Here is a 144,179-nt window from a genome sequence, read left to right as displayed (position 1 = left end):
ACAATAACATGCTACAATGAGAATGTGACAACTATACCATAGCCAATAGAGGAAAATTCGCCCCTTCCCCTTTCCCCGCCTCCCTCCCCCCTTTCCTCTCCCCCTTAACCTGAGTCCATAATAAAGGCCTCATAATAATAGAGGAAATGGAGTCACATATAAATATGTGTGAGAGTCAAGCTCCTGTAAACAGCATCTTAGTAAAATGAGACACTCACAAACAATTAAATTATATGCTTAGGGATCCACAGTCAAACTTTTTTCCATATTGGAAATATACGGGGATCCTTCCAACTTAGCCGGTGGTTGCTGTATCAGACGCCTCAAGGCCAACTCGACTTGTGATGGTCCTTCGACGTGCATCTGATGATCAATCTTTTATTCCCCAGCTTAAAGGGATACACGAATTCCCTGGTCCGGATGCGGTCATTGGCTCATCTTTGATGCCAGGTACTTAAATGGAAACCGGAGATATCTCCGTCCCAGCCAGAGATAATGACTGTCATCGTTACTGCCCAAAATAAGAAGAAAAAACTACTCCGTTGGGTTCACTGTCGAGTGTGACCAGTGAGAAAAATCTCTAGCGCTATAGGTGTTATAAGGAGCTTGCTGGTCCAGGGTAGGATCACCCTTTGTAAACGGCCTGGTACGTTTAAGTTGAAGCTGTCACCACTTAGTTAATGCTGGTCCCCTGCATGCTTCCTGGAGCTATGAGTCTTGGAGAAGAAAGTTTTGAACTGCTAACCTTTTAACTATGCAACCTGTTGCAAACCTGAAATCCCTTCCATGGGTCAAACAAAAGCCCGGGAAATTAACTCTTACCTTTGGGTGCCTCCGACCCATCCCCACTGGACATCAACAGCGTGCCTACACTTTCCCGATGTTAAGAGTAACAGGTCAGCAGTATGTTCTTTATAGCAGGTTGATAAATTCTGCCGTTTCTGCCGGAGACTCAAACATGCGAACTTGGTCTTTATGCCAGATCTTTAGCTTGGCCGGAAATTGTAAGACAAATTTGATTTGCTTCTGATATAGAGTGGAGCATATGTGGCTGATGCCCTTCCTGGCCTCTGATACCTGGATCAAGTAGTCTTGAAATAATCATATTTGATGTGATTGTTTCTTTCTGGATGCTTGCCATACTTTCAGTTTGTGTTGGTAATTCAGAAATCTGGCAATCACAAGCCTAGGTCTTTCCGTGTTTCCTCTGCGGCCTCCTAACCGATGTGCCCGCTCTATAGTCAGGCAGCCTTTTAGTTCAGTTAAGCCTAGTGCTTCGGGGATCCAGGCTTCCAGCAGCTGCCCCATCTCACTATCCTCTATTTCCTCCGGGAACCCCAGAAAGCAGAGTTTACTGCGACAGTCCCGGTTTTCATGTTTGTCTATTTTATCACGCAGCTCTCCCAGTGCTTTTTCTTGGGCTGCCATTTTTGTATTACACACAGCTGATTCGTCTTCTAGGGCTCCTATGTGCCCTTCTGCCTGGTCAATTCTGGGGTTCAGTTCTGCCAGGACGGATTTTACTTCTGTGATTTGCGAGGCGATACCGGCAAGTTTTTCACCTAACGCGGCATATATGACATCTTTAATGTCTGCTAAGGTAGCCGGGGCAGATCCAGCCACCATCTTGGGATCGGGGTCGCATGGTTTCTCCTCCTCTCGTTTTCCACCTTTCGCCGACATTACCGGGGAGGCTTTTTGCATGTAAAATTCAATGGACATATGCTCCTAACATAGGTGTGAAGATTGAGGTAAGTTCCCCACTCTATAAGATGGATTACTGGTGATAATCGGAGCTGAGCTTCAGAGCTCAGACACTTCCTGCCTGCCTAGCTCATCATATCACGTGACTCCAGATCTGCATCTTTTCCAAATTGGATTTGCCAGGAGCCTACAACCATATTCAAACCGGGGCCTGCAAAGTTTAGAAGACCACCTTCTTAACTCACTACAGAAAATTTTCAAATGCTTATCAATGACATCTTCTTTGCTGAGCTGAATCCTTATATTGTGTTCTATCTGAATGATATCAGTACTTCATGACCAGCTTCTGACTTTAGAATGGAAGCAGCTGCAGGAGAAAGGGTGCCATGCAAAAGCAGAGAAATGCTTATTTGATTTAAAATCTGTTGAATTCATGTGCTACACACTATGGGATGAATTTTCAAATTACGCGTGCACAAAATTAGCTTATTTGTGTGTAAGCATCTACTCGCATACATGCTATTTTATAAACCTTAAACATATGTGTGTATTTATGCTTTCATGTGCAAGGCCAACATTTATACATGTAAATAGCTATTTGAAAAGATACTCATGTAGATTTGCCAACTTGCTTAAATTTACACCTGTTAATTATCTTGCACAAGTGATATTAAATGTGTTTATTGTGCATTATTGGCTGGTTGAGAGATCTGGATGAACTGGGGGCAGTTCAGGCTGAAGAACCAGAAGGATCTCGATGACCTGGAGAAGGAATGGACAAACTGATGGAGTAAGTGTTAAAACTGGTAATTTCTCTTATGTTCACGTTTTAAAATATACCGCTTTATGCACGTAAATCCTGATTTTCATGAGTTAAATCCCGCTTTATTTTCAAGTATAAAATGTACGAATATGATTTTTAAAAGACTTTATGTAGGAAAAGTACATTTATTCAGTGCACTGAAATGCTCGCTATGTATGTATTGCACGTATTCACACGTAAATATACATACGTGTATATGTTGCGGGGTAAAAGTACACATTTTATAATACTTGCATATGTGATATGTGTGATATTTCATATTTCCTGTGCCAAGCACATTGTTTATCTAAGCATCTGTTAAATAATTAAATCTCTCAGTGATTAGAGAAAGGACAAGATAATGCCTGCCTGCTATGTGTACATGAGAGGAGACAGACTTTAGGCTTCAGAAAGGCTCAGAAGTACTTGGCAAATACTATGGTAAAACTACGTGCAACAAAACATATGTACATATGCCACAATGCTGTTATGGATCTGTTGCTGAAGACTCCTAATGTGGGAGGAGTTAGCAATCTTGTTATGGATCTGTTGCTGAAGACTCCTGATTTGGGAAGAGTTAGCAATCTTGTTAGGATCTGCTATGCTGATGGGAGGAGCAAGCAGATAGTGATTAGTGATGACTCCTAAGGAAGGAGGAGTTAGCGATCTTGTTAGACTTTACTCCTCAAGATGGGAGGAGCTAATAATCTTGATGAGGATCTGCTCGAGATATAGCAATCTTGTTAGAGACTCCGTGAGGAGATATCAATCTTGTTAGGAACGGATCGCAGGAGTTAACAATCTTGTTATGAGCTAACTCCTGTAGAGGGAGGAGTTAGCAATCTGTAATGCTTCCACTCCCGTGGTAGGTGGAGTTAGGAATCTGTACCAGCGGAGTACATAGAAAGGGCACTCTGCGGTAGAGAAATGTAGATAGGTGGATCCCTGGGCCGATGGCAGATGACAGCGCCCCCAGGAGGATATCCTGAGAGGGACCACCGGCTAGACTTGGGTATGGAGACAAACACAGATAATTCTTTTATTAGACAGGTAGTAGAACCACCAGAGGTGGCAGTAGTGAGATGATATGCCCAGCAGGGCTGAAGTCCCTCAGGTACTGGAATGGTGATCCCAGGGTTGCTGAGCTGTATAGATAGTGAGTAGACAGGGTATGCTGTATACATAGCCAGAACTGGATGACAAAACTCACATAAGGTCTTAAGAAGCTCAGTAGCTGGAAATGGTTAGGCCCTCGAGGAGCGAGTACCTGGTTCCAGGGAAAGTTCTGAGAGAGTGATGGTAACTCACAATTGTCTGCACCTGCGATAGCTTCCAGACAGTAGAGAATCTTCAGAGTGTACAGGAACTTGGGCCCTCGAGGAGCGAGTACCGGTTCCTATTTGTAATCTGAAATAGTAACTCACAAATGTCTGTATCTGCGATAGCTTCCAGGCAGTGGAGAATCTTCATCTGCGATAGCTTCCAGACAGTAGAGAATCTTCAGAGTGTACAGGAACATGGGCCCTTGAGGAGTGAATACCGGTTCCTATTATAATCTGAAATAGAGAAAAGAGAGCAAGGCCCTCGAGGAGCGGGTACCTCTGGTAAGTCCGAGGAGGCAGAGTAGCTTGGAGAAATCTCCCCCTTGCTAACTCGATTTGTTAGCGAATACTGAGACCTTTTAATTTGGAAGTGGATGACGTCAATTCAGGCGGACGCCCCCGAGGATTGCACCCTTGCCGGTACATACATCGGAGCGTGCGCACCCTACGTCATCGGGAACATGGCGGATCCGCAGCATCGTGCTGATCCGGGGACGCTGGAGGAAGAAAGCAAGGAGACGCCATGGCAGCTAACCGTCCATCAGGCCCGGAGGGAGTCGCCACAGAGGTAACGAGGGCGGAGTGAGGGCGTCGAGCAGCGACGGACGGAACAAATGCACTGTTTGAAAGTTTTTATTCATCTTCAAAGGGGGGTGCGAATAGATCTATGAAAGGTACAGTCAGTCCAGCACTGGGCAACCCTGAAGAGTATCTGCAATATCCAAAGTTTTATTGGATTAAGTAAATTCTACCGTAGATTTATGTAAGACTAAAATCATGGCCCCTTTGATGTCTTTTGGAAAAAAAAACAGCCCTGTTTCAGTGTGTTTGTCTTCCAGAAGTTTCATCTACCAAACAGAATTATCCTGGATCATGAGCTCCTTCCCATAAAAGCAGCTTTTCAGGAGTGAAGCCATTTTTTAGACTGAGTCTGTATCTTTTTCCATGTGTTAACTGACCATTAACCATTTTAGACAGGCATGCTCTGCTTATTTTTGCAGTATGTTAAGGTTTTGTGATCATCCTGCTATTAGTTTTATGTTATGTTTTTAAAGTTTTATGAAGGTTTTTTTGTACAGACCTTGAACTGTGGATATGAGCAGATAGCTCAAATAAATAAACATTGCATCCTATAGTCAGCCAAAATCTTGATGTAACACACCACAGTAATGGCAAACTCTTAGAGCTCTGGCATGGTTGGCACAGCACAGCAAGGGAGCCCGCTAGGCCCACACCGCAGCTGGCGGACATGCCTTGCAGCGGGACAAGCTGGAGCTTCACCTATACCAGCTGCCTCCCCATAGGTTGAGGCCCTTGGGTTCTTTCAGACGGCAGGACTTAGGTGGACCCCTAGGGTAATCCAGAGAACAAAAGTCCAAGGCCAGGCATAGGTCATGGCAGGCAGCAGACAGTGAATACCGGAAGACAAGGCAGAGGTTGGGGCAGGCAGCAGAAAAGGCAAGATCAGGTCCAAGGCAGAATGTCAGATCTAGGCAGCAATCGCAGAGTGCTCAAGGTACAGGCAAAGGTCAGAATCCAGAGAAGCAAGTCAAGGGAAGACAAGATGAAGACCAGGACAATGACAAGATAACTTCTAGGGCAAGGCAGGGCAAAGCGGGAAAGACGAGGCTCAGGAGCAAGACAGGAACATAGAGAAACAGGAACACAAGAATGCAGAAAAAATGGAAACACACAGTGAAGACCAAGCCCCTTCAAGAGACCTATGGCTGAGGTGTCTTCTGCCCCTCAGGAGGGATTTTAAATAGTGAGGAGGTAATGATATCATCAAAGGGCATGGCAAAAGCTTTCCTGCTGTGGGCCCTTTAAAAGTATGGAGTCCAGGCACATACGCGTCTAAAGAGGCCATGGGCTGGACTCTCTGCTGTGCCATTCAGCTGGTGGCATGGAGGTCATGAAGGACCTCAGGGTGAGTTTGGGTGAGTGTAGTGGCTCACAGGGCCATCCTGCGAGCCACCAAATGTAACACTTGATCTTTTGGCAAATGTGCTGAGCTTTGTTTTTCTCATGACTTGACTTCCAGATCAACTAATGCCCTGGAACTCAAAATGAGAAGGCTGATACATTTTCTCCAAAAGGAGAGAACTACCTGGCAGCCTCTGCAAGACAGGAAGCTCTCCCTATTAGCATCATTGACTCCAACCAGTTTGTTGGGGATACATGTAATTCCAACATGCTCACCCTGATTTATGCTACTGGTAGCCAGGTCTCTCAGTCCAAACTGATCTGAAGGAGTATCCCTTCCTGTCCAGTTCATCACATTACATGAATGAGCTCTCTATTTCCAGCAATGCTTGTATGTGCTCTTCAGGCCTACTCAGCTGGAAGCTCTCTGTTTCTGCCATGATTCCCATTTATCCAGGTACCTAAGTCAAGCCAAGACTCTCACTCTTTTGAGGAAACCTTTGTTGACCCAAACTAACCTCAGATATAACCTAGTATGTGCCTGAACCAAGGTCCCCTGAGTGAAAACAGTGGGCCTACTCCAAGTTGCAGAAACTCCTTCTAGACCCTAGACAGTCATCAGATTGGACTTTATTACCAAGTTACCCTTGTCTCAGATAAAGATTATGATCATGGTAGTTGGTCTAATTGCAATGATTACTTACAAAAATTAACTTATGAAGATACTTCATAAATGAAAATGTTATTGCCGTTTCAGGTTTGCCCACAGAAGAAGAATAGATGAGACCCCTTTACACTATTCAGGCTGCAGGGACACAGTTCTCACAATTCTGGAGATCCATGTATCAACTAATGGAGACCAACTAATTGACTGTCCATTATCTCCTTTATTGGAGATAATGGACAGTCAATTAGTTGGAGACCAACTAATTGACTGTCCATTATCTCCATTATTGACTGTATCAACTAATTGACTGTCCATTATCTCCTGACAGATGAACAGATAGAACAAGTGACCCAGGTACTGGAACAGTACCTTTGCTGTTTCCTGAGCTATGAGGACAACTAGATTGAACTATTTCTGTATGTAGAGTTTGCATATAAGAATGCAGAAAGCTCTTTGGCCCGATAGTCTTCATTCTATGCTACCTATAAGTTCCACTCCCAGTATATCCTTTCCTTACCTCTGGAGTCCCTGACTCCAGAAGTTATCAGCATGATCCAGGAGTTGTTCCAACACCAACATAAAGGTCCAACGAGAAACACAAATTTTATAAGGTTAAGGCAGCATCAAAACTTTTCTTTGGATCTGAAATTTGAATAATGTAGAATAAAGATGTTAGCAGATTTCAGGCAACAAAAGTGACATTTTTTAAGATCAGTTAAAGGAAGTAAACATGATATGGAAAGGAATGGAAATATAAGTGTAATCCTTTTTTGGGGGAATAGTGCTGATCCCAAAGGCCCATAAAAGAATTTCTTTCCATGGGCTGGCTCTTCTGTTTATTCCCCAACTCTTCTTTCTCCCAGGATGGGATTCTTTCTGTGGGGTTGAAGGATAACCTTTGTGGCCTGGGCAATGGAAACCTTGTATGTGTACATGTGTTACCCTTGCTCTTCAGCACAGGTACCTGGACAAAACAGGCAGGACTCAATGGATGGGATTCAAAATAATATTTATTGATACTGAGTGTAGAAAAATCAATAAAGTGAATAAATAAAATGTCCAAATACATCCAGATTCCTTGTCTTTCATGTAGTTCAAATTTAAATGATGCATTCCTCTTTGGAAATGTCCTTTTTTACTGAAACTTGTAATCCATCCATCATTGGTGTGGAATGAATATCTGTCCGAAGGGGCTGAGGTATCTTAATCGGGACAGCTGTCCCTTTTCCCAACAGTACCTGATTCCAGAGGGGCACTCCCGATCTTCACCTGCCTGTGTCCCGTGTCCCAGGGTGGAAACTCTTGTTGGAGGTCTCCCGATGGTCTTCTTCCCCAAACTCTGAAAACTAGCTTTCTCACTGGGCAAAGAAGTGGGGGCAACAAAAACACCTTCCTTCCCCCACAATAGAAAAAAACCCAAAATGGGCTTTCATTGGCTGGGCACTACAACCTCCTGGATGGGTCAAAGGGGTATCAAGATCCTTCCTGCATCTCTGGAGATGGGGATACAGCCTCCCAGAAGGTGCAGGTCAAACCAGCCAAAATCTTCACTTTCAGTCTCTCTCTTTCCCCCCAGCCCCTCACCAAGGACTGGCAGGTCAGAGTCTCTCCCTTCTTTTGCTAAGCTGAGGGCCTAACTCATGAGCACACTGAAACACGTCCTCTCTTCTTGAAATCAAAACTACACTGCCTCCTAGTCACATGGTCTAACCCCACCTTGAGCCTAACAGACTGCTTATTCCTACAAGCCTCTGGGGAGAAGTATTGAATCATAGCCTGCAATGCAGATGGACTAAAATTAAAGGCTGGGGACTAGGGCCACTTGCTGGGGACCTCATAGTCTTTACGTAAGAAAAGAACTCAACATTTAGTTCATGAATGAGAAACTCTAATGTTATAGATGGAAACAACGTATATAAAGAATGGATCATGGAAGAGTCCTGAAAGAAGCTTTTCAGTATTGCCCTACAGGAAAAAGATATCCAGGCAGATTTACAGAAAGATAGACCAACAGTGATCTATAATGAAGATGGAACAGGCACGGTTGCCTAATTCATGCTGGATAATGATTAGAATAATAAGGGCACAATGGAAACCAGTGACATTTTGAATATAAAGTGAGCAACTGACAATTATAATGCTTTGTATGCAGAAAACCTTTAATCTATTTTAAATACAACTAAGCTTTTAACCTTGCACTAATGCTGTGGCTTTTTGTCATCTGCTAGCCGATATAACTATTTTACTTCACCATGTAGATTTGAGGTGTCCCACAAAAGTAGTGGACAAAGCCAAACTTTCAGATTTTTGGATTTCTAACAGTTTAGTGAGAAATGAAATCTACTTTATTACATAGTCCAGCACTCCAGTGGTGCAGGGTAAAGACTAGTATTGTGCATGCAAGGATGGCTATCCTTTATTATACAGCATATAGATTGATTTGATAACCTCAAGGCAATCTTGAAGGGTAGTCTTCTTAATAAAAGACATCAATACAGACTAAGATTTGGCATAATGCCCCATCCAGGAATAGGAGGAAACAGGGGTGGATTGGCCTATCGGGGCTTTGGGCATGCCCCAGTGGGCCGATTGGGTCAGTCACATGCTGGTCACAGTGGCCTCATGCCTGTGAAGATGCTGTAACCAACACAAGACCCCGCAGCATCTATTAAATAAAGCAGGAGCCTCCTCCATAGTTCTCTGCTCACTATTACTGTTTTATTTTCCCCGCGGAAGCACCCTCCTTTCTCAGATTCTCCACCCACCACATTTAGTCTCTCCAACTGCTCTCTGGGCCTGTACCTCTCTTGGACTCCCTCTTACCATGTTCACTGTCCATGGCGGCAACTGCAGCTTCCTAGGCCCGCTCTTCTCTCAGGCTTTCTGACAATGTTTAGTCTCCACGGCAACGGCAACAGTTCCCTTGGCCTGTTTCTACTGCTTGCTGAGCCCTTCCCCTTCAGCTCGATGGCATGAAATACTCCTGCAGCTGCTGCCTCCCCTCATATCTGTGCTGTTTGCCTGGGCGGGAGGCAGCAAATAGACCTCTGATCCCTGCCTCAAGGCCTCCCATTGTTCTATGTTGCTGGCCTCTCAGTCATTCTTGGGCTGGAGCAAAAATAAAAGGAAGGAGAAAAATAAAAAAACAGTATCAGGGCCTTGCATCCCTCTCTTTACCTCCTCCCAGAGCACAAACGGTCAGCCCCTTCAGACTCTATTCTCCTGGGGCCCTATAGGGAACCCACCAAATGTCTAATGTAAGTAAAAACACTTTTTTAACTTATGTGAGTGAGCCAATTAGCATTTGTATGTTAGCTAGCGTTCTTGTGTAAATGAGAATGTGATTGTGGGGTATCAGCAAGTGTACATGTTTGAGTGAGAGTGTGATTGTGGTTTGTCAGCATGCATATGTGAGTGTGCATGTCAGCGAGCGTGTGTGAGAGTATGCGTGTGTCAGTGAGCATGCATGCTTGTGTATATATGAAATAAAGAGGAGAAAATGTGTGCATCCTCCACTCCTGACTATTCTACAACAATCTCAGGGTTCCTGGCATCAAACTTTTCCAAGTATAGAGAGTGGGGGAATGTTTAATCCTTATTAATTTTAATTGTTGGTTGTTATTTGCTATGCTTGCGGTTTTTTGAAATATTTTATTGGTGTTTGAAAGCTTTTAAAATTTTGTATATGTTGTTAATTACTAGATATTCTATTCATCAGCTCTTTTGAAATATTTATTCTTTTTGTTAGTGTGGTTTTACCATAATGATTGATGTCTTATCTTTCTTGATTTTATTGTTTGATTATGAGGAATAATGGCATTGCTGTTTTTTCCATTGTTGCACTGCATACAGAGTCTGGCTTCTTGAGGTATCCAGTTCAGTTTTTATCTGCACATTTCTATTTATACTTTATGATCTCTTATCCTGTATTTGGTGATGGTCTGTGTAAGGGATATTTTTACCTCAGAAGATTATATTTTAAATGTCCTATTACATGTAAAATCTGTTAAAATAAATGCATAATGTTTAATTGTGTGTGTAAGAGTGAGACCCAGATGGGGGGTGCAAAGCTATAAGGTTCTCCTAGGGTGCCTAATATCTTTGCACTGGCCTTGGCTGCACTGGCTCTGTGGGAAAGCAGGATTCTATCTGGAGCTTTACTGCTTTGGACCAATGACTCTCTCCAGTCTCAGCTGCAGCAGTGATGCATACAATCTCAACCAGGGCTTTTTTTTTTTAAGCCTCAGAGAAAACCGATAGCACAGAGCACTTCTTGTTGCCCCTCCCTACAGTAGATAGGCAGAGCTGGAGAACCATAAAAGCAGCAGAATCTGTGTAACAGACAGTCAATGGGAATGCACTAGAGTTGGGGGCAAGAGGGGCTGGAGAAGTGGAGGCAATCTACAGTTATAGAAAGGGAGGGAGGGAGCCAGGAAGAAGTGCCTGTACAGGGTTAGTGAGACTTTTGTCTGAGGTGGCTGGGCTGAACTCTGAGAGGGGCAGCAGGCTGTGGAACCAGTGAGTCTCCTGGAAAGTGGGAATGGGAAAAGGAGGGACCTCTTGCATGCTTGGGAAGGACTTGTAGTAAGCAAGAACTTTATTTAATGATGCGGCAGTGCTCAGGTGGAGGGCACTCACTGAGTAAGCATATGAGCAGCAGCAAAACAACAGAATGTGTGTGTGTGTGTGTGTGTGTGCGCGTGCGCGCATCTGAGATAGTTTGTGTCTGTGTCTGAGCCACTGGCTGGCAGTGTGATTGCCTCATTATTTGGTAGGTGGTTCAAGAGCTGATTGGTTGGCAAGAGACTTTAATACTAGGCCAGGAATTCAGGATATTTATATATCTGAGAGATTTATCCAAACTTGGGGGTTGGGAGCAAACAGTTGAATGGATGGAAGGGGGACTGCAGTTCAGTTGGCTTATTCCTAGTATAGGGTGTGGTCTACTTAGTCATCTAGGTAAAATGGAAATCTATTTTGAAGATATTTTGGCCCAATTTTGCCAGGCTCTAGATCACATGATGTTCTTCTTAAGGGTCAGCTTGGCTTGCTTTTGAGAGCTGTCAAAGCACGCACTGCAGGGAAAGTGCACAGGAGAGTTAGACAGATACCCCATGGGCTAAGTTTGAAAAAATCCCCCAGTCTGATATTTTCCTGCCTCTGGGAGGAAACTTGTGTGGGATTTCAAACATGAAAGGAGATTGGAATTTTCCTTGCATGGATGCCAATATTTGTTCAATTAAAATAAGTGAGAATAGAAGACTGGCATCCGTGTTTATTGGCAGGCCCTAAGGTAAACATGGGTGGTGCTTCCATTAGGCAAACTAGGAAATCGCTTAGAACACCAAGATTTTTGGGGCGGAAAACTCCTGCCAGTGTGAGGTCCATGGGGGTGCTGTGCCAGAGCCAAAACTGCCAAAGATGGGAACACTGTACTGGAGCCACTGCCACTGGAACTGCTGCCAAGAGTTACTGCAAACTGGGGATGAATGACCGAAGATTCATCTGGGTTGCTAAATATGCTTAAACCGGCCCTGAATGTAAAAGCATTCCATATAATTGGTTTCTCATTATATAATCTAATAGAAAAATAAGAATAGTACTATTTCATTGCTTACTTAACCTGTCAACTGATTTACTGTAAACCTACACTACTTGCCAGTATAACTGTGCTTGCAGAAAATCAGTTTAGATGATTGATGGAATTCAGATTTTATTGTACATGCCATTTCAGCCAGACTAGAAGTTTTTGGATGTCTTCTACAGCAATCCATTTTTCCTTCCTTCCCATCCATTTCCCCTGCATGTTATGCCTAGTCAGACCAATTTAACACTGCTCCCCCCCCCAAAAAAAAACAAAACCCAAAAAAACTCCACCCTGAGTTGAAAGTGCCCCTCTTACAGTGGGAGATATATAGAGGGTCACATTCTTTCTCTCTTCCCACCCCCACCCCCAATCCTGGCCCAAAATCTCCCGACTTGCTCCTCGTCAGGACCAGCAGTAAAGTTCCGCAGGTAACATGGCGTGCGTCGTCATGCAAAATTCGGGGGTTATGCACGTAAGTCTTGATCACACTCCAGAATGCCCATGTCCTGCCCCCTTTCTGCCTCCTTATTCTTGTGTGCGCGTACTTCCCGGCTTCTTAAATTTTGCGTTGCTTACATGCGGCCCATGTATGGAGCTGTTTTTGCACAAGTAACACTTTTAAAATAGAGTACCTGTTAGTGTTTTGGTAGATGATTCTGCCAGAGGGATACAGAGTCTCCTATAGGAAAAGTGAAGGGTTTTATGCTTCTGTGAAGAGGGAGAAGCACTAGATACTTTTCAGATTTTTACTAGGAGACAGAGATGGATTTGGGATTTTGCTTTCCTAGGCACTGTTGGTGTTGTAGACCCTTTTCCATTCACAGGCAAGAGGAACAGAGCAGAAAGTCTAAAGCACAGCTTTATTTGCTCTTCTCTGTCTGCTCCAGGCTCACCTCTTCTCATATCTCTGAATGACACGAGATGGGCTGGACTAGGAAGCAGAGCAGGTTTTTTGGGGGGTTTTTTTGCTCCCTGCTGAGCGCTCTAGCCTCACCCCTGTCCTTCTGTTCCCTGCACAGAACAGGAGGAGAGGAGCTAGAATAGAAAGTAGATCAGTTTTTTTTTTCTCTGTTCCCGCTAGTCTCACCCCCTCCCCTTCTGTTCTCTGCTGTGAGAAGAGTGAGGAAAGGGCAGGAAGCAGAAGGCCATTTTCTGCTGAGTGAGATTCAGCACAATTGTGAGGCAGCAAATCTTCACCTGCCCTGCTGCCCCAAGATTATTGCCACCCTAGGCACAGACCTAGAGTGCCTATTGGCAAATCCAGGATTGCTAGAACAGCAGAGGACTACTGCTACAGTGGATTGAAAGGACAGAAAATTCACTTGTGGTATGAGATCCTTGAAATACCAGGATCATCAGGATATGAGATTTCTGGATGACTACCAGCTTCGAACCAAAATTCCTGAGCTGCCCATGGTCATGATGTGCTTAGAAAGAAGTGAGAATCTGACAGTAATATATGGGTGGACAGGTAATAATGCAGTAGGTGATTTAATAAATTGGATTGGGATTACATTTTATTTATTTATGTATTTATTTATTTATTTATTTATTGGATTTTTTTTATTTGCTTTTCTGTAAAAACAAACAAAAATATATCCCCAAAGTGGACTTTAAATGGCGATTATGCACTGTAGACAAGACTTTTTCTTACTTGTCTTGAATCCATGTTGACACAAAAAATTGAAATTCTGAACCTATTCTGCTTTCACAAAAGTGCAGTGAGAAAGGATTGAACTGTAATGATAAAAAAGCCCTAAAAAACCCTTCCTTTTCAAAAAAGCTTTCTCAAGCTTAAATGATAAGAGTCTATTCCCAACAGCTTTTCTCGAATGTATGAATTTCCCTCCAGACGTTTTAGTTCTATCCTCTCTCCCCTTGATGATCATGTATTATCGTAATGACTGATGCTATTCCTCGATGATATATGTAATGTCTGTTTCCCTTTTTATTTCTGTTTATGTATGCTATTATTGTTCCTTGCTCTGAATGGAGGAAGGGCGGGTAATAAATGTCTTTAAATAAATAAATAAATATACCAACCAAACTCACCTAGAGCCACAAAGTTACAATGTTTTTTCACAGAGCGGCTTCCACTGTCATGGAGGGGGGGACCACTGCTCTATGGTGTGTTGTTTTTGTCTCGCTGCAAAACACCATGGGACAAAACAATGTGTCTAGTGGCCCTCAAGGGATCGCCATTGCCTTAAAGGTTCGACCACTTATGTAAACCGCTAAATGTAGCGACAGTTACTGTTCCTTGTAAACCGGGGTGATATGTATATTATACAGGAACCTCCGGTATATAAATTATTTAAATAAATAAAAAATAACTTAAATGAAAATGTTCCTAGCAAAAGAAGAAGTTGAGTGGGGGTCATAGCTAATCCCTGGCTCAACACGGGTCTGCCACTCGAGGCGGCCCTGACACCCCAAAATGTTAAAAATATTTAACTTCATAACTGGCGATGGACCTCCCAAATCCTGTAATCAATAAAGAGTGCCCCTAACACTGTCCTCAGTAAAGAGTACCCCCACTCCCACTTTCCACTTAAAGCCTGACGCTGGCCTCTGAAACCCAACAGTGAATCAAAAATGTTGGCGGTATAGTGCCCCCTCCTTCGCTCCATCCCACAAATGTATTTAAAAAATCATTGGATTTTCAGAGGAACCCCCCCCAACTCCTGATCCCACTCTCACACCCCAAAAATTCCAAACTTTGATGCTGATCCCGAAACATGTAGCCTAGATCCGATATCCAGATTTTTCCCCAGTCACATGACTGGAGCAAGGTCAGATTGGAGCCATTTTGAAAAAATGGCACTGATCAGGCCTGGTGCTAGGGGAATCCTTGGGCCCTAATGAGGGATCAGCATTGAATTTTGGAAGTTTGGGAGTGCTGGAGAGGAATCAGGGGTGGCTGGGTGTCCCACTGAACATCTAATGCTTTTTAAATACATTTGACAGATGGGGGAAGGATCGGGGGCACTATACCCCCCAATGTTTTTGATTCACTATTGGGGAGGGAGAGGGCTAATGACAGGCTTTTAAGTCATTGGAAGGGGGTGGAGTACTCTTTATTGAGGATAGGGTTGGGGGATACTCTTTATTAATTACAGGGTTTGGGGGGTGTCCTCACCCTGCATGAAGTTAAATCTTTTTTAACACTTTGGAGTGTCTAGGCCACCTCGAATGGTGACCCTGGGTTGAAACAGCGTCATCTTTGACCTTGACTCAATTTCTTGTTTTGCCGGGCACCTTTTTAAAAATTTTGTATGGCCCTTTAAATGTAATTCAGAAGCCTTGGGACCCATGTTAGGGTCATGGGGCTCCTACGTTACATTTAACTTAACCCAGGGAGGTGTTATTCATCTATCACGGCTGACCACTTTCTCAGTCGGCCACAATAAATAATTTATATAAAATTGCCTGGTAATGGCCTACTTTGTATGTATTTGCATTATTTATGCATGCAAATCACATGCAAAGCAGCTCATTGTAATAGGGGAGGGAATCTGGGCAAGGCCATGCAAAATATCACATGGCCCTGCATAGGAGGCTTGTAAATAAAATGAAAAGCTTGGGAGCAAGCGCCAAGGTTGTGGCATGGATTACAAACTGGCTGATGGTTAGAAGACAGCATATAATGGTAAATTGAACCTACTCTTAAGAGAGAATAGTATTAAGTGGAATGTCACAGGAATCAATGTTGGGACTGATTCTGTCATTATCTCTGTGAGCGACATTATGGAAGGGATAGAAGGTAATATTTGTCTGTTTGCAGATGGTACTAAGATCTGCAACAGAATGGACACACTGGAAGGAATAGAGAGAAATGTGATTTAAGAAAGTTTGAACAGTGGTCGAAGACATGGCAGCTGGGATTCAATGCCAAGAATTGCAGTCATGCATCTTGGATGTAATAATCTAAAAGAAGTGTATGTGAAGGGGGCTGAAAGACTAAAGTGCACGGACCAAGAGAGGGACCTTGAGGTGATAGTGTCTGGCGAACTGAATGTGGCGAAGTAATGTGGCGAGGCAATAACTAAAGCCAGAAGAATGATAGCTAAATAGAGAAGAATAACCAGTAAAAAAAAGTGGGTGATAATCCCCTTATCCAGGACCTTGGTGAGGCCTCACCTGGAAGTACTATGCTTAGTTCTGGAGACCGTATCTCATAAAGGATCGAGACAGGATGGAGGCATTCCAGAGAAGGATGTTTAAATTGGTGTGGGGTCTCCATTGAATGACTTATGAGGAGAAGCTGAATATGTATACACTGAAAGACAGGAAGTGCAGGGGAGATATGATACAGACCTTCAGATACATGAAAGGTTTTAATGATGTATGAACTTTGAACCTTTTCCGTTGGAAAGGAAACAATAGAACTGTGGTCACGAAATGAAACTTCAGGGGGGATGACTCAGAACCAACATTAGGAAATATTTCTTCACAGAGGGGGTGGTGGATGCCTGGAATGCCCTTCTGGAGGAGGTGATGAAGACAAAAACAATCAAAGAATTCAAAGGGGCGTGGGATAAACACTGTGGATTCCCAAAGGCTAGAGGATTGAAATGAAGATAAGGGTCTATGGGGGTAACTTGCTCGGTATGACAGTTACTACCCTTAGCAGAAGCACGGGGATTACTGCCCTCAAAACAATAAGCCTTGATACTTTTGATGCAACTGCAACATCACTCTCTGCTTTGACAGTGGGGGGGGGGGGGGGGGGAATTGGATTCAGATGGCAACAACACGGGCCCCGACTTTTACGATCTGAGGTAATGATATGCAGACATGAGGGAAAAAGCACAAGATTGCTTCTACGGCCAAGTCCAAAAGCAAAACAAGTCAAGCAGCATTGTCTGAATTTTGAAGAAGTTTCCTCACCCAATAAAAATGTACATAGTAGTCATTTTTTATGGGTTTGACATTTGCTTGTTTTTTAATTGTAAATATTACTACCTTTATCATAAGGGTAGCAATATATGCTGTTTAACATGTGTTAGAGCCCTACCGTGCCTTGATGCATCTCCAGGTCTGTTGGTATGGACTGGTAAAAACTGTTATCCTGTTGTAGATACTCGTCTACCTCCAAGAAAAGCATATTCTTTGGGAACAACAAGCAAGTGTATGGATATTTGAGAGAAATTGGGGCTTGAAGTATATTTGTTTTCTCCATTGGAGGGATCATCCTTTACCTCAATGAACAACCCCCCCCCCCTGTTCCCATCTCATACCAAAGAAGGAGCCAAGGCTATGCTTAGATTACCCAGCCCTATGTTTAGTGATTAAAGATAAGGGCAGTTGTGCTTTCTGTCCAGCTACTGTTCCATCAACATCTGACAACTACTTTTTCCAAAATATCCTTATCTTGTACAGTTTGGGACCCCTATTTTTGTGATGCTGATTGACATTTGCATGAGGTGCATAGTAAAATTTTGCATGCCTCAGATGATCAACTTCTAAATGTAAGATGTGATATAATTCTAACCAATCTGACCTATAGATTTATTTATTTATTTTTATTTAAAATCTTTTCTATACCATCGTTCAGTATACTACCGTCACAACGGTTTACTTAGAGGCACATATAGTAAATTGTACATGTATATGTTCCTATTATAAGTAGAGGGGGTGCCTTGTAGTCTCGGTAACATAGTGGCTAGATATGGTACACATGCCTGGCGTGCAATTCTCTGTGAGGAAAACTTCTCAACCAAGAAAACAATGGCTAAAAAAAAAGTGTTCACCGACTTATTTTAAACTAGGAGAGAATATGCAGGAAAGAACCAGACCTGAGTCACTTTCAACTGACCCTGAGATGAGCTGAGATGAAAAAACAGTTACTGAGTGCCATCAAGTGGCTAAAATGAAAAACAGAACTGAATAGCTATTTACTGATTTCTATAATTTTCTCCCTGTTTAGTTTTCTTTTTAGGAAGCTGGTGGAAGAATATTAGTAGAATGAATGTAGTGGAGAAAATTGTAACAGTGCAAACAACAATTATGTGAAACAAAAAGGGTATCTAGCATGAAGAACATTATTGCTAAGTAGCATTGCATAGCTCACATATTCTGTATACATTATTGTATAGTTTTAGATTTTAATAAGAAACATTATTTTAAATACATCGAAATACTGAATAAGTGATTATCAATTTAAGATGAATAACTGGATTTACTGGCACATTGGTGTATTTTGAGGGGATTTGTTTGTGATGGCAAATGAATAAGGGCAGGCTGATGTACAATGTCCATTGGGTAAAGTATAGGGATGCTATACTAAACACTGCTCTCACTGGTGCAGTTGCTAACCAACTTAAAGAAATAGAATACAAAAGAGGAAAAATATCATTGGCCATTATGAAAATAAAATATTCTAATAAACTGAAGAAAATGTGAAACTCTTTTTATGCCATAAACCCTAAACTGCTGTTTAAAAATCTATGAAATTATTCATACAATCACACAAAAAAGATGAAAAGCAGGTCTTCCACAGAATGGCCTGCAGGAAGCTTTGAGCTGGGGTGTGCTTGGAAAGCAGAATAACACTTGCACTAAAAAAAGGTTTGAAAGTCTGTGCAATGTAGTTCTTTCAACATCTGAGAACAATTACAAAGAAACGATAGCCTGAATTTTAAGCATGGCACATATACTGTATTTTTCTTTTTGAGACAGATCATCTTTATACTTGAAACACTGCTACACACAGTACTTGTGGATTATAATTTACATGTTTGTTTCATTGTGATGTTAGTGCAAGTAGTTTTTCTATCTTAACTACTGGGGGTCAGTCATCACAGTGTGTTAGGACCCAAACACATGTTAAATGGGGTCCAACGCGCATTGCACATGCGTTAAATAGCGCAATGCAAGCTAGCATGCAAATTTCAAATTTAGTATGCATGTGGGAGGAGTTAATGCAAATTAAGGTGGCCTACCACATTCCACGATAGCTTAATGCACAATAATGTGGGAATTAATGTCAGAAACAACACCTTTTTTTTTTTACTGTAGAAGGGAAAAAAGGTTTTATTGCGCACCCTTTGCCGTTATTGCTGATCGCGGCTATTATCATGATGATAAAATGAGGCCTTCTATCAGACACACCTACCATGCCCTCCTGTTCTTACCTGGCCTTTCTTCCTAAACCCATAATGTTTGTGGCAAGTTTACTTGTTGGGGGATACTGGATGCTTCAGGAGACTCACCACAGACAACAACAAGAGGAACAACAACCACAAGAACAGGCAAGGGAAGTTCCAACTCTCCTAGGAAGTCCCTGCACCAGACCCTGAGTCACTAACCCCGCAGGGAAAGGGTCGGGGCTCTCGGCAGTGCATCTTTCCTCCCTGAGACTCATTGCTGGGCATGCCAGAGGATTATGTGGTTAGCAGGTATCGCCTCAGCTCTCAGGCTATCCTAGAATTATATGATGAAATCCGAGGGAATCTGGATCCGGTCACGGAAATGTCCCACACTGTGCCAGACCTCACAAAACTATTTGGCCACCTTGCATTTCATGGCAACTGGTTCCTTCCAAACAACAGTCAGGGTCATGGGGGGAATGTCCCAAACCACTTTTTCCCACTGTCTGGACCACGTCAGATCAGCTGTATCTGACCACATGAATCGTTACATAACAATTCCTCGGGATAGGCAGGACATGATGGATATGAAGAGAGGCTTTTATGCCATCTCTAACTTACCCAATGTTCTGGGAGCTATCGACTGCACTCACGTAGCCATCATCCCACCCTGTGACAGGGAGGGGATCTTCCACAACAGAAAACTCTTCTACTCCCTCAATGTGTAAGTAGTCTGTGACACTTGAATGCACATCATCGACTTGGTGGCCAGGTACCCGGGAGCTGTGCATGATTCCTTTATACTTAGGAAATTGGGCTTCTATGAAAATTTTGAAAACAGCTTTACGGTGACGATTGGCTCATAGATAAGAGAGATGCTTCTTTCTCTATTTCATCTCTGGCTATTGAAATGATGGCAGAAAAGGACCAAATGGTCCATCCAGTCTGCCCAGCAATCTTATGGTAGCACCAGCTGTGCCATACAGGTCTTCCCCCATAAAGGTATCATCAGGGGTGGCACTGGCATGCACTCACAGGACTCCCCCATAAAGGTATAATCAGGGGGTGGCATCTGCCTTGCAAATTATTTTCCCAAACTGTTAAAGTCAGGGCTCTTGCTGGTTTCTGTCTGAGTCCATTTCTCCTTTATCTCTTGCCGTTGAAGCAAAGAACAATGTTGGAGTTACAATACAAGTATAAGGCTTATTGGTTAAGGGTAGTAACAGCTGCATCAGCAAGTTACCCCCATGCTTATTTGTTTTTCCAGACCATAAAATTCATGTCCTTGTTGGTTACTGTGTGAAATTAATTCTCCTTTTTCTCTTTTCCCCTGATGTTAAAACAGAGAGCAATAATGAGTTGTATGAACAATAAGAAGGCAGCAAGTTACCCATATGCGCTCTTTTCCTCATTTTCATCCATTAGCCTTTAGGGATCCACAGTGTTTATCCCATGCCCCTTTTAAATCTTTCACCATTTTTGTCTTCACCACCTGCTTCGGAAGGGCATTCCGGGCATCCACCACCCTCTCTGTGAAGAAATATTTCCTGACGTTGGTTCTGAGTCATCCTCCTGGAGACTCATGAAGTGACCCTTAGTTCTACTGATTTTTTTTCAAAGGGAAAGGTTTGTCAAATGTGTATCATTAAAACCTTTCAGGTATCTGAAGGTCTGTATCATTTCCACTGCACCTCCTCTCCTAGGTCCTTCAACCTCTCCTCATAAGTCATTTGATGGAGATCCCCCACCATTTTTGCACCCTTCTCTGGACTGCCTCCATCCTCTCTCTGTCCCTTTTGAGATGCAATCTGCAGAACTGAACACAATACTCCAGTTGAGGCCTCAACAAGGACCTGTACAAGGGGACTATCACTTTCTTTTTCTTACTGGATATTCCTCTGTCTATGCAGCCCACAATTCTTCTGGCTTTAGCTATTGCCTTATCACATTTCTTTGCCGTCTTCAGATCGCTAGACACTAGAGATGTGAATCGGAACCGGAATCTGATCGGTTCCGGTTCCGATTCAAAATCTTAAAATGTTTATCGTCCGGCTCGATTTTTTTTTTGTTATCGGCTGCGCCCGATCCGATAACAAAAAAACCCTCGCCGGCCATCCAGTGCTCCTACCATGTGACAGGGGCCGGCCAATTGCACGGATACCCTGTCACATGGTAAGGGCAAAGGGCCATCGGCGCCATTTTTATTAGTGGCAGCCGATGGCCCGAGAGTGGGAGATCACTCCCCGCGCCCCCACTGGACCACCAGGTAACTTTAAAAGGTTTTGGGGGGTCGGGAGGGTGGGGGAGGCTAAGGGGGTCAATTTAAAGGGTTGGGTGGGGTTTTTTTATCGGGCCATCGGCGCCATTTTTTTAGTGACAGCCAAAATGGCGCTGATGGCTCGAGAGCGAGAGATCGCGCCGGGACCCCCCCCCACTGGATCACCAGGTAATTTAAAACATTTTGGGGGGGTTCGGGAGGGTGGGGGATTCGTTATAAAGGGTCGGGGGGGGTTTAGGGGGTTGTTTTGGTGTGCCGGTTTTCCCACCCTCCCCCCCCCCCCCGATTTACGATTTTTCACGATAAATCGGGGGAATTTCTATTGTATCGCGACTCTAACGATTTTTGATGATTTAAAAAATATCTGACGATTTTTTAAAATAGTCAAAAAACGATTCACATCCCTACTAGACACTATTACCTCAAGGTCCCTCTCTGTTGCGAATACGGAGGCGTGATTGCCTGCTCCAGGGAGATTGTCAGCCCCTGGGCCATGGTGCGGTTCAGGGAGGAGCCCCAAGACACACCGTGGGAGGTGAGTGTGTTCAGGCATGGGCGGAGCAGGAACAAAACTGCACCAGAAACAAGGCAAGAAATGTCAGGAACTGAATCAAGGCAGGCTAAGCCCTCCACTGGACCTACATGCACCAGTGAGACTCAGCAATGCAATGCTGGTCTCAGGAGTAGCCCTCTGGCCACTTGAAGCCCTTCTGGACCTGCTGCTTGGGAATGATGAGTGCGTGAGACCAGACAGAGGCTAAGGGCAGGAAGAAGACGAAACTTGGAATTTGGAAGACTCTGACGAAGACTCAGGATACTTGGAGGACACAGACGGATACTTGGAAGGTTCAGACGAAGATTCAGGAACTTGGAAGTCTCAGGCAAGGATTCAGGCATTAGTACTGGGTGAGTACTGCATCGCAGCACGCCCTTCACAGCCGCCCATGGCTGGTCGCGGTCCACACTGGAGGCAAAGCAGTGGAACTTGGAACTGGAAATATGTCGAAGATTTAGGAGAGGCCTGCACCGAGGTGCACCCTACACAGCCGCCTGTGGCTGGTCGTGGACCACGCTGAAGGGGAGCAGGTTCTGGCAGAGTCTTGGGCATGGACGGAAGCAGGCACAAGGTACTCTGAAGACTGGGATAGGACTCAGGAGTCAAGACTCAGCTCTGATTTCAGGAACAGACCTCAGCATTAAAAACAAGGGCCTTCTGGAGACTTGCCTTGCAGACATGAAGAGAGACCTTGTGTCACGAAGTGCCCTACACAGCCCCCAATGGGCTGGTAATGGACCATGACGGAGGCACGCCAGGAAAGGTGAGAAGCAAGGAACCTGGAAACAGGACAAGAGGTGGAGACGAGAACATCAGGACCAAGACTGGAACATAGGACATCAGGAGCTTCAGGAACGCGGAACATGGATCGGGAACCTCTGGACATGGAACATCAGGAATTCTGGGCAAGGAACAGAAAACGAAGGAGTTCCAATGAAGAACAAGACCAGGAACATCAGGCGAAGGAGACCAGGAACAGCAAGAACATGAAACATGGAACCATCTGGACAGGAGCAGAGCACAGAAGACCTTGACTGGAGAAGAGGAATATGGACGACCATGGAACCGATTCGAAGGCCCCGAGGAAGTGAAGCTGAGCCCTTTTATAGGGATGGATTAGAGCAAGGGCTGATTACATCATCGTTGGGGCCACGGGGCATTTCCCACTGCTGGCCCTTTAAATGAAATAGAGAGATGCACACCTGGCTTAGAGGAGCCCAGAAGGCAGGAAGTTGGCGGTAGCACCAGGACCAAGAAGAGAGCAAGACTGGAGGTGGCTTCCTTCCGCGAAGGCAGGAAATGGCGGCGGCGTCCTGCCACATGATGAAAGGTTCCCAGTGGCGGCTTCCCCACGTTAAGGTGGAGTCAGCGGCGGCGGCATAGGCTGCAGCGGTCTGGGACGGCCCAGGCCGCACAAAAAGGTCCTGCAGCATTGGCCAGGACGTGAAGAGGGCGGCAGCAATGGTGGTGTCAGGCCGGGGAGCAGGGTATCCGGTGCAGCACGGCATTGGGCAGCGGTGAGTGGAGGGCCTGCTTGCGGGATGGGCTCCACGAGCAGGATCGTAACACTCTCTTGCTCCGTGCAAAATAGCCCTTCACCCTCCAAGACATACAGCTCTTTTGGATTACCACACCCCAGATGCATGACTCTGCACTTCTTGGCATTGAATCCCAGCTGCCATATCTTCAACCACTGTTCAAGCATCCTTAAATCACTTTCCATTCGCTCTACTCCTTCTGGTGTGTCCACGCTGTTGCAGATCTTAGTATCATCTGCAAAAAGACAAAGTTTACCTTCTATCCCTTCCTCAATGTCACTCACAAAGATATTGAACAAGACTGGTCCCAACACCGATCCTTGGGCACTCTGCTTAACACCGTTCAGAGTAGGCTTTATGTTTGCAACAAACTGCACAGGCATGGGGGAGGGGGAACTGTGGGGAATGTAACAGCATCACTGGCATGACAAGTGGCTTGAACACTTAGGTCTGCATGTCATTGCGCCAGGGCCTGGCTTTCTCCCCCCATGTTCCAGAGGCTTGCTAAACTTGTGCTGTCAAACATTGCACTTACCATAAAGCTTGGTGTGTGAACAGGCACAAAACACTCTCTATGGGTTCACTTTAAAAAGTGGCCTTTTTAAAACCTCCCATTTGGAGCAGTTGAAATCTCACTGGTTAATCACAACCTTTAAATGTCCACACTGCTTGTACTCACAGATCAGGTGGGCCTTTTAGTGATGGGTCTGCCAAGATGTCAGGCACAGCTTGTCTTGTCCTTCACACACACAATACAGAAGCAGTGGCCTGTGCATTTTGGTCCTAGCATACTCATGTCAGGGCTGACAAATTTGTATCCGTGAAGGTCATACTGCAGAGCAGATGTTTTTCTGCTAGGACAGGTGTGGCAGCTCTGATGACTGCTACAAACGAGTAGCCTTAGTTTGGTTGTGAGGGGCTGCCACATATTTGGTGGTATCCCCTGATGCAGTTTACTAGTCAGGAAGATCTGACCTAGATTCAGCTAATGCTATACTGGTCATATAGTGTTCCAGAAAAAGGTGGCATGCACTCAAGGTAGGGAAATAGGCTTTTAAGGCTCATGCTAAGCTAGAGGTTAGCTTCTACTGTCTTATAGCATGCTATGGTTTGGCAGCCAGATGTCAAAGTGACTGTGGTGTGAATGATGCTTCCATTCTGTCTTTGCCACACGAAATTCAGGATACAATTGCAGGACATGGCTTCTCACCCCTGTTGCTATTACCAGCATGCTGGCAGATGAGGCCTTATGTTCTGCCCACTGTGTCATGAGGGCAAAGGCGATCGGCGCCATTTTGAGTACTGGCATCGGACGGCCGGCGTGCAGGAGGTCGCTTCCGGAACCCCGTTGGACTTTTGGCAAGTCTTGTGGGGGTCAGGAGGCCCCCCCCAAGCTGGCCAAAAGTCCCTAGGGGTCTCGGAGCGACCTCCTGCACTCCGGCCGTCCGATGCCACTACTCAAAATGGCGCTGATAGCCTTTGCCCATACTATGTCACAGGGGCTACTGGTGCCATTGGTCAGCCCCTGTCACATGGTAGGAGCACAAGATGGCGCTGATGGCCATGTGACAGGTGCTGACCAATGGCACCGGTAGCCCCTGTGACAATGGCTATCGGCGCCATGATGAAACGGGCACCGAGGGTGTGAGTGCAGGGGATGGCTCCCGGACCCCCCGCTGGACCACCAGGGAGCTTTGGTAAGTCTTGGGGGGGGGGGGTCAGGAGGGTGGGGGGGTTGTAGTTAATTTGAATTTTAGCTGGCACACGAATAGAAATCGCCGTATTAACGCATCGGGGCTCCATACGGCCGAATGCAACGTATCTGCTCCCCGACGAATCTGAATCACGAATGCAACGTATGGCGACCCTCTGCACATCCCTAGTCCTTCATCAAGAGCAGATGCCGTTCTACGTTTTGGAGTATTCCATACATCCGGCCGTCCTGGGCCTTCCCTGGCTCCAGGAGCACGCTCCCCAGTTCAGCTGGAAGACCCTGCAACTATCTCGCTGGGGGCCAAACTGCCACGGCAATTGCCTCCAAACAGTAATCCCAGTCATGTTCCATTGCCTCCACCAGTCTTCCAGGCCTGCAGCCCCCTATGCCTCGTACGCGGATGTGTTCTCAAAACAAAGAGCAGAGATACTTCCACCTCATCGATCATTCGATTGCGCCATCAACCTCCTCCCTGAGCCTCCTCGGGGGCGAACCTATGCCCTCTCACCTGCAGAGACGCAGGCCATGACAGAGTACATCAAAGAGAACCTGGAGAGGGGCTTCATTCAGAAGTCAAGGTCCCCAGCATAGGCTGGGTTCTTCTTCGTCGGAAAGAAGGACGGAAGTCTTCGCCCTTGCATAGACAACTGGGGCCTGAATGCCATAACGGTCAAGGACCGTTACCCCTTGCCCCTCATCTCTGAGCTCTTCGATCGGCTGCAAGGTGCAAGGATCTTCTCCAAGTTGGATCTCCGAGGGGCCTACAACCTGATCTGCATCAAGGAAGGTGATGAATGGAAGATGGCCTTCAACACCCAAGACGGCCACTATGAGTATTTAGTGATGCCGTTCGGGCTCTGTAATGCTCCAGCGGTGTTCCAGAACACCATGAATGAGATACTCCGCGATCTCTTGTATCAGTGCGTGGTCGTATACTTGGACGACATCCTGATATTCTCAGACACTCTTGACCGCTCACCGTCAGCACGTCGTCCAAGTCCTGCAACGCCTCAGAGAACATAAATTGTATGCGAAGCTTGAAAAGTGCCTTTTTGAGCAGGAATCCCTTCCTTTCCTGGGGTACATAGTCTCCAGTGAGGGATTCCGTATGGACCCCCAGAAGCTGAAAGCCATTCGAGAATGGCCGCAGCCGTCAGGACTAAAGGCACTCCAAAGGTTTTTGAGCTTCGCAAACTACTATCGATATTTTATTCCTCACTATGCGTCCATCGTTGCCCCGATGACAGCCCTGACCCGGAAAGGCGCGGACCCCAAGAATTGGCCTACGGGAGCAGAGGCCGCCTTTCGTCGCCTCAAGGAGGCATTCTTGCAACAACCGTGCCTTTGGCATCTGGATCCGCAGCGGCCATTTGTTATCAAGGTGGACGCATCCTCAAAAGGCGTAGGCGCCGTTCTGAGCCAGACTTCCGAAAGTCATAAGCTACACCCGTGTGCCTTCCTCTCACGCCAGTTCTCTCCGGCAGAACGGAACTATGCCATAGGCAACAAGGAGCTCTTAGCTATAAAGGTAGCCTTAGAAGAGTGGCGCCCTTGGCTAGAGGGGGCACAACACCAGTTTACGGTCTACACAGACCATAAAAACCTAGAGTACCTGCATCAGGCACAACGAGTCAACCCACGGCAGGCATGGTGGGCCCTATTCTTCATCCGATTTAACTTCATCCTCCGTTACAGACCTGCCGGGAAGAATATCAAGGCCGACGCCCTGTCACGTGTATTTGAGACTACGGAGAATTCTGATGAACCGCAGTTCGAGCTGTCACACATCCTTCTGTCTGCCACCATGACCATCCCTCCCGGGAAAACTCTGGTCCTGCTGCACTTGCGGAAACAAGTCCTGGCATGGGTTCACGATTCCCGCTGTTCCGGTCATCCAGGACAATCCCGGACCTTTCAGAACCTGCGCCGATACTACTGATGGCCAAAGGTCAATAAAGAAGTCCGGGCGTACGTAGAGTCCTGCCAGTTATGTGCGCGCCACAAGAGGATCCCCGGTTCAACCCCGGGCTTGCTTCAGCCTTTACCGGCGCCTTCGGAACCGTGGACTCATGTGGCAACCGACTTCGTGGTTGATCTGCCACCATCCAGTGGCAACACGGCCAGATGGGTGGTAGTCGACCGGTTTAGTAAAATGGCACACTTTGTGCCGCTCCCAGGATTGCAGTCCGCACCACAGCTGGCCCAGCTGTTCGTCCAGCACATCTTCAGGCTACATGGCCTACCAAGGAGCATCTTTTCAGATTGAGGGCCTCAATTTTTCTGCCAGGTTTTGGAGGGTCCTCTGCCAGAAGTTCGACGTTACCTTAGACTATACGTCTGCTTACCACCCACAGTTAAGGAGAGAACGAACCAGACCTTAAAGCAGTTCCTCCGTATTTACGTCAATGAGAAACAGGATGACTGGGCTAGCCTGCTACCCTGGGCAGAATTTGCACTTAATTCTCATCTCTCCACGGCTACCGGATCCTCGCCATTCCAGATAGTGTATGGGAAGCAGCCACGTCCACCGCTGCCAGTTCCCATTTCAGTTACGTCCCTGGTAGCTCAACTCTCGGCAGACGAATTACACCACTGTGGACTTCCACACAATGCGCACTGAACAAAGCCAGTCAGGCAGCAAAAAGGTATGCCGATCAGCGAAGAAGACCATACCCGTCTCTCAGGCCGGGCCAAAAGGTATGGCTGAGCACACAGTTCATCTGCCTGAAGCTGCCATCAGCACGACTGGCCCCGCGATTTATTGGGCCATTTCCTATCATCCGACAGGCTGGTGCCGTTTCATATCAGCTCCATCTTCCGCCTTCTCTCAAGATACACAACACGTTCCATGTTTCCCTCTTGAAGTCTCTGGTGTTATCATGGCCTGCCAGCACGCCTCCGACTCCCCAACCTATTGCCTCCAAAGATGATCTCACCTATCAAGTCCGAGAGGTCTTGGACGTGAGGAAGCATAGGAAGACATGGGAGTACCTGTTAGCGTGGGAGGGGTTCAGCCCCGAAGAAAACACCTGGGAGCCGTTGGCCAACATTATAGACCAAGGCTTACTTGAGCAATTCCGCAGAGACCATCCGTCTAAACCCAGGCCTCCAGGGAGGCGCTCTAAAGAGGGGGGTACTGTTGTGTTCCGTGGCCGTTCGCGGGTGCGCCCCCCTACCTGACCGTGACGGCAATCCGCCGCGGCAAGCACCAGGTGAGGAGCCATGGTCCGGTATCATTGCTCCCGCATGCCGGCGTGGGCCCCCGGGGTGACCACAGGGTTGGGAGCCGTCCCTGCTCCTCCTGCGCGGCATCTACAGCTTCTCTCCCACGGCCGGAATCCAAGATGGCTGCTGCCATCTTAGGCGCGAGGCTGCGCCTCCTCACTAAATTTAAAGTGACCTGATCCCTTTAACTACATCCAGCTGTCTTCAATGTGCCAGAGCAGAAGAAGTATAAAAGGAGGCTTCCTCTGCTCATTCCTTGACTTGGCAACGTCCTCCAACGTAGTCAGGTCTGCTTGCTTCGGTGAGTTCTTCCATGTTGGATCCTTGTTCCTCTCTTGTCTTGGTGTTCCTGGTTCCTGACTTCGGATCGGCTAACGGTGATTCCTGGTGTTTGACTTCGGACTGGCAAGTGGTGATCCCTCGGTGTTTGACCTTGGACTGGTAAGCGATGGCCCTCTGGCACTTGACCTTGGACTTCTTCTTGACCATCGTCTCCAAGGGTCCACCTAAGTCCCAGTGGCCTGGGTCCCTACGGGCTCCTCCTGGGGGGACCGCGGGCTTCCAGGGGTGAAGCTCCAGTCAGCCCTTGCACCGAATGCTCGACTTCTTGACCTCTCAAAGGTCCACCTAAGTCCCAGCGGTCCGGGTCCCTACGGGCTCCTCCTGGGGGGACTGCGGACTTCCAGTGGCGAAGACCCACTTCCTTTCCTTGACGTCACGACTCTTCATCTGCCTCCACAGTAGCCTCTGTCTCCAGTGCTGAGGGTCAGCTGGTCACGTCTTCTGTTCCTGCCTCGCTACCCGACGGGAGAACCTACGGATCTTCCTCCTAAGGTATACCATCCTCCCATTGGTCCAAGGGTTCACAAGCCTGAGCATAACACTGGGTTAGTGTATAACAGAAAACATGTATGCCTACTTAGGCTTCATCTTGACAATGGAGTATCACTGTACTTGAAAACTTGTAGTCAAAGTAAAGATAACACCAAATACATGTGACTGACCTAATGTTTTCTGACTAATAGTGAGTCTAAACGAGGCATGTGTCACGAGAGTTTGTGTAGGACTGCCAACATAGTGTACATAGTTTAGACTAGCTTGCAGCATTTTGCTTGATGGGCCTCCCCCTAGGACCCTGTCCTAGCCCTCACATGTGTGAGATAGTGCCATAGGTGTGATGGGACTCCAGCTAGACCTTGAACATGGAGAGCAACAGCTCTAGAAAATCCTATAAATCACATGTAGTTCTGAAGCTTAAAGGCACAACCTAAAGCTACAGGTAAACAGTTTACGGTATCAGTCACAGAGTTCCCATTTTACTGCCTCAACTCATAGCTGACAACCATGTGTATGTGAAGTTATGCACCTGTACTTGGGATGCTTTGTGTCACATGGGGCTGCAAATGACATCAGAGTGCTCACCTAGCAGGCCTTCAGTTACAGCCTTTAGTAAAGTGCCTGTCCAACACTGTGGCATTCCCGAAAAGCTCAGAGGTAATTCCAAGCTAGCATACTTCTGTGTGGTTGCATGCACCCATATATTGATGCACCCTGCTACACCTAGCTAGGCAAAATGTCTACCATCATGTACAGATGGTGAGGACCTTGGCCATTGGGTTGTCATGTTGGGGAGGTAAGCTTCTTGGGGAGGCAACACAAGGATTCTGGTCAGACTATGTGAATGCAGGATTGGGAATCAGATGGTGTCATGCCTTCACTTGTATTTGCAAGTCAGCTCAGAAATGTCAACATCACAGTATAGTTTCTTATGACTCTAGGAGCACCCACATATCTCCTAAGAAAAGGTTCATGTCATTGAACCCAATGCTATTTGCCTCGCCTGACCAGTCACAGATAGCATTTGTCAAATAAGGAGATGCTATGGTGCTGCAAGGCCCTTGGCCAGTTTAGTTCAGGGCTAGTCATGTGGTGCTGCTGTATGTATGTATGTGTCTAGAAAATATACAGAGTAATTTGCTTGTTGTGATAGCTATTATCAGTTACAGTCCTTAAGCTATCTATGGCCACCCTTAAAGCACATAGGCTGAGAACTCCTGGGGCGAACAGCTTGCAGAATGGTCCATTTCCAAGGTCAGTCACCACCTTTCGGGGGTTTTATGGTTGGAAGCCCTTGCTGTTCCACATGGCTGGCATGACTTGTGGCCAAGCTGGAAGAGCTGCTGTCTCTAGGCTGTGTCTCATGTGATGTAAACCGGAGTGAAAGCAATTTGTTATACTTCGGTATAAAAAAGACTCGAAATAAATAAATAAATAAATAAATGTTTGTCAGTTTTACAGTTAATGGTGAGCAAGGCAGGTGTGGCTGATAGACTCTCAATCATCAGCTTTGTGTATAGCATAAAAGCTAGAGAAGCTGTTGTCAGCTGATGAGCTCAGGGGCCTACAACCTGCCTCCTTGAGAGACCTGTCACTGTGCTGAATGTATGGGCCAACTGCTCCCAGAGGTGTCATGTAGTTGGCATGATGGCTTATGTACTTTCTGTGTTGGTTTCTTTCAAGATAACATTTCCTGCCATCTGAGAGCTTGAGGGGCCCATTTTATTTATTTGTTCAGTTTTATATACCATCATTCGGTGCAGCCATCATAATGGTTTACAGAAATCAAACAAAGAATGTACAATTAAAACATAGTTGCATAAATTAACAGTGGGAGAGATGAAGGGAAGGGGGAGAGGTTGGTGGTGAAAAAGGGAGGACAAGGAAGTAAAGGGAAAAGGAGGAAGGTAATAGTCTTGGTATTTATTCATCTTTGGAATGGACTTCTAGCGTTGTTAATTATAAGTTCATATTGCTGCTACAATGGCTGATGCCAGATGTTAATTCAGTATCTCTCTTGCATGGGTCTGGTTGGTAGTATTGATTGAAGTTAGATTGTTGAATTAAATCATTAATGTAGACTTTGTGAAAAAGGAAAGTCTTAAGATCCTTCTTGAACGTTTTTATATTAGTTTGAGTTCTTAAATAAGGTGGTAGTGAGTTCCATTTTTTAGGACAGGCAATGGAGAATGCTCTATTTCTTGTTGTTGATAGATGGGCATCTTTGATGGGAGGAATTAATAGACGAGAGGTTAGAACCTCTGACAAAATGCTTATCATATATTCTTCTCACACATGTCTGTCATGCTGGCAGGTGTACCTAATCTGTGCATACACTGGACTCTGACTCCCTTATTATCAGTTAGGGGCTAGGCAGCCAGAGATATCAATGAGGTAAGATTAAGGACATGCCAGGAACATACTCATAGGTAATGTGTAGGTGCACAAACTGCTGGAGGTAGTCTGTTCCCAAAAAAAGGCCAACACATATGTGTGACTATATGCATCTGGGTGAGTGATGTGCTGTGTTAGCGTTGGTCTGCATCTGTGACTGGGGTGATGTTGTCTCCTTGTTCCCTCCATTATCACACCCCAGAGCAGGCGGTGTTTATGCATCCATTTTGCACAGACTGTCTTTCGACCCAAGTGATCCTGTGTTTCCACTGTTTACAACAGGTGCCTCAGAGATACTATTGTATTCTGTAGGGAGAAAATGGCATCACACTTGCTTAAAGAACATTCCACCTTTGGCTCACACTTGTGTTGAGAGGGAAGAGATGTGAAACTTGACAGTGTCAGATATGGTGTATCACGTTTTTGGATGAGTAGATATCTGCTTGTAGTGTACACCTTCCACTCCCTAAACCCTGATGCTCTTCCACCTAGTACTTGGAATGGGTCTAATTGTCCTGTTATTTGGGGGTGTATATGTTTCCAAAATCTTCAGCTGCCAGATAGGGTTTGCTCCTATTAGAGGTTCCCTTTTTTGAGGCCATGGCCTACTTACCTTCTTCTCTGTAGAACAGATCTTCTCTGTAGAACAGATCCTACCACACCAGGCCACATCTTTTGTGCCTTCCTCCACCAGATGTATATGGTGGCAGGTTGCACTTACAAAGATGCTGCCATGTATAGCTCTCAATATGTTTTGTGTGCATACAAAGAAGTGGTAGCACATTTCTTCAGTTGATTTTAGGGGACAAGTTTAGTAGCCAATTTTCCTCTGTTTGCTATCTGCTGTTATGACCGGCGGTCGCAGACGGCTGCAACCGCGTCTACTTACATTCTGCACTGCCCTGCTTCCCTCTCCGGGTCTGCTCGCAACTGGGGCCAGCTTCCATCACCATGTACCTCCTGGTTCCTCGTGGCAGCTGGGACGCCGCCGCCATCCACGCTGATTCCAGGCCTTCCTAGGTGCGCACGTGCCATCGGGCCCTCTTTTGAAGTTGCTAAGGTGGGAACCTCAGGGGCGTCCCTGACTGATGACATTACTGGGTCAGGGTTCTTAAGCACCGCCTTCGCCCTCTGCTAGCCGACTTGGCAATGAGTTCCATCGCTATGCTACTAGTTCCTGTCTTCTCGGACCTGTGGTGATTGTACCGGACCCTTCTTAGACTCTGGACCCTGGATCAGGTACCTGCTCCTCAGGGGCTTGTGTGCGCTATCTTCGGAGACCCGGTCTCCTGGCTTCCCCGCTCCTCAGCTTAGCCCTGCACCTCCCAGGAGTCCTACTCGCCGCCTCCCCATTCCACGGAGTTGCCGCTGGGAATGCCTTCACCACTTGGGAGACTTATCTCCATGCTTCCCTGCTCCTCGGGGCAGTGCCTACGTTCTACAACAGAGACTGTCTCTGCCTCCCTGCTCCTCGGGGCAGTGCCTACGTTTCACATCTGAGACTGTTTGTGCTTCCCCGTTCCTCAGGTTAGTTTCATAAGAACATAAGAAAATGCCATACTGGGTCAGACCAAGGGTCCATTAAGCCCAGCATCCTGTTTCCAACAGTGGCCAATCCAGGCCATAAGAACCTGGCAAGTACCCAAAAACTAAGTCTATTCCATGTTACCATTGCTAATGGCAGTGGCTATTCTCTAAGTGAACTTAATAGCAGGTAATGGACTTCTCCTCCAAGAACTTATCCAATCCTTTTTTAAACACAGCTATACTAATTGCACTAACCACATCCTCTGGCAACAAATTCCAGAGTTTAATTGTGCGTTGAGTAAAAAAGAACTTTCTCCGATTAGTTTTAAATGTGCCCCATGCTAACTTCATGGAGTGCCACCTAGTTTTTCTATTATCCGAAAGAGTAAATAACCGATTCACATCTACCCATTCTAGACTCTCATGATTTTAAACATCTCTATCATATCCCCCCTTAGCCGTCTCTTCTCCAAGCTGAAAAGTCCTAACCTCTTTAGTCTTTCCTCATAGGGGAGGTGTTCCATTCCCCTTATCATTTTGGTAGCCCTTCTCTGTACCTTCTCCATCGCAATTATATCTTTTTTGAAATGCGGCGACCAGAATTGTACACAGTATTCAAGGTGCGGTCTCACCATGGAGCGATACAGAGGCATTATGATATTTTCTGTTTTATTCACCATTCCCTTTCTAATAATTCCCAACATTTTGTTTGCTTTTTTGACTGCCGCAGCACACTGAACCGACGATGTCAATGTGTTATCCACTATGACGCCTAGATCTCTTTCTTGGGTTGTAGCACCTAATATGGAACCCAACATTGTGTAATTATAGCATGGGTTATTTTTCCCTATATGCATCACCTTGCACTTATCCACATTAAATTTCATCTGCCATTTGGATGCCCAATTTTCCAGTCTCACAAGGTCTTCCTGCAATTTATCACAATCTGCTTGTGATTTAACTACTCTGAACAATTTTGTGTCATCTGCAAATTTGATTATCTCACTCGTATTTCTTTCCAGATCATTTATAAATATATTGAAAAGTAAGGGTCCCAATACAGATCCCTGAGGCACTCCACTGCCCACTCCCTTCCACTGAGAAAATTGTCCATTTAATCCTTCTCTCTGTTTCCTGTCTTTTAGCCAGTTTGCAATCCATGAAAGGACATCGCCATCTATCCCATGACTTTTTACTTTTCCTAGAAACCTCTCATGAGGAACTTTGTCAAATGCCTTCTGAAAATCCAAGTATACTACATCTACCGGTTCACCTTTATCCACATGTTTATTAACTCCTTCAAAAAAGTGAAGCAGATTTGTGAGGCAAGACTTGCCTTGGGTAAAGCCATGCTGACTTTGTTCCATGTTCTACTACAGAGACTGTCTGACAGTCCATTTTGAAAGAATGCACTCAAAGGGGGGACAGCCTAAGGGCCAATGCAGCAGAGTTCAAGTGATGGCCAGACAGTCCATTTTGAAAGAGTGCACTCAAAGTGGGGACAGCCTAAGGGCCAAGGCAGCAAAGGTTAAGTAGCAGGCTGCAGGACCAGGACTGGAGACTGCAGCATGGAGGTAGGAGCCCCAGGAGAAGACACAACAGCACGGCAGCAGGAGCCCCAGAAGACACAGCAGCATGGAGGTAGCAGCAGGATGAAATGAGATGAGAAACAGCAAAATGGAAACAGTAGCAGGATGAGATGAGATGAGATGAGACACCAGCATAGGGGCAGCAGCAGGATAAAATGAGATGAGACACCAGCATCAGGAGCAGGAGATGAGACATGATGAGAAGAGACAGCAGCTGGATCATGACTGGAGATGACATCAAAGAGCCTGGAAGGCAGGCAGAACATTGAAGAGGGCATTAGAAGTAGACAGCAGGACAATACTAGCAGACAGTATACCATCCCCATCAACTAGGCGGTGCAGGAACTCTGTAGTCAGAACGGGCCCATCAGTCATCCTCCATCTAGCTGGTACAAGAACTCTATAGTCGGGATAGGCCCAGCAGCCTTCTTCTATCTAGCCAGCACATGAACTCTGTAGTCAAGATGGACCCAGCAGTCTTCTTCCAGCTAGCTAGCACAGGAACTCTCTCCAGAGGCCCAGCCAAGCTTGTTCAACAAATCTTGTTTTTAGGCATTACCTGCATGCAATTGTTGTGCCTTAATAACTTTTCTGTTGTGCATCTGATCGACACCAAATTTATACCACATATGGGTTTGTTTGCCAAACCAAAAAAAAAAAAATTAAACTGGAAAAACCCCCTGAAACAAACAAACAAAAAAAAAAAACTAAAAAATTGGAGGCCTTGGCAGCTATGGCTGGGCTGTCCAACGCCAAAAAGCAGTCACGGCCTGGGTCTGAGACCTAGTCCCAGCGCAAGGCCTAGACCTGGCATGGAAGCATAGGACCTGGCCTCCCAAAATCATCTTCTGTAGGAGATCTTAAAAAAATGATGCCATTGGCTTGGAGAACAGTGCTAGTGTAACATCATTCCGGCACTGTTCTCCAAGGTGGTGGCCACCCTTACCCAGCCTTCCAACAAATTAAAAACAGATGCTCCCTTGCCACCCTCAGTCCCTCTCTCTAGCCTACCCTATCTGGAATCATCTAATGGTCAGTAAGGATAGGAAAGTCTTCCTCCGCCTTTCCCCATTGGCATCAAAATGTAAAATAGCACCTGCAGACTTTACTTGGTCTTTTGTCTTGCATGACTCTGTGATGGTGGGTTTGGTTATTATGTATTGCAATATTATGTATTGCATTTAATGCTTAGTCCATGAGTTCAGGTATACAGTTGTAGGCTGAAGACAAGATTCCTGCTAGCTGCTGTGAACAAAGATTGCTAAAAGTGTTGACTTTTTAGAAAAAGATCAACAATCCCTGTTTGAAGTTGCAGTTTTTCCAGTATGCAGACACTGCACAATCATAATCCCAAAACAACTGAAGATACATTCATTGGAGAGGCCACAACAATCTCAATTGAAAATGTAAGAGAATGATTCTAGTATGTATGTATGTGACCTGTGACTGACAGGGATACACAATGCAAAAGGTATAATAATGACCGAGAAGAAGGAGACTGCAAAGCAGCTTCCTGCAAGAATTACTGGGCAAGGTCCGGTCTAAGAAACATTTTTCTGCCTTCATATGATCCACACTGCATGGCTTGGCCAGCTGCTAGCTCCTGGCTTGGAAGTCCTATGCAGGTTGATATTCAGCTAGCTGTTATCAAATAAAGTTAACCCAGACAACCTGCATATCTGGTAAACTGTTTGGGTAACTTTAGGACAGTTATTTGATTAGAATTACCCTGATACTTTTGTTCAGGCAGCACTGAATATCAATGTGCCCCAGGAATGCCCCCAGCACCAACTTTTTTTTTACCTGGGCACATTGTGTACAACACAAAGGTTTCGGAGATAAGTTCAACGCTCGGTATGAAAACCAACAAAAGAGGGAGAGCATGAAAATGATTTGAATAGTCCTTACACGTGTAATAACACAACTTGTTGAACTTTATTAGTATACTGGAACTCCACACATTTTCAGTTAAAAAGGTCCACTTGAAACAAAGTAATGTCCCCTGACACGGTCAGCATTTTTCGCCCCACGGGCTGAATCGGGAGGGATCATCGAGTACAATTCCAATAAGCTGATTTATTGCATATTCTATTTGAAACATGATGACATTGTTATATGTACTGAGCTGGAGTCACTACAATTTGTCATAGAACAATAATTAATTAGCCTGAGTGACTCACTTCCTAGTGTCCTGTTTTTGACATTGTTAATTCTCTTACTACTGATTCCCAATGAACTGATAACACTCACCAAAAATTAAAATGGCATTGGCTTTTGCCCTACAGTACCAAGCAAGAAAGGACTAATTTGGCAGCCAAAATAATTTATCCAAGTCTCTGTAAGGTCAGCTGGCACCACTTTGAATTCTGGTACTAGTGGGGCAAGACAAATGATGACCCCTTCCTGGAGTAAACCATGAAAAGGTTTACAGGAGGTGGTAGTGGGGGGGGGGGGGGGGTCTTCCTTTGATGCTGGCTGGGTGGTAGGGCTAGGAGGATCTCCAAGCATTTTTCTGAGGCAATGGGTAAGGAGGAGACATCATGGCCCACATCGAGCCACGAATTAGCCATGGATGTTTATGCAAAAACTCAACTACATGCGGTTAACCCCATTGGAGAAGTAGCCTAGTGAGCAGCAGGCCAAGAACCAGGGAAGCTAGTGTCCAAATCCCATTGTTGCTCTTGTTACCTTCGGCAAGTCCTGTCACCCTTCATTGCCTCTGGTACAAAATTAGGGGATCATTAATAAGCGGTGGTAAACACCTTACCACAGAGAAACTGCATGGACTTACAAATTCCATGCATTATCTACCCCCAAGAAACCTCAATGCAAATCAGGTATTTAACTAACCTGATTTGCATCAGCTCATTATTATGGTAAAAAAATAATGAGGTTTCCCATGAAGCCCGCAAGGTTAGCTATAACTCAAGAGGTGTACCTAACTTTCTACGGGAGCATCAGGATGCTAAGTACATCCTGATGCTCCAACGATGTTTTTTAGAGGAATGGAACGATTTACAGTCCTGCACTCCCCCCTCCCCCACCGGCCTCAGTGTAGAAATTGACTGAGGGGGTCTAATAAGACCCCACTCTCTCAACCCCCTCCACTGTTGTTTAGTCCCACCCCATTCCCCAAGCTTCTTTCCTTGTTAGTGAAAAAGCTTAGCACCGCCTGCCTCCTTCACCACCTGGAATCCCCTGGCGTACTTACGACTCCCTGATAGTCTAGAGCAGGGGTGGGAAAGTCCGGTCCTCGAGGGCTGCAAACCAGTCTGGTTTTCAGGATACCCCTAATGAATATGCATGAAATAGATTTGCATACAACTGAGGCAGTGTGTATGCAGGTCTCTCATGCATATTCATTAAGGATATTCTGAAAACCCGACTGGTTTGCGGCCCTCGAGGACCGGAATTGCCCACCCCTGGTCTAGAGGTAGCGAGCAGAGCATCCCCTGGGCTTACATGTTACCCTCAAGATTTTCTAAATAGCATCAGCCGGCCTCGGGCACTCCTGTACATCGGCTGGAGCCATTTTTGAAAATGGCCGCTGGAAATACAGTAACCTGAAATCGTTCCACTCACTACCACTAGACCACCGAGGAGTTATAGTAAATTCTATGAGGTTCTGGGGGCAGAAAGCGTCCAGTGGTGGGAGGTTTAGCTTTTTTTTGGCTAACGACAGAAGGGCATGGAGAATGTGGGCAGGCTAAACATCACTTCATGGAATGGTTGGGGGATGAGAAAGGTGGTCTCATTGGATGCCCACCAGTTTTACCAGCTTCATCACTTTGGGCAAGAAGGTGCACCACAGGCAGGATGACCCCTTTGAAAGATGGCAACTCTGGGATGAATAGCTGCTTTCCTGAAGGTATTTTACTATACACTCACACTATCCCCAAATGTACACTCACAATATCCCCAATGAGTTTCTTACACTGTAACTAATATCCATTCAATATTGTATCTCTTCTCTTATCTTCTCATTAAATATATCCCCTCTTCTTTTTTTTCTAATTTTCTTTCTTTTTTTTCTCAAAATGTATACATGGATATTAGTTACAGTGTAAGAAACTCATTGGGGATATTGTGAGTGTACACTTTTTTATGGTGAAATTTTTAAGGGGATGTGTGATTAAGTGAGTGTGGTATGGTTGGTGAGAATGTGTGTGTGATTATGGGGGTGATGGGATTAAGTATTAATGGGTATTTGATAGACAATGTTTATGTGACATACTGTATTGAAATGATATGTGATAATTTATCCACTTTTTGAAGTAGTATACTGTATATTTATGAATGTAAGACACTATTTTTGTAATTTATAATACAGCACATGTACATTATATTGTCCATCTTTTGAAAGAAATATGTGTATTTATACTCTGTGGGGCAAATCTTGAAACTTACGCGAGGGCGCAGATTTGTTCGCACAACCCGGCTCAAACAAATCTACGCCCGATTTTATAACATGCGCGCGCTGCCGCGCACATGTTATAAAATCCAGGGTCGGCACGCGCAGGGGGTGCACAATTGTTACAACCTGTGCGCGCCGAGCCGAGCAGTCTGCCTCCGTTCTCTCCGAGGCCGCTCCGAAATCGAAGCGGCCTTGGAGGGAACTTTATTTTTGTCCCCCCATCTTTCCCTCCCTTCCCCTATCTAACCCACCCCCCCAGCCCTAACTAAATCCCCCCTACCTTATTTCGTGGAGTTACGCCTGCCTCTGGCAGGCGTACCTTGCGCACGCAGCTAACTCCCTGTACAGGCCGTTGTGCCGGAGCACTCGGCCCCACCCCCGGACCACCATCACGCCTCTGGACTCGCCCACGGACTGCCACCATGCCCCCGGCACGCTCCCGGGCACGCCCCCGGCCAGGCCCTTATTCGAAGCCCTGGGACTTACATGCGTCCCGGGGCTTGTGCGCGCTGCCAAGCCTATGCAAGATAGGCTCAGCGCGCGCAAGGGAAGGCAGGAGTAGGTTTTCGGGGGTTGTGCTCATATCTTACGCGCGCAACCCTTTGAACATCTACCCCTGTATGTATAATATGGTACATTTAAATGTAAATGTTTTTAAGAGAAAATATGTCTAAAAATTTGTTTGATTAATAAATATATATTGAGCAGGATATGCACCATTTTCTAATATATTTAAGCTTTTCATTCGCACAGGGTAAATTGTTGTGATAAAACTTGTGGGATTCCCATACTTGATGTATTATTTGAACAATTGGGAAATCTGTTAGTTTTCTCGTGGGTTGTGACCTATAAGTAAAGAACCACTTTTTAGAAAATTCCAAAATACCCTTGTTGAATGATAAGCAGATTGTTAATGCAACAAAAAAATATACTTTGAAATGTCTGTATGTTGATGCTAGTAGTTTAAAAAGTAAGTTGAGAGGGTTAGCTGTATAGCATTGAATGAAAAGGTGGACTTAATTGGCATCTCAGAGATCTAATGGAAGGAGGATAACCAATGGGATAGTGCAATACCAGGGAATAAACTATATTGCAATGACAGGGATGATCAACTTGGTGGGAGAGTGGAACTTTATGTTGGGGATGTCACAGATACTAAATTCACAGTAAAAATGTTATGGGAAGTAATTCCATGTGTAATGGATGAAACAATTCCCCTATGAAGAAAGGCTAAAAAGGCTAGTACTCTTCAGCTTGGCGAAGAGATGGTTGAGGGGGAGATATGACAGAGGTCTATAAAATAATGGAGGAATGGAAAGAGTAAACATTAATCAGTTGTTTACTTTTTCAAAAAATGCAAAGACTAGGAGACACACAATGAAGTTAGTAGGTAATACATTTAAAACTAAGAGAAAATATTTTTTTACTAAACGCATAATTAAGCTCTGGAATTCGTTGTCTTTGTGTCCATTTTGAAATGGTAGCCTGCGGGGCAGAGATAAGTACTTGTTTTTCTGTTATCATTGGATACTTTCATTTGAGACTGTGTTTTGTTGATATTTTTAGGCAAATACTCTTGTGCCAGTACCTTTCATGTGCCCCTGAGGAAGCATTTCCGTGAAACACCGGCTGTGTAGGGCTGTGTTTATTATTTACAACAAATAGATTGCTGCTTTATCTTCTTCATGGATCTGCATTGGAGTTGAGGGTCTATTAAGACTTTTTAATGAAAATGATAAAAATTTCAAAAAAATATATACAAATAACTTTTTTGATTTATTAATAAAAATATTTTTGACAGTGATGGTGAATAATTAAAAGACCGGATGGGTTTTTGCTGAGAAATCACAATGTCAGGCTTGCAGACACAGTCACTTAGGCTATATTTAAAATGTCATTGGTTTCCCTGATTGTTTACAGTTTACCAACTGGGTTACTGTATTGACTCTCTTTGCTTACAATTTTGGATTTGTTACCCTAATATTGACCTGGTAAATGTCAATTCAGGATATGCTATGGAAATGACTATTTCATGGAGCAGCTGGTCTGGGAACCAATGAGAGGGGGAGCCATTTTAGACCCAATTCTTAGTGGAACACAGGATCTGGTGCAAGAGGTAATGGTAGTGGGGCCGCTTGGCAACAGTGATCATAATGCGATCAAATTTGAATTAATGACTGGAGGGAGGACATTACATAAATCTACTGTTCTAACATTTAACTTTCAAAAGGGACAATTTGATTAAATTAGGAAAATAATAGAAAACAACTGAAAGATGCAGCTACAAAGGTAGAGTTTTCATCAGGCATGTACATTGTTTAAAAATATAAATAACCAAGCACTCAAATAGCATATGTAGCTCACTAACCATCTACGAGAGATTATACATGAGTCGGCTCAGTATAGACTATTGGTCTATGAGTGACTGGCTTAGCTACAGTAGACCTACTAAAGTCATTAAATCATTCACAGTGGTTGCAAAAGACCTATTGCAAAAGCAAACAAGTTAACGGAGTGGACAGGCAAAGCAAAGGTCCGGGCTTGGAAAGAGTCAACGGTGTGGTCAGGCAAAGCAGAAGTCAAAGTCCGAGGAGGCAATCCAAGGATAGGTTGAGGATCAGGAACAGGAGTCAGGAAGAATCAGGAACTAGGAATGAGGAGAATCTCTAGGAGGCAACAAGAACTCGACCAGCGAGAAGGCCTATTGCAAAAGCAAACAAGTTAACAAAGCATGCTATCCATATAATACTGACTTCTCTCTTTTTCTGCACGTATATATAGAGGGAACTGGCCCAGTGTGATGGGTTCATGTGTATCTCTGTACCTTTATCCCTTTGTTTTAAAATGTGGGTTTAAGTACTGGAGCTCCGCTGACGTCCATTTCCGAGGCCGCGGCTCGGTTTCCGCTGCGGGCCCTACTTAAGACACAGTGACGAGCGCACTAGGGAGCGGCGTGTTGCTGAGTGGCGGTTTCTCTCCACGGGCCACACGGAGAGGCCCGTCGCGGAGCACAAGGATCCGTAGCTGAGTCAGAGGCACCAGGGGCGGCCCGAGAACGGAGCCGGAGGCCTACCGCCGCCAGGGACGAGGGACCAGGCACTGGATTCACTTGAGAGAGGTAAGGGGGCCAAGCCGCGGGTCTGCTGCGCCTGGCACGCAAAGCAGATTGTTATTGGTTAGTGTTATATTTTAATGGTAATTTTTGTTAATAAATTGAATTTAGAAGGTTAATCTAATATGGTGATTCCATCTGATTTTTTATTTAAACCTCTGACTTCTCCCTCTACCCTGAGGGACTGTTTAGGTGGGTGCTATTCCTTTTTGTCCTGGTAAGGTACTCTGAAAGGAAGGAGGTATTCCTCTTAGCTGCTCCCTTTGTGTAAACATCAAGTGATACCCAATTAGAAACAACTAAAGACTGTATATTATTACACCTCAGCCATCGAAAGCAGGAAGATTGACGCGCCACAAAGGGGGAGGGGGCTAAACAAGGTATTCTGGATGAGTCATTGGTGGTTATGCAGCATAGCTGTGTTTGCCCTCATGGACTATTGCTGGTCCAGGATAGTCATTAGCGGTCCAGTGTGGGCCAAATGGGGTTCAGAAAGTATCACTGAACTGGTATGAGGCTCAGAGTGTCGTCATGGTCTTGCATGGGCCGAGTGGGGTCCAGCTCTGACATTGGTGTCAGATGTACATCACAGGTGTGGTGGTTTCCAGGAAACCTGATGGACAGCTATGTGCCAGCAACTGATCACAGAAGAGGTCTCATTTCTCAGTCGGTTGGGAAGTGGGAGAGAGTCATTGATGGTCCAGGATGGGGTTGAATTGGATCCAGAGAGAATCATCGGTGGTCCAGCATAGGTTCAGGTCCAGAGTCAGGATAAGGAGAACTACTGATGGGTCAACATGGTGGGTACTTTCCTGGTGGATATTGAAGGGGTCTGAACGCTTCAACCTGACAAAGGACTTCATGTACCAGAATTCCCTGCTTCATGACGGGTTTACTTACAGTCTGCAATACAGCTGTAATTAGGACATTGAGAAACTCTCTGTCAGCACATTGCACATTTTCATCTTTTGGCTTCGCTGTTCTTATTCTCTGATAAGCTTTCACTGCTGTAACCTAGATTAGAACAATGGATGTATTATGTGATGGGCTGTATTACTGCAGACTCGCGAATTCCTTTCCAGAACTGCAAGTCCCAGCAGCCTCTCCTGCAGAACATGGGAGAAGTTTCACGAAAGTTCCAGGGTGTCGAGGGAGGGGGTCAGTAGCCCCTTCAGCAGGAATATGCTTGCTCAGCAATGCTTAGAACGCATGTGTAAAAGATAAGAACTGTAAAGTGCATAAGAGTCTGCTCCTGGAGGGGAGGGGCATGCAGTTGTACTGAGCCTTTGTCTTAGCTGCATCTTGCTGGCAATAAAAGTCTATCTTTACGGATCAGTTGTCTGGACCTCCTTACTGACTAAAAAGAGACGGTTACATTTGGCGAGCCAGCCAGGAGGTACCGGGGATGCTATTTTAGCCCCCCAGTTGGTCCAGGGGATTTTGTGGCGGAGTGATCCCCCAGACTTGCCTGGTGAGTAGCCACCGCTGAGTTCAGTGATCAGGTATCCGAGGGGGTCATTCCACGGAGATCCTCTGAGACCTTTGGGCTGGTGATCTGGGAAGAAGGCTTTCATGACGTTCGGAAGAACCCTGCAGGCGAGTATTAAGGGAATGATGGGAAAAGTGAAGAATAGCTAAAAGAGTAGCAAATAACCGGTCCATCCGTGAGGGGACCGAGGGGGCTTTGATCACACCCCAAGCGGTGGTTTGGTAGGAATTGCATTCCGAAAGCCACGCGCATAAAAAGAGGAAAAAGAAGTAACGCATACGATAGTGGGAATAGGTTTCTTGTTGTGTGAAAGTGACCCTTTTGTGTCTGACGGATACGGACCCCTTACCTATCCGTCTTCCCTTCCCTCCTTTGTCTGTGAATTCTATCCTGATGGGAGGGGGCGGTTCGACTCCATTAAAAGTCATGACGGAACACTATAGTGAAGTGTTCGATAGACATAAATGTACTAAACCCGGAATGATTCAACGATGTACCCATAGGTGGCCCGGTTTGTGTGTAAATTGGCCTCCGGAAGGAACTTTCAATTTCCAAACGGCCACAAGGGTCCTGAAAATAGTTAGTGAAGAAGGGAATCCGGGTTGCCCTGAGGATTAACCGTACATAACTGCTTGGATTGCAGTTATTGAGAATCCTCCGTCGTGGGCAAAGAAGTTAGTGGAGGGAGCCGCCCTCGTAATGGTGGCTCAGGTGCACAAAATGGGGAACTGGAAGTCCCCATTATTAATTAAGGATTGTAATGTATGTAACTGCTATCTGTGAATTGCAAGCACATGTACCAGGGATTTTTTGTTTTTAATTGTTTTAAACCCTAATAAGAAGAGATTTTGGTTTACAGATGCTGCACAAGACTACTATACAACAAATTAATGTACAGTGTTGTTAAAATACTGATTTGATTGCTGGAGAATGCATTTACTGGTGTTGAAGTTTAGAACTTGATGGCAGTTAAGGGTTAACGGCAGAGATAATTACAGGAGAGAGGAGGGAATCGAGCCAGAGGAAAAAAAAAAAAAAAAAAGACGTTGAGCCAGTGCGTAGTGCATTCAACATGGCTGTGCGTTTCAATGCTTGTCTCATATATATTATCTGTTATTTAAAAGTTACATTGGAACACATGATAAAGTATGAACTCTCTTTTGCTGACACAGTTTATTTTGAAGCTGTCTCTGGGAAATTTAGAGAAATGATTAAGAATGGGTTCTTTGTTAAAGTTTTTCTTGTTGCTTCTTTGGCTAGCAGTAGTTAAATATGCAGAGTTACTCCCTGTTTTAAGGAACTGGCAAGATAAGACAGCCAAGCATGTGCAGCGCTGACTGTGGGAATTACAGGATGCCGTTTGTAAAAAAAAAAAAAAAACAAAAAAAACAAAAACGGAGAAAACAAAGACTTAATATTAAAAATTTTGATTCAGTGGCAGGCGCAAGATAAGGATTATTGGAAGTTGTGGGCAAGAGAAGGGGCCACTATGCAAGATTAGGAACAAGAGCAAATATGAGTCGGCCCAAATGATAAAGTAGTAGCCCACACACACACACATATATATATATATTGCAATTATGTTCTTTTACCACTGGTGGGGGCTGGGCTCTGGCTATTACCATATGTTCTTAGTGTTTGCAATGTAATTGATACAAGGCTTCCAAGGGTTTGATCATCACTCCTGCACACCTAAAGCGCCCCCCCCCGGATCCTTGCCTGCAGATCCAGGTTGACTTTATTGAATTAACCCAATGCCAAACTTACAAGTATGAAGGAAGCAATGTTTTGCAGCTTCTCAGCCTCGTCAGAACTGATTTGCCTCCAGGCGCAGGTCACCTATTCAATTTCCAGATGGACTGTGATCTTTTCATCGTATTTTGAGATGTATGGGAACAGGGATCAGGAAGAGAAGAAAAGGGCCCGTCCCTGCAACCAGGAACTTAATAATAGAGACCCGACATCCGAAAGAAGCTGCAGAAGGCCGAAGGCTTTGAGGGCATGAGCCTCAGCCAGTTAAAAGCTATAGCAGACCAGGTATGTGGAAATAGAGAAGTGGAAGAGAAAAGAGAGAAGCAAGTAGAGACATGAAGGAGAAAGTGACTGTTAGCCGCCGCTCTCGAGGACACGCGGACGGGAAGGAGCCAAGACAATGGCAGACCGCGAAGAGGAGGGGGAACAAGACCCCCCCTTTGGGAAAGAATCAGTGTGCGTACTGCAAAAATGAAGGCCATTGGAAGAGAGACTGTGAAGAATGGCAAAAGAAATACGGGAGCCCTGCAGTGAATACTAACGACAAAAATGGACCTGCACCGACACAAAGGGGCCGAGGAGGAAGGAGATCGGACAACCCCCACTGGCAGATGGCGGGGGAGGCGACAAGGAGCATACAGCCTGAAGAGACCGGGAGGGAAGAATCCCCACTGACCCTCTGGTGGAGATCCACGAGGTAACACAACAAAAATCAGGGGCCTGTTGGACTCAGAGGCCAACGATCTGTCATGACTGCACCAATCGGCCCCCCCGACGAAAGAGACTGTTTCTATAGTGGGTGCCTCAGGTCAGGTACTCACTGCCCCTCTGCAGAAAGAATGAACTATACAAGTAGGCGGGACCATGGTATCCCTTATCGGATGGAACCTGCTGTGTAAGCCTCAGACCACATTGAGATTTCAACCAACAGGGGAAGTTAAAGCCTCCTTCGGGGACCATCCAGTGATACTCATCTGTCCCCTCCAAGAAGAATGGAGACTACATCTTCCCATAGTCGAACGAACCATCGAACATCGATATGAAAACAACACCCCCCTCAACAAAAACGAAGACAACTGATGGATAGTGTACCCCAAGTATGGTTCGAACAGAACCCGGGAGGAATAGCTATCGACGCTACCCCCATATGGATAGAGATGAAACAGAATGCACAGGTGATTAATCAACCTCAATACCCCATTCCATATATGGCCAGACAAGGAATCCAGATACACCTGCAAAGACTGTATGATTTGGGCATTCTTCGGCGAATCCGATCTGCTTGGAACACCCCTTTGTTGCCAGTAAAGAAGCCTGGATCTAATGACTATCGACCAGTACAAGACTTAAGAAAAGTGAATAGTCAAGTAGCAGATCTAGTAGCCCTCGTCCCAAATCCGTATTCAATCTTGGCTCAAGTCTCTCCTGCATCAAAGTGGTACAGTGTCATTGATCTCAAAGATGCCTTCTTCTCCGTCCCGGTGGCGGAGGAATGTCAGAAGATTTTTGCTTTCACATGGGAAGATGCAGATACTGGAGTAAAGCAGCAGTACACATGGACTCGGTTGCCTCAAGGGTTTAGGCACTCACCTACGCTGTTCGGTGAGCAACTGGCAAAAGACTTAAAGATGTATCAAGTAAAGTATGGGCCAGTCATACAATACGTGGATGACCTTCTGTTGTTTCGAGAGACGTACCTCGAATGTGCGGTATCCACTCTTCAGCTGCTAAAGACGTTGTACTCAAAAGGGTATCGTGCAAGTAAAAAGAAAGCGCAAATCTGTGAATTGGAAGTAGAGTATTTAGGCTTCCAAATACGTGGAGGAACCCGATGTCTGGGGATTTCTCGCACCAGTTCTATAAGAGATCAACCTGTACCCACTTGCAAGAAAGAGCTCCGGGCGTTCCTTGGAGCTGCAGGATACTGTAGGCTGTGGATTGCTAACTATGCAGTTATTGCCCAACCCCTGTACGACAAGCTGCGGGGTAAAGAGGCAGAATCTCAACCCTTCCAATGGGAAGGAAACGAACTGGCAAGCTTACGTCAATTAAAAGAAGCCTTAACTGAACCACCTGCCTTAGGATTGCCAGATGTGATGAAACCATTCCATCTATTCGTCGACGAGAAAAAAGGCATGGCCATAGGGGTATTGACTCAAACTCTAGAATCATAGGAACGACCTGTTGCATATCTGTCAAAAGGAATGGACAATGTTGCAAAAGGATGGCCAGGTTGTCTTCGAAGCATTGCGGCTGCATGCTTTCTAATTCCAGAAGCAGTCAAATTAACTTTTGGTCAAACTCTGAACGTAACAACTCCCCACACCATTCAAGGACTGCTAGAGACCCATGGACCAAAATGGATGACTAATTCACGTCTCGTCAAGTATTAAGCCTTACTGTGTGAAACACCTGAACTTCAAATACAGGACAGCAAAAACTTGAACCCGGCCACTCTTATGCCGGCACCTGAACCAGTTGCCCATGATTGTGAAGAAGTCATGACTACAATACATTCCAGTAGACCAGACCTGAGGGATCAACCCTGGCAAGGAGCTTGGACTTTATTAACTGATGGGAGCAGCCAAATCATTCATGAGATACGTTCTGCTGGATATGCTGTTGTATCCGAAGATGAAATCGTTGAGGCTCAACCTCTTCCCCCAGGAACGTCTGCACAAAAAGCTGAACTAATTGCCCTTACTCGAGCTCTGCAGTTGGCAGAAGGAAAACTGTAAATATCTATACAGACTCTAAATATGTCTTCCTTACAATTCAAGTGCATGGAGCATTATAGAGGGAAAACAATTGAACAATGCATCAGAAGTACGTGAATTACTAGACGCAGTTTGGCTTCCTCGCAAGGTGGCTGTAATGCATTGCAAAGCACACACCAGGAAATCAAACCCTATTGTCAAGAAAATCAGAGAGCAGATGAAGCAGCAAAAAGGGGCAACTCGGGAACCCTTCCAAGCAGTATTAATTGCATCGAATCATCAGGCTTCAGGCAGTCCTGGAGCTCATCACCAACGACTGCTTTCGCTCTTAAACTCTGGGCAAAACAAAATACCAAAATTATGACTGCAGTGTACCAGAATAGATTGGTTTTAGATTATCCTCTGGCCCAGGAAGGTTTGTGGAACATTTAACCTCTCCAATTGTTGTTTACAGGTAGATGACCAAAACAAGGTTATCCAAGACATCACTGATCGCATGGTCAAGATGGCACACGTCCCTGTCCAGCAATGGAATAGTGCTTGGGACTGGACCAATTGATTCCGTGGTTGGTTTTCCATGATCGATGGATTTAAGAGCTTGTTTGTTATCCCAGCCAGTTTAATTCTGTTTTGTTTTTTAGGACCCTGAATTATTCCTTTCTTGCTCAAACCGCCTTCGTCAGGTGATGAAGGACATTGCAGAATGCAAAACCGCCACGCAGCTTCTGTCACTGTACATGTATTCCTCTGAGCCTATAGAACCTGTTTAACCATCCTCATGTTTTATCCTGGGCCATCTTCCCATACATGACAAGTTCGGGCTACAAAGGGGGGTGGAGCCAATAGGGCCCATCCGTCTCAAACCCGTGAAGAAACCATCGGACTGTTTGGGAAATTAGGGCCCCCTGAGAACTCAAATTGCTAATTTTTCTTGTTTCTGTTTCTTTCAGCTCCACAGTTGCGTTGTGATGGTGTGATACTTTTCATAAATAATGATAAGTATCAAAGGGGGGAATGAAGGGGTCTGAACGCTTCAACCTGACAAAGGACTTCATGTACCAGAATTCCCTGCTTCATGACGGGTTTACTTACAGTCTGCAATACAGCTGTAATTAGGACATTGAGAAACTCTCTGTCAGCACATTGCACATTTTCATCTTTTGGCTTCGCTGTTCTTATTCTCTGATAAGCTTTCACTGCTGTAACCTAGATTAGAACAATGGATGTATTATGTGATGGGCTGTATTACTGCAGACTCGCGAATTCCTTTCCAGAACTGCAAGTCCCAGCAGCCTCTCCTGCAGAACATGGGAGAAGTTTCACGAAAGTTCCAGGGTGTCGAGGGAGGGGGTCAGTAGCCCCTTCAGCAGGAATATGCTTGCTCAGCAATGCTTAGAACGCATGTGTAAAAGATAAGAACTGTAAAGTGCATAAGAGTCTGCTCCTGGAGGGGAGGGGCATGCAGTTGTACTGAGCCTTTGTCTTAGCTGCATCTTGCTGGCAATAAAAGTCTATCTTTACGGATCAGTTGTCTGGACCTCCTTACTGACTCAGAGGCACCAGGGGCGGCCCGAGGACGGAGCCGGAGGCCTACCGCCGCCAGGGACGAGGGACCAGGCACTGGATTCACTTGAGAGAGGTAAGGGGGCCAAGCCGCGGGTCTGCTGCGCCTGGCACGCAAAGCAGATTGTTATTGGTTAGTGTTATATTTTAATGGTAATTTTGTTAATAAATTGAATTTAGAAGGTTAATCTAATATGGTGATTCCATCTGATTTTTTATTTAAACCTCTGACTTCTCCCTCTACCCTGAGGGACTGTTTAGGTGGGTGCTATTCCTTTTTGTCCTGGTAAGGTACTCTGAAAGGAAGGAGGTATTCCTCTTAGCTGCTCCCTTTGTGTAAACATCAAGTGATACCCAATTAGAAACAACTAAAGACTGTATATTATTACACCTCAGCCATCGAAAGCAGGAAGATTGACGCGCCACAAAGGGGGAGGGGGCTAAACAAGGTATTCTGGATGAGTCATTGGTGGTTATGCAGCATAGCTGTGTTTGCCCTCATGGACTATTGCTGGTCCAGGATAGTCATTAGCGGTCCAGTGTGGGCCAAATGGGGTTCAGAAAGTATCACTGAACTGGTATGAGGCTCAGAGTGTCGTCATGGTCTTGCATGGGCCGAGTGGGGTCCAGCTCTGACATTGGTGTCAGATGTACATCACAGGTGTGGTGGTTTCCAGGAAACCTGATGGACAGCTATGTGCCAGCAACTGATCACAGAAGAGGTCTCATTTCTCAGTCGGTTGGGAAGTGGGAGAGAGTCATTGATGGTCCAGGATGGGGTTGAATTGGATCCAGAGAGAATCATCGGTGGTCCAGCATAGGTTCAGGTCCAGAGTCAGGATAAGGAGAACCACTGATGGGTCAACATGGTGGGTACTTTCCTGGTGGATATGGGCTCTGTTCATGGCTCCCACCTCTGCTTCTGTGTGCGGGGCTGCTGCATTCCACGATTTCAAGGTGAAATGCAGAAGCCCCGGAGGAACATGAGCCCAATTACGCTGTAAAGTGTCCTGTTCATATCCTTTATAGACGAATCAAGGCCTTGCAGGTCACTGAATTGCAAGGCCTTGATTGCAGCTACTAATGAAGCTTTAATCAGATCCAACAACACACTGATTGCAGTGGTGCACTCCCTTGCAGACTGTATGGACTCTCTACCAAGACAGTGCATTTATTTCCTCATGTGTAACATCTCCCCATGTATAGCCATCCATTCCATCATCATTCTGATCTCAGTCAGTTCTGTTGCAAGCTGGTCCGCCACTGCATCTATGGTATGAGTGGTGCTTCCGTTGGTGGGACAGTGCCATGATCTGAGACGCTCTAGCTAGAAGAGGTCTCATTCTATTGCACTTTTCTGCGGATATGCTCCATAAGTAAGGAGCCCGATGGAAATCTTAGAACTGTGAGAAAGTCACTAGAGTTGTAGGCAAATTGTCCAAAAGTAGCTAAATTAGTTTCCTGTCTTATTCACAGTTCTAAAATCACCATTTGATTTAAAAAAAAACAAAAACAAAACTGCCAGATCTAGCTACAAAATTGAGGTTTCTCTCGTCTCCCCTTGTCTCGCTTTGACTTTGTGTTTCCCCCTCGGACCAAATTGAGTGGCGCACCACCCCGGCAGACCATTTTTTGCGAGGTTCCCACCTCCGCGGTTTCCCGCCGGACCCATTTCGATGCTGCAGCAGCAGCAGCAGCGCGCGGCTCTCCCCCCAGCTGTTGGCCCTGGCTGCAGGGCTCCTCTCCTCCTCCTCCTCCAGCTCTGTCAGTTACTCGTGGTTGCGCCGCTGGTCGGGTCCCGAGCCCGATGCTGCTGTTGGTAGCAGTTACCCCTCTGCCCTCCGGGATAGCTGACAGCTGGCTAGCTCGACGGAAAAAAGGAAAAGCAAGGAAACGGGCCGTTTCTGTTTACCGCCGCTCAGGCTGCGGCAACAGCCGCTCCCTGTAAAGGGGCGAGGAGCCGTTTCCCTGCCACCGATGTAAGTGCATTTAAAAATGAATGTTTAATTCCCGCCCCGGTTACGCTCGGCGGCGGCTTCACCGGCTGGCAACCTGAAATGCTCTTGCCTTTTCCAGAGCTGGGATGAGGCACTGCGGTCGGGCAGCTTTCCTCGCTGGAGCTGGTTGTATTTTTTCTTGGTGAACTATATGTAATAGTATCAGGCTAGTTTCTCCTACAAGCAATAAAGTCATATTAGAAAAACAAAAAGTAATGTCAGTTGCTTACAGTGTCTTGTGGCCACTCATATAAGCTAAATGCGGCCTCCTGGTATGTTGGTGGTTACTGATGTAGGGGAAGTCGAGTGATGGGGGGGGGGTCTAAAATAAAGGCAGTGTAGCGTCTATGGGAATGGACTGCAGTATCTAGAGAAATAAGGCACAATCGCTTGGCAGTTTAGATGAAATGAACCTGTGTTCAGAGTGCAGGCCCCTAGATGCTGCTCCTTTTATTTAGTTTAGTTCACGCCTTTTCGTTGGTGGCCGAACGCCTCTGATGTTCAAGTACAGGAAGTATTTTCCCTGCTCCCAGAGGGCTTACAATCTAAGGTCCTATAAGAAAATTGGTCATGTCCATGTCATTCAATTATGGGAAAACAGAGCTGATGATCTTGAGTAAATTCCCTTTAAATAATATGCCTACTTCTTTTCAGTTTGAGTATGAGTGATTACTGTTTTTCTACAAGTAAGGAATCTAGGGATAGTGCTAGTGCAACTGATTGTGCAAGCTGTGCACTTGCACAGGGCAGTGGCTCCTCGGATGGCATGGTGGTGGCCTGGGGGCACCTAGGGCTGAAGTTCAGAGGAGGGCATGTGGGCATCTGGGGGTTCTCAACCCACCAATGGTCTCACCTAAGAGGAGGCCACAATGCTGTCTAGTGGACCCCATCTTGGCGGCAGCCAGGACAATGGAGGCCATGTGGAGATCCTGCAGACCTTATCCCATAGGCACCAAGTTGACAAGGAGGCGATGGGGCTGTCTGATGGATTCTATCGCACTGGAAGTTAGGACAAGGAGGAGACTGCAGGCCACCCGGTGGACCCCATCCTGCCAGCATCCAGGACAACAAGTAGGCCATGGGGCCTCCTGGTGGATCTCATCCTACAGCATCTTGGGGTAATGAAGAGGCCACAGGGCTGCCTTGTGGACCCCATCCTGCTGTAAGCATGTTGGTGAGGGAGGGGGAGGGAGTGTGTGTGTGTGTGAGAGAGTGTGTGGGGGAGGGAGGGAGCATGTGTGAGAGCATATATGTGTGTGTATGAATATGTAAGAGATAGCATGTGTGTGTATAGCTATATCTATCAGTATGTATATAAAAGAGAGGGAAAGTTTGTGCATCCCTCTCCCACTAATCCATGAGAATCTCAGGGTGACTGGAAATCAAAAGCTCCTGGGCATGGTTTTGTTTTTCCATTGTTGCATTGCATAGGGAGTCCTGTCTCATTTTTACCTATATTTTTTTTTCTATTGTTCTTTATGGTTACTCTGTTCTCTATTTGGTGAGGGTCTGTTTGTGTTATGTATGTATGACTGAGGTGAGGTATTCTAATAGGAGGTATAGGGGTGTTTTAGGGCCTGGTATATTTGTAGTGTTGCCTTTTTATAGATAGAGTTGATACTGTGTGAGTGCTGGCAGTCAATGTAGTAAAGCAACGTGGGAAGTTAAACATATGCTTGTGAGAGTAAGCAGTGGTGGTATCGGGGAAAAATGAGATTACTGCGATCATCGTTTTTGTACTGTTACTAGATGTACCCAGCGCTGTGCTGAGTACATCTAGTGCTTCATGGAGCTTACAATCTAGTCAAGAGACACAGGCAAGTCATTTCAGGAAATTTATTACAACATAGGGAAACAGTGAAAGCCCCACCAGTCTCTCTTTCACATTTTAAAACAAAGGGATAAAGGTACAGAGATACACATGAACCCATCACAATGGGCCAGTTCCCTCTATATATACGTGCAGAAAAAGGGAGAAGTCAGTATTATATGGATAGCATGCTTTGTTAACTTGTTTGCCACATGTGGCTGTCAGAGCTCTTCCACTGCTGCTGCTCCTCCTCCCAACACTCAGAATGAGACACATCCAGTGCTCCTTGCACACTCAACCTGGGGATAAGGCAGATGCTCAAATGATTCAAAGGAAGATGCTCAGTAAAGGAAAGATGAAGAGGTGCTGTGTGAGCCGAACAAAGAAAGGCCTGGGTATCATAAGAACATAAGAAATTGCCAAGGGTCCATCATGCCCAGCAACCTGTTTCCAAAGAGGCCAAACCAGGCCACAAGAACCTGGCAATTACCCAAACAATAAGAAGATCCCATGCTACTGATGCAATTAATAGCAGTGGCTATTCCCTAAGTAAACTTGATTAATAGCAGCTAATGGACTTCTCCTCCAAGAACTTATCCAAACCTTTTTTGAACCCAGCTACACTAACTGCACTAACCACATACTCTGGCAACAAATTCCAGAGCTTTCTTGTGTGTTGAGTGAAAGAATTTTCTCCGATTAGTCTTAAATGTGCTGCTTGCTAACTTCATGGAATGCCCCCTAGTCCTTCTGTTATACAAAAGTGTAAATAACAGATTCACATCTACTCGTTCAAGACCTCTCATGATCTTAAAGACCTCTATCATATCCCCCCTCAGCCATCTCTTCTCCAGCTGAATAGCCCTAACCTCTTCAGCCTTTCCTCATAGGGGAGCTGTTCAATCTCCTTTATCATTTTGGTTGCCCTTCTCTGTACCTTCTCCATCTTTTTTGAGATGGGGCGACCAGAATTGTACACAGTATTCAAGGTGCGGTCTCACCATGGAGCGATGCTGAGGCATTATGACAGTTTACAATTTATTATCCATTCCCTTCCTAATAATTCCTAACATTCTGTTTGCTTTTTTGACTGCTGCAGCACACTGAGCCAACGATTTTAAAGTATTATCCACTCTGATGCCTAGATCTTTTTCCTGGGTGGTAGCTCTTAATATGGAACCTAACATTGTGTAACTACAGCAAGTGTTATTTTTCCCTATATGCAACACTTTGCACTTGTCCACATTAAATTTCATCTGCCATTTGGATGCCCAATCTTCCAGTCTTGCAAAGTCCTCCTGTAATGTATCACAGTCCACTTGTGATTTAACTACTCTGAATAATTTTGTATCATCCGCAAATTTGATAACCTCACTTGTCGAATTCTTTCCAGATCATATATATATATATATATATATTGAAAAGCACGGTCCAAGTACAGATCCGTGAGGCACTCCACTGTTTACCCTTTTCCACTGGGAAAATTGACCATTTAATCCTACTCTCTGTTTCCTGTCTTTTAACCAGCTTGTAATCCACGAAAGGACATCGCCTCCTATCCCATGACTTTTTACTTTTCTTTGAAGCCTCTCATGAGGGACTTTGTCAAATGCCTTCTGAAAATCCAAATACAGTACATCTACCAGTTCACCTTTATCCACATTTTTATTAACCCCTTCAAAATAATGAAGCAGATTTGTTAGGCAAGACTTCCCTTGGGTAAATCCATGTTGACTGTGTTCCATTAAACCATGTCTTTCTATATACTCTACGATTTTGATCTTGAGAATAGTTTCCACTATTTTTCTCGGCACTGAAGTCAGGCTCACTGGTCTATATTTACCCGGATCGCCCCTGGAAACTTTTTTAAATATTGGGGTTACATTGGCCACCCTCCAGTCTTCAGGTGCAATGGATGATTTTAATGATAGGTTACAAATTTTAACTAATAGATCAGAAATTTGAGGTTACCAACTTTTCCACAGACCATAACTGGACACTTGAAGTCAGGGTCGTAATGGTGTTTATTCCCTCCTCTTTTTGCATAAATATGCATATTTTATATTATGTCATTTGGAACCCATTTATTAGGCCTATTATATGTTGGGTATAGGCTTGGCCCTCAGAAAACCATGAGTATACTAATAGTAAACTTCCCATACCAAAATAGGACTAATTGACAGCATGCATATAGTAACAGTCTTATCCATGAAAAGGCAACAATGCAAGTATTACACCAAACCCTAAAACACCAATACATCACCTATTAAGAAAAGAGAATAAGCCAAGTTGCTGTAGATTTTTCTGTCGCTAAGCAGGCTGAATTAACCATGCTGTCTGGAATGTCCCCCTGGTGGGCCGAGGCTGAAACTGTCTGCACGCCTGCATGGCCATACCCATGCGATCACTGAGCCACTCAGTTTTCATTCCTCCCGCGGAGCTCACGGACGCGGATTCTTCTCTCCTTGGCTTTTCTTTTTCCTTTTCTTCACTCCTACACCTCGGTGTACCCCAAAAACTACTTTTAAATGCTACTCATGGTGCCCAAAGCCCCAGGCATCAAATATTGCCAGTGTGACAAAGTTATGTCCATCACCGAGCATAACTATTGCTACCTATGCCTGGGGCTGGACCATGACTAGATATGCTGTTGCGACTGTGGCAGGATGTCCCCGAGGGCCCAGTGTCAGTGGGCCTAAAAAATTGCCAGGCTGAGGGAGAATGAGCCATCGGGCTCGAATGCCCCGACAGACCGCACCACTCAATCTTCACTTGTGCCGAAGCTGAAGAAGCCAACCCCAGCAAAATGAGCGGCATCGCTGGAACCAACTTCAATAGGCCAGGGCCAATTGGGGAAACCTCCTAGAGAGCCTGAAGGTAGGGGTTTGGGGGGAAAACCTCCCAAAAGACCCAAAAGCAGTGTCAAAACTGAAGGTCGTCACACAGGAGCCAATGACCCCAAAACCCCCCAAAGCATGATGCAGCTCGCGCATGAAGCAGAACGACGCACAGGGATGCTTGATGCACATTTCTCAAAAGTATTTGACACAAGATGATCGACGCAGCACTATGCACAATATGATGCTGATGCAAGTTATATCGACGCATGCGTCAAAATGAAAAGTGAAAGATAGACATTCGGCACAGGAACGCCATTTGTTGACACCTTTGATGCACAAGACAGTATAAGGTAAAGGAACATTCAGGAGGAGCCTATCAGGCTCCATGGCGTCCAGACCCACAGGTAATATTTACTGCAGAAAAACTCTGGGGCCCCAACAACTCTGATATGGACATCATGAGAGTCTCGGATGGATATTCAGCTTCCTCTCCCAGAGGTAGTATTATTCACAGGCCTTTTAGAGGTCTATAAGCAAAAGTGAAAACAGCCTCAGCTCCAGGAACCCCTGGATAAAAGATAGAGATCTTGCCCTGAAGTCTAGATCCAGGCACACAGCAAGAGGGGACCAGACTCCTCAATTCTTTTGGCGGCATTACTATCTTCTAAGTCAAAGTGGTCGACCCATTCGTGAAAGAGGGAGGGGGTAGTCTCGCCTCCTTCCAGTCTTAAATTAGGTGGTGCAGCCTCACAAGCCATGTCCCAGATTTTGGATATTGTACAGGTCTTCTTTGCCTCTATGCCTGCTGCCCACCACACTTAGACTATCCTCTAGTGATTCGGAAGATATGGCATCACGATCACTTCCTTCTCTCCCCCCCACCCCCCCTGAGGAAGTAGGAATAGAAGTGGGCAGCTGCCAAGGACTGAGTCCAGCAGTCTCAAAACCTGTCAAGGACATTCCAGACTCCCCACCAGCTTCTCCTGGCACGTCCACAGGAATTCCATCGGACCCTCCGAAGGAACCACCAGAACCCTCCTGACCTCCGGAGGACATATTCAGAGTTTGTTGAAAAGGTGGGATCCCTATTGAAAATAGAGACGAACAAATGGCCTGATCCAAGAGCAGAGATAATGGGATTCTCGAGACTTTTGACATCCCGTCGGAACCAACAGTGCTCTCATCTCATGTGTTCCTAGAAGGCCTAATGGACAAAACCTGGGAATCACCTTTCTCAGGGCCTCCTATTTCACGAAAAATGGATCTGAAATACAGAATGCAAAAATCTTCACTACCTCACACGTCAGTAGTGGTTGAGTCGGCCTTGGAAAAAAGCGAAGAAGACATGTCTATAATTCAATACATCACCAGGGAGAGAGAGTAAATATCTAGATGACTTTGGTAAGAAGGTTTTTCAAGTAGCCATGCTGAACACCAGGATTTGGCCGAATCAATTTTATATTACCCAGTACTTGTATGAATGGTTGCAAGAATTGAAACATAAGGAGGGTTCAAAAACAGACTGTCAACTACAGAACCAAACTATAGCTGACATGGAGGAAGTCTTATGCCATCTTCATCGTACAGTGTTTGAGGTCTTCTATACATTGGCCAGGACGTCAGCAGCTTCTATATTACCCTGAAGGATTGCTTGGCTTCCAGCAAGCACCATCCACAAAGATGTACATGAAAAGTTGGCTGATCTCCCTTGCAGGGGAGAAAATTTATTTGGGGACAGGTTACAAGAAACTGTATCCCAACTAAAGGAGCAGGGTGTGGCGGTCTCTTCTCTTACCACACCGACAGAACAATATTTGTCAGAGATTCTACCCAACTTATAAGAAGCCTTACTTCCAGAGACATCAATGTAGACCGTTCATCCCCTACAAGGTACCCCCCCCTACCGAACTCAGACAGCAACCACATCAAGCACAACCAAGAGGATGTGCAGCAGCAGAGCAATAACCAGAAGCCTCAGCAGAATTTTTGAAGAAGGCTCATCCACAGCGTTTGTCTGATATAGGCAGCAGGATATACTCCTTTTACCATACCTGGTCCTCCATCTCATTGGATTGTTGGATTCTAAGTGTGGTACCAACTGAACTTCTGATTGACCCCCACAACTGCCCCATCTAACACCATCTTTTCAAAACCTAAAGAACCGTGATATTCTTCACCAGGAGCTTCGCTTGCTTCTCAAACAGCATGAGATCCAACCATTACCTCAACATCAACACAATCAGGGATTTTATTCCCAATATTTCCTCATCCCGGACCCATCTTGGACCTTAGGGCCCTCAACAAATTTATTCGGAAGGAGAAATTCAAGATGACATCTCTCAAAACATTCTACCATTCCTACATCCCAGTGACTGGATGTGCTCTTTGGATCTCAAGGACGCATATACCCTTATCTCCATGCATCCTTCTTCATGGCGATACCTTTGTTTTCAGGTGAACAAGAAACACTACTAATACAAGGTGCTTTCGTTTCGCCGTTCATCAGCACCCTGAGTTTTCACAAGATGCCTAGCTGTGGCCCACGTAAGCAGGAAAGGGATCAAGATATTCCCCTACCTGGATGATTGGCTCCTAGTCTCCTCAAACTCCAAAACGCTCCGATCACACCTAAGGCAGATCATATCCTGCTTAGTAAAATTGGGATTCATAATCAACTATGAGAAATCCAACCAAGACCCAATCCAAGTCCTTCAATTCATTGGAGCGGTGATAAACGCCAAGCTCTCCTCCCAGCGGAGAGGATCCAAACTTTTCGCAAGCTGGATGTACATCGAGCTAGCTGACAAGTTGCACAATCACCCTAGAGCATTGTGCTCTGAAGATTTGTGCTCCAGCGCTGGCTGACTTTTCCAATTCAGTTCACTATTTGGAAGCTGTAGGGGAAGAGTGCTTTGAAGACTATGTGTTTGGACGCTGTGTTGACTATTTTTGTTTCTTAGATGGCACCGGCACGGAATGCATTGAATGGAATTTGTTGCTGGGGATGTGGTTAGTGCAGTTGGGTTTAAAAAAGGATTGGATAAGTTCTTGGAGGAGAAGTTCATTACCTGCTATTAATTGAGTTGACTTAGAAAATAGCCACTGCTATTACTAGCATCGGTAGCATGGAATAGACTTAGTTTGTGGGTACTTGCCAGGCTCTTATGGCCTGGGTTGGCACTGTTGGAAACAGGATGCTGGGCTTGATGGACCCTTGGTCTGACCCAGTATGGCATTTTCTTATGTTATGTTCTTACATGTAGCAGAATACCTCTCCTCAGTCACATGTGCAGACCCTCACCTAACAAAGAATAAAGAGACCATAAAGCATAAATAGAAACATGCAGGCCAAAAAAATTGGAAACCGCAATAAACCGGAGACTCTGTATGCATTGTAACAAAGGAAAAAGAGAAACCTCACTAATCCTCAAAACAAATCAAGAAATATAAAATCAATAGCAGTAAATCCATACTAACAAAAAGAACAGATTATTTCAAACAGCTGATGAGTGGAATATCCAATAATTAAAAACTCGTATAAAAAATTTCTAGATACTAATAAAATATTTCAAAATAGTAGACACAAAGACCCAATAATGAAGAATAAGGATAAAAGAAATGCTTTGCTCTGCAAACCTAGGAATGTTTGATATCCAGTTGCCCTGAGATTGATTTATTTATTTTAAAACTCTTCTATACCGTCGTTAAGTTAGATAACCATCACAACGGTTTACAGCAAGGCACGATAATGAAAATATGAGTGGTATAGATTACAAATTAATCATGTGCCATCATAGTAAGGTAACAATTTAATACAATAATCTATGTGTGTAAGTTAAGCTCGTCTGTTGGGAATATATTAGGCGGTTTGAATTCGCGGTTTTGAATTCGCAGGAGGAGAGATGGTTTGCTTGCAACTTTCTCCTCTCTTTGGCACACACAAGCTCTCTCTCTCACACTGGCTCTCAGTCACATACATGTTCTCATGCTCTCACTTACATAGGATCTCAATCATGTACATATACACATTTCTCTCATTTATATAGGCTCTTAATCACTTATTTACACACATGCTGTCTGTCTTTCTTTTCACACTTACTCACACAGGCTTTCAATCACACATTTACATATATGCCGTCTTTCTTTTACACACGTCTCTCTTTCTCTTACTTACAGGCTGTCAATCACATTCTCACATTCTCTCACACCTACATCGGAGCTGTCACACACAGACACACATGCTCTCTCTTACCTATACACACAGGCTCTTAATCATACATAGACCTGATCTTTCTCACTTACACACACAGGTTCTCAATCATATACTTACGTTCATGCTATCTCTCAATCACACATGTTCACATGCTCTCTCTCACTTACATAGGCTGTCAGTCACACACATATACACATACTTTTTCTCTCATTTATATAGGCTCTTACACATTTACACACATGCTGTCAGTTTCTTCTCACAGTTACAAACACAGGTTTTCAATACAGGCTCTCACACACAGACAAGATGGCAAACACATATGCTGGCTCGCTGGGATAGAGCAGAGGAAACAAAGTAGCCACTCCAGTTATCTTTCACCCAGCAGATCTGTATCTTGGAGGTATTTATTATATTATTTTTTAACTGGTTTAGTGTTTTTCAAACTTTGACACTGACTCTCTTTTTGAGCATCTATTATGTAACCATCTGAACCACCACTTGCACATTCCCCAGCTCTCCTCTTAGATTCCTTTCACACTGCGCTCACGCATGGGTGGTTTTTAATGCTTCCTGGAGATGGATTTATGATGGTTGGGGGGTTTAGGGTTGCCACCTGTCTCTGTCATGAGAGCAGGCTAATCCAGTCCGGGCTTTATCCTAGTGGATATATGACTTACAGGTTTTTGCATGCAGTCGTGTTAAACCAGAACTGGATTAGCCTGTTTATTACAGAGCTAGGTGGCAGTCTTAGAGGGGGATAAGTTCCTGAGGTCAATTGGAATGGAGGTTGTGTGTATATTTATACATAGTGTATATTGTAGAGGGGCATGACTAAAGTAATGCAGAAAATGGTAACACTATAAATACTCTCATGCATGAGGATACTGGGTGCAACTGGCAGCAAGCAAGGTGAGCAAGACCAGAAACCTTTGATACAGCAGAATACACGATAACCAGGTAGTCCAATAAAACACAATTGTTTATTACATTTAAGGGAAAAAATGACCTTTCTATTTAAGAAAATGAATGCTGTGCTGTAGTAATGAAGAGAGGGCCCTTGTTCATATATCTTTCTTTATTTTTTTTTTTTTTAACTTAGAAACTATGGTCAAAGAATGTCATCAGGCACCCAAGGGCACCCTCGATCTGCTGTACAGAGAAGCAAAGCATCTCCGTCACCTTCTTCAGCCTCAACTGGATCTTCAGATTCTGTACATAGAACCCGAGCAAGACCTAGTGATAAGCTGAATCCAAAAACTATTGATCCGGTTTGTAATGTTAATCTTCTTTAATCAATAATTTTTGCCAGAAAGTATTGGGCAATCTGCATGCGACTTAGACCTTTGCCATTGATGCATATCTCCCACACTGGGTGTAGATACCTGCCAAAAAATACTGCTATGCCAGTCCAGACAAGTGGGTTGTTCTTTCCTACCAGCAGATGGAGGTAGAGAGCACAGTTTTCTCTGTGACTTCATCACAGCTACTTACATGGGGCGCAGTCTAGACCAGGGCTTCCCAAACCTGTCCTGGGGACCCTACAGCCAGTCGGGTTTTCAGGATATCCACAACGAATATGCATGAGATACATTTGCATACCATGGAGACTCGGTATATATCTCATGCATATTCGTTGTGGATATCCTGAAAACCCGACTGGCTGTGGGGTCCCCAGGACAGATTTGGGAAGCCCTGGTCTAGAATTTTCCCTAGTATTCTCTACTGCCAGCATATGATAGGACATATTGTTGGTGCAGCAGGATTTTGTTTCTCTGACAAGGCCTGCCCAGCCCTTGAGGTTGGAATAAGGCAGGGCTTTCTCCAGTGTCCTAAGGCCAGGCTCCTGGTTTTCTAATAACAAGGTAACGTGCCAGAAACTTGTCTGTCTTTAAAGATTTATTTAAAACTTAAAAAATGGAAACAGGAGAGCAACTCAGAACAGCTTGAGGCTCTTTTTTAGTGCGAGCAGTGTCGGGAGGTGAGCCGCTTCGGTGCCACTCTAATCTGTCCTCCCACTCTTCTGATGGAGAAGAAGAGCTGCCAGTGCCCGGCTTGTGGCTGCGAGCATGCTGCTTCTGTTTGGGGAATTTCGTGCACAGTTTGCCTCAAAACCAGAGGAGTCCCCAGAGAGTGTTCTAATGCCTTCATTTCCATATTAGCAGGACTGGCCACTATGGGAAATAAGCCCTCTTCTTTTCTGCTTGGGAAGCATGGCTCCAGGGCCTAGAGTCAGCATTTTCGGTGGGAAAAGTTGCCATGTTAGCTGCAGGTCCCTCTGAACATATGGTACCTAAGAGCACTACAGCCAGTTTTTTAAGCTCCCTGCATTTATCCCCATTCGGAGATGGGATCTCTGAAGCTTCTGTTCTTTCATGCCCTACTCCTTCAGAGTTCTTTAGATTTCTCCATCAGGCCTTTTATACTATTCAGAGGCCTCTTGGAGACATGCAGTTCTCTGGGTTTTCTGGCAAGGGACCTGTTCCTAAGTCTGTGGCTCACTTATTACCTTGTAAACAAGCCCAGGGGCCTTGTGATTTGGGAGATGCCTCTCCCCTTCAGAAAGGAGCCTGTTTTCGAGGTCCTGGATGAATGTATTCATACAGGCAGCCTGAACTCCTTGGAGGAAAGTTATGTGCCCTTAGTAACAGAAGATGATGTGATTATCTGGTTTTTCCAAAGGGACGAGATAAGGTGGTTACTGCCCTAAAAATTTTAGTAAACAAATTAGAAGCAGTTCCTGAATGGGATCTGTTAAAAGAGGGGCTTCTCCTCTAATTACAGAATGAATACCAGCTTCAAACGATAATAAAGAGAGAGGTTTATTAATACAGATAAGTAAATAGAGGAAGGCGGATAATTCCTCTAGGAGCAGAAAAATACAGAAATAATTTAGTACAAGCAAAGGTGTACAAGGTCTGTTTAAAATCTGCTCAGTGTTCTTCACATGTGCATCAGCTTATAAAGGGTCTGGGGTCTGCTGTTATCAGTTATCTGCATAATCCACACCCTTTACCTTTAATAGCCAATCGATATATATGTTAACATGTGTACTTTAGCTTGCTCTTACTATAGGCCACAGGCCTCTTCTTATCAGTTAGAATAACAAACTTAGTTCCATCCTTCCAGGAATGATGTCATCTGTGCTGGATAATTCTCTGGCAAGTTCAGTGATCAGTGCTTCATAGTGCTATAACTACATATGTGCAGGATATATGCAGTGCACTATTCTACATATCCCCCTGTGAAGGGTGATTGGCTAAGAACCCTTCATACCTATCTGAGTCACATATCGCCATGTCTTAGGCTGCCCAGCCTAGTTAAGGCTACTCCTTACTGGCGAGAGGCATTACCCGTCTTCGTACCGATATGCTCATTTTTCACAGATAGTCATTACAGGTGGTGGGGGAATGGTACAATGTCAGCATGAGAATCCAAAAGCATCAGGTTCAAGGTTTCAGCTTGATTAAGCATGATCTGAGTGCTAGTCTATGTTACCAGCATTTCAGAAACTTGATCACGGCATCTTCGTAGGCAGATACAGAGACATGGTAAGCAGAGACAGACAACTAGCCCAAGTAAGGCAATTGTACACATGGAGCCAATTAGAATTTTGAATCCTGAACCTAAACTAGAAAACCATGAGCCAAGGGATCCAAATGGATCACTGACATCAAGTCCTTTCCAGGTTTGCACCGGTACATGTGCTATAGACATCATGTTCCGAGTGATTTCCTCAATCACTTCACCCTTGTCGTCTATTTGAAGACAACAGTTACTGAGGTTAAATTTACCACATAATCCTCTTTCTACAGCTAGATTATAATCTAATGCTAGATGATTCTGATAAATAGCATTCCAAAAACCCTTTTGCTGAGTGGCTAATATTCTCAGTGCTTTAGCAGTTTCATTAGTAATTATTTCAACAACAGCTTGCAATCTTATAATACGATTCAACATATAAATTGGAGTTCCATAACCCCAGGAGCCTTTCTAATAGGTTACAATATTGAGCCAATAAGAATTTACCATTTGAGCTTACATGGTATAGTTGAGAAAAGATTGAGATAAACAAGAAGAATTGCCTATAGCTATAGTGTGTAATACTGTGTAAGGTCTATGGATGCACTTTGTTGCAACAATGGAATGGGCCAATGTCCACTGCGCTTTACATGAGATGGGATCGGTGCTTTTGCACATGGGGGTCACAAATATAGCAATCAGGAGGGATAACCTATCAGAGCAGTTAGATATCATTCTCAAAAGGTACAGAGAAAACATGAAGAGGTAGTCCATTGGAATGGACAAGGAGGAGAAGGAAAAACAACAGAAACATAAGGCATGTTCTGGTCATAGGTAGGAGTAGGTACAGTTGCATATCCTTGTGAGAGGAAGCCTCAGTTAGAATGGGTAAATTTCTACAAGGAGATCAATCTCAGAATAAGGACAAAGGCCACAAAACTACTAAGAAATATTTGTAAGAGGGTGTAAACAAACTCCAGGTAAAATCTGAGAGGAAGTGTTACAGGAAGAAATGTTCAAAAAGGTTACAGAGAAATCAGAGTATAAAGGGAATAGGATATTGGAATATAAAAAGCCAGCAAAGTAATTACTATAGGTACAGGCTGCAGAAGAAAGAATAAGTCAAAGAGATGCAGAGGTACTACCAGTAAGACGAGTGGGAAAATGCTAGAAATAGCTTACAGCAAATAGAACAGCATGAATGTAACGTACTCTGATGTAGCAGAAATATATATGCACATAAGAAAAGGAGAGATCCAGAGAAAAACCTGATAGTTAAAGGATAAGGGTGTGTATGGCCAAGCCAAATCATTACCACATCTATAGGTCAAATCCCAGAATGCGGGTAGGGAATATACTTAAAAATGAGGGAAACCGACCTTTCGGTAGGGAGTCAAAGGGCAAATGTCATAACTAGATCTTGAGGAGTGTCTCATTTATGGACTTGTATCCATTGTTGGGTAGGGACTTCAGTAGGGTCAAAACAGGTAATGGTTGTATGCACATACACTGTATTGTGTGGAATTATGAGAACGGTATGTAATTGTCCCTTCACAATCATAAGGGAATTTGTATAGCAGAGTAGAAGTTTTAGTCGTACCATCTATAGTTACTGTGATGCAAGCATTACAATTCGGGTCAGTGGTGCATACAGGGAGTATGCCATTCCAAAGGTATAATGCACAAAGAAGGATAAACATGTTAATGCAAAAAGTGAATACCAATCTGAAAATACAAAAGCAAACTGATAGTAACAAAGAAAAGAAGGCAAAGAAAAAGGGCTGTTGAAACATCAGGCAAGTGCAGTCATGTGACAAAGCATCTGTAGGCCCAATAGTGGATAAAACATTGTCCAGGGTTAAGGGATTCAAGAAAACATTTGACCATACTGGGGCATATCTCGTTCTAAGAGAACAATCAGTGGGATGTAGTAAGTGGGTAATGTAATCAAGGCAGCTTTCATAGACAAGGGTAATGGGTGAAGAAAAGCATATTACATAATCGTATAAAGATATAAGAGGTTGGGGTTAGACAAGGAAGATACTATAAAATTTAGAAAAACCAGCATTAATTCTGTCCAAATAATGGCAATTTGCAAATAGGTCCAAACAGCATCTGAGCAAGACAAAAACAATGAATATGATGTATGATGGCAGTCTTTGAAAACAGTTCACAGTCCAAGTCAGGATAATCTTTGAATTCAATGATGCAGTTGGGGGAAAACAGGTCATTCAGCTTAGTGCACTTCAGGGACAGGAGACAGAGCCGTGCAGTTCGACAGTAGGTAGGTTACTTGATCAGAAGCTACCATAAGGGCAAAACAAATTCAGATTAATTAGGGAAAAGAGTTCACCACAGACATCACATCACAAAGAACATTAAACTTTGACATACAACGTCACTCATTCAGCAGGTGCAAAGACATATGACACAGAAAACAAACAACAAGAAACATATGGGTTACGTCTGATGAGCTCAAACCCTTAATCAAAAATAAAGGTAGGCCAAAAAAAGTGTGAAAAAGTACTGAGAAAATTTCTAGATCGATCTAGAATAAAAACAAAAGAAAAAGCAAAAAACAATCTGTTGAAAAATAAAAAACAATGAAAAACTGAGAAAAAGGAGAAAAGGTAATCTTCAAATGGTCCAACGACTATTGACCTGGGGAAACATAAAATCTGAGAACAGATAAAGGTTAGAGGAATTACAGCTCATTGAAACTAAATATCCTGATATGAATTCAGCAAACTGCAGTCATAAAGCTACTGTTGGTTCTTTAATATGGCTGCGCCACTAGGAGGCGCTGTGCTCATTAATATTCAGCTTCCACTCTTTTTTTTTTTTTTTCCTGAAAGACAGACCTGTGACAAAATCATGGTTACCGGGATAACTCTTGCGCTGCTGGGGAAAACCTTCACCTCTGTGAAATGAGGAAACATCATTAATTAGAACATGTAACTGATACATAAAGGCAATTTCCCAATTCGCAAGAAAAGACTTAGGGCTGTACTGTAAGTATGCCAGCGCAATGACCAAAGCACGGTATACCGTGAAAGAGACAGAATCCTGACTGCTAAAGAATTCAAATTTTACTCAATGTCCCAAGAACTATGAATTGTCTTAGTAACGTTCAATTCCTTGCTAATCCATGGTTAAACTAAACACACTTACAGCCTTTATCACCTTCCTGTGAGAAACCCTATCTCTGTCACCGCACAGCGAGACAAGCGGCGATCTGGAAACAGGAAGGCAGAGCCCTGCAAATTGCAGCAGAGAATGCCCTCAATGCCAACTGAGCACGGACCCCTGTAGAAAATAGTAATATACAAACATTGGACAGGGATGAATAAAGAAAGGAGAAAACTAAAAGTGCAGGGGAGGGTACGCTTTCCAGTAAACTAAGAGCAAATTATGAAAATGGAGTCTCTTTTGATTGTGTATGTGTAGGTTGGTTTGGCCATAGGCAAATGAATGGAAAGAATGTAATGAAACCTAAAAACAGTAAAAGTCCAGGATGTATAGAGCAAGGAGGATGAAAGGAAACGCTGGAAATCCGCGGCACCCTGTAAATTGTCCCACCAGAGAGGGAGACTAGGGATGGCCTCAGCACTAGCCAAAGCCCTGCGGGGGCGGAACTTAGAAAATATAGCTGTTGCAAATAAAATGTAAGAATTATAGAATACCTTAAACCAAGAAATAACCTGCGTGTAGTATCCTGAAAATATGTCCTAGCAGAGGATGCCATAAAAGTCAGCTGTGCAGGCAGAGCTGGGAGCAATGGAAAGGATAGCACAGGACAGAGGACAATAATAAACAGAAAAAGAGAGAGAGAGAGCTCACAAGGTTCAAGAGTTATTTATTGGGGTATTTTTATGTTCATGTAAAGACAGAGCACGGGCCAGAGCAATGCAGGCAGAAAATAATAAGCAGTGAACACAGGAATAAAGGGAATGGCAGAGGGAGGGGGTGTCATGACGTCAGCCGCCAGAGGACGCAGCATGAGCCAGGACAGACAGGCACGGAGAGGCACTAAGATAAGGAGCAAGGAGTCAGTTAGCAAAACTTCACTTCCCACCAAGCACCACGGAAGGGGACAAGGGAGTGGGAGGAGACACAAGAAAATGACTACCAAGCCCAGGAGGCAAGGCCAGTACCTGGGGCTCTCAATTCACAACTTAACACTACAGGAAGAGAGGGGGGGGGCGAATAGGGGCGAAGTAGACTGATGGGGGTCTGCCCTCCCCTTGATACAGGAATGTGCGAGGGAGGGGCTGGGGGGATGGGAAAGGCGAGTTTTGCCCTGCGCCTCTCATCTGAAACAAAGAACAATGAAATGGAAGGGTGTAATAAGAAAGAAGGACAGCCGCATAGATTTCAAGTTGCGATAAATGCATGTGATTGAGTCCGTCTCCTGAGAGAGAAAAAATAATTCAGGGCTCAGTAACATATGCTAAAAGTAGGCAAGTCAACTTCCATGCAAAAACTGCAATTCCCATCATGCACCAAAAAATCCCAGAGGAGCACAAGGGTAAGAAATCAAACAGATAATTAAATGAAAATAACATATAAGCACAGAGAGGGTACAAGTCGCAAGAAAAAGAATTACGTAGAAACTTCATGGGAAACCAAGGGACAGTCAGAACAACAGGCAATTTACCATTGGCAGGAGAAGGGGGGGGGGGGGGGGGGGGGGAAGCCAAGGCTCCCCCTGCATTCTGTGTCTGTGTGCTAACAAGCCACAAATTGTAACATGACAGCAGGCAGAAAAAAGGGAGGGGGGATCACCTCCGTTCTCTGAGCAAAGAAAGAAATTCCAAAGGGTGGGGCAGGAGCACTAACGTCCAAATAACCCAGGCACTTAACTCAGCAGCAAGAAATGCCGAGCGTAAACTACGGAAGGGGAATCACAGAGAACAGTAGAAACAGCATCAGAACTAAGCTGAGCATTGGATGTACGTGGAAAACATATTGAAGATCAGTTAAAATAATCTCTGATGCTGTAACTTCTCCCAGTTTTTTCTTTTAATGTCAGAGTTATGATGGTCAGTCCTGTGATGGAAAGACAGCACAAGTAAAAGAAGAACAGAGCAGTGGTCTGAATAAAAGCTCTTTGGAAATGCAAAGCGAACAGCAATTAACACAGCAGGCGGTCTCTCAGCCTCCCGGAAACCAGAAACCTGGAATCAGCCAGCAGTAAAGGTGATAGACAGGCACAAAAAAACAGAGAGAGAAAAAACTAAGAAGACCAGAATTCAATGCGTTTACAGGGGATTCACTGCGGCGGGGGCTACCACCAACTCTTTCACGCACTCCTATCGCTCCGTGAGCGCTGAACAGAGAGGGGGAAAGGAGCAGGCAAGAAAAGAACAGACCATGAGCAATGAAGCCATAAAACTTTAATAGCTGCAGTTAAACTAACAAGGGAAGCCAGTCACACAAAGAAAACGAAAGTGAAAGAAAATCAACACAGCAAAAAATAGGAGAAGACAAACAGGCAGAAAAAGACACAGAGAGAGAAAAAAAAAACTAACAAAACCAGAATGCAATGCGTTTACAGAGGACGAAGCAGGGCAGGGAGGGGGGGGGAGAGGTGTGGGCCAATGCCCAAAGTGCAGAGAAACAAAGAAAGCCAGACACGAGCAGGCTCTGACGTAAGCAGGAAGGAATGTGCAGGGGGATGGGGCGTGACAACGCACAGCACCAAAAAAGGACAAAACTAAAGGGTGGGGAAGCAAAACTCAATTACCCAACATGCACGGAGAAGAGACAAGGGAGGGGCGAGTTGGGAGGGGCGAGGAGGGAAAGCGAGGTGGCAGATAGAAGGATGAACACCAGACAAAGAAACCGGTCGCCACTTGGCACAGGAATGCAAAGGTGGGGGGGAAGGAGAGGGGCGAGGGTAAGGCGTCTCCCGCCTCAAGAAACAAAGAAAGTGCAAGCAAAAGCAAGGAAGTGCAAGCGAGAAAGTAGAAAAACAGACAGCATTTAAACAGAGCAAATTAAACAGTCAGAGAGAGAGGGAAGAAAGTTAAGGCAAAGGAGAAAAGAATACAGAAGGTTTACAACTACAATAAACGGAACATCAGAGAGAAAAAAAAAAGGGAGGGGGAGAGGGGGAGTAGAAAATCTGCACTAGAACACCAAACTGAAGTGAAAGTCTGAAAGGTTGAAATAATACAGAACAAAACCTGCTAAATTAGCTCGTTGGTAACACACACATAGCTGGAAAAGAGAAAAAAAAAAAAGTACTCGAAAGCAGATTCCACAGACAGTAAGGAATGTCATTCAAAAGAAGCACGAACTACAAGTTAAACTAGGTCTTGCAGACTAACAAACTATAGTAAAAAATAAAAGAGAAGACATAGATAACTGAAACATTAATCAAATCAATCACTTTTTCTTAAAAAATTAAAATTAAATCCCATACATACCCAATGAACCAATCGACTCCCCCCTGGGACCAACGTCTTGGATCCGAAGGATGGAGAGTTTAATCGTGACCTCCGTGGCAGCCACCGGACTCACTTCACGATCTTGCCAGTACTAAAGTACGCTAATGACCCCAGGTCACCCTAAGTGGAACTGGTTAATTAGTCAAAAGCCTGAAGCAGTTTCCGCACTGCTATAGCCTGTGAGACGCAGGAAAGGGCGCGAATCCTTTCCTGTGAATCCCAGGCGGTGCCTCCAGATGTTAAAAGAGGGGCTTCTCCTCTAATTACAGAATGAATACCAGCTTCAAACGATAATAAAGAGAGAGGTTTATTAATACAGATAAGTAAATAGAGGAAGGCGGATAATTCCTCTAGGAGCAGAAAAATACAGAAATAATTTAGTACAAGCAAAGGTGTACAAGGTCTGTTTAAAATCTGCTCAGTGTTCTTCACATGTGCATCAGCTTATAAAGGGTCTGGGGTCTGCTGTTATCAGTTATCTGCATAATCCACACCCTTTACCTTTAATAGCCAATCGATATATATGTTAACATGTGTACTTTAGCTTGCTCTTACTATAGGCCACAGGCCTCTTCTTATCAGTTAGAATAACAAACTTAGTTCCATCCTTCCAGGAATGATGTCATCTGTGCTGGATAATTCTCTGGCAAGTTCAGTGATCAGTGCTTCATAGTGCTATAACTACATATGTGCAGGATATATGCAGTGCACTATTCTACAGATCCTATTATTAAAGGTCTGCATTAGTTCATTAAGACTTTTCCCCTTCATTCTGAGATGGAGGAAATGGTGATAGCGGAATAGGAATCTCCAGATTCTGGGCCCAAGGAAGTTAAACATTTTGGCAAGCTGTATTCATTACAGCAGGAGCCATCACCGTGCTTGTTCTTGATGCTCAAGGTGGCTGTGTTGGTTTCAGTGCTTACCAGGACAACAACTATTCCTGTAGAAGGTGACATTTCTCTTAAGAATTCTCAGGATAGGAGACTTAAGATATCTCTTAAACACATGTTTTATTTCTGCATTGTCAGTACAGTTAGCAATTTGTTGTGGCATGGTGGCTTGAGCCTTGTCCCCAACTTTACAGTGGGGACAAGGCTGCCTGTCTGCAGTCAGCTGCAGCCTTCATTGCAGATGCCCTCTATGATCTTATCAGGATTTCATCTAGCTCGGCTACCTCGTATGTTTCTACTAGGAGACTCTTGTAGCTCAGGCATTAGGCAGTGGATTCTTTGACGATTCACCTGTGCAAACTTCCTTTTAATGGAAAACTTCTCTTTGGTGAGGACTTAGCTCAATTGGTAAAGGATTTGAGAGTTCCCAAGCCTAATAGGCTCTCAGAAGATAATGGTTGTGCCTTTTATTGGCCAAGCATCATGATACTAGGAGATATGTCAGGCAAGCAATCCCTTCAATTTAATGACAGGAACCAGTTCTTTTGTGGCTTGAGGAAGTCAAGACCGAACACTATAATCTCTTCCAAGACCAATAGAGCTTCCCAGTGAAATCAGTGGTTCACTTTCTGATGTTGCCTGTAGCAGTTCTACCAGGAATGGAGCCACATAACTTTGGCCAGTGATATTGAAGGTTATTCAGCATGGCTAAGCTGCTTCAGTCCCGATACCTTTATAGTTTCTCCTTGCACTTCTGACTTCAAAAGGGTAACAGCTGTTAAGGACAGTGGTTCTAATTTCTCTAGAAGTTCGAGATCTAGCATGGCTAGTCCAACTATTTTGAAGTTCCACAGAAAGATGGCTCTTACATTTGGATTCTTGATTTAAAGGGGTAAACAACAACCTTCACATTTCCTGTTTCAGGATGGAGACTGTCTAGTCTGTTCTTGTTGCTGTATTGGAAGGTGAATTTCTTGCTTCTCTGGATCTGTCAAAGGCATACTTACACATTAATAAGCATGGATGCAACAAATAAACTCCAAAATCAAAATAAAATAACCTCGCTCCCAATAAAACAACCAATGCAAAAGAAATACACACCTCATAATCCTCGTTTATTCAAAAAAACTACAACTTTCAAACTTCTCAAACACATACATCCAATACTCAAATTATATTCTACTTTCATTTAAACTAGTCAACGCATTGTACAGGGCTAGCAAGAGGGGAGTGCGAGGTGAGAGATGTGGGTGTGATAGGGGAATTAGGGGTAGGCTTGTTTAAATATATAGAGCGGAGAGGTCCCCAAATAATGGTAACTGGGTGGGAAGTCTCACATATGCCAGGAAAAAAGCCTTCCCAGAGCTGTCTAGAAAATGTTTCATGTTGGCACTGTTGGATGACATCATCCACTTGTGTGGCAGATTTTCTTGCTTTCTCTGGAGAGCACTCATTACTGGCATGCTACTTTGGTTTTATTGAGAGACACACAAGAGCCCAATCCAGATACAATTTTATGCCATATAAAGAGCTTTTACAATGGAAAATCCTAAATTAACCCTTCTGATGTATGGATTTAGAATTTTTAGGTTTGGGAAGTACCTTTTGTAGGTAAAATCTTGTTATATGAAGTACTAAACTCCCACTAAGCTGAAAGGAAATCTGCAGAATGGGCTGGGGTAATCTCGCTCTCTCGGTTTTTTTTCCTCTGTCCCGAAGTGGTAAACATTTTATATAAGTATTTTCTGTTCATAGCACATGAGGTGTTTTAACCCCAGGGATTCTTCTCTTGTTGGCAGCAGATGGTTTCTGATTTATTGCTATTTTCTTACCATGTGTCTTCTGCAGAGTTACATGTATTAAATGACTTAGATATTGTATAAAATGACAGCCAACTGCAATAGTAAAATGGCTACAAAATACATCATAGTCATGAAAATTAAATTAATAGCCTCTTAGAGACACAACTTGCTTCCAGGTGAGGGATAAATTCTTCATTCTTTGTTTCATGTTTCAAATTTATTGAACTGTCTGGTTCAAATGGTAGCAGCCAAGGTTGCTGTAATTGTTTTCAGGTGCTAATGTTCATAATCCACTGAATTTTTCCAGTTGATTGTCCTTTCACTGGAATTTTCCAGGTGTTTAATGAATACTTGTTTATTGATGATACTTTTTTTTTTTTTTTTTTAAAGGATTTCCTAGCGTGTAGCAGATGGACTCAGGACCAGTGGGTATAGTGTACTCCTGCTAGCAGTTGGAGACGGATCAGATTTCAATCTGACGTCAGCCCCTAGTACATATACCCCTGCAGGAAGTGCAGCTCTTCAGTATTTTCCGTCTCCATAGCAGTTAGGGACTATCTGCACGCTCTCACAGCGTTAGAACCAAATTCAAAGAAGAAAACCAAATCTTAAAGGAGAAACCTACCTGAAGACGAGCCCCGCTCTCCTGCGGTGATACCTTCTGGTCCCTCCCCCAGTTGAGATTCCCAAGGTGATTTCCGTGGTCCCTTGGAGGTAAGCCTCGGTCCGGCGGCCGAATCGCGGCAAGGACCTAGCCCCCGATCCTCGGGCACGGCTGAGAGGCAGCGGGTGCACCCTCTAGTGTGGCGGTGAAGGTATTTGCCCTCTCCCCCGCAGCCGGAGACCGCCCGGGACGAAACAGGGAAGCGCCGAAGACAAGGTAAGGTAGAAATCTTCTGCTTGAATCCGGTCTCCGAGGATCGAGGAGAAGCACAGGCCCACCGGCTGGGACCAGTGCCACCAGGTTGATCTGCCCTAGCAGGGCCAGGCCCCAGTTATTTCCAAGGGTCTACCCACATGGAGACCCTCGCCGTCGCCATCTTGGCCAGATTCGCTTCGCTGTTCGGCCTGAGCGAACAAAACCAAGTTAGGCGCACAAAACAATTGTGCGCATAAGTTGCACGCACAGAGCTGTGCCTATATCTATGGCTGGACGCACAACTGCACCCACAACTCACACGCTCATCTTAAACGCACCAGAGCGCATAAGAGTTTATGCGCCGACAGCATGGCACCACCAGAAACAGGGATAAAAGCTCAAGGCCTCTGCCCAGCATGCCACATCAGAGCCGCACAAAGCGAGGAGGCCGACGCCCTGTGCACGCAGTGTGAGGAGGCCCTGGGAGATCCACTTCAGGGCCGAGTACTAGCTCCTCAGGGGGTACCCCAGATCTAGCAGATCCCAGTGGGACCTCCCCACAGACGGGGACCCCCAGGAAACCAGCACCCCTCAGCTTGGATTCAGCCTCGATCTCATGGGTGGAGTTCTTCAAGGGGATTCACTCCTTGGTTCAAATGCAAACGGAACCTCCGGCTGGTCAGCCACATGCTCCACCAGAGGACCCTCAGGACCCAGGCCCTTCAAGACCTAGGCACAGGCTTCCACTACCCAGAAGCCCCACCTATGGGGACACGGACATCTCTGAAGAGGAAGCTGAGCCCCTAGAAGAGGGGGAGCTCCCCCCGGGGACAGAGCCTCACCGAACCATGAGACACTTCTTCACAAAGGACGAGCTCCCGACCTGGTCACCCAATGTCTGACGGAGCTCGCTATCCCGGCCCAGGTACTTCGGGGGAACCTAAACTGAACCCCGTGCTGGAAGGTCTTCATCAGACCTCTCGCCATTTCCCTCTGTTACAAGTGGCACAACAGCTGATTGACCTGGAATGGAATGCTCCGGAGTTCACATTCAAAGGGGGACGAGCTTTGGCAGCCATGCACCCCCTGGACCCGGCGACCAAAGATCTTCTTGCATGCCCAAGAGTTGATGCCATGGTCTGCGTGGTCTCTAAGCGCACCACTATCCCAGTAGAGGGAGGAGCACAAGGTAGAGGGAGGATGCACATGACGGCGTCTGGAATCCATCCTCAAACAGTCATTTGACGTAGCCGCTATGTCTCTACAAACTGCGGCCTGCTGCACAGTGGTGACACGTGCCTGCTTAACCCAAACCAGGAACAACACCCCGGGAGAGGACATGGAACCAGCAATATCATTCCTCGCGGACGCTGCCTCTGACCTAGTGTGTACAGCGGCCAGAGGAGTGTCATCTGCGGTGGCGGCCAGAAGGCAACTCTGGTTCCGAAGCTGGTCGGCCGACGCATCTTCCAAAACGCGCCTCACAAGGATGTCCTTCAAAGGATCCCTCCTGTTTGGCAGCGAACTAGAGAAATTAGCTGACAAATGGGGTGAGTCCCCAGTGCCGCGCCTGCCGGAGGATAAAACGAAGAGAAACCAGCGACTCTTCCCCAGGTCCTCCAGGGGCAGAAGTTCACAGCGCTTCAATCCCTACGAGAAGGAACCAGTCCTTTCGGAACAAGCACAACAAGAGGGGTACCAGCTCAGGTACAGGCCCCAGCCGCACCCCACAATGAGATTCAGCCAACCCGTCCAAGGGAAGAAGCCATAGGAGGCAGACTAGCCCTATTCTACCGCAGATAACTTCGGACAAGTGGGTCCTAGCCATCATTCGGGAGGGGTACCACCTGGATTTTCTATGTACCCCTCCAAACAAGTTCGTGGAGTCCCCCTGCCACGACCTCTTCAGGAGGGCAGCAGTGGAAGCTACACTGTCCAGACTACTGGCCCTCGAGGCCATAACCCCAGTGCCTCCACAAGAAATAAATACTGGACATTATTCCATTTATGTTATCGTCCCCAAGAAAGAGGGAACATTCAGGCCCATCCTGGACCTCAAGTTGGTCAACCACCACCTGAGGATTCCCCGCTTCCGCATGGAAACCCTGTGATTCGTAATAAGGGCGATACAACCAGGAGAGTTTCTCACATCCCTGGATCTTTCGAAGGCCTACCTACACATCCCAATTCATCAGGAACACCAGCGGTACCTACGCTTCAAAGTCCTGAACCAGGCACTACCTTTCGGGTTAGCCACAGCACCCCGGACGTTCACCAAGGTAATAGTAGTGGTGGCGGCAATACTGAGGAAGGAAGGAATCCTCGTCCACCCTTACCTAGATGATTGGCTGATCAGGGCAAAGTCACCGGAGGAAAGCCACCAAGCAACCAGCAGAGTCATAACTCTACTGGAGAGCCTAGGATGGGTGGTCAACACAAACAAGTTTCCTACAGCCCTCACAGTTGCTGGAATACCTAGGAGTCCGATTCGACACCAAAGAAGACAAGGTCAACCTGATCCCCACAAGGAGATTAAAACTGTGGAACTGGCTACATACCTTGCTGAACGATCCTCATCCCACAGCATGGGATTACTTGCAAGTCCTCGGCCTGATGGCATCCACACTGGAAGTTGTGCCATGGGCGCGAGCCCACATGAGGCCCCTACAGCGCTCACGTCTATCACGGTGGAGCCCACGGTCCCAGAACTACACCGTACGTCTGTCACTCCCGGGCAGAGTCCGGAACCAGCTACGGTGGTGGCTGCAGGCCAACCACATGAGCCGGGGATCAAGACTATCCTCTCCAACCTGGACCCTACTCACCACAGATGCCAGTCTATGAGGATGGGGAGCACACTGCGAGGAGTTAACCGCCCAAGGGCAGTGGAACGCAGAAGAGGCTGGATGGACATCAATCGCCTAGAAGCACGGGCAGTCAGACTAGCCTGTCTGCGGTTCGCTCACAGACTTCGAGACAAAGCGGTCAGAGTAATGTCGGACAACGCCACAACAGTGGCCTACATCAACCGACAGGTGGGGAACCAGAAGCCAACAAGTGTCCCTAGAAATAGACCCCCTGATGGCGTGAGCCGAAGCAAATCTTCAGGAGATCTGCGCCGTCCACATCGCCGGGAAAGACATCATCACGGCAGACTTCCTCAGCAGGGAAAGTCTAGACCCAGGAGAATGGAGGCTGTCGTCCGCAGCCTTCCAAATGATAGTGAATCGGTGGGGATCACCGGACATGGACCTTCTGGCAAACAGATCCAACGCCCAAGTGTCCAGATACTTAAGCCGCAGGCAGGAACCGCAGTCCCAAGGGATCGATGCCCTGGTACAGACCTGGCCACCGGGGACCCTACTATACACCTTCCCGCCATGGCCCCTATTGGGCGTAATCATTCACAAGATAGAACTTCACAGGGGGCTAGTTCTTCTGGTGGCTCCAGATTGACCAAGAAGACCCTGGTACGCAGATATGAGAAAACTGCTGGCAGGGAACCCTCTACCCCTGCCTCCACACAGGGACCTGCTACAACAAGGTCCGATCCTCCACGAGGACCCAGCTCAATTCTCTCTTACGGTCTGGCCATTGAGAGGGCCCGCCTGAGAGAGAGCGGATACTCGGGGGCTGTAATCGACACCCTCCTCCGAGGACGCAAGTTCTCCACATCGTTAATGTACATAAGGAGTTGGAGAGTATTTGAAGCCTGGTGCGAAGACCACAATATCAAGCCACGCTCATTTAAAGTTCCCGTGATCCTGGAATTCTTACAGAACAGACTACAGAAGGGACTGTCCCTCAACTCCATCAAGGTACAGGTGGCCGCATTGTCATGCTACGGCTCCAAGAGCGAGGGCGACAGCATAGCCTCTCACCTGGACGTGTCACGCTTCCTGAAAGGAGTCAAACACATTCGTCCACCACTAAAGTGGCCGGTACCTCTGTGGAATCTCAATCTCGTTTTGGATTTCCTAGCGGGAACCGCCTTCAGACCCCTCCGAGGACTGTCCCTCCGCCTGTTAACCTTAAAGACGGTGTTCTTGCTGGCAGTTTGTTCAGCCCCCCCCCCCCCCCCCCCCCCCCCACACATCTCGGAACTACAAGCACTGTCCTGCCATGAGCCATTCCTCAGGCTCACCCCGGGAGCCATCCAACTACGCACAGTTCCCTCCTTCCTCCCCAAAGTAGTCTCACACTTCCACCTTAACCAGACCATATTGCTACCAGCGACGGATGGCTTGAAGAATTTGGAAGAAACCCGTAGTCTACGCCACCTCAACATCGGCAGACTCCTATCTAGATACCTGGAAATGTCCAAACCCGTACGAAAAATGGACCACCTTTTCGTCCTTCACAGCAGAAGGAGACAAGGGGAAGTGATCTCGTGAGCAACCATTGCCCGCTGGATCAAGGAAGTCATCAAGGCGGCCTACGTAGAAGCTGGCAAGCCACCACCTCTGCAGGTCAAGGCCCATTCTACCAGAGCCCAGGCAGTATCCTGGGCAGAAACTAGAATGCTGTCGCCTGCCGAGATCTGCAGGGCGGCGACATGGTCCTCCATCCATACCTTCTCCAGATTCTACCGTCTGGATGTTCAGGCTCGGGAGGACATGGCATTTGCAAGGACAATTAAGTGGGTCATGGGTAGCCTCCCACCCGGTTCGGGAGTAGCTTTTATACATCCCATTGGTCCTGAGTCCATCTGCTACACGCTAGGAAATGGAGAAATTACTTACCTGATAATTTCGTTTTCCTTAGTGTAGACAGATGGACTCAGCATCCCACCCTTGGCTGCCGTTACGCATGGTCCTTCAAATGATTCAAGGGTAAGCCACGTTTTCATTTACCTAGGGCATCCACCCTGCCGGGTGTCTACGCTTTCCGGTTGAGTACACTGGCGGTCTCCAGCTATAGTCAATCAACCAGTTCAAGTTAATCAAGTTTTAAAGTTTAACCAAGTTATGAAGTTATTCAAGTTAATCAAATTATTAAGTTAACCAGTCAGTCCCATATATCCACAATGCTTTTCGAGGAGAATACTGCACTTCCTGCAGGGGTAAATGTACTAGGGGCTGACTTCAGATTGAAATCTGATCCGTCTCCAACTGCTAGCAGGAGTACACCATACCCATTGGTCCTGAGTCCATCTGTCTACACTAAGGAAAACAAAATTATTAGGTAAGTAATTTTTCCATTTTTCTGGAACTGACCTTATGTCCTACTTGTCTGTGTCTGGTCACTCTCTAAATATGTGGAGAACTTTCCAGGAGGTATATTCAATAAGCCAGCAAGTGGAGAAGTTATCCAGCTCAAGTTAGCCAAATAACTTGTCCTAGATATTCAGCAGGATAAATGTCCTGCTTGAATATACTTACCTGAAGTTTTCTGGCTACATGTTTGAAAATATGCATTTCAGTTTTTAGTTATCTAGCCTTGAGTGGCCGAATAACTTTCTACTTAACCTGGTTATCTTCCAAAGATATCTGGTTAAGTGGCACCAATACTCTACCTCCCCTGCTGGAAGGTGAGGTACATACTTGCTCCTGGCACTTCCATTGCTGGCTTCTAGCAGGGGTTTGTAAGGTATCAGGATTGATGTGGGGGGAGGGGGATGGTGCAGCACTTAGGGACTGCAGGTGGGGACAGCCCAATGTATGTATTTGAAGAGAACCTGGAAGGGTGAAGACTCGACCTGTGCAGCACAGAACATTATTTATTTGGACATTTTGGGGGGTGGGGGATGCATGTAGGGGAGGGAAAGTTTGTTTGTTTTTTTTTTTAAACAGTGCCACAATCTGTTTTCTTTTGAATATCTCCAATTATATAGTAAATTATCTGGCCACACAAGGCCAGATTTCTTTAGAACTGCTCTGAAGCAGGTCTTAAGTTAGCTGACTAACTTAGCTGGATGCAATTGAAATTCGACAACCTTAGACGCTCCCCCAGACCTTTTTTTTTTTTTTCTATATCCATTTAGATTTTAGCTGGATAATGACTTATCTACCTAAAATCTAGCCGGATCAATGGCTCAATATTAAAAAACTTGCCATTTAGATGGATAACTTGCGAGTTATTCGACTAAATGGCTTTAAATATTGACCTCTCATTTTCTGCTGGACAAACATAAGAAGATTTATAGATTATGCTTCTGTTTTCAACATCTAAACCACTTGTGCAAGTTACTAATTTGATGTAAGCTGAATAATTTCTATATCTTTTGGACTAAAATAGCCTATTGTATAATTGGCAAAGAGGAGTTAAGAATCACATGTACTTTCAGACAAGAATAAAGCAAAAGGCCTTCAGGATAGAGGTGGCTTGTGCAAAAAGCATCGTGGACAGGCAAATACCTCGCAGTACTCTTTGCAAAAGTTTTTGCTTCCTCAGTTTTATGTTTGGGGAAGATTTTCCCTTCTGCAAGTTGCAGACAATTTAATCTTTAGGTCATTTCAAAATAATATAAGCTAACTGGCTTTCAGAGTTGTTTTGTTCTTTTTTTTGAGGGGCTTTTCCTTGAAAGTTAAATCTGTTAGCAAGTATGCCTTTTTTTTTTTTTTGGCTTGAATTGGCTGTCACGAGTGACAACTTGATACTCTTGATAATGAGAGGGCATTGTTAATTAGATGCAGCATTTTTCTATTTTAAAAAAATGCAGAAATATTGAATTTTATTGCTTTTGATTTGCCAATGGAGATGATCTTAGTACTTTGAGATGAATGTGAACATTTGGTGATACTATGTGGTTTCCAAATGGTATTATGTTGACTTGTTTGATCTAGAAACATTTTTAGAAATTTGGAGCTCACAAAACAGCCACATTTGTGGGGAGACACATGTACAAATTCTGTATATTTTTTCCATTGCTTATTGCTGAACTGCCTCTGTCTAGAACTTCAAAAATTACAACTAAAAAATAAATTTAAATTTCAGTATGATGGAACAGTTAAAAAAAAAAAAAAAATAACAGTAAAAATGTACATTCTTGGTTAGTTTCTAAATTTTTTTCAGGCTGCATTTAAGTCTGCTTTAAAAAATTGGTGTATCTTTTTGCACATATTTTCTGTCTAACATAAGCGCACTGTTACAAAATTGCCCCTTAAACATTTTTCAAGATAAGGACAGAAATGAACTGTTTGCTGTTCTTATGGAAGGATTAAGCTGGATTTATGCATTGACAGGCTTTTTGACTAATCTGTTAACTGCATTAGTACTAATGACTTATTCTTGTTTTTCATGATACTGTATTTTGATTGTTAGGAAGAAAATGACCACTATTTTTAATGTTATGTTATTTAACTCCCTTTCCTCCAGTCTTATCTTATTAGACAATTCAAGAAAGAAACTGGGATAATTTTCTCTCTTCATGGATGTTTTATATGTTTAATGCTAGCTTATTTTATTTATGTATTTTTAGTTTGGAGATCACCCTAAAGCCCCTTCTGCATTTGCAGCCATATACTCCAAAGGAGGCATTCCATGCAGGTAATTGGATATCACAAGATTAACATCTTTTCACATGAGTTTTGGGTTTTGCTGCATAGCTTGTTAGGCTGAAACAAGATTATAGTAAAAATGAAAAAGGAGGTCAATGGAAGCCAAACATAGTTATCCAGGGGAAGGCAAATACCCATTGTATCTGTGACCAGTTCTGCAAGAATGAGTTCTTTTCCCCAATCCCAAATATGAAAAGCGGCTCAGAATTGCTAGATTAGCTTTTCTTTCCCTATATCTTACTCCTCCTAAAATGAGTTCATTATGCTTTTGATTTAGTGTTATGCCGTTGTAATTTTTGATAGCTATTGTACAGCTAAGAAAATGCATTGTGAACATATGTTTTGTTAGAATGCAGCCAGCTCCTTAGAGAAATGATGATTTAAAAAAAAATATATTAAAAAGATGATTTCTGCAACCCTTTCTGTTTTCTAATAGTTATTTAGTCCTTCATTAATAGCATTCTCTGGACTTCCAAGAGCACTTAAACTTATTTTGAAAAAGGTTAGCTAGGTTAGAATGCTTCCAAGGCCCTAATTTACTATGCTTTCTTAGCATATGGACAGGTGAATCCAGAACCAGTGGATTATGCACCTCTACCAGCAGATGGGAGAAGGAGCAAAACTGATGTTGCAGTATATGTAACTCTGCTACATGAATTGCGGTATATAAAAATGTTAAATAAATAAATATATACCCATGCACAAACATCAGTCCGCCAGTATTCTCCATCTCCAGCAGATGGTGGACGTGCATCTCCCTACTAAGGATTGCTTAAAAATTATTGGAGGAGAAGTCCATTACCTGCTATTAAGTTCACTTAGAGAATAGCCACTGCCATTAGCAATGGTAACATGGAATAGGCTTCGTTTTTGGGTACTTGCCAGGTTCTTATGGCCTGGATTGGCCACTGTTGGAAACAGGATGCCTGGCTTGATGGACCCTTGGTCTGACCCAGTATGGCATTTTCTTATGTTCTTATGTTACATCTGTAGGCCAAGCTGTGTGCCAGAGTGGTTTTTCTCTGTCTCAGACTGCCTCCCCTCTCGTTGGGGGGTCTTTCTGACCTTTGGACTCGCCTTGGCTCATCTATGACTCCTGCTTATGGGCTGAAGTTGTTGTCTCTCTGCTTTGCTCCTATTGACACAGGAACATGCAAGCAGGCACATCTTGATAAGGTATCCTTCAGTGTGTCAGGGCAAGGTCTCTTGTTTTCCACTGAGACAGTGCTGTTTTAAAGTTCACCTGGGTAAATTCTTGCTCTTGCTATGACAGCGTTTGGAACTTGTACACTATGGCTAATATTCATTTTGTGATTCAGTGGTAAAACATGAGATATCTACCTATAACCCCTGACAACCGAAGTGAGAATTTCACAAGAAATTAAATGGGATCTACACTGGTGGCTACAGTCCTACATCCTTCAGGAAGAATTGCCCCTCTGTCTATGTTCTCATCAATGTACCTTAGCAACGGATGCTTCCACAACAGCTTGAGGGCATCCACACAGGGCCCTTTCAAACTGAAGGAACATGGTTCATAGAAAGGCAATATCAAATCAATGCTCTTGTAATTTTTACTCACCCCCTCTAAGGAAAGAGAATTCTCATTCAAATGGCAACCAAGTAGCCATGTTCCATGTGAACAAACAAGGACACATGGTCATGGACTCTTTGCCAAGAAGCAATACAGATATGGGAGTGGACATGCAGACATCATGCCGTCCTCAAAACGATCTATCTTCCAGGCATTGGCATCATGGCGGATCACCTCAGCAGAGTTTTTGATCTCCCATATAGTCAGTAGAGCAATTAACAGTGAACAGACTGTTCAGTCAATGTGAACTTTCAGCAATTGACCTGTTTTCATTAGAGCAAAGCTGAAAATTGGGAATGGTTTGCTCCATTCTTCAGATCCACTCATGATACTTTTCTGCTCGATTTGAATGCAGATCTCATGTACGCTTTTCCACTGTTACCACTGATAACTAAAACAGTGCAGAAAATGCTCAAAGACCTGGCTTGTCTGGTTCCCATAGCTCCAACATGGCCCAGACAAGTTTGGTTCATGTATCTGGTAGAGCTGTCAAGCAGTCTTCTGATCACTTTTGGATCGGACCCAAACTTATTAACTCAAGAGGAGGGTTGTCTGGTTCATCTGAACCTTCCCTCCCTCAACTTGATGGCTTGGATGTTGAGTGCTCAATAGTTGCCAAATTGTTTTTACCCAAGGAAGTTGAGGATGTTCTAGTATCTGCCAGAAAACCATCAACTAGAAGAGCCTACAGTTTTAAATGGAGAAGGTTCTCCACATGATGTCAACACATACCTTGGATCCATACACATGCGAACCCAAAGAGTTACAGAACTATTTGCTCATTTTTTCTGCTTCAGGTCTCAGCACCTCATCAGTGAGAGTACATCTCAATGCCATAGTGGCTTACCTTGCTCAAATTGAGGGTAAACCAATTTCATCTCATCTATTAGTATCCAAATTCATGAAAGACTTATGGCATACTAAACCTCCAGTTGTTAAAATGCCTGTTCCCTGGGATTTAAACATGGTTTTGGAACAACTGATGAAGTTGCCATATGAACTATTGGAGTTTGCTTCTCTCAGGTTTCTAACATGGAAAGTAATAATCCTAGTAGCAATAACATCAGCCAGAAGTCTGTGAGTTTCAGGCTTTAGTTAATTATCTGCTTTATTGACAATTCTTCCACAATAGGGTCGTGCTTTGCACCACCCATATTAAGCAAGCCAGCATGTTATCTACGTTCTTCCCAAGGCCACATGCACATGAAGGCGAGAGAGCCCTTTATGTGTTGGATTGTAAAAGGGTCTTGGCTTACTATTTATTTATTTATTTATTTAAATTCTTTTAATATACCGATGCTCAAGAACCAGGTCTTATCGTACCGGTTTACAATAACCAGTTAAACAATGAAAGCAAAAAGTTACATTATAACAGGGAAAGTGGAACTTGGCTGTTGGAAAAAGGATAGGTTAAAACAATTTCTAACTGGAAGAGCAGGGCATGTAAGTAGGAGCAAGTGCTTACATGGTAAGAATATCTACAAATTTACATAGTGTATTATGATTAAGCAAGTTTTATGAGAGAGCAGTTAGCCGAAATACAGTTCCTTTGAGTTCCGGAAAGGGACGCAATCGTGGGGTATTTGACTGTGTGGGTGACCCTAAGGTTTCTTCAAGGGTATGCTTGGGTGAACAGCCAAGTTTTTAATTTTTTTTCTGAAAGTTATATGGCTATGTTCCTGGCGGAGATCTGGCGGGAGAGAGTTCCAGTGATGTGGACCAGCAATTGATAGTGCTCGTTTTTCAATCGTGTTGTGAAGAACGGATTTTTTGGGGGGAACCTGGAGGGAGTCTTTATATGCAGATCTGGTGGGTCTTGTAGAGGAGTGTGGTTTGAGGGGTATGGAAAGTTGGAGTGAGGATTCCTGAAATAATGTTTTGTGGATAATAGTAAGTGTCTTGAAGAGAATTCTGTAGCGAATGGGTAGCCAGTGAAGTATTTTAAGAATCGGGGTGATGTGCTCCATGCGGCGGGAGTTAGTGAGGATCCTGGCTGCAGCGTTTTGCAGCATTTGAAGAGGTTTGGTAGAAGAGGCCGGGAGACCAAGCAACAGCGCATTACAATAATCAATCTTTGAGAATATGATGGCTTGAAGGACCGAACGGTAGTCGTGGAAGTGTAGGAGAGGTCTTAACTGTTTTAATATTTGTAGTTTGTAAAAGCCTTCTTTGGTGGTGGTGTTGATGAATTTTTTAAAGTTCATTCTGGAGTCTAGGAAGGCTCCAAGGTCTCTCACTTGGTTTACTAGAGGTGTATTGGTATTGAAGGCTAGTGGGTTATTGTCATTAGGAGAAATGACTAGAAATTCGGTCTTGGATGTATTGAGAACGAGGCAGAGACGTGAGAGAAGGAGGTTGATGGCGTGGAGGCAACTGTTCCAGTAGTTTAGAGTGTCGGTGATGGGTTCCTTGATGGGGATTAGGATTTGCACGTCGTCTGCATAGATGAAGTATGTGAGGCTGAGATTATTGAGGAGTTGGCATAGGGGGAGAAGATATATTTTGAATAGGGTCGGCAAGAGCGAGGAACCCTGGGGAACTCCTTGTTTGGCAGCTACAGGGTGTGAGACTCTTTGATTATTTTTACTTTATAGTATCTATCGCTTAGAAAGGATTTTAACCAGAGGAGTGCAACACCTGAGATGCCTATTTCCATCATGCGGTTGATAAGGATTGTGTGGTTGACTGTGTCGAACGCAGCCGAGATGTCTAGCAGAGCTAGTAAGAATGACTGACCTTTGTCGAGACCCAACAGAATGTTGTCAGTTAATGAGAGTAGGAGAGCTTCTGTATTTCTGCGTTTCCGAAAACCGAATTGCAATGGATAAAGAATGTCGTGGAATTCAAGGTAGTCTGTTAGTCTAGTATTGACCAGTTTTTCCATTAGCTTGGCTATGAATGATAGGTTAGCGATAGGGCGAAAATTTGTGGGGTTAGATAGGTCCAAGGTGGGTTTTTTTAGTAAAGGTTTCAGCGAGGCCGTTTTTAAAGCGTCTGGGACTGTTCCGTTAGTGAGTGAACAATTTATGATGTCGGCCAAAGGTTTGGCGATGATGTTAGGAATTGTGAGGAGGAGTTTGGTCGGGATTTGGTCTATCGGGTGCGAAGAAGGCTTCATTTTCTTGATGATAGATTCTATTTCCAGGGATGATGTAGTATCAAAAGATTCTAGAGACCGTTTGTGTGTCGATGGGGTGTGGTTTTGGTCAGGTGGAGGCTGGGAGTTAAGACTGGGGTTGGGAGTGGGGTTAGGAGATGTTAGCAGGATAAGTAGATTTTTTATTTTGTTGTCGAAGAAGACTGCCAGCTCGGTGGATTTGTTTTGTGCTTCTTATTCCGGGATGATAGGAGGAATGGGGGTGGTGAGTGTGGCAACATATGAGAATAGAGTTTTTGGGTCGTATAGGAAGCTGTGTATTTTTTTGGCGTAGAAGAGAACCTCAAGAGAACTATTCTGCCGCCTCAGGCTTCTCAACTATTCGTCTCTTATGATCCCAACAGAGTGAGCATAGCAGTAGCCAAATGTACATTGTCCAACTGGCTAGCAGACTGCATCACATACTGCTAAACGCTCACAGGCTACATATTATAGACACTATCAAGGTTCATCAAATTAGAGTCCTGGCTACATAATTGGCTCATCTGTGAGCTATACCACTTGAAGACATCTGAAGAGCTGCAAGATGGTCATCAATAGATACTGTCTGGACTATCTTTGAGTGACAGTAAATTTGGACAAGCAGTTTCTTAGCCTTTCATCCAGTAGCCCACTCTCCATGGTGCGGTCCAGATTGCTTATTCAGTAAATGCTCCATTGCAACCCTCAGCTTGGGACTGCCCACTTATCATAGCTAGATCAGTCCTACTAGTCGATGAAGAAAGCAGTTTTGCTTACCATAAATGGGTTCTCCATGGACATCAGCATGAATTAGCCAGGCTAAATGCCTGCCTGTCTCCCTGGAGAGTCAACTACCTAGCTAGAATTGGCTGTAAAAATTTACTGAGGAGGATCACAAGGCAATGCCCAAGCAAGAATTCTCACACATGCTCAGCAGAGCAAATGTTCTACTAGCTAAAAGAGAGACATCCGTTCAGTGTTGCTGGATAACATTACCCACATATTGTTGCTAATTCGTCCTGCTGTATATGGAGAACACAGTTTATGGTAAGCAAACTTGCTTTACTTGTGTAAATAGCCACTCACAAAGATGATTGTCTTTTGAAAATTGCTGTCTTAGCAAATTTGTCAAATTGTCAGAGCAATTTTTGTGGGTGAAAGGAGTTATACCCATGGAAATTGGTTGTCTGAAAATTGCCCTCCTTGCATGCGAGTAAAAGTACGCATCTGACTACACAACTTATCAATGTATACCTGAATGGTAGTGGAGGCATTCCAAGGGTAGAATTAGGTTGGGGGAGAAAACTACAAGCAAAATTTTGGTCAAATTATGCCTTAAAAAAAGGAGGTGCAATTCTCTGCAGGTACTTTTTTCTTAGGCAGTTTTCAAAGCAAAAGTATGTGTTTCTGTGGGTAAATATTACCCACAAACTTTGCATTTCTGTGGATAGTTTTGAAAATTAATCCCTGAAAGACTAACTCAAGGGCCCATCATTGAGATAAAAGTATTTAATAAATGGTGAGGCGAAGCTGAGGTAAGAGTGCATATATGTATGTATGTGTTTTGTTTTTTTTTAACTGGGCAGACTGGATGAGCTAACTGGTCTTTATCTGCCATCGTTTGCTATATTATTGTTTACTGTGTTGCTATTCTCGTGTAGTGTGAAGGAATCTATTTCAGAAATATCCAATCACTTACCTTAAAATGTAATTTTCTTATCTTGAGAGCATATTTTCAAATTATAATTACAACTATTTATTTACTGCACTACTGGTTTTCTGTTAGGTTGGTTCATGGGTCTGTAAAGCACAAGTTACAATGGGAACATCTTCCAGAAACACTTCCATTTGATCCTCTTCTGATTACTTTAGCGGAGGTAAAATAGCTATTTATTTCATCATTTTGTACAAACATTTTATTTTGCTAATATAAATGCAATGGAAGGATTTCTATAGTCATCTGTATTATGTGCTCAATACTTTATAGAAATAAATCCTAAATGTTTGGTTTCTTCTTTTCATGGGAGCCAACAAACTGTTAGAAAACATGGTGATATTAAACAACTAATTTGCAAGAATGATCAAAGAGTGGGGAAAAATAAACCACTTGACTTGGGTCCAGATGTGTAAGTAGAATTTAATAACTCCTAGGTCTGAGGCATGTTTTCCAGTGCATTCAATGCTTGGTAAAATGTGGAACATGCAAAACAAAAACTTTGCTGTGGATAATAGAAAAATACATATGTATGCCTTTTGCTACCACTGAATTGTTGAACACATCATGATTTTTCTCCTAGGACCAGCAGATTGGTATTCCTCAAACATGGGTGACATCGGATGGGGCCTGGCATGGAAAACTGATGTCAAACTTTCTAGGAACTTTGACTGGCACACCGAGCATGCCACGATCCGCGTGTCCTCGCAGGATCCCTCTTCAGTCTTGTTTTCTCCGCGGAGCTCCGTGGTTGTGGAGCTCTGCTCTTTTTATCGTTTTCATCATGGTTTTTCCCCTGTCAATTACAGACTTCCTGCGCCAGGGTCCCTCTTCCTTCCAGTTGGTGCCTCAGTAGTGCGTCACACTAAGTTTTTCTTCCTTCCTCGTGGTCGTTACCCGGCAGTGTCGCTAGTCGGTGGATACCGGTCATTAACTGCTTGCCGGCTCTTTTTTAATGGCATCCGTTTTTCGCCGATGCCCCAAGTGCCCGCGTACCATATCTATCACAGATCCGCATGAGGTCTGTATCTCTGCCTTGGGGCATTGATGACATCCAAGGGTATCATCTTTGTGATCAAATGACCTCCAAAGGCCGTTGGACCTGTCTGGACAAGATGGAGGAACTTTTTGGGTCCAGAAAATCTGATCCATCAACTCCAGCATCGGGGGTGTCGACACTGAAGGGCCATGGAGAACCTATGGACACGGAACCTTCACTATCCACTCCACCACTGGGGCTCGCCCGGGTGGAGTGGATGGTGAAGGTATCATTGCCATCTTCCTCGACTCTGGGAAAAGACCAGGCCAAGCACAGAGGGAAATCCCGGAAGCATAGACACCGGTTGTCGTCATCACACGACGCCTGGCTCAGGTCGGCACCAGCGGCTCCTGTGATGCCCCTGAAGCATCCCCACAGAGAGGAGGCATTGACCTCCATCGAACCCGGGAGTCCCAGGCATTCCCCACCAATACTGGTGCCGGGCAACGATCTCAGATCCGAGGGAGATCTGGTGACGCCTTCTCTTCCTTCTCCATCAGTTCTCTCTTCGGCAGATTTTCAGGAGGAGCTGGACCGCAGCATGCAGCTGGCGGTGATTTGAGCCCTGCAGGTTATTGGACCACCGGTTCCACTGATGCTTCCACCATGCTGGAGCAAGCACCTGAGATGTTGGCACCGCTGCTGGAGTGCCTCAGTGTCCTCCTCAGTGTCTTACCAATAGAGCAGCTGCCGGTGCCCGGGGGTCCATAAATACCTCAGAAGCCACCGGTACTTCCTTCGTCCGGGGCAATTTCCATCGTGGGTTCCTCCAAGGAGGATCAGCTGGCGTGGCCCATGGCACCATCGGCGTCCTTGGTGCTGCATCCAGTGTTTCCTGGTCCGATTCCCTATACCTTGGGGACCTCTGTTCCCCTGGTACCTTTGCTGTCCTCGGTGCCGTCAGTGCCCGTGGTGCCCAGTCCAAGGGGTCTGGGCAAGGGCCCGCCATGGGGGGGTCCCCAGGGGACTTTAGTGAGGAGGATGCCTGCATGACCTGTGGGGAGATGATTCCTCCGAGTCTTCCTCTGATAACTCAGATGATCTCCGCTTGGACCTGTCCCCTCCAGAGGAGAGGCGCTGGTCTCTGCTGGAAGACTTAACCTTTGCAGGCTTTGTCCAGGTTATGGCGGAAGCCATTCCCTTCCAGCTCCTGACGGAGGAGGAGGATGCCTGATATAAGATATTGGAGGTTCTCCAATTTGTCAATGCCCCGAAGGAGGTGGTGGCTGTTCCTGTCCATAATATTTTTAAGGAGTTGGTCCTTCGGATCTGGGAACACCCCATATCTGTTTCTCCGGTAAATTGGAAAACAGAAGCGGTCTATTTGGTACAGAAGGCCTTGGGTTTTGAGAGGCATCATCTCCCATACCGGTCAGTCATGGTAGAGTCAGCCCTCAAGAAGGCCAAGCATTTCCTCACCCATGCTTCTGCACCTCCAGGTCAGGAGCAAAGGGCATTGGATGCCTTGGGTAGGAAAGTATTCCAGGGTGCAATGTTGATCGCCTGTATCACTTCTTGCCTGTATCACTTCTTGTGGCCTGGTTCTTATGTTTACATGACCCAGTATAGTCGGAACCTTTGGAAGTAGGTCCAGGAGTTCTCAGAGTGCCTCCCCCAGCAGCAGCAGGATTCCTTTTTGGCAGTTACCCATCAGTGCCTGGAATGTGAGAAAAGTGAGGTGTGGTCCACCTATTACGTGTTTGAGATGGTTGCTAGGGTGGCGGCAGCAGACACTGGTGCCCGAAGGATTGCGTGTCTTCGAGCTTCTGATCTCCGACTGGAGGTCCAGGAAAAGCTTGCAGAACTCCCCTGTATGGGCAAGAACCTGTTTGGGGATAAGGTGAGGGATGCTGTGGCTCAGTTGAAAGATCATCATGAGACCCTTCAACATCTCATCGGACCCGCTATATTCCGCCAGAAGATGTTTGTGTCATGGTCCAGGAAGGTCCTTCTATCGCCAAAAGAAATACTATCCTCTTGCCTCGTGTGCTTTAATTCAATGTGTGAGCTCTCGGGGCCGCTCTACAGCGGACTCCCCCAGATCTCAGTCGGCACCCCAGCAGAGCCCTGCTATGGGGTTTTTACTGGATGCGGGGGAGCATTAGCCAATTCGCCTGACCCTCCAGTCGGAAGTTGGCTGTGGTCCTTTGCAGACTGCTGGCCCCAGGTTACCTCGAACCAGTGGGTCCTGTCCATTATTCGTCAAAGGTATAGGCTAAATCTCCGGGATGTCCCCACAGACTCTCCTCCACACCCATCTTGGGGTCAGTCCTCCCATCAGGAGATTCTCTTAACAGAGCTCTCCGCCTTTGTAATGGCCAGAGCAGTCAAGCCTGTACCTCTGTGGCAGCAAGGGCAGGGATTCTATACCCGCTATTTCCTGATTCCAAAGAGAACAAGTGGACTGCACCCCATTTTGGATCTGATAGCCTTGAACAAATTTCTCCAAAAAGAAAAGTTCAAGATGGACTCACTGGGGAGAGGTCTGGCTTTGCTCCCTCGATCTCAGAAGCATATGCCTACATCGAGATCTTCCCCAGTCACAGGAGAAGTATCTGTGGTTCCTCGTGGGCGAGAGGCACTTTCAGTATGGGGTGTTAGCATTCGGCCTTGCTTTGGCCATGTGGGCCTTCACCAAGAGTCTGGCAGTGGTGGGTGCGCACCTCCGACGAATGGGAGTACACATGTTCTCTTACTTAAACGATTGGCTGGTTAGGAGCGCCACCCAGGAGGGGGCGCTTCGCGCTCTGAGCTTGACCATTCGGGTGCTGGAGTCCCTTGTGTTTGTCATCAACTATCCGAAATCCCATCTCAACCTGTCACCTCGGTTGAGCTTTATCGGTGCCTGACTGGACATGGCTTAGGCCTGAGCCTATCTACCTCCTGGTAGAGCACTTGCTCTGATGTCTCTGGCGAGACTGATTTATTTATTTATTTATTTTTAACTTTTATATACTGACATTCTTGCATTAAATGCAAATCATGCTGGTTTACAGTGAAACAGAAAAAGCAGGAAAAAATTCCTTAGTCGAATACAATGAAACAGCTTAGTTAACAAAGGAAACATAAATATAAATTTTTACATATACACAAAGGTTTGCACGAAGGGGTGCACAAAGGGGAGAGCCCCTTTGTCGCGCGACGCCTGGTGTTGAGGCTGTCTTAACTGTCCGATGTTAGTGACGTCATGGGGGGGCGGGTCTAATGATCGCAGCACTTACATCGCTGTTTCCTTCACTTCCCCTCCCATGATTGTGGGGTGAGAAGCGCTGCAGGGTGCCCCTTGATGTTATCTGGCTTCCCACACTCGATGCCTATCTTTATCGGTGCCTGACTGGACATGGCTCAGGCCTGAGCCTATCTACCTCCTGGTAGAGCACTTGCTCTGATGTCTCTGGCGAGACTGATCCACCGAAGCTGGCAGGTCTCAGCCGGCCTCTTGCTTCGCCTTCTTGGCCACATGACTGTGTCTGTCCATGTTACGCCCTTGGCTCGCTCCCATATGCGCAGGGCTCAGTGGACCCTGCGGTCTCATTGGTGGCAAGCTTCTCAAGATCTGTGTGTGCATCCACATTACGCCACCTCTCCGGACTTCCTTGTTTTGGTGGGAAAGTCTGCCCAATCTGGAGCAGGGGGTTCCTTTTCAGCCTCCCCCTACCCAGATTGTGCTTACCATGGATGCATCCACTCTGGGCTGGGGGCGCTCATGTGGGCGGCCTCCGCACGCAAGGTCTGTGGTCTGCTCAGGAAGCACAGTGCCAAATCAACTTCCTGGAGCTGTGGGCAATTTGCTACACTCTTTGGGCATTCCAGAATCGCTTATCCAACAAGGCGGTCCTGATTCAGACCAACAGTCAGGTAGCCATGTGGTATATCAACAAGCAGGGAGGCATGGGGTCGTTCCTTCTGTGTTGGAAGGCTATTCAAATTTGGTCATGGACACATTCTCAGGGCATTCTGCTCCGAGCTGGGTCGGAGAATGTAGTGACGGACCAGCTGAGTCGAGTGTTCCGTCCCCATGAGTGGTCCCTGGACCAAGCAGTGGCAGATCGCATCTTCCGTCTCTGGGGGATCCCGGATGTGGGCCTTTTCACCTCCCCCTGCAACACCAAAATGAGGCATTTCGGCTTCCTGTATAGGGGAGATGGCAAACCAGCCTCGGATGCCTTTGCCCAGCATTGGGGCAAGGGTCTTCTGAATGCATATCCTCTGTTTCCCCTGGTGATGAAGACTCTTCTGAAGCTCTGGCAGGACAGGGGGACCATGTTTCTCATTGCCCCTTGTTGGCCGAGGCAAGTCTGGTTCTCGCTCCTGCGGGATCTCTTTGTTAGAGAGCCGATTGGTCTGGGGACCTCCCCTGCCTGATCACGCAGAATCAGGACAGGGTGCACCATGCAAACCTAAAGGGCATTGTCTCTGGCCTGGATGTTGAAAAACTAGTTCTGCAGACACTTGACCTCTCTGACAACATGTCTCGGTTCCTGGGAGCTTCCAGGAAGCCTTCCACCAGGAAGTCTTATATCTTGAAGTGAAAAAGGTTTTCCATCTCGTGTGAAGGCCACAGTTTGAATCTGTTCTCCTGCTCCACGCTGAGTTGCTTGACTACTTGCTGCACCTTTCGGATGCTGGGCTAAAGATCAACTCAGTCAGAATACACCTGAGCACAATCAGGGCTTACCACCAGGGTGTTGACAGTTCGCCCATAGTGGGCCGGTTTATGTGAGGTTTGCCTCAGCTGAAGCCTCCCCTGCAGCCTCCTGTTGTGTCCTGGAACCTCAACATGGTGTAGGCTTGGCTCATGTGAGATCCTTTCAAGCCACTGCGCTCCTGTGATCTGAAGTACCTGATCTGGAAGGTTATCTTGGCTGCGATCACTTCAGTGCGCAGGGTCAGCGAGGTTCAGGCGTTGGTGACCTATCTGCCCTATACAAAATTATTTCATGATAGGTTGGTATTGCGTACTCACCCTGCCTAAGGTGGTGACTGATTTTCATCTTTTTTTTTTTTTTTTTTGCAAAATCATTTTTTATTGTGAAGACATACAATATCCCAGTTACAGAAAAAACATAGCAGTGAACAACACTATCAATACGGTAACTAGTTTAACAAAAAGGTTATGGAAACCTTCTTTTCTTTATTTGTTTATGCAGCATCCCCCACCCCTGGATAGTACTAAGAATCCCAATCCAATCAGATTAACAAATTCCCAAACGCTCCAAGCGCATCACTTGATACCCATTCAACCACCATTCGCACCACCCCCAATCATAACCATTCCCCTCCCGCCCAGCAACCCCAAAGCTCATAACCAAAATGCGGGCAATATAAGACAAACAATATAATCAAATTAAATTGTAGAGCCAGAAGAAACATTAGAGTACCAACATGTACGATAGCCTGCTGTGAGCAAGTGGCCTTGAAAAACGGGCAGTAGAAGAGAATAGTATTGCGCCCAACAGTCAGCATATTGCTTATCAGTATTCTTAGGCGAAGTAGTAAAATCCCTCCTCCTGGAAACATTTAACGCATAGTGGAGAGGAAAGGCGGCCCATTTAAAAACGTCTCACATCGTCACAAATTGTATGGTGGATAATCCTAAAGTGCAAGTCACGCAGACCACCATCCTTCAGAGAAGTAAAACAGGAGTTGAGTAAGGTAACCACTATATCCATTACACACAATGGTTTCCAAAAGGTGGCTAAAAGATCGAGGTGCGTGGGAGGCAGTAGGCTTTTTATCAGTCCACTCCAGCCTTTTATAGAATTATGGGAATATGCGACTTGAAACAAGGTATTAGCAAAAGCACTTTCCTTCAAGAACTCCGCCGGCTGCCAATGGAAGGTCTGTAAATAATGTCGCGCTTGAACATAAGCGAAAAAAAACTTAGGTTGTAACTGAAAATTTTTAACCATAGTCTCATAGCTTAGCACTTGAGGGGTAGCTTCCTCAATGTAATGAAAAGCATACATAAGACCCCGGCGGGCCCACATTTGAAAAACCCCATTGGCACCCACGCCCGGCTGAAAATCACAGTTACCCACTAAAGGGGTAAACAATGAGAAAGGGCTATATAGATGATAAAGATTGCGGATCCATCTCCAAGCCCGTCTACATGGTTGCAACAAGTATTTGGGAATAGCCAGCTGTTGTAGCTTGGCCGCCGGCGCTTGTACTAAATAAAGGGGAGACCAAGGGTGAGTCGTGCGAGTCAGCAGCCCCTCCTCACAATAAGTATAATTATTGATAATCCATTCTCCAATAAAGCACATCTGACAGGCAACATTGTATATGCGAAAATCTGGCAGTCCCATCCCTCCCTGTGTCTTAGGATACGTGAAAGTTTGATATTTAATCCGAGCTCGCTTACTCGCCCACAAAAATTTAACCATCCCCACTTGTAATTTCTTAAGATCACTGGCAGTAAGCCAAAGTGGAAGCATATGAAGCTTATATAGCAATTTAGGAACAATCATCATCTTTAGTAACGCACAACGTCCGGAAAAAGTGAGAGGGAGAGACTGCCAAGCCTGCAGTTGTTGCCTAAGGTTAACCAAAACTTCCCGGATATTGAGCTCATATAGTTGATCCAATTCTCTAGGGATCCAAACCCCCAGATATTTCAACTTCCCGGGGGCCCATGTAAAGGGAAAGGAACCAAACCAAGAGGAGGGGAGGTGAGAATTTAAGGCTAAAGCTTCGGACTTGGAAAAATTAATATGAAGGCCCGCAATTTCCTTAAACTGTGTGAAAATGGAAAGTATAACCGGCACACTCTGTCGGGGCCGGCCTACAAAATAATAAAATGTCGTCAGCAAACAAAGCTAGCTTAACGGGGTGCCCCCCCCCCCCCAAACTAACCCCCCAGAATCCGGTAGCACGGCGAAGCTTTTCCGCTAAAGGCTCAATTGCCAAGACGAATAGCAAAGGAGAGAGCGGACATCCTTGACGCACCCCACATTTTAGGGGGAAGGAGGTCGTCAAACCTCCGTTAATGAGAAGGCGAGCACTGGGGTTGCTGTATAAAACCCGTAGCCATGAAACAAAGTCCCCTGTAATCCCATATTGTGTAAGAACCCAAAACACATAATCCCAGGATAGGGAATCAAAAGCTTTTTCAGCATCTAGACTAAGGATTAGGGCCTCTTCCTGCGAGTGATAACTGAGGGCTGCAAAAAGACATCTCACATTTTGAACCCCTTGTCTCCGTTGTATAAAACCAGTCTGATTGGAATGTGTCAGAGTAGGTAAGACATTACTAAGCCGAGCCGCTAGTACCGCCGCAAGGATTTTAATGTCAACATTAATGAAAGAAATAGGTCGGTAAGACCCCATGTCCTCGGGATACAAGACTCAGCAACAAGGGAAACTTCAAGGCTTTGTAAAACTCATTGCTAAGTCCATCCGGACCAGCCGCCTTTCACTTTTTGAGTTTCTGTATAATGGCAAAGAGTTCAGAGTTTACGATGCGTGCATTCAACACCTGGAGCTGATCCCCCAGGCGGTGAAGGCCAAACCAAATTTTGAAAAAACTCTGTCGACACAGACGAATTGTGCGGTTTGGAGGCATACAATGTCTGATAATAATCTCAGTCAATTGTTCTGCCCACCTTTTTTCCCAGGCCTCACTCGCACCAAGGGCATACGGGCTCTACACAGCTTGGATTGCAAGAGGGCCTTAGCTTTCTACCTCAAACGGACAACAGGCCACAGGCAGTCCATGCAGCTCTTCATCTCATTTGACAAGAATATTTAATTTATTTATTTAAAAGTTTTTATATACCATGCATTAAGGCATTTACATGTCCGTCTAGGCGGTTTACAATCATACAGGCATAATTTAAAAACAAACTTAATAGGAGTTGCAGTTACCAAGCAAACACTGTCAAACTGGCTGGCGGATTGTATTTTCTTCTGCTATGCACAGAAAGGCCTTCAGCTTGGAGGCCATGTCAAGGCTCACTCGGTCAGAGCCTTGGCGGCTTTGGTGGCCCACTTGCATGTGGTTCCAGTAGCCAAAATCAGCAAGGCTGCAGTGTGGAGTTCTCTTCACACTTTTGCCACCCATTACTGCTTGGACAGTGATGGCCGACATGACAACAGTAGGCCAGTCTGTCCTTCAGAATCTTTTTCAGCTGTAACACTCACCTCTTCCTGCCTAAAGCCCTGTTTTCGGGTTCAGGCTGTCTCCCTCTGTTACCAACAGCACGAGTATTGTTGTGCCTGTTAGCTGCTGGTTAGCTGCGTTTTGGTCTTGCCTGTAGCTATACATGTGTGAGGACTACCATCCTTCTTGTCCTAGGAGAAAGCAAAGTTGCTTACCTGTAACAGGTGTTCTCCTAGGACAGCAGGATGGTAGTCCTTACGAAACCTGCCCGCCACCCTGCGGAGTTGGGTTTCTCCTATGTTTGTTTTATTTTATTGGAATTTTATGTTACAAGACTGAAGAGGGACTCTGCGTGGACGCGCGGATAGTGGCAAGCTGGCTTGCTCAGTGTGCCAGTCAGTTTCTAGAAATTTGAACATAAGTTTTCCATGCCGGGCTCCAACCGATGATGTCAGCCATGTGTCAGGACTAACATCCTGCTGTCCTGGGAGAACACCTGTTACAGGTAAGCAACTTTGCTTTCTGTAGCTTACATTGACTCCCTCCCCCCATCCCCCTTCCCCCATGCTTTGTGGCTGATTTGGTAGCAAAAGGTCATTGATTAAAAAAAAAAAAAAAAAAGCCATACTTTAAGAAACAACATCCTTCTTCCTTTCATCACCTGTTAAAATCAGATTGCTTTATTTAGAATAAAGCTATCTATATTTCTTCTATTTTATATGTTTCAACTTACATCAACACCTTCAAATTCATGCAAATTCATGTGTATTCATATTTATTGGCAGCTACAACTGACAAACCTGTGACTCTAATTTTTCCCAGGTTACCTCAATATCATTTATCATAGAAGTATTATTACTACAATAGGCAAGAGTTTAAATAAAACAAAAAAAAAAAAGAATGGTTCTACTCAAATAGTCTTTCAGCCATGGTTCAAAAATCAAGTTCTCTTTTTTTATGTTTTATATTTTCCCAGTCTGTTTCTGCAATAAAACTTTTGAGCGAAAGAACCATTGCCTCTTTCTTGAGTGTCAAGACAAGGTTAAAGATGAACAAACTAGGTGAACTGATTGGAAGAGATTTTTACATTTATTAAGCAGACTGATTCTAATAAATTACTAGTGGTTTGCTTTTAGTGAAGATGGATGGTATCACAAAAGCTTAATATTGTATCGTTGGCTGTGCTGTGTTCAATAATGCAGTAATGTTTGTAGCAAGCAGGTGAGCAAAGTTGCAACTGTCTGCAGTTGATGGTGGTTTTAACTGCAAAGATTCATACCCATTAATAAGAGAAAATGCGTGGAAATGGTTTGTGCAAACACTAATAAGAAAAGATTGGGTGATTATATTTGTTTTTCTAAAAGCTGCCTGTCTATCACTTATTCAGCTACAAACGTGTGAAGAAGTAAAAATGTAATACCCAATATGCTAATCTGAGGAGACAGTTACTATATTAAAAGAAAGATTTTTCAGATGGAAATTTGTATTTAAATAGGATACAATCTGATCACAAAGGAAAAGATATGCAACTTTTAAATTTAAACTCCCCCCCCCCCCACCCTTTGATTGTGGATGTGTGCAATTGGTTAAGGCACTTATAAAGTTAATTAGAAAAACAGACACAGGGTGGTAAAATTGGCTGATATTTTCTGCAGAGCATATATTGTATTTTAAATAGATACCTGTTGTCAAACCGGCTCATACGGTTCTTCACTATACTTGATGGGTCCACAAGGTGGTGTACATGTATTTTATGTTTCTTGAATGTTGCTAGAAAAGCTGAGCATTATTACAGAGCCAAGCTTTTAGAGAGGTGAGAAGTAGTGTCTTGTATACTAACACTGTATAATTGCCAAGGTATTTGAATTTCCCACAGGGTCTGAGGGAAACAAAGCACCCCTACACATTTGTTTCCAAAGAAGGTTTTAAGGAATTGCTGATGGTTAAAGGAGCTCAAGAAAAAACAGTTCCCTTATTACACAGGCTTGTTCCAGTGCTGAAGGCTACCTTGGTATGTTTTGGAAGTTTCCATTTTTTTCAGACAGCAAAGCTTCTGTGCTAAAGCTCGGTGTTCTAATATGCTATTAAGAAATCATCTGGTAATAATGTTACAGGTACACAGTTTATCACTTTTAATATAGCCAAAATGTCAATTGCCCTTTTTAAATCAGATTTTTCTTTTTAGTGGGCCTCTCCTAAGGCAAAAAGCAATAATAAGTTGAGAAATATGGCATTTAGTGGCAGTCTTCTAGTTTCCATCCAAGGATGCCTTTCACTGAATGTATTTTAAAGCACTTTCGGGCCGATACAGTAAAAATCGCGGGAGAGCAGGCGAGCACCCGCTCTCCCGGCGCACGCACAGGCCACTCTCCTGTGCGCGCGATTCAGTAAATTAATTTATTTAAATTAGGGCCCACGGTAAAAAGAGGTGCTAGGGACACTTGCGCATCCCTAGCGCCTCTTTTTGGACAGGAGCGGTGGCTGTCAGCGGGTTTGATAGCCGACGCTCAATTTTGCCGGCGTCTGTTCTCGAGCTCGCTGACAACCACGGGTTCAGAAACCGGACGCCGGCAAAATTGAGCGTCCGGTTTTCAAGCCGCGGGCTGATTTTAAATTTTTTTTATTTTTTTATTTTTTTTAACTTTTTTTTTTAACTTTTGGGACCTCCGACTTAATATTGCCATGATATTAAGTCGTAGAGTTTACAGAAAAGCAGGTTTTACTGCTTTTCTGTGCACTTCCCCAGCGCCGGCAGAAATTAACGCCTACCTTTTGGGTAGGCACTAATTTCTTAAAGTAAAATGTGCGGCTTGGCTGCACATTTTACTTACTGTATCGCGCGGGAATGACTAATAGGACCATCAACATGCATTTGCATATTGCGGGCGCTGTTAGTTTCGGGGGGGGGGGGGGGTTGGACGCGCGTTTTCAACGAGCTATTACCCCTTACTGAATAAGGGGTAAAGCTAGCGCGTCAAACACGTGTCCAAATGCGGGTTAACAGTGCGCTCTGCCGGAGCACACTGTACTGTATCGGCCTGTTTGAAAGAAACAAATGGGGGAGAAAATCCATTGCAAGTAGGAATCTTTTCTACTATTATTTTTTTATGTATGAATATTTGTTGTTCCATTTTTTTCCCCAAAGTTGGTCTCAAGTCAGGTTTCAAAATTTAAAATTAACAGAGGCATTAGATCAGCTTATAGGCAAATCTGAATTTGCAATTAACATAGCATTAGGAAATCGCATTTGTGAACAGTTTCAAGACTTAGTTGTGTCCCTCTTGTTTGTAATCCACCCCTTCAAAAAGGGTTCAGGAAATTGGGTTGAAGATGTGGATTTTAGGGGAAGGTTTGGCTAAAAAGCCATGCCTTAGCTTTTTTTTAATTGAATTTAAGGGTTAGTGATACTTTGTTCCAAATTTTTGGTGTGTAACAGTTGAAAGCACGGGATCTCACACAGGACAATTTGGCGGAGGTCAAGGGAGGAGAGGAAAAAAGAGCCAGTTCGATGGACCAGAGTTCCCTCGAGGGCGTGTAAGAGGAGAGAAGTTGAGAGAGGTACTCAGGGGCTTGCTTGTTCCAGCATTTGTAGTTAAAGCGCAGAGTTTTTTAAATTTTATCTGCTTTCCACTGGGAGCCAGTGAAGATGATTATAGAATAGGCTTGATATGATCACTTGCATTTACACTTACCAATATTCTTGTGGCAGTACTTTGTAGGAGCTCGAGGGGCTTCAAACTTTATTGTGGGATGCTGTTCTGTAAGGAATTGCAGTAATCAATTCCACTGGTGATTATGGATTACAGTAGTATGATTGTGTTTATCAAGGAAATTACATAGTTGGTGAATCTGATATAGATAGTACATGAAGGAGGATCTTACTTCTTTTGAAATTTGGGTTCTGTTGTGAGATTTTGGTTGTTGAACCCCCCTAGGCTTCATACCGACTCTAGGATTATAAGGCACTACCTGCTAGCAAGGGAAGCTATGCCGAGTTAACCCTTCCAAATGATTCTTGTCTCTCTGGTCTCTGATGTTTATATAAGAACATAAGTGCCATGCTGTTTGGGCCAATGGTCCATCGAGCCTACCATTCTGTCTTCCACAGTGGCCAATGTAGTCCCTAGGAAATACTTAGCAGACCCTAATGGGGAGATCACTTCCCTGTTGCTCACTGCTAGAAGTAAGAAATGGTGATCCCTAAATCTATCTGTTTAATAATTAGTGGACCTGTCCTCCTCCAGGAACTTGTTTCATATCTTTTAAAACCAGCTGTCCTACTAGACAACCACATCCCCAGATGACATATTTCACATCTTAATTGCGTGTTGACTGAAAAGAGATTTTCTTGAATTGCTTTAAAATCTGCTACTAGTTAAATAGTCCCAGTATTATTTGACAAATTCAGTTGGGCCAGGGAGGCAGTCTATAAGTGAATTAAATACTTTATTAATTGTTTCTTATCAACTTGTTCCTCACCACTCATGATTTTATACAACTCTTTTTGTGTCCCTTCTCAAGCATCACCAACCTGAAGAGCCCTAACTTGTTTAACTTTTCCTCATAATGGAGTTGTTCCACTCCCTTCTTTGTACCGTTTCTAGTTCTAAGTAAGGAGTTACCCAATTAAATCTGTCAGTGTAAAAATTGTACTTCTCAGAGTGACTATGGGCTGTCTCGGGGATGAAGATATGTCAGAGGAGTGAAAATACTCATACATTTTCATATTTTCAAGCATATAGCTTACTCATGGATAATTTTCAAAGTGATGCTACACATATAGTGTCCCTATGAAAATTTTCTATGAGCTTTGCAAGTAAAAAAGGTATCTGTAGGCCTTGCTTCTATGCAGATTACCCAAAATTCCCCTTGTGCATCACTTTGCACTTGTTTATTCAAACTTGGAATACCACCTATGCAAAAGATTTAAGTGGTTTACAAAATAAAACATATGTAATTTCTTAATTACACAAAATTAAAACATCCACTTCCAAAAACATTCAAGACATAACCTACTGGCAGACATTAATACCTACTAGTTAAGATCATCTGAGAGTACTTTCTCCAAAAAGTTAGTGGAGGCTCATTCTTAGAGTGCCTCCTGCCAAATCATCACTCCTCGAACTCCAAACATAAAGATCAATGTTCAGTTTGATTATCAAATACCTGGATGAACATCCAAGTTTCAACAAATTTTCTAATCTTCAAGTCACATTATATATATCTGCCGTTTAGATAACCAGTTCCTCAGTCTCACATTGTCTTCCTGCAATTCTTCAATATTCTTGGGTTTGTTTGTTTTTTTAACTACTCTAAATAATTTTGGGTCATCTGCAGATTTGATTGCCTCACTTATTGCATCTCTTTTCCAGATCATGAACAGCACTGATCTCAGTAAAGATCTCTGGGCATTCTACTTACTATTCACCTTTTTCCAGTGGGAAAACAGACCATTAATCCTACTCTGTGTTTCCTATCCTTTAATCAGTTACCAATGTAGAATAGGAAATTACCTTCTATCCCATGTATTTTTTAATTTCCTGAGGAGTCTCTCATGGGAGATTTTATCAAATGCCTTCTGAAAATCCAGGTACACCATATTGACCTGGTTGCCGTTATGCACACTTCCAAAAAATTAAAATAGGTTAGTAAGTTGTGGCTCTTATTTGCTATATCCATGTTGGCTGTTCCCCATAAAGCTGCTGTTTATCCATATGCCCAGTAATTCTGTTCTTAACAATAATAGCCTGTACCATTTTTCCTGGCACCAAAGTCCAACTCGCTGGTCTATAGTTTCTTTATCAACTTTGATCCCTTAAAAAAAAAAAATGTGATGTTAAATTGGCTAACCTTCATTTCTCAAGGATAATGGCAGATTTTAATGATTTAGATTACAGATTATCAGTAGGAGGACTGCAATTTCTTAGTAAAATAGTAAATGGCAGAAAAAAGGCCCATCTAGTCTGCCCAGCTGCGATTGTATGCACATTTACCCAAAGTAGATCAAATTTCCACATAGAACCCAACCCTCAATTCCATTCATATTTGAATTCCTTTAAAACTCTGGTCTGAATACAATTAGACCCTGGTGTTTTGCTACTATTTAGTCAGTTTGCTCTTGGCACTTTTCCCAAATGTATAGGAGTTTGTTTCAGTTCCTCTGACTCATCACCCACAAAGAGTGTTTCCGATGTGGGTATTTCCCTAACATCCTTTGCAGAGAAGACCGAAATAGAGAATCCATGTATTATTACTGCTGTGGTCTTATCTTCCCTGAGCACATGGCTGAATAGAAAAAAATCTGCATGGATTTAGCAATGTGTCTGTCAGGGAGAGGGAGCCTGTGTATGTTAGAGAGAAGGATTGTGTGAGAGAATGAATATGGTTGTTGTGTGTGTGAGAGTGAGAAATAAGACAAAATTTGAGTGGTCCTACCTCCCCCAATCCAAGACAGTCTCAGGGTGACTAGAAATCCAGAAGATCACGCAGAATATTTTTTAATCTATTAGTTCTAATTATTTGGTATAATTTGATTCTGCTCTTTCAAAATGTTGTTTGTTTGTTTTTTTTTTTTGGGGGGAGGAATAGAACATTTTTTAATTATTGGATTTTTTTTTATTCATCAGATGGTTTGAAATTTATTAGTTTGGGAAATTTTGAAAATTCATTAACTGGTTAGAAATATTTTTTATGAATATTTTACTCTTATGATTGTTTTATATTTCTTAATTGTATTTAATGTTTTTTGAAGAAAGCTAGTTTCTGTTTTTCCATTGTTGCTCTGCGTATATAGCCTGGCTTGTTGTGTGTTCCAGTTCAGTTCTTCTCAACACGTTTCTTTATACTTTCTGATCTCTTTATTCTGTATTTGGCGAGGGTCTGTCTGTTTTCTACATTTGTGACCGAGATGAGGTATGTAGGTGAGGTATTTTGCTGGCATATAATTTTTGTGTAGGGATCTATAGCATTCTAGTTTCTTAATATGAGTGTTATTGGTGTAATATGTGAGGTGTTGACTTTTCACAGATGATTGTTAGGGTTGTTTTTCGCCAAACCCCGGGACTTACGCAAGTCCCGGGGTCTGCGCGCGCCGGTGGGCCTATTGAACATGGGCGCACCGGCGCGCAGGGCCCTGCTTGCCTAGATCCGCCCGGATTTGGGCGGATTTAGGCGAGCAGGGCTCTTAAAATCCGCCCCTTAGAGAATAGCCACTACCATTAGCAATGGTAACATGGAATAGACTTAGCTTTTGGGTACTTGCCAGGTTCTTATGGCCTGGATTGGCCACTGTTGGAAACAGGATGCTGGGCTTGATGGACCCTTGGTCTGACCCAGTATGGCATTGTTCTTATGTTCTTATGAGGTTTACTATATTGTAAAGGTTATTCTGTTTATTCATTGCTTTCTGAAGGCCCAGCTCACACCCAGTATGCATTACAAAAAGTCTAATTCCATAGGAGTTCCAAGTGTTCCTTTTTACAGAGTTTTCTGGTTCACACCACAAGAATGCATGTAAATATAATATGCATGTTGTGTTATTGCCTCAGAAGTCTACTTTTGAATGTTCTTTTTCATATAAATTTGTTATAAATACATAATTTGTGTGTATCTGTAAAAGGTGGGGGGGGGGGGCGGTGGCGTGAGTGCAAGGCTCTAAGGTTTGCCTAGGACATCTCATACCTTTCCCTATCCATGGGTTTTTTTTGGGGGGTGGGGTGGGCATGTCAGTTTTTAAAAATGTAGACTTGATTTTCCAAATTGCTATAAATAAAGCAAGAATAATGCCTGCAATAGAAAAAGGGGCGTGGTTAGGGTAACTTTTGAGATACCGCAACGTGTGCTATTTTAGTGCTTCCCATTTCCACATTTTGGGCTGCTCCTGGAAAAAGAGTGAGAGAGACTATAAGGCTCTCATATAAGTAATCTATTTATACCACTGTAGGAGCGTCAACTAGTAACTCGAGGTGAGGTTTGGTGGTGGTCTAGGGTTTAGGGGGGCAGTTTTACATGCACAATCAGAGGTATGAACAGCACAGTACACATCAGTGAAGATTTGATGTGACTTGGAGTGAGAAAAGGTACACAAAGATGACATTTGTACAATATACTCTCGACCTAGCTTGATAGCAGCTAGGTAGAGAATGCATCAAGCTAGGTCAAGAGTACAATGTACAAATCTCATCTTTGTGTGGCTTTCCTCCCTCCAAATGACATCATTCACTGATGTGTACTGTGCTGTTTGTACCTCCTATACATGTAAAACTGGTCCCCAAACCCTAGACCACCACCAAAACCTCATCTCTAGTTACTAGTTGACCCTCCTACACTGGTATAGTTGACTAATGTGTCACTCCAGAGGCTCTCTCTACTCCACTCCTCTCCCCTCTTCCTCTCTTTCCCCCTCTCTTTCCCTCTACTGCCTGAAACGGGATTTGCGATATTTAGCACAAATCCTGGTTTGGGCATATCACACAGCATGATGCCAGGAAAAAAGGTGTAGTTATTTCTGGTGATAACGTATGTTGCACTATTGTACTCAGCGTTAAACACCCCTCATTTTCATAAACTCCTCCCTTTTGAATACATTTTTAGAATTTGCATAAGCATCTTGCAATTTGATAAATAATACATGCGTTATGGCAGGCATTAGGGCCCTAACACGATTTGAAAAATGACCCCCTTAGATTGCAGGACAGAGCTGGACTTTATTTGATGTGCCCGGGACAGACATTGAATGAATTTGGGGGGGGGAGGAGACAACAGAGTAATTTTTCTCACAGGGCAGCAAAAAACCTAGCACTGGCCCTGCTTTGTAGACTTGGGCATTGCCGCCTTCTGGTTCTAGGAGTGAGCAGTGTGGAGTAGATATCCTCATTAGAATCTGCTAGGTACTTCTATGTGAACCATATTGACCACTGTCTGAGCTGGGATGCTGATCTCAAGAGACCATTGTTCTGTCCCATCATGACTCTTCTTATGTTCATTGGTCAACAGGTACATAGGCAGAATAGAGCATGAGGCATAGGATCTTTGGTTGGGAAGAAGTGAAGGAAAGCCAGAGATCACCAGTGAGCTATGCTGGTTTTCAGGATATCGATAATGAATACGTATGTGACTCTACAGCCAGGGGGGTTTCCAGCATATCCACAGTGAAAATGCATGAGATAAATTTGGTATGCTGGGCCTCTTTTTAGCATCTAGACAGATAAATCTAGAAACCAGTGGGTTATGCACCTCTACCAGCAGTTGGAGACGGAGCAAAGCTGACATCGCAGTATATATGCTCCTGCAGTGACAGCCTACCAGTATTCTTCGTCTCCAGCAGATGGTGGACATGCATCTCCCTAATGGGGATTGCTTCAAGTTTTAGAAGGAGAAATAAAGAAGGACATTTAGTTTGCCCCACTCTTCTGTGGTGATACCAAATGGTCCCTCCCCCATTTGAGAATTCCTGAGGTGATTTCCGTGGTCTCTCAGATGAGTTCCTTGGTCCGGTAGCTGATTTTGTCAGCTGGCTTGGACTTAGGTGTTAAAACAGCTGAAAATAGCAGCAGGTGCAGGAAGCAGAGTGCGGCGGCGACATATGCCCTTTCCCCCTGCAGCCAGAGACAGTCTGGCTGCAGGGGGAAAGGGCTCAGCTTTACCGGAGCTCAGCTGGGCTGGGCTGAGCTCAGGTAAAGCTTTAAACAAAAACGCTGTTCCGACGTTTGTTCCCACCCCTGAGGGAGATTAAGGGATGTGGGAAGCCTGGCGGGTTGAGTAGCTCTTTTTGGGCTAGGCCCTGCTCTTAGGCTTTTCTCTGTACGCTGAGTGGTAGGCCACTGTGGCGTTTTCGCACACCTTTTCCTGTGCATTAGGCTGCCCTCTTCAGGACCGTTCATTTGTGTAAGTGCATCTGGCTGTGCTTCCAAGTTGTGCATCCAGTTTTTGGACACATAGTCTGACACCTGCTTGGTTGTCCGGTTATAGTGGCGTCTGTGTGAGGCATGCACTTACCTGTACACATAATTTGGGCGGCATTGGTTGTGAGCTTAAGTTTTGGATGCCTGGGTTTTGGGAACACACATTTCACAGTGTGAATTCAGCTGGATATATACCTTCCAAGTCACCTGCTAAGCTTACTGACAGACTGATGGTGCCTATAGCTAAGAAACCTAAGCTCCTTTCACCCTGTGCTATTTGTCATATTCGGGCATCTCAGCCTGGGTTGCCCTCTGTCTTGTGCCAGCGCTGCTTAGAGGCTCAGAAAAATTGGGCATCAAAATGGCAGATGAAATTTAATGTGGATAAGTTCAAAGTGATGCATAGAGGGAAAAATAAACCATGCTATAGTTACACAATTTTAGGTTCCATATTAGGTGCTACAACCCAAGAAAGAGATCTAAGCATCATAGTGGATAACACATTGAAATCGTCGGTTCAGTGTGCTGCGGCAGTCAAAAAAGCAAACAGAATATTGGGAATTATTAGAAAGGGAATGGTGAATAAAACGGAAAATGTCATAATGCCTCTGTATCGCTCCATGGTGAGACCACACCTTGAATACTGTGTACAATTCTGGTTGCCGCATCTCAAAAAAGATATAATTGTGATGGAGAAGGTACAGAGAAGGGCTACCAAAATGATAAGGGGAATGGAACAGCTCCCCTATGAGGAAAGACTAAAGAGGTTAGGACTTTTCAGCTTGGAGAAGAGACGGCTGAGGGGGGATATGATAGAGGTGTTCAAAATCATGAGAGGTCTAGAACAGGTAGATGTGAATCGGTTATTTACTCTTTCGGATAATAGAAAGACTAGGGGGCACTCCATGAAGTTAGCATGGGGCACATTTAAAACTAATCTGAGAAAGTTCTTTTTTACTCAACGCACAATTAAACTCTGGAATTTGTTGCCAGAGGATGTGGTTAGTACAGTTAGTATAGCTGTGTTTAGAAAAGGATTGGATAAGTTCTTGGCGGAGAAGTCCATTAACTGCTATTAATTAAGTTGACTTAGAAAATAGCCACTGCTATTACTAGCAATGGTAACATGGAATACTTAGTTTTTGGGTACTTGCCAGGTTCTTATGGCCTGGATTGGCCACGGTTGGAAACAGGATCCTGGGCTTGATGGACCCTTGGTTTGACCCAGTATGGCATGTTCTTATTACCTTTTTCAGATTTTACTAAGCCTGTTTTTTCCCAGCCTGATGAGCTCTGGTAAAGACATGTCAGAAGGGGCACCTGACCTTGGAACTCCCTTTTCTGGTTCATCAGCGGGGGAAGGTAGCTCATTGGGCACAGCACAGGTGCCTTCTGATTTTGGCATGGATCCTTCTGCCTCTTCCTGGGTACAAATTTTTCGAGGATTGCAATACTTTCTTCAGGCACAGTCCTCAACCCAGACCAATCTTGCCAGGTGAGAGTCGCAAGTAGTGACCTCTCACTCACCTGGTACTACTGTTAAGCACAGAAGTACACCTAGATCAGCAGCAGGTCTTCCCAACGAATCCAGATGGCACGGATGATGAGGCTGATGCTGTCTCTCTGGAGGATGGGGAAATTCCTTCGGGACTGGAACCATATAGGCCTATGTTGCAGTTCTTTCATAGACGTGAGTTAACAGCTCTGATTTTCAAGACGTTAAAGATACTTGATTCCATGTCTGAAGCAAAGAAAAATCCCATTTTGGTTTCTTTGTGTAAAGCCTCTTGTTTTTCCCTTGTTATGGAGGCCATTCAAGAATTGATTGATCTTGAATGGGACACCACGGAGGCTAATTTCAAAGGGTGTCGAGTTTTGGAAGGCCTGTACCCCCTGGATCAGTGGCGAGAGAGAGTTTGCATTTTCTGAAAGTGGATGCGCTTGCTTGTTCTGTCTCCAAACCGACAACTATTCCAGTGGAGGAAGGAACGGCCTTGAAGGATGTGCATGATAGAAGGATTGAGGCCATCCTTAACCAAGCATTTGAATCAGTGGCAATGACCTTACAGATAGCCTCTTGTTGTTGTTACCTGGTGGTGCGCTCTTATTTCATTAACCACCTGAGAGAGAAGTAATCTGGAGTGAATTCCAGGGCAATTATAGAGCTAGCAGCCATCTTTTTGGCAGTTGGTCCACACCTCTGCCAGAGGGATGACTTCAGTAATAGTGGTCATGTGTCAATTATGGTTGAGAAATTGGTCGGCCAATGTGACCTCTAAGGCTAACCTTATTAAATTGCCCTTTAAAGGCTCTCTCTTGTTTAGGAGCAAGTTGGAGAAACTGGCCAATAAGTGGGGCGAATCCCTGGTTCCTTGGTTGCCGGAGGATGAGAAGCAGACGCTGAGCTCCTTTGGCATGAGAAGTTGTGCTAGGGGATCAAAGTGTTTTCGACCCTACAGAGGAGTGATCTTTCAGAGGTCTCAACCTTTTGGTAGGTCTCAGTCCTTTCATCCCAGACAACCCGTACAGGGCGTGGGCTTGGGTAGTGGAACCTCCCGAACCTCCCAATGAAGGTTTGCCAACCCACCCTCAGGAACAAGAGATAGGAGGAGCGCTTCTCTTTTTTATCAGAGGTGGGTCGACCTCACATCTGAACCAGTGGTCCTGGAGGTGATACGAGAAGGATATGCGCTGGAGTTTCACAGTTTTCCACGGGATGGTTCATGGTATCTCCCTGCCACTCCCAGCAGAAGAAGCAGGCAGTGGAGTGTACATTGTCAAGGCTCCTCAGTCTGAGTGCTGTGGTTCCAGTGCCCACGTCTCAAGAGAATACAGGTTGATATTCCATTTATTTCATTGTTCCCATGAAGGAGGGCTCTATTTGTCCTATCCTGGATCTCAAAGGGGTCACCTGTCATGTGGAAACATTGAGCTTAGTGATAATGGCCATGCAGTCGGGGGAATTTCTGACCTCCTTGGATCTGTCAGAGGCGTACCTGCATATTCCCATCCGTCTAGAGCACCAACATTTTCTGCGATTCATGATTCTGGAATGCCATTCAGTTTTGAGTGCTACCTTTTGGTCTAGTCTCCGCACCCAGAAGTTTTTCCAAGGTTATGGTGGTGGTGGTGGCAGAGTTGAGAGAGGATGGGATCCTGGTACACCTGGTAGTTGGATGACTGGCTGATTCGGGTCAATTCTCTGGAAGAGAGTCATCTGGTGACCTGCAAGTTGATCTCCCTGTTACAGTGGCTCGGTTGGGTGGTGAACCTGGCCAAGTGCAGTCTTCAGCCATCTCAGTCACTAGAGTATCTTGGTGTTCAGTTTGACATGAAGCAGGGAAGGATTTTTCTGCCAGAAGGTCATTTTCAGAAGTTAATGGTGCAGGTGCATCTATTGTTGAACACAATACACCTGACAGTGGTCCTATCTACAGATGCTCGGACTGATGGTGGCAACCCTCGTGCCGTAGGTAAAGGCGTATATTAATCCTCTTCAGCTCTTCCTGCTGTCTTTTTGGAACCCTCAGTCTCAGGACTATTCGATTCGGCTCCACCTGCTATTGGAAGTCTGCTCTCAACTACAGTGGTGGTTACAAGCAGATCATCTAAGAGAGGGAGTTTCCCTAAAATCATCGGACTGGTTAGTACTCATGACTGATGTGATCCTCCAGGGATGGGGAGCTCACTGTCAGGAACTGACAGCGCAGGGGCGCTGCAGTGCAAAAGAGGGTCTCTGGACCATCAATTGGCTGGAAGCCTGGGCGGTCCAGTTGGCATGCTTACAGTTCAGCGGCAGGTTGCAGGGTTGAGCGGTCCAGATAATGTCAGACAATGCACTGATAATGGTTTACATCAATTGGCAAGGAAGAACCAAGAGTCAGCAAGTGTTGCAGGAGATAGATCAACTTATGGAATGTGTGGAAGTGCCTCTTCAGGAGATCTCAGCCTTGCATATTGCAGGAAAAGACAATGTAAGAGCAGACTTTCTCAGAAGACAGAGTCTGGCCCCAGGAGAATGAGTATTGTCAGAAGATGCATTTCAACTGATAATGGATTGCTGGTGCCTTCTGTTTCTAGACTTGCTGGCAACTTCTCACAATGCGATGGTTCCTCGATTCTTCAGTCACAGGAGAAATCCAAAGTTGGGCAGAATGGTATGGAGGGTCAAGAGCCACAGAGAGATGGTGAATCTGGTGGCACCAGATTGGCCCAGGAGATCATGGGGTGTGTGGATCTATGAAGGCTCCTTGTAGACTCCTCGTTCCGGTTGCGCACAGGATCCTATTCTTCACGAAGATCTGACTCTATTTTGTCTTATGGTATGGCCCTTGAGTGGGCTCGCTTGCTGAAGCGTGGATATTCTACTGCGGTGATTGCCACCTTGCTACAAGCAAGAAAGTTCTCCACTTCCTTGGCCTATGTGTGGGTTTGGTGAGTGTTTGAGGCTTGGTGTGAAGATCGAGGTGTTCTTCCTTGTTAGGTTAAGATCCTGCTTATTTTGGAATTTTTGCAGGATGGATTGAATAAAGGGTTGGCCCTTAATTCTTTAAAGATGCTGGTAGCGGCTCTGGCCTGTTTCAGGGGTCAGGTGAATTGTGGTCCCTTGTCAGCTCATCCAGATGTTGAAAGGATTGAAACATCTTCATCCTCCCTTACAGTTATCCGTGCCTTGTGGAATCTTAATCTGGTTTTGGATTTCTTAGCAGGCCCTTAATTCAGACTGATGCATAACATTTCCTTGCGGTTACTGACCTTGAAAATGGTGTTTCTTGTGGCGATGTGTTCTGCGCATCTAATTTCCGAGCTGTAGGCCCTATCTTTTAGGAAGCTGTTTCTTCGAGTGACTCCGGGGAAAATACAGCTGCGTACTGTTTCTTCCTTTTTGCCAAAAGAGGTCTCAGATTTTTAGATGTGGAGGAATATCATCTGTTGGGACTCTTGGATGTTAAGAGACATTTCGTAAGGTATCTGGAGGTTTCTAAACCTTTCCAGAAGATGGATAGACTGTTTGTCCTATGGCGGTAGTAAACGGGGCAAGCCAGCTTCGCGGACTACAATAGCTCACTGGATTAAGGAGGTAGTGGCAGCCATGTACATGGATGCTGAACAACCATTTCCTAGTCAGGTTAGGGCTCAGGCAGTGTCATGGTTGGAGGTTAGATTATCTCCCGTCGCCATTTGCCGAGCTGCGACATGGACCTCCTTACAACCTTTTCCAGGCATTATCATCTGGATATGCAAGCCCGAGAGGGCGTAGTCTTTGCACTTGTGGTTTTGACTGGATTGCAGGCAGCCTCCCGCCCTATTGGGGAGTAGCTTGGGTTCTGGATTCATCTGTCTAGGTGCTAAGAAATGAGAAATTTTACTATTTATCTGATATTTTCCTTTTCTTTAGTATAGATGAATCCAACCTCCTGCTCTTAGCTGTCGAGTGACTGTGCTATGGTGGTCCTGAGGGGCTACGTGTCCAGGGGTTACTGGTAAGTGTTAATCCAATCCCTAAACTAGTGTTCATGCATTCTTTGAGCTCAGTGTTTCCTGTTGGCTGAGTACTGAAATGGTTATCTGTTGCTAAACAAGTTTTTGCTAGTCTGTCCACAGTTAGCTTTTGAAGAGACTGCTGGCAGTCTGATATTACTGCAGGAGTATATATATACTGTGATGTCAGCTTTGCTCCACCTCCATCTGCTGTTAGAGGTGCATAACCCACTAGTTCTGGATTCATCTGTCTATCCTAAAGAAAAGGAGATTATCAGGTAAGTAGTAATTTCTCATTATATAAATTTCTCATGCATAATAATTTTGAATACCCTAAACCCCCCCTGGATATGGACTCACCAGGAAATGTTTGGGAAGCTGTGCCATAGAAGCACCATTAAATTGATAGGACTGTAAGAATATCCTGAAATCCTCCTTAGTCGTGGGGTCACCAGGACAAGCTTGGGATAATCTGAACCTTTTTTATTTTTTTAAATCTTTTTAATCTTTTTTTTAATCTTTTTGACTACCCCAGCTATCTCTGCAGTATTCTCTTTTATGACAGTTGCCATTTGAGAAAACTATAATGTCTGGAGATATTTACCCTCCAGTACCCCAAAACACAAGGGGTGAATTGAGCCTATGGTCAAATTATGGTTTAATATCTATGAAAACAAATGTGGAATATATTTTTAAAGATATTATTTACTGTGGCATAAGTAATGATTAAATATATGTGGGAAAAGGAATTTATATCATATTCTGCAGCTCTGAATAGCAGCTCAGTTTTTTAGTAATCTTATGAGTTGATGACTACTTTTCAGCATAAATAGAAAAGGAGTATTGTGTTTACCTTCTAATGTTAGTGTTTGTTAAATTAAAAACAACAAAGCAATTAGATGGAGATGATACTTTTCTTGCTAATGGACATTTCATAATGTAAACTCTGGAGCTGCTGAGGTTATTTTCTGTGGTGTACTACTTTAAGGAAGGGACATTACTTGCAGAAGCTGTCAGTTTAAAACATGATAGGTAGAAATAATACCTTTTTATTAGGATGACTAGTTTCTTGGTTTTCTTTTACGTTTCATTACACTTTTTCAATTTATATGTAGCCTGCCTCTCAAAATGGATCCACAATGGCTCACAGCATCAAAATATATCAATACTGTCACACTGTTTGTTTGTGGCCACTAAGTGGTGCCCTGATCAATGGAAAGTACTCTGTGCAAAAGACATGTGCTCTGTCTTTCAAGCAGCCACACAAACCCAGGCTGGTCTCTTAATTTGTTAATACAATAAAAGAGAATTTATCTTTTCCACTTTTGTTTGATTTTGAAAATTTACATCAATTGTGAACCTGATATCCTGAGCAATGTAGGGCACTTTTCGCTAATATGCTCTGTGTGCAAAGCCACTGTCTCTCAAGCTCCCACACATAGGCACAGGCAGACACACAAACACACACACATAAGACTCCCCCACAGGCACACAGGTTCCTCTTCCCCCCCCCCCCCCCGCCCCCCACACACACCCCGTCATTTTCAGTCGCCTCAGAATGGGATCCATGGTGGCCCTCTCCTTCTTTGGCCGTTGCAGGATGGGAACCTTGGTAGCCATTCTTCAAGTCTCTTCTGGTGTTGGATAGCCGTGGTGACATGAGCCTGAGCCCTAAGTGGGTGGGTCATGGTCCACCCATGGCCACACCACTATTGTGAATTGTAAACTGGTTAAAAGACAAGAAACAGAAATTAAGACTAACTGGTCAGTTCTCTCAATGGAGGATGGTACATAGTGCAGTGCCCCAGGGATTGTACTTGAATCCTCTATAACAATTGCTATTTATCACGTGCTCGAGTTGAGCAACGAGAGATGTCTGATATACTGTCAATGTAGTTTGTAAAAAGGTTCCCTAACTTTTTATAATCATGAGGTTAATTACGAAACAAAATAAAACTATTTATCTTTTTTTTTTTTTTTTTTTACTTTTGTTCGATTTTAAAATTTATAGATGTTATGGGCCAGGCAGTTATTGCTAGTAGCATATAAGTACAAAATACACACACAAAAAAAAAAAAACCCTATCCCCTCCCCACACAGCCTCTCAAAAGGGGTTGGGACAACTAATATTTGAATGTTTTTCTCTCCCATATCCCTACATGAAAAAAATATATAGCATAACTTTCCCGGTCGCTCCCAAAAGGGTGACCCCTCCCTTAGGTATCGCCCCCTTTGGGGGTGATACCCTTCCCCCCTCATGCTTGCAGTGGGCCAGCTCTTATGGCTGGTCTGTGATGGCATCAGTGGGAGCGTGTGGGACCATCATGCACAGATGCAATCAGAAGCAGGAAATATTTATATCAATTTATCTTATTTTATCTATTTGATTTATATTCCACCTTCGGACACTTCAAAGCAGATTACATTCAGGTACTATAGGTATTTCAGTACGAGAAACAGTTGAATGTATTAAATCCTATATAAATTAATCTCTATCATTGCCCCCCCCCCCCCCCCCTCCCAGTTTCCCATGGCAGATTTTTCAAGGTTCTGCAGTGGTTGTTGCATATTTGCATATTAAATATTTTTTAAACTTTTATAAAAATAGTCACATTTGTGCAAAGTTTATTTGTTTTGTATTTTATTAGAGGAAAAGGATTTGGGCTGAGGAGAAAGGAAGGGATCTGGGAATGGGGAGGAGGATTTCAGCAGAGGGAAAGGGTATATCAGAGGTGGAAAGTGAAGAAGGAATCTCCAGAGGTGTAGAAGGATAAGGGCACAGAGGGAGGAGAGGATGGGGAAGCAGGTAGGAAAGGAAAGAATGAGAGGACCCGAGGGGAGGGAAGAAGGATCAGAAAAGGAGGAGCATTGGAAATAATGTGTTGCGAAGAAAGGGAGGATGGGGTGGAAGAGGAAGGAGTAAAGAGGGAGGACTAGGGATGGGGGTGGAGGAAAAAAGGAGATTCAAAATGTGTGATAAAGATAAGTCCTGAGATATAGTGAGGGGTCCAGAAGAAGAATGGGGAAGTGGAGCCTCCCCTGGCTTCAGTCCCATTCCCCTCACATTGCAACCCGGCCCCTACTTCCTTTTTCTCTCTCCCTTCCTTTCCTCTTTATTATCCCCATCCCACCTGTCCATACACACCCACACACTCCCATCCACCTTTTCTGAGCTCTTCTTTCAGACATGCCCATCCCATTTTTCCTGTTTGAAACATAAGAAATTGCCATACTGGGTCAGACCAAGGGTCCATCAAGCCCAGCATCCTGTTTCCAACGGTGACCAATCCAGGCTATAAGTACCTGGCAATTACCCAAACACTAAGAAGATCCCATTCTACTGATGCAATTAATAGCAGTGGCTATTCCCTAAGTAAACTTGATTAATAGCCATTAATGGACTTCTCCTCCAAAAACTTATGCAAATCTTTTTTTAAACCCAGCTACACTAACTGCTCTAACCTCATCCCCTGGCAACAAATTCCAGAGTTTAATTGTGCTTTGCGTGAAAAAGAACTTTCTCCGATTAGTTTTAAATGTGCCACATGCTAACTTCATGGAGTGCCCCCTAGTCTTTCTATTGTCTGAAAGAGTAAATAACCGATTCACATTTACCCGTTCTAGACCTGTCATGATTTTTAAAGATCTCTATCATATCCCCTTCTCAGCCATCTCTTCTCCAAGCTGAACAGCCCTAACCTCTTTAGTCTTTCCTCATAGGGAAGCAGTTCCATCCCCTTTATCATTTTGGTCGCCCTTCTCTGTATCTTCTCCATCTCAACTATATCTTTCTTGAGGTACGGAGACCAGAATTGTACACAGTACTCAAGGTGCGGTCTCACCATGGAGCAATACAGAGGCATTATGACATTTTCCGTTTTATTCACCATTCCCTTCCTAATTATTCACAGCATTCTCTTTGCTTTTTTGACTACCGCAGCACGCTGAGCCGACAATTTCAAAGTATTATCCACTATGATGCCTAGATTTCTTTCCTGGGTGGTAGCTCCTAATATGGAACCTAACATCACGTAACTATAGCATGGGTTATTTTTTCCTATAAGCATCACCTTGCACTTATCCACATTAAATTTCATCTGCCATTTGGATGCCCAATTTTCCAGTCTCACAAGGTCCTCCTGCAATTTATCACAATCAGCTTGTGATTTAACTACTCTGAATAATTTTGTATCATCCGCAAATTTGATTAGCACACTCGTCGTATTCCTTTCCAGGTCATTTATAAATATATTGAAAAGTACAGGTCCTAGTACAGATCTTTGATGCACTCCACTGTAAACCATTTTCCACTAAAATTGTCCATTTAATTCTACTCTGTTTCCTGTCTTTTAACCAGTTTGTAATCTACGAAAGGTCATTGCCACCTATCCCATGACTTTGTACTTTTCTTAGAAGCCTCTCATGAGGAACTTTGTCAAATGTCTTCTGAAAATCCAAATACACTACATCCACTGGTTAACCTATATCTACATGTTTATTAACTCCTTCAAAAAAGTGAAGCAGATTTGTGAGGCAAGACTTGCCTTGGGTAAAGCCATGCTGACTTTATTCCATTAAACCATGTCTTTCTATATGTTCTGTGATTTTGATCTTTAGAACACTTTCCACTGGTTTTCCTGGCACTGAAGTCAGGCTAAATGGTCTGTAGTTTCCCGGATCTCCTCTGGAGCCCTTTTAAAATATTGGGGTTACATTAGCTACCCTCCAGTCTTCAGGTACAATGGATGATTTTAATGGTAGGTTACATATTTTAACTAATAAATCTAAAATTTCATTTTTTAGTTCCTTTAGAACCCTGGGGTGTATACCATCCGGTCCAGATGATTTACTACTTTTCAGTTTGTCAGTCAGGCCTACCACATCTTCTAGGTTCACTGTGATTTGGTTAAGTTCATCTGAATCATTACCCATGAAAACCTCCAGAACAGGTATCTCCCCAACATCCTCTTCAGTAAACACCGAAGCAAAGAAATTGTTTAATCTTTCCGTGATGGCCTTATCTTCTCTAAGTACCCCTTTAACCCCTCGAACCGTCCAACTGACTCCCTCGCATGCTTTCTGCTTCGGATATATTTTTAAAAGTTTTTACTGTGAGTTTTTGCCTCTACCGGCAACTTCTTTCCAAATTCTCTCTTAGCCTGTGTCTTACATTTAACTTGCTAGTGCTTATGTTTTATCCTATTTTCTTCTGTTGGATCCTCCTTCCAATTTTGGCTAAACTAGCCTCTTTCACCTCACCTTTTAATAATGCCGGTAATCGTTTTTTTACAATGTCCAAGCCTCTTGCACACATTTTACCTTTGTAGCTGCTCCTTTCAGTTTTTTTCTATTTTTCTCATTTTATCACAGTTTCCAGTTTGAAAGATTAGTGCTAGAGCCATAGATTTACTTATTGTCCCCCTTCCTGTCATTAATTCAAATTTGATCTTATTATGATCACTATTGCCAAACGGCCCCACCACGTTACCACTCTCATTAAATCCTGTGCTCCACTAAAAGTTAGATCTAAAATTGCTCCCTCTCTCGTCTGTTCCAGAACCAATTGCGCCATAAAACTGTCACTTATTCCAACCAGGAAATTTATCTCTCTAGCATGTCCTAATGTTATATTATTGAATTTCCCATTATTACTGCCAATTTGGTTAGCTTCCCTAATTTCTCTTAGCATTTCACTGTCCATCTCACCATCTTGGCCAGGTGGATGGTAGTATACTCCCATCACTATACTTTTCCCTAACACACAAGGGATTTCTACCCATAAAGATACGGTTGTGCATTTAGTCTCATGCAGGATCTTTTTCTTGTTGGACTCTATGCCATCCCGGACATAAAGTGCCACCCCACCTCCCAGATGGTCCTATCTGTCTTTGTGATATAATCTGTTCCCCAGTATAGCACTATCCCATTGGTTATCCTCTTTCCACCATGTCTCCGAGATGCCAATTAAGTCTATGTCATCATTCACTGCTATATATTCTAATTCTCCCATCTTACTTCTTAGATTCTGGCATTAGCATACAAACATTTCAAAGTGTATGTTTTGTTTGTATTTTCATACTGCTTTCTAATTGATAGGGATAAATTGGAATATTTTAGCTCAGGTGAGTTTTTAATTACAGGCACTTGGATTACTTTTCTTATTATTGGAACCTCACTGTCGGGATGCCCTAATTCTAATGCATCATTAGTAACCTTTGAAGATACCTCTCTCCGAACCATGTGCTGCTGAGCGACTGTCGGCTTTCCCCTTTGTTCTAGTTTAAAAGCTGCTCTATCTCCTTTTTAAAGGTTAGCGCCAGCAGCTTGGTTCCACTCTGGTTAAGGTGTAGTCCATCCCTTCAGAAAAGGTTCCCCAGTTCCTTACAAAACTGAATCACCTCTTTCCCTCTCTCCCACCTTCAGCCTCACTAATAACTCCCTTCTCTTCCCCCCCCCCCCACCACTTCCCCTCTAGCCTCTGTAATAATGCCATCCTCCATCGACCCTCTTCTAGTGCTAGTCACTGTGAGGAGGATAGCAGCAACAGATTAGGCCATGTCCTCCTCCTGCTAGCCAGGCTTGATTACTGCTCTCAACTATGGGATTGTCCTACTGCTCTCTTCTTCTTCATCAGTCAAGCAAAAGGGGTGGGAGGGGGGGGGAGTGTTAAGAACAAAGGGGCTTTGACTGTGTTGCCCCTGCCCAGCAGATAATAGTGGATCCTGCTCCCTGGTCTCCCATGGTAAATCTGCAGGGAGCTGCACATTCAGTGGGAAGTAGCAGATTTTGCAGCTCTTCCTGTACCTACAGAATGAGAGGAGACCAGGGGGCCCTGATCTCTAAATTCTACCGTGGAGCTCAATGAGTTTAGGTAATGTCTCATGGGTTTTGCTGTTATCAAAACTAACACCTGGATGTGTATTGCACTCTGTATTGTTTAATGTGGTGATTTCGATGTTTCTTGGCAGTACATTAGAGAGACATATTTCATTATAATTTAAAGGTTTGTTTTAACCTATTCCCTTTGTTTAATCGCCTTATCTTTTTCGATCCTCCAGCTCCCCAGACAAAGCAGGCTTTGGTGACTTTTGGAGTCCTCACCAACCTGAGGGCTGGGAAGGGGTGAGGTGCTGCTTATTGGCCAGCAGGGACCACTTCAGTAGTGATAGCTGTCTTCTTTTCTTCCCTGTGCATGAGAGCACCAGATTTATAGTCCAGCCAGGGCCAAAGTTCCCTGATGGATGATGGAACTGGCCCTGAATCTCCTACATTGCTTCGCTATAACTTGAGCCATGATTTCTGTCTCGATATGATCATTAGTCTTTTTCTGTGAATAAAATTGGAAAAATGCATCATATGGTGCACATATTTGAAAGTAATAATCCCACAGAGGGAAACTTTGCAGACCTCAGCTGAATGAGCTTTTCTGCAATTTGGTGATTTCAGCAACACTTTAAGTAAGATTGAATATTTCAGGCTTGCTGGTGGGATAAAAATAGTTCAAATGGAAAGAGCATATTCAATCATATTACTCTGTGATTTAATAGTGAAAACCATTGCAAGTGCAGAATGGGCCCTGGTTGAGGGAAGATTACCTGGAGACACGCTCGAGAGCATTCTCTTTTGCAGAGCCCGTCTTATTCAATTCCTCACCAAATTTGTTAAGAGGAACTTGGTCATTTAAGATTCAAGAAAATATTAAAGGTTCTGTTTTATAAGCAAGCTTTTCATTAAGAGGATTTTACATTTCTTAGCGCTGCAGATGATGTAGATGTCTGGCGGTTGTTTTTATGTATGTTTTATCAGATCTATTTTTTGTGTATTGTCATCGGTTCCAAATTTTATGGATGTTAATGTGATTTTCCATTTATTGGAAGATGTGGAATATAAAAATTTGTAGATCTGTTCAGCCATGCAAAGCTCTGTTGAACTTTTACGCAGTTCTTAAATGTAGTACTTTGTGCACAAAAAACCCAGAGGACTGTTTGGACAGGATTTTAATTATGACTTTTTTTTTTCTTAATTTTTTTTTTTTTTTTTTTTAACTGAACCAGTAAGACATTAACTCTGTGAGTAAATGATAAACTGTTTTAAAATTGCAGAAGCAAGTTGACTTGCTAGGCTTTTGCATTTTTTTTGGACCTGCTTTTCCTTGATGCTTTAAAGGATCTGAAATCTTTTGTGGTTAAATTGAAAAACTAAAAATCTGCTTCATTTCACTGTTGGTTTATTGCTTACTGAGATGCAAGTATTCCTGTCTCCTTCCTTCAAAGGCACATTCAGATGAGGATGTTTTTGAAAGAGGATTGAATGCACTGGTACAGCTGAGTGCTGTTGTTGGCCCACCTCTTAATGATCATCTTAAACATCTACTAACGAGTGTAAGTGCAAAAAAACAATTAACAGTTCAATTCATGTGTTGTGACAATTTAATAGTGATATGCAGGAATAGAGATTTTTTTTTTTTTTTCCCACACCAAACATTTTTGCTTGTCTGACATTGCTGCCTGGATGTCCCACCACCATTTTTAAATTTAACATGGTCAAGAAAACATTTTCTTTCCTTCCAAATCTCCTTCCACTGCAACCCTCTGCCTTCCCCCACCCCATTCTCCATTATAGATAATGTGTCATCTTCCCAACCTCCACAGTTTTGGGGTCACCTTTGAACTAGGATTCTCTGCATATATCCAAAACACTTCTAAACCATGTGTCTCATTTTTTTAAATTTTTTCTCTATAAAATCACCAAAAGCCATTCTTTCACTTCTGAACTTGCCACTGGAACCCTTTTCCACTCTTGCCTTTTGCTTAGACAGCTGTCTCTCCCATCGAACCATCTCTTTCTCTGCTACTGTCTATACAAAATTCAGCTGCATGACTTATGCTTCAGTGTCAACCTGACTGCGCCATCCCCATCTGAAGTCGCTCTGTTGGCTTCCCATCCGCTTCTGCACTCAAGTCAAGCTTCTGCCATGAACTCACAAGTGCCTTTACCCTTCAGCTTCACTTTACTTTTCTTCTCTCATACTCTCTACACCCTTCCCCGTGAGCTGCTTTTATTTGTGCTCTTCTCCTCCGTCGCCAAGTCCTGACTGAGCTTGCCACCTTCCCGAGTTAGTATATCGTGCTGCTCCTCTGGCTTGTACATGAGTCCCTCCTAAAAATCTACCTGTTTTAAGTTACTTTTAAATCTTAATCTCTGGTGCGTTCCAGATCGTCCCTTTCTTGATTTTAACCATGGTTCACTATTTGAATTAGATTTCCTCTATTTTATTTTTTGTTTTGTGTGTCTTGACTTGTAGGGAAACCTTTTTTTTTTTTTTTGGAAACACTGTGGGCAGGTGCAGAGTCTGTGCGTTCTTTACCTTATGGATTTTGCACCAGTTCTCAAAGGGAAAGTTAATACAAACTTTCACTTTGAAAATTGCCCAAGGGAAAAGTACCCACAGAGATTTGCATCTCCTTTTTCTGTGGATACACATTCCTGCGAAAACAGTGGACGTGGTTTTGAAATAGCAGAATGCCCCTGGAGCCCCCCTCTGAAAATGCCAGGAAAAGTGCACCCAATGCACATAAAGGGTGGGCAGTTTTTCAAAAAGCCCTATCGTTAACACAGGTAAAGAGCTTTTGAAAAGTGACCCTCCCTAAGCTCCATGGAGCAGGGACAATCTCTTATGTGTATCTGTACAGTACTGTGTATGTGTGCTAGTGCTATAGAAATTAGGTGTAGTAGCTTAACAATCACTGCTATGCAAGACTTTTGTGAAACAATGGCTCAAAAGTATGTACAGATTTGAAATGTCAGAAAATAAACACATTCCTAATCTTTCTGATCTGACTTTTATCTCTTCTCATCTGGCTGCCTGCTTTCTACTTCTGTTTTTTCATTTGTTTTCATCTTGAAAAGTCGCTGTATGTTTGCTTACTCTTCTCTATCCCTCTCCTTGTATAATTTTTCCTTTCCCTCTATCCCTTCCCCCCCTTTTTTCTGTCTTTATTCCACCTTTTAGTTTGCTGCTGCTTCCCCTCTTGCCTCCCTTCTCTAAACATTATTCTCATCCCTTGTTCCTTCACCTCTCTCCCCCTGTCATCTTATGCTATCTCCCCTTCTAGCTTCTGGGGCCAACCCATCCTGTCTTTACATTCCTGTCTTGTGGGGAGCGAGCCCTTTGAACGAGGGGCGGTTCTATAATGAGGCAGGGTGAGGTGGCCGCTTCAAGCGGCAAGATTTTGAGGCAACAAAATTGCCCCCTGAAACCTTCTGCCACATTCATCTCACCCTTCATTCAGGCAAACAACTCTGTTGGCAGGAAAACCTGCAGTGCTAGCGGCATGAGACTGTGACATGCTGTCAGGATTCTCACTCCCTGCCAGCAAAAGGAAGATCTTGGAGGTACGGAATTGTGACATGCTGGCAGGGTTCCCATTCTACGATCTAGCGGCTGAAGAAGAGTCACTGATGTCGCCAGCATTTCTCCCGCTGCCGGCGGCAGAAAAGGCCTTACTGTGCATCTAAAGAAAAGGTCCAAAATGTGTGTGAAAGAGACTTGCCCTGTGAGAGTGAGTGCCTGTGTGTGAGAGAGACTTTGTGAGTATATATGAGAGGATGCCTGCGCACATGTGTGTGCGTGTGAGAGGTTAAAGGTTGTGCACCCTCCTCCAATCTACAGCAATCTCAGGAGCACTGGAAATCTAAAGTTCCCAGGTATGGAGAATGGGAGGTTTTTTTTTTTTGTTTTGTTTTGTTTTTTTATCCTTGTTAGTTTTAATTATGGATGTGATGTATCTGCTCTTTTGAAATATTTTTTTAGTGTTTGGTAATATTTTAAACATTTTTATGCATGTTTTTAATTGGCTGAATTTATTAGCGGATTTGACATTTTTTATTGGTATGTTTAATGTTTTTATATTTCTTGATTGTGTTTGCATTGCTTACAGAGTTTGGCATCTTGTGATTTACAGTTCAGTTTTTGTCTGCACCTTTCAGTTTTTATTTTCTGATCTCTTTATTCTGTATTTGGAGAAAGTCTCATCTGTGACTGAGGCTTTAGTTATTCTGCTGGCATGTAGTTTCTGTGTAGGGATTTACAACAACCTGGCTTTAATCTGTTTTCTTAATAGGTGGTATATTAGTGTTTAGGGCCTGATGTAATATTTGCAGTATGGCTTTTTGATAGGATGAGAGCTGGCAGTTATGATATGGAAGGCTTACTATATTGGAATTGTAGTTCAGTTTATTCCTGGCTTTCTGTGGGCCAAATCCACATCCAGTGCACTTTACCATAGGCCCAATACCATATGTGATCCATTAAACCGCCTTGATTACTATGAGAAAGGTAGTTTATTAAGTCTATTAAACTATTATTATTGAAAGTGTGATTTATTTATTTATTTTTTTTGCAGAGTGTGACTATATAATATATATGTTGTAAGTGATATTTGTTCTTCAGAAGATTGTACTTTGAGTATCTGTTTTTCATATGCAATCTGCCTTTTTAGGTTAGGGAAGTTAATTTTAAAAATGGAAAATAATGCATAAGTTTTAATTGTGTGGGCAGGGGAAGGAAGGGGGAATAAAAGGCTGTAAAATTGGTCTAGGGCATACCCTTGTATCAGCCCTAAGAGAGAGAGAGTCACACATACAGACTCCCACCATTCACCAACCTCTCACACCCCCAGGGGGCAGATCCTGGAGATGGGTGGGGGGCAGGCAATAGGGAATGGAGGAGTTCTGTTTCTAGACCCAGGGGGTGGGACAACCAAAGCTCGCCCTGCCCCATTAAACATTTCTCTGGCACCCCTAATGCAAATGCCGAAAACTGAGAACAAAAAAAGTAACAGGCCCAAAAACTGAGTGGTTAGAGCAGTGAGCTGTAAACAAGGGAAACCAGGGTTCAAATCCTATTGTCATTCCTTGTGGCCTCAGGTAAGTCACTTCGCCCTCCATTGCTTTCCTCGTGCCCTGGCCCTCTGTGATTTCACCTGCACCAGGCCTTGGGGGAGGGACACCATTTCATCCTTCACCTCAAGCAGAAGATTGCTTTGGCCCGCCTCTGCCTTGAACATTAATGCTGCAGCTTTTTGCCTGTTTTCACACACCTTGGGCCCACTGATCCAGCTTTGCTTTTTTTAACTCCAGCTACTGACAGGAAGACTGGACTGCTTTGAAATGTGCATGTTTCAGAACAGTGTTCTTCTGAGGCTAGATGGTGCCCATAAGAAAGAAAAAAAAAAAGCTGCATAGCAATTATGCTATGCCAAAACTTATATTGCATTGCAGAAAATGAGATTTGCCTAATCTTTTGCAAAACAGTACTAAGAAAAGTGTTCCTTGTTAGGGATAGTCTAATTGTTCTCATGATTAAAGGTTAACCTGTCTCAAGAGATTGGGATTTGCTTACCTCTTTTGGTGCCACTGCTTTTTTTCTTTGAGGCTGGTATTGCTCTCTCAGCTCTTGTATGCATGAGTGATTTAAGAACAATATTGGAAGAAACTCTAGAATGGTGTCCATTACCGTATAATTGTGAAATTTTAAAGCATAATCTCAAGTATATATATTTTCTTGCTGGACAGTAGTTCTTATGATTTTTAAAATTCATGTCTTATTTTTGATGGCCATAAGCAACGTAACATGTAACAGAGACTAACTTTTTAAAAAATACACCATGAAACTCTGCTTGATCATGCCAGAACTTGCAAGATTCCAACTTTTTTCCATGACGTCGCAGCCTTATATAAACAGCAGCAATGAGTAGTCTCCTATGCAATGTCTTTGTGAGTGAGTGAATCGTATCACTAAAACGGAGTTTAAAGCTTGTGGATTTAATTTCATATACTTTATGAAATGTTGCGCCAATGTCGTAATAGCCGTGACAAGTTTTGTTACATCTGTGTTGAGTTTTCTCTGAAAGCACAGAAAAGGAGTATGACTGCGCTCATTAAGAAGGCATTCGAGTTATAATAAATAAATAAATACTTCGGATGCAAAATTGGTGACCAGGACAGAGCCATGGGTTCCTCATATATGTTGCACATCTTGCGCCAGTAATCTGCCAGCTTGGCTGAAAGCTGTGAAACCATCTATGCCGTTTGCCATTCCAATGATATGGAGGGCACAGAAAGATCATATAACTGACTGTTTCTGGTGCCAACATTGCCATTATAGCTTATGCTGCTACAGACACATAACAATGCTTAATGTATATCGCACTTTTCTGGCAAACGGTACGTGGTAGAGACAAAATAAATGCATATTTGTGTTCAGCTTGTTAAAATCTACTTGTTCCACCAAAGGTTGTGGAGGAATCAAAATGTTCCTAGAAATTTGTTTCCCAGTGTTATTGTAACACAAAATTGGCCATTTCTCAAAAACCTTACGTGATGTACAAATTTCGAAGTAATATCTGTGATCAGCATCACAAAAAATCTATTTGGAACACCAAAAAGCCTGAAGGAAACAAAAACTTTGTTTACCAGTGTAGCCTGCCAGATAGGGTTTCAAACCTACTGTAGACGGGTAGGAATATGTCAAAGATTAATAGAGAGACCATGCAGAGGGCCCCCTAGGATGGTCTCTATTAAGGCTACTGGATTCAGACCTTAAGCTTTTCACTTTACAGCCAAATCTCTGTTAAGGGCATGCACTGATGTAGGATGTAATCAGTGCAATTTATTTACATACAACTTCTTTAATAATTATAATTTTTATAGCACTACTAGGTGTAGGCAGTGCTGTACAATGGTGGCTAATATTCAGATACAGTAAGTCCCTGTCCCAAATAATTTACAATCTAAGGTCAAATAGAGGCCTGCACATTGTTTTAAGGCATTTTTATGTGTAGTATTAAAGTTCTATAGATCTTACCTGAAGCATTTCAGACAAAGATATTTTAGTTATGTCAATGCTATTTTTCTCCCCCCTTTTATCTCCTTAGTGGTTTCTGCTTTGCCCACTCTTCCATAGTCAGACCTGCCTGGGTGATTGGCTAGTAAGGGCCATGACAAGAGCAGAGGCAACTATCCTCCTGCCCTTTCTGGACCTGAGTGTAACACCTCTGACATCAAAATGCTAATTTTAAACCAACAAAAAAGATTAATCTGCACCATTCATTGAAACTGGTAGCTTCTACAAGAAGAAAACATGCCTGTGATTGAGACATAATATCTTAAAAGTCTTTGAAACAATTTTATGAAGGAGAGAAGCTATTTTGTAGGAAAAGGCACAGAATAGTGGTTGGAGCAATGGGCTACAATGTACCTGAGGCAATGTGAGATAAAGTGACTTACCCAAAATCAGAAAGAATGTTAATAGGAGAAGCCGGATTTGAACCCTGGTTTCTCCTGCCTTGTAGCCCATGGTTCCAACCACTATTCTGTGCCTTCTCCCCACAAAATAGCTTCTCTTCTTCATAAAATTGTTTCAAAGACCTTTAAGATATTGTGTCTCATTCACAGGCATCTTTTTTTATTCTTGTAGCAACTACCAGTTTCAGTGAGTGGTGCAGATTAATCTTCTTGGTTTAAAATTACTATTTACTGCATGTGAAAATATCTTTAAAACAATTTGTGGGCCTCTGTTTGACCTTCTGGCCATGCGTTATGTCAAAATTTGGAAATTATATACTGCATATTTGTGACTGAAATCTGTTCTAATGTGATCTAATACTTCCTTTTTGGATTTTAAGCTTTCAAGGAGACTTATGGATAAGAAATTCAAAGATCAGGTTACAAGTGCTTTACAAAAACTAGAGCAAAATGGTGGAAAGGTAAGTTAATCAAAAATTTTGTGTTATTTTAAAAATATTTGTAGCTTTGGTATTCCTTTGCCAAGTTATTGCAGCACAGTAAGAATGTATACCTCAAACTCAGCAGCACGTATCATTTTGGCACATTACTGTGGTTACACACTTTTTTTGTCTCTGAGCCTCCAGCTGACAGGAAGACTGTGCAATCTTCCTGCCATTAGATTGCATTGAAGAGGAAGAGCTACACATATTTCCCATTTGCCAAAGTCTTGCTTTTCTTCCCTTCCTCCCTATAATTAGAGCCCTTCTGCCTGTATGGCTGTTCAACCCTCTTCTTCCCGCTTTCATATCTTCCCATCATAGTTCTTAGTGGCAGGATCTTGCCTACAAGTTGTGATAAGCACATCTATAGCATTGGAGTATTTGTACCAGCAGAGTCAGGACAGAAGGTATGTCAACTGGCTATATGGGCCCCTGCCATTTTGAAAAAACTGAGGTAGGAGCCCCTGGGTGGGAGAAAGTAGAAAAGGGTGGAAACGCTGTACCGCATTTGAGGACGCAGAATTCTTCTCGTCTACAGGACCATAATAACAACCATCATAAGCCCCTGAAGAAGTAATTCCACGAAACACGAGGGTTAAACAAAATTTTGACTCTCAAGTGAATCGCCAGCCTAAGTCAAATGGAGCGGCTGCAGCTCAAATAACAAACAGAGCGGCGATAGCTCTAATATAGAGTGACAGCCCCGTTCTTTTTTCCACCTGTTAAAAGTTAAGCGTTAGCTTGAACAAAACAGAGTGGCAATAGTCTTAAAACACAGTGACGGCTCCGACTTTTTCACAATTGTTATCACAGTGAAACAATGAGTCCTATACACAAGCTTGATACCACAAGTGACAAAAAGCTTACTGTGTCCCATACTCTAAGGAACGGGAGTCAATGATTAAATAAATCTTACAGTTACAGTCTAAAAGAATCAGACTGTCGAAAGCTTTGAATAAGCTGCTGTTGCTATGAGTGAGAACTTTATGAGATTCCCGTTCACTATAAATCAATTAAAAAAATTAAAAAACAAAAATAATAAATAACAAAATATTAGTTTCCAAACATATGATGTTGTTTAGTTGATTTACTATTAATTAGTCAGTCACGCCAGAAAACTTGCGTACCCTATGAATCATTCCCGAGGATTTGTGTATTTCATAGCGTTAGCAAATCACCTGGTGGACTGGCTATTGGAATGCAGCCCAATCGATGTGACTCTCACAGGTTGTAAAATAAAATTTTATAACAACTAAAGTTTTCCAGTTTGTGTAAGATATATTATTAATAAAATACTGTCCAATCCACTTTATCAACTACCCCAAGTCCTATCTTCCAGATTAATGGCTCAAATTCACCAGAACCTGGTTAGATTCCCTTGTAGAAAAAGCATTTCTGCCGGTGGAGAGGTTATGCAAACTGAGATCCCTAGCCTCCGACCTATCTCTGTGCTCACTGGCTTTGGACCACACTGGTCTAGTGCTATGGAGGCACATGGCAGCAGTAATCCACATAGTTCTTCTTGCTTATTTCAGCATGAGACCATGTCATTGGGGCCTCTGCCTATAATGAGATCAGTTGACTCAGCCTCACTTGTGACTGCTTGGTATAAATGTAGCGATGAAATCATTCCTGCCATGGTGAATTAGCTGGATATTCTAGAGAAGGGCTGTCATTACAACCTTTGCCATGTCGGGTGACTGTGGGCACCAAGGCATCCACTGAAGGGTGGGGAGTGCATACTGAAGTGCTGCGCACTCAAGGCACATGGACTGGGACAGAGTGGCAGCTCCACATCAATCTATTGGAATTGCATGCCATATGAAATTCTCTGATGGAATATCCTGTTTCAAATGTGTAATCAAGTGGACATAATTCATATCAACAAACAGGAAGGCATGTGGTCCTGGGCCCTTTGCCAAGAGGCCAAGATGATTTGGGATGGGATGATCGCCCACGAGATGTCACTGCAAGTTACGTATCTCCTTGGAATGGCAAATACGCTCTTGGACTATCTCAGTTTGATCTTCCTAATTCATGAATGGTTGTTGAGCCAATCCATGGGAAATTACCTCTGACCTTTGGGGGGCCCCCATGATCAACCTGTTTGCCATGGAAGGAAACAGGAAAGTCATAGAATTCTTATGGCTTCAAGTGGAAACTCCTCTCCCCATGGTATAAAGCAGCTTCTCTAGATCCGTTCTCTTACAAACCCAAGAATTTGCTCAGACACTTGATGCACTTATCTTCAGGCCCCAGCACTTCATTGGTGAGAGTCCATCTAGGTACTATTACTGCCTACCTAGTGCAGATGGACAGCAAGCTCATCACCGCTTGGTCTCTAAGTTTATGAAGGGCTTACTACATACAAAACCGCTGGTTTTGGAATGTGCTGTTTCGTGTTATCTCAGTGTGATCCTGATGCAGTTCATGAAGCCTCTGTTTGAGCCTCTGGAAAGTAGTATTCCTGGTAGCCATTACATCGGCTTGACAAGTCAATGAACATCAGGCCTTGGTTTCCTACTCGCCTTTCCTTCAGTTTTTCCATAAGAGTGGTGCTCTGCACCCATCCTCAGTTTTTCCCTAAAATGGTTTCTGTTTCATGCACATGAGGGAGAAAAGTCCCTTCATTCTCTGGACTGTAAAAAAGGCCCTGGCTTACTACAGACTCTCCACCAAGATACTCAGCTGTTTGTGTCTTATGATCCGAATAGAATGGGTGTTGCTGAATTGACCACTCTGTATGGGGGAGCTTGGTGGTTGTTTAGTAAGTGCTCTGCTAGGCAGCCCTCAATTTGGGACTTCCTACGTGTCATGGCTAATTCAAGCCTACTTGTTGACAGAGAACAACATGTTTGTTTACTGTAAATAGTGTGCTCCATAAACAGCAGGATGAAATAGCCATGCTTGATACCCACCCACCTCCCTGGAGTGAACTACTTGGCTAAAGCTAAGCTACTAATGAACTGAGGAGGCTGCTAAGGTAGTGCTTGTGTGGGAACGCCTGTGCATGTTCAGTAATGACTCAAAGCTCTAATGAGCTAGAGAGAAGGGTCCATTCAGTGCCATCAGATGACATCACCCCCACGGTCATGGCTAATTCATCCTGTTGTCTACAGAGAACAATTCTTACGGTAAGCAAACATGCTTCTACATATGGCTTCATAAGGTTTTAGAATCTTACTTTAATTGTCACAGTGAAACTGTCACATTCTGATGATGCTACTACTTAACTACAAGTTCACAATGCAGAAAAATCTGTGATATGAAATGTGAGAAGCTGATTTATTATATATGGTAGTTGTTTTAGAAATAATACACATGTCTGTCATTTTATATGGTGATAAAATGTTTGACACATCTTTTGCAATTAAGTATTTTATATTCAGCATTGAATTTAATCTTCTGTTTACTTCAAATTTGCATTAAGTATGATGAAGATCTGTGCGCAGTGACAAAAAAAAGTCTGAATAGTTTCAACAGAAACTCCATAATACTGCATGCAATCCTATGCTAATGCTACTTACTGTTGATCAAGTTAGATCTCATTTCTGTCAACAGGAGAGCCTTAGGATCATCAAATCAAAAATCCCAACGTATTGCTCCATTTGCTCTTGAACAAAGCCTGGGGGCATCTTCCTACTTTGCAGTAGAAACCACAGGTCTGACTCTGGACACTGGAGGAACTGTCTTGTAGATTTATGCTGTCAATCATGGAGTGTACATTGATGCTCTGTTTTGCCCAAAGACTTGAAAGCCAAGGAAGTCACTGTGGACATACCCAGAGATTATTTTGTGGAAAAAAGTTTTGGTATTGGAAAACTGGAAAAAGAAGATATATTCCACTTTTTTGCATATTTTCTTTCTTTTACTCTTTCTAGTATGTTGCTTATCAAAAGAAATAAGAAGTGTTCTTGGATGTGAACAGTTAGTTTGCTTTGGATTGCTGTTTTGTTTACAATAGTAATCAAATCCTGACACAGTATGCATTTATTAAAAATGTTTTATGTAGGCCATCTTGAAAACTTTATATAATGTTATAAATTAAGATACTGTTTTTGTAAAATTTGCCTGGCTGAAATGGAATAACTTTTCAAAACAACGGGGGCTACATTTGATAATTTATTTAATGTGGGTACAGTATTTGAAAGTTTCCAAGTCATGGATGTTTTAAAAAAAAAAAAAAAAAATGTATTTTTTTAATTAACACACAAAAGAATTATTTTTTGGCCTGTTTAAGTGGTAGTAAGTTAAATTCTATGTATTGTTTTGTTTTAATAATAAATTCTACATTTTGCAAGTTAATCTCATCAAATAGAAGTTTGATGTTGATTTAGACTTTTTTTTTTTTTTTTTAAGAGACTTCAAGGGAGATTACAGCTCATTGGTACTTAGCACCTGCAGGCCTTCAAGCTGTTTTTAAAAGGAAACTCCCAAAGGAGTTTCCTTTTAAAAATATGTTGGCCAGTCAGTATTCCATATACTTTGCAGGTAAAAAGTATATGAAGTAAAGAACATGCTGGGATTTCAAAATTAAATTTTGGTATGTACTTCAGCTGGTCTATCTCCAGCTCCTTTCCTTTTCTCCATAGTGAAAAGTAGTTTACTTTTCTGTGCAGCACAGGTAATTTTTAAAGGGGGCAACTTTTAAAGGGGGATTTTCTGCTAATAAATACTAGTTTACCTACAGAAAATGCTTTGAAAATTGCTGTCTTTATTATCTTCTATGGATATTGTTTTCAAAAGAATGGAAAAACATAGTGAAATACTTCTTTATTTTAGAAACCACAAGTATTTTCTGTATAAATGTGGGTGTATCAGTTTTTTTTTTTACTTGGTTTTTCTTTCTTTCTCAAGCTCCTTTCTTTATCAAACCTCTCTTCCTTTTCTTCTTAACCTGTTACAAACCTTTCTCTTCTCTGCTTCTTTACTTCTGATCCATCTTTCAGGTTCTGTACTTGTTTACTAGCTAACCTCATTTCTTCCTACCACTTCCTTGATTCTGTAAAGTTATTTCTGTTCTTAGTTCACCAATCCTATAATTTTGAGAAAAGAAAGACTTTGACATGAGGATTCTTCCATAATTAGAGTTTTTATTCACATCGAGCAGAGACATACATGCAATAGAAAGTTACCTGGAGCTCTGAGGAATTCCTTCTAACAATATATAGTTCACAAAGTCTCTATGCATTTAGGGGCAGATTTTATAAATCTGCGCATACGCGTACTTTTGTTCGCGCACCAGGCGCGAACAAGAGTACGCGGAATTTCAATAGATATGCGCGTAGCCATTAAAATCCGGGGTCAGCGCGCGCAAGGCTGCCCAAAATCGGCAGCCTGCGCGCCGAGCCGCACAGCCTGCCTCCGTTCCTTCCGAGGCCGCTTCGAAATCAGAGCGTCCTCAGAGGGAACTTTCCTTCCACCCCCCACCCGCCCCGGGGCCTATGTAAACCCCCCTACCTTTGTCGGCAAAGTTACGCCTGCTTCCAGCAGGCATAACTTTGCGCGCACCGGGCCGGCTGCCACGCTCCATGTTCCGGTCCGGGGGCTGGTCCGGAGGCCCCAGACAAGCCCCAATACTTACGCACGTCCTGGGGCTTGCGCGCGCCGCCGAGCCTATGCAAAATAGGCTCGGCGCGCACAGGGGGGGGGGTTTGGGGTAGGTACACGCGTATCTTTGAAAATCTACCCCTTACTCTGTTTGCCCTTAACCACACTATCTTGAACCTCTGCCCTCACCCATTTTTTCCTAAAAGCAGTTCAATTGTTTGAGATCCAGAGTTACCAGAAAAGGAGTAATTGTAAGGTGAGTGGGGAAAAAGGTGCAGCTTATTCTTTTACTTTTCCATTTCTACGGTGTATACATGGACGAGCTGTAGCCTTTATTTATTTTTTATCTTCGCCTCGTGTATCCTTGAACTGTGCAGGAAGAAGGCAATGACAAACCATTGCTAAGGATATTGCGATCAAGTGATGGACCATGACTGCTAAAGTCCATGAAAAATGGGCAAGCTACTTACTACAACTACCATGCAGGCATTTTAGAGAGTTGGAGTTACCTCCTTCCTGTTGCAATTAGCATATCACTGTAAAACATTGACGTAGTACTCTCATGCCTAATGTAGAAAAAAGTCAATAAGCAAGTTGTAGGTAATTCCTTTGTAATGGACTAACTTAACACATTTGTGATTAACTTTTGAGAACTGATGAAGTTCCCATAATTCTTAAAAGCTAGTTATCTTTTTATTGGACTAATATAATACATGTTGTATTTCTTGCAGCTTATCAACCTTTATTTCTTTGTTCTATGTAGAATAACACAGCAACTACACTGCCTTACTTATATACTGAAACAAAAGTACTAGTGTTTTTTAAAATGCTAATGCAAGAATTCCGAAAATGTATATGTGCAGTTCCTCACAATCCACTTTTGTTTTAACACATTTGAATAAATTTGTCTCATCTGCTAATCTGATCATCTTATTTGTCATCCCCTTTTCCAGATCATTTATGAATGTTAAACAGCACAGGTCCCAGAACTGATACCTGTGGTACTCCACTAACAACCTTTCTCCATTTGAAAAACTGACCATTTAGTCCTAACTTCTGTTTCTGGCTTTTTAATTAATTACCCATCATAACAGAGCACTGCCTCCTATCCCATGGCTTTGTAATTTCCTGAGGAGTCTTTCTAAGGGACTTTGTCAAATGCCTTCTGAAAATTCAAATACATTTTAAAACTATGTTGAATATTCCCCATAAAGACATGTCTGTCTCTATGGCCAACTATTTTGTTTTTATGAATAGCTTCTATCATATTGTTTGGCACCGATGTTTGGCTCTCCAGTCGAGTTTCCCAGATGACCCCGGCTACCCTATAGTCCTCAGGTATTGTGGCTGTTTTAAATGAGTTTATAGATTATTTAGCAACATTTAGTCCTATCTTCTGTTTCTGGATTTGTAATCAATTACCAATCCCTAATAGAACATTGCCTCCTATCTCATGATTTTGTAATTTCCTGAGGAATCTTTCTTAAGGGACTTTGTCAAATGCCTTCTGAAAATCAAAATACATTTTCTCCTAGGACAACAGACTGGTAGTCCTCACACATGGATAACATCATCAGATGGAGCCCAGCATGGAAAACGTTTGTCAAAGTTTCTAGAATTTTGACTGGCACACTGAGCATGCCACTATCCACGCGTCCACGTGGGGTTCCCCTTTCAGTCTCTTTCTTTCCGCAAAGTGTTTGCTCTTTTGAGTTATATTTCTTTGTATTTTCTGTGCTGAGTCCCCCTTCTCCCCTTCGGTGCTCGATAGGGTGGCATGGTAAGATTTTCTCCTTGCGGTCAATTCCCGGCAGTGCCATCCGACCGCTCGCTGGCTCTTTTTTCTTGGCGTCTGGTTTTCGCCAGTGCCCGCGGACCATGTTCATCACAGAGCCGCATGAGGTCTGTATCCTCTGCCTGGGGGCATTGCACAATGTCTGGGGGTCCCATCTGCGATTAGATGACCCTCTAGGATTATCGGGCTCGATTAGACAAAATGGAGAAGTTCTTCAGATCCAGAAAAATCTGATCCTCCAACTCTGGTGTCGGGTGACTCAATTCCCAGGGGCTGTGGGGAACCACTGGACCTGGGTCCATCAGTGTCTACTCCCCCTCTGGGGCTCTCATGGGAATGAAGGGCTGGGGATAGGCCCTCTTCAGCGGTGGCGCACTCTGGGACCTCGGGTTCATCTCCATCTTTGTTGCCGGGGAAAGACCGGGCTGAGCACTACGGCAAACCTCGGAAACATCGACACCAGTCACAGTCGTCGCACAGCACTGTACTCGGGGCAACACTGGTGCCCACCATGATGCCCCCGAAAAGACCCCGTGGAGAGGACGCATCGACCTCCATTGTACCCGGAAGTCCTAGCCGTTCCCCCACCAATATCTGTGCCAGGCACTGAGCTTCCCTGGGGCTCCAGGGAAGCTGTGGTAATACTTCTTCCTCTTCCTCCTTCAATCTTTGCTTCAACGGACTTCCAAGAGGAACTGGACCGCAGGGTGCAGCAGGCGGTGCTCCGAGCTAGTCAGGATATCAAACCGCTGGCTCCACCAGTGCCTTCCCTGGTTTCTGAGCCTGCCTCTGCGATGCTAGCACCGCTGCTGGAGCGCCTCAACATCCTCTTGGGCATCCTGCCCATGTAGCTGCTTCTGGCACCCTGGGGTCCATCAATGCCCCAACAGCAGAGTCCTCCTCCTTCCAGTCATCCCTATTATGGGTTCCTCGAAGCAGGATGATGTCTCCAGACCAAGGACACCATCGGGGACTCTTATACCATGCCCAGTTTTGCCTAGTTTTGACCAGTTTTGTCTGGTCCCTGATCATTCCAGGGACCTCAAAGCCCTCAAGGCCATTGGTACCCCCACTTCCATTGGTGCCATCGGTGCCTTTGCCACCATTACCAAGGGACTTGGACAGTGGTCCTCCTTGAGGGACCCCAGGCGACTTCAGCGAGGAGGACACCCCCTATGATCCCTGGGGGGATGATATGTCAGAGTCTTCTTCACAGGACTCTGGAGACCTTAACTCAGATCATCTCCTCTGGATAAGAGGCGTTGGTCCCCATCAGAGGATCTGCGGCCTTTGTGTAGGCGATGACTTAGTCCATCCCTTTCCAGCTCCTTATGGAGGAGGATGCCCGCCATAAAATGCTGGAGGTTCTCCGGTTCTTTGATGTGCTAAAGGAGATCTTGGCTATCCCCATCCATGACATTTTTAAGGAATTAATCTTCAGGATGTGGGAGCACCCCATCTTGGTACCTCTGGTGAACCATAAGTCAGACGCAGTCTACTTGGTTCAACTGGCCTTGGGATTTGAGAAACATCAGCTCCCGCATCAGTCAGTGGTGGTGGAGTCTGCCTTCAAGAATGCCAAGCGTTCCTGTACACACACACACATCTGTTCCTCCAGGACAGGAGCACCAGGCATCAGATGCCCTAGGTAGGAAGGTATACCAGGGAAATACTATCCTGCCTCACATGTTCATATGCTGCGAGTGGGTTCTAGGGGCTGCTCTAGACAGCAGTGGACCCCCAGGACTCAGCCGGCTCCCCAGCAAAGCCCCAATACGGGTTTTGACTGGCCCCGAAGAAGCATAAGCCCCATGACCATACCCGCGACATTAGGGTCCCCAGTTGGGGGTCGGGTATGGTCCTTTCAGGACCAATGCACACAGATCACTTCAGACCAGTGGGTCCTATCCATCATCTGTCGAGGGTACCGGCTAAACTTTGTCCTCAAGGACTCTTTCCCGCCCCCCCCCCCTCATTGTGGGGGTCAAACACCGCATCAAAAAGTCCTTTGGACAGAGCTCTCTGCCCTTGTAATGGCGGGAACAGTGGAACCCATCCTGTTACATCAACAGGGACTAGGATTCTACTTAAGATATTTCCTGATTCCAAAGAAAACTGGGGGACTGTTCCCCATCTTAGCACTGAGGGCCTTGAACAAATATCAGTGAAGAGAGAAGTTGGAAGATGGTCTCACTGGGCACCTGATTCCCCTCCTGCAAAGTGGGGATTAACTTTGCTCCCTCGACCTGTATGCCCACATAGTAATATTTCCTTGACACAGGAAGTACCTATGATTCCTTGTATGCGACAGTCACTTCTAATACAAGGTGTTGCCGTTCAGCCTCACTTCAGCCCCACGGGTCTTTACTAAGTGCCTGGCAGTAGTGGGTGCACACCTCCACCACCTGAGGGTGCATGTCTTCCCCTACTTGATGACTGGTTGATCAAGAGTGCCATGCACGAAGGGGCGCTTCACTCCCCATGCCTAACCATTCAGGTGGTGGAATCCCTCAGTTTTGTTATCAACTACCCGAAATCCCATCTTACCCTATCAAATCAGTTGGTCTTCATAGGATCCCGCCTGAATACAACCCAAGCTCGGGCCTTTCTTTCTTGCAACTGAGCACTTGCTCTAGTGTCTCTGGCAAGTGAGGTCAGCTTGCAATCAAAGGGTTTCGGCCCGATTGCTGCTTCAGTTACTGGGCGCCATGGCCGCATCTGTCCATGCTACCCCGTTTGCCGCTTATACATTTGGTCAACAACCAACAACCATTAAAGGGAACCCCTTGTTGTGTGGTTTCTTTTGTGCGGTGGCTAGCGTAGCGTCAGCCTGTATCTTGGCTTGACCTTATGAGCTAGCTTACCGCGTGTTTATTCTTTATTATGTTTGAAAATCACTTTTTTCTATTTTTTATATATTTGTTTAAGATTAGTGCTTAATGGCGATAACTGAGGTCCTCACAATGCAACAAACACCATCCAGAATACCCAAGGCATTGATTATTGAATTTGCCAGTTTAGCATTAAAACAAAACTACATCATGTTCCAAGGGCAATACTATTTTCAGATCAAGGGAACAGCTATGGGGGCCACCATGGCCCCCAATCTAGCCAATTTGTGTGTAGCGGCATTCGAGAAAAAGTGGATACAAAAGAATCCATTCAGTGCGCATATCAGTCTGTGGAAGAGATTTATAGATGATATATTCGTCATTTGGCAAGGGGAGGAAGATCATCTGCAACATTTTATACAATGGCTCAATACACGGAATCAGAATTTACAGTTCACAAGTCATTACCATAAACAAAGTATACCCTTCTTAGATATTCAGATTCAGCTAGTAAGTGGTAATTTCCAATTTTCAATCTTTCGAAAACCAACAGACAGGAATATGGTTTTACATTATTCCTCATATCATCCTGAGCATCTAAGAGACAATCTTCCCGTAGGTCAATTCCTCCGGTTACGGAGACTGTGCTCCACAGTGCAAGAATATGAGAAGCAAGCCGTAGAGATGACAGAAAGATTCCTTCAGAGGGGATACCCCGCTTCAGTAATAAAAAGGGCATACAAACGAGCATGATGGGCAAATAGAGATCTACTTTTACAAACGAAACCAGGACAAAGGAGTCCAGGATTGGTATGTGTATTACCATTTACCCCACAAACATACAGGTTGAAAAATAGTATTCTCAAACATTGGCCTCTGTTGCAAATGCACTCGGTGTTTCAAGAGAAGCCCATGTTCGCGTTAACAAGGGCAAGAAACCTGAAAGACATTATGGTACATTCCAATCTACAGGCCCAAGTAGAACATGAGGAAACACATATAGTTGGCCATAGTCCATGCAGAAAATGTAATGTTTGCACACATATGCATGAGGGATCAAAACTAGAAATTCCTGGACGGACAGTGTTCCATTTCAAGGATCATTTCACATGTGACTCTACCAATGTGGTATACGCTTTGTGGTGTCCATGCAATCTGGTATACATTGGAAAAACCACACGTAAGATCAAGACAAGGATCCAGGAACATCTGAGCCGGTTACGCAATCACACAGAAGGGGCGCCGTTGGTGGACCACTGGCAAGAGATGGCACATCAAATTCAATATTTCAAAGTAGCCGTCATTTTCCAGATTAAGCAGCATTCGAGGGGAGGAGACCTTAACCTCAAACTGATGCAAATGGAACAACGGTTCATTTACACTTGGGGCACAGTAGCCCCAAGAGGTTTAAATCGAGAAATCAATTGGTCAATATTTGGTTAAATTTCAACAGCAATATCAGTCTGTCTGGTGGGCTCCACAAGGTCCAATAAATAAGCCAATTAAATGCAGAGGAGTTACAGCAATATCATGCTTGATTACAAGAGCATACAACAATTGCAGGGCAAGCATCAAGACTCACCTATAAAAGACTGGGGGTAGTTCAAAGGCAATTTAGGAATAATATTACAGAAATGCAAAAATTGACAGAGGAGGAGCCTGTCAGGAGGCTCCTCCTCTGTCAGGAGGCTGTCCAGATTTGGGCCTGGGCTCACTCCCAATGAATCCTACTCCGGGCCATATACCTGGCCGGAACAGAGAATATAGTGGTGGATTGCCTGAGTTGAGTGTTCTCATTGCTTCCTTGTGGCCAAGATAGGTTTTGTTCCCGATCCTCCAGGATCTCTCGGTCAGGGAACCAATCTGCCTGGGGACATCTCCTGACCTGATCACACAGGACCAGGGCAGGCTGCATCATCCCAACCTCAGGGCGTTGTCTCTGATGGCCTGGATGTTGAAATGTTAGTTCTGCAGCCCCTTGACATCTCTGATGTGACTCAGATCCTGATAGCTTCTCAAAAGCCTTCCACCAGGAAGTCATATACTCTGAAGTGGAGAAGGTTTTCTGTATGGTGTGAGTCATGGTGTGGATCTAGTCTCCTGTCCCACTCCAAAAGTACTGGACTATTTGTTATATTTTTCTGACGCTGATCTGAACACCAACTCAGAGTACGCCTCAGTGCTATCAGAGCCTACCGCCACTTAGTTGATGGTTCGCTGGTCTCTATGCAACCTGCGGTGAGCTGGTTCATGCGGGGCCTGTTGCGACTTGGATCTCAATGTGGTAGTGGCTCATCTCATGTGAGATCTTTTCAAGCTGCTTCGCTCCTGCGATCTGAAGTACCTGACATGGAAAGTTATCTTCTTGCTTGCAGTTACTTCGGTGCACAGAATCAGTGAGCTTCAGGCTTTGGTGATGTATCCGCTATACACGAAGTTCTTTCATGACAGGATGAGTGCGCAGAACCACCGTAAGTTTCAGCCTAAGATGGTGACTGATTTTTCATCAGTCCATTGTCCTGCCTACCTTTTTTCCCAGGCTGCATTCTCACCAAGGTCAATGGGCTCCGCACAGCTTGGACTGCAAAAGGGCCTTGGGCTTCTACCTTGAACAGACAGGCTACAGACAGTCCACACAATTCTTTATTTCATTCGACAAATTGGGAGTTGCGGTCGCCAAGTATGTATTATCCAACTGGCTGGCGGATTGTATTTCCTTCTGCTATGTACAGGCAGGCTTCAGCTTGGAGGCCACATCAAGGCTCATTCCATCTGGCTATGGTGGCATTGGTAGCCCACTTACGAGCGATCCCCTTGGCTGAGATCTGCAGGACTGCGACATGGGAGTTCTTTTCACATGTTCGCTGCCCATTATTGTTTGGATAGAGATGGCCATAGTGACAGCTGCTTTGGTCAGGCTGTCCTGTGGAACCTCTGTAAGTAAAAAAAAAAAAAAAAAACCCAATAACCAACTCTTCCTGCCTAGGGCACTTTTTTAGGGTCAGGCTGTCTTTGTTTTCCACAGCACCGCAGTTGTTGTACCCATTGGCACCAAGTTCAGTGTCTGCAAATTTACTAGAGTTTGGGAGCAGCCTGTAGCTTGGTATTCACCCATGCGTGAGGACTACCATCCTGCTTGCACTAGGAGAAAGCAGAGCTGCTTACCTCTAACAGGTGTTCTCCTAGGCTAGCAGGATGTTTCCCTCACAAAACCCTCCCACCACCCCACGGAGTTGGGTTTTTCATTTGTTGTTTTATTTTTTCGTAATGCTATGTTATCCCAGGACAAGCAGGATGCTAGTCCTCACATATGGGTGACATCATTGATAGAGCCCTATTGCAGAAGACTTTCTGTCAAAGTTTCTAGAAAGTTTTGACTGGCACTCTGAGCCCACTGAGCATGCCCAGCATGCCATGATATTCTCAGCCACGGGGTCTCCCTTCAGTCTTCGTTTTTCCACGCTGCTGTTGGCATCGCGGAGCAGGAGCCTGTGTGAGTTTTCTCAGTTTGTCTGACTAAAAATCAGATTTAAAAACAGCATTATTCTCTCCCATATCGGGGTCTCTTGTGTTACCACGGACTGATGAGTAAATTTGGTCTCTCTTATACTCTTTGAGTAAACTTTTTTCCTCATGTTTTCTCTCATTTTCATCGATGGCTGTCTGTGAAAAAATATGGCCATGGGATTTAAAAAATGTCCCAACTGTAATCGGACAATGTCCAAGTGTGCTGAAATGACTGCGAAGGGAAGAAAGGCCCGCCAAGAAAAGATGGAGCATTTATTCCATCTACAGCTTCTGCCTTCCCATTCTACATTGACTCAATCATCTCCGGCCGGAGTCTCCAAACGTATAATACTGAAAAAGTGTCAGCCAGAAGGCTCGGGGGATCATTCATCACCGACACCATCGATAGCATCAATGAAGTCAGTGACGGAACACCGTCTGAAGCATCGGCACAAACACCCATCGATACCAGAGGCGCTTTTCTTTCCGGAGGAATCGACCGCAAAAGGGCCTAGACTCCAGGAAACACCGGTGCCTTCGACACTGAGGCCTTCACCCCATATCGAAGCACCGATCGTCGAACCTCCAGAGGGCCCTCTGGAAGGACCATCGACACCTCCACCGCCATCACGTGTAGCTGCTCTGCCTGTACCAGCTATCATGGAGGAATTGACAGATTTCATCCGTCAAGCAGTGCTTCAAGCATTGAAGGATCAGCAGTCGATGCTGGTGCCTGCACCGACGCCTGTACCACAACCGAAGTCTATACCGAGGCGACCATCGATGCAGACGCTGATTCCATCGCCGATGCCCGACCCGATACCATTGATGCCGATATCACCTGGGGGGCTCCAGGACATCCGGAGTTTGTACTGTTCCAGCTTCTAATGAACAAATTCGATGAAATAGTCTGTGCTCTTCCATAGACTCCATCCAAGCCACAAGAAGAAGTCCCTGGACGGATACCTTTAGATGATCCATATCCAGGTCCTTCAGGGCTTTCTCGTCCACCAAGGTCTTCTCCATCGTCTCCACATCAAGACGACCCGTATGATACCTGGGACGACAGGCATACCGACACTTCTTCTGAAGGATTTATGTCTGATCCTTCTCCTCCAGAAGAACGAAAGACATCTCCACCCGGAGGATTTATCCTTTACAACTTTTGTTCAGGATATGGCAGACACCATACCGTTTACTCTGGTAGCTGAAGAGGACACAAGACAGCAAACACTGGAGGTCCTCCAATTCGTGGACCCTCCAAAACAAATCTTGGCTATACCTGTCCATGAAGTCCTCCTAGACTTACAGCACATACTCTGGGAGCACCCATGCTCAGTACCAGCCATAAATAAGAGAGTGGACACCACTTATTTGGTACAATCTGTCCCCTGCTACCAGAAAGCACAACTGCCAAATCAATCAGTTGTTGTGGAGTCTGCACAAAAGAAATCTAAATGGATAAGACCTCATTCCTCTACTCTTCCAGGCAAGAATCATAGATTCTTGGATTCCCTGGGCAGGAAAATTTATCAGGGAGCCATGCTAAACACAAGAATTGCATCATATCAGTTATACATGAAGCAATATCAGAGAAACCTGTGGAAACAGATGCAAGATTTTTCAAATTCATTACCTCAGCAATATCAAGAAGCAGCACAAGCAATCATACACAAAGGACTTGAAGCTGGCAAGCACGAAGTCAGAGCCACTTACGATAATTTTGAAACTTCCTCCAGGGTAGCAGGCTCTGGTATAAGTGCGCATTGCTGGGCATGGCTTAAGGCCTCGGACCTCAGGCCTGAGGTCCAAGAAAAATTGGTTGATTTGCCATGTGTGGGCGACAACCTTTTTGGCTCTAAGGTACAGGATGCTGTAGCACAATTAAAGGAACACACAGAAACCCTGTGTCAACTGTCATCAGTTCCACAGGACTCTGCTACACCATCATCTCGACGACCTCCAAGGAAGGAATCTCGACGACCCTTCTATAGACAGAGGCGTTATTACTATCCAGCATCAAGAGGCAGATCTTCTAGGCCGCAGCAAAGATCTCAGCCCAGGCAACCTAGAGCTGCTAGGCTTCAACCTCCGCCGCAGACGGGACTGGCTGCAGGCCTTTGAGGTCATCACCAGAGACCAAAGCCATCTCTACAATCCTCAACCAGATCTACTGGTAGGAGGCCGAGTATCCTCCTTTTACAACCATTGGATACAAATAACAGACCAATGGGTACTCGCAATAATATCTCGAGGATACCAACTCAATTTTCTCTCAACTCCAAGAAATTCTCCTCCAAGACCTCTTACGCTGAGAGCCAGAGCTGTAGAGCCAGTGCCCCGGACTCAGCAGGGCAGAGGATTCTATTCCCGTTATTTCCTCATGCCAAAGAAAACTGGAGGCCTACGTCCCATCCTAGACCTCAGAAATCTCAACAAATTTCTGAAGAAAGAAAAGTTCAGGATTGGTTCTCTAGGCACTATGCTTCCACTTCTTCAACCAGGAGATTGGCTTTGTTCTCTGGATCTTCAAGATGCTTACGTTCACATTCCAATATTCCCTCCTCATTGCAAGTACCTGCGCTTCATGGTGGGTCATCAACATTTCCAGTACAGAGTACTACCATTCGGACTTGCATCAGCTCCCAGAGTGTTCACGAAATGTCTGGCAGTAATGTCTTTGCTTATCTAGACGACTGGCTCATCAGAAGTCAATCTCAACAAGGAGCTCTGGCTTCCCTCAGTCGAACAATTACTCTACTTCACTCTATGGGCTTTCTCATCAATTATCAAAAGTCCCATCTCATTCCGTCTCACCTGCTTCAATTCATAGGAGCAGAATTGAACACCATACTTTCAAAAGCTTTTCTACCCGAGGATCGGGCAGACACACTTTCCCTATTGGCAAACTCGCTACACTCAAAGAAACAAGCAACAGCTCATCAGTTTCTAACTTTACTAGGCTACAAGGCCTCCATAGTTCGTCACTCCTATGGCAAGGCTAGCCATGAGGGTAACCCAATGGACTTTAAGATCACAATGGATCCAAGCCATTCAACCACTGTCCACC

At 44.3% G+C, this 144,179-nt stretch overlaps 1 protein-coding gene across 2 annotated transcripts; it reads left to right on the top strand.

Moving 5' to 3' along the window:
• Positions 1–51,447: 51,447 nt before the first annotated feature.
• PACRGL (parkin coregulated like) lies at positions 51,448–131,731 on the top strand. Of its 2 annotated transcripts, XM_029590325.1 has the most exons (8): positions 51,449–51,780; positions 61,761–61,929; positions 81,607–81,674; positions 88,184–88,274; positions 99,131–99,265; positions 120,911–121,018; positions 127,325–127,405; positions 130,988–131,731. In XM_029590325.1, the coding sequence occupies exons 2-8, from the start codon at positions 61,777–61,779 to the stop codon at positions 131,042–131,044; spliced, it is 693 nt and encodes a 230-aa protein (XP_029446185.1). In that variant the 5' UTR covers positions 51,449–51,780; positions 61,761–61,776; the 3' UTR covers positions 131,045–131,731. The 2 variants fall into 2 exon arrangements, with proteins under 2 accessions (XP_029446194.1, XP_029446185.1); XM_029590334.1 differs by lacking the exon at positions 120,911–121,018 and having other exon boundaries at positions 51,448–51,780.
• The last annotated feature ends 12,448 nt before the right edge of the window (positions 131,732–144,179 follow it).

Source organism: Rhinatrema bivittatum, chromosome 1, assembly GCF_901001135.1.
Source record: "Rhinatrema bivittatum chromosome 1, aRhiBiv1.1, whole genome shotgun sequence".
Taxonomy (NCBI): domain Eukaryota; kingdom Metazoa; phylum Chordata; class Amphibia; order Gymnophiona; family Rhinatrematidae; genus Rhinatrema; species Rhinatrema bivittatum.
This window is presented reverse-complemented; position numbering and strand designations above follow the sequence as displayed.

Coding starts and splice junctions, on each gene's coding strand:
- PACRGL (XM_029590325.1), top strand. CDS start 61,777: ATGTCATCAGGCACCCAAGGGCACCCTCGATCTGCTGTACAGAGAAGC. Junction 61,930..81,606: donor ATCCAAAAACTATTGATCCG/GTTTGTAATGTT, acceptor ATGTATTTTTAG/TTTGGAGATCACCCTAAAGC. Junction 121,019..127,324: donor TTAAACATCTACTAACGAGT/GTAAGTGCAAAA, acceptor TTGGATTTTAAG/CTTTCAAGGAGACTTATGGA.